At 46.0% G+C, this 126,800-nt stretch overlaps 6 protein-coding genes across 7 annotated transcripts; 2 read left to right on the plus strand and 4 right to left on the minus strand.

The window, feature by feature from the left end:
• Positions 1 to 2,239: 2,239 nt before the first annotated feature.
• Positions 2,240 to 49,448, minus strand: KIAA0753 (KIAA0753 ortholog). Its single transcript, XM_016200963.2, has 18 exons — positions 49,384 to 49,448; positions 48,567 to 48,729; positions 45,466 to 46,090; positions 42,504 to 42,610; positions 41,356 to 41,418; positions 40,739 to 40,948; positions 38,448 to 38,658; positions 29,683 to 29,912; positions 28,251 to 28,417; positions 26,537 to 26,656; positions 24,847 to 24,936; positions 23,450 to 23,528; positions 22,315 to 22,398; positions 18,525 to 18,698; positions 17,288 to 17,369; positions 11,995 to 12,121; positions 11,297 to 11,521; positions 2,240 to 3,719 (listed from the first exon to the last, which is right to left on the minus strand). The coding sequence occupies exons 2-18, from the start codon at positions 48,660 to 48,662 to the stop codon at positions 3,602 to 3,604; spliced, it is 2,808 nt and encodes a 935-aa protein (XP_016056449.2). The 5' UTR covers positions 48,663 to 48,729; positions 49,384 to 49,448; the 3' UTR covers positions 2,240 to 3,601.
• An 847-nt stretch (positions 49,449 to 50,295) lies between these two features.
• Positions 50,296 to 53,902, minus strand: LOC148091213 (uncharacterized). The gene is made up of 2 exons (XM_087825940.1): positions 52,148 to 53,902; positions 50,296 to 52,099 (listed from the first exon to the last, which is right to left on the minus strand). The coding sequence occupies exons 1-2, from the start codon at positions 53,721 to 53,723 to the stop codon at positions 50,298 to 50,300; spliced, it is 3,378 nt and encodes a 1,125-aa protein (XP_087682066.1). The 5' UTR covers positions 53,724 to 53,902; the 3' UTR covers positions 50,296 to 50,297.
• A 518-nt stretch (positions 53,903 to 54,420) lies between these two features.
• TXNDC17 (thioredoxin domain containing 17) lies at positions 54,421 to 57,114 on the plus strand. Its single transcript, XM_016200966.2, has 4 exons — positions 54,421 to 54,594; positions 55,130 to 55,211; positions 55,627 to 55,702; positions 56,318 to 57,114. The coding sequence occupies exons 1-4, from the start codon at positions 54,450 to 54,452 to the stop codon at positions 56,384 to 56,386; spliced, it is 372 nt and encodes a 123-aa protein (XP_016056452.1). The 5' UTR covers positions 54,421 to 54,449; the 3' UTR covers positions 56,387 to 57,114.
• A 438-nt stretch (positions 57,115 to 57,552) lies between these two features.
• On the minus strand, positions 57,553 to 63,840 carry MED31 (mediator complex subunit 31). Its single transcript, XM_016200964.2, has 4 exons — positions 63,755 to 63,840; positions 62,890 to 62,967; positions 62,511 to 62,607; positions 57,553 to 57,927 (listed from the first exon to the last, which is right to left on the minus strand). The coding sequence occupies exons 1-4, from the start codon at positions 63,780 to 63,782 to the stop codon at positions 57,735 to 57,737; spliced, it is 396 nt and encodes a 131-aa protein (XP_016056450.1). The 5' UTR covers positions 63,783 to 63,840; the 3' UTR covers positions 57,553 to 57,734.
• Positions 63,841 to 64,035: 195 nt separating this feature from the next.
• C17H17orf100 (chromosome 17 C17orf100 homolog) lies at positions 64,036 to 79,229 on the plus strand. 2 transcript variants are annotated; one of them, XM_087826539.1, is made up of 3 exons: positions 64,036 to 64,952; positions 69,110 to 69,217; positions 78,332 to 79,229. In XM_087826539.1, the coding sequence occupies exon 1, from the start codon at positions 64,260 to 64,262 to the stop codon at positions 64,635 to 64,637; it is 378 nt and encodes a 125-aa protein (XP_087682665.1). In that variant the 5' UTR covers positions 64,036 to 64,259; the 3' UTR covers positions 64,638 to 64,952; positions 69,110 to 69,217; positions 78,332 to 79,229. The 2 variants fall into 2 exon arrangements, with proteins under 2 accessions (XP_087682665.1, XP_087682666.1); XM_087826540.1 differs by lacking the exon at positions 69,110 to 69,217.
• Positions 79,230 to 90,128: 10,899 nt separating this feature from the next.
• Positions 90,129 to 114,862, minus strand: SLC13A5 (solute carrier family 13 member 5). Its single transcript, XM_016200962.2, has 12 exons — positions 114,761 to 114,862; positions 110,427 to 110,555; positions 110,003 to 110,139; positions 107,424 to 107,611; positions 106,256 to 106,424; positions 104,706 to 104,828; positions 99,911 to 100,126; positions 98,987 to 99,087; positions 97,982 to 98,100; positions 95,661 to 95,822; positions 92,194 to 92,331; positions 90,129 to 91,095 (listed from the first exon to the last, which is right to left on the minus strand). The coding sequence occupies exons 1-12, from the start codon at positions 114,860 to 114,862 to the stop codon at positions 90,964 to 90,966; spliced, it is 1,716 nt and encodes a 571-aa protein (XP_016056448.1). The 3' UTR covers positions 90,129 to 90,963.
• Between the last annotated feature and the right edge of the window lie 11,938 nt (positions 114,863 to 126,800).

Below are 126,800 nucleotides of genomic sequence, written 5' to 3' on the forward strand. Positions count from 1 at the left end.
GGGGAGTGAAGAACATCAGCAGGGATGGCATATATGGATGGCTTGGACGTCCCAAGGGGAAAGGCCACTCTTCGAGGATACAGTGGTCAGGGAGAGACAATGGAGGCCGAGAGAGATGGATGCCTTCTCTTGGCCCCCCAGAGGATGGGAGGGAGCAGCCCCATGGCACAGTCTGCAGAGAGCCAGGCCTCAGGGAAGGGTGGAAGCAAAGGTGTTATTTATTTCAGGGCAGCAGGACATGGCAGGAGCCTATCCTCCGATACATCTGCTGGGGTGCTGGGCTGGGGTGGCCATGGTGGCAGGAATGGACAGATGGACTCATCTGCGGGCCACGGCAAAGTCAGGTAGGATCAATGGAGAGCCAGCCAGAAAAAGTTGGGAGTGGCAGCAGGTTTGGTTCAAGAAAAATGCATGAGGGTTACTACCAGGAAGAGCAGTAGATAAAGGGGGTTCATCCAGGAGGGTGCGTGGTCTTGGGGTCCTCATTCCAGGCTGAGAGTGAGGAGCCACACCTCAGGCCCTATGAACACTGGTGAGAGAGAGCAGGGCCGTGTCACAGGAACAGGGCCCTGGGCAGGCTGGACAGCCAGTGTGAGGGGAAAGCCCTCCCAGGGCCCACTGATAGTCTGCGATAGTCTGGCTATCAGAGCGTGAGCTCCGGGTCAGCGTGGGATCCACGCTGATGGATTAGTTGACTGAGCTCACTTGGGCCTGACAGTGGGCCCCGGGGTCTTCATCTGGGATTTCCTGGGGCTCTCACTGGAGACTGACAGGAAGCACTCAGGGTGTCTAGTGGGAGCCCTTCCAACCTGGCCCACACTGCTGGGCTCAACCACCTAATAAACATGCCAGTGTCGAAACAGATCCCAGATCTCTGCTCCCGAACCCACAGAGAGCTAAAGGGGAAGGCCAATGTTTAGTAACAAGGCAGGTCCGCCACTGCCTTCCTGCTGTTTTCCAAGTGCCCCAAGAACCACGCTCTCTCAGCAGCCAGCAGCCGGCCCTCCCAAGGGCACTGTCGCAGACACTCCTGACGTACAGGTTTTGCAGGGAACTCTCCTCTCTCTCAAGCTGCTAGAATAAGAGTCCCTCTCAGAAACATGCACAAGTTAAGGAAGCCTGCACTGTGCCAGAGAGAACACGGGAGACCTTCTGACTCACGTGGAGCCCCTTCCTCTCCTGTGGGCCCAGGGCTTCACTCAGACGCCCTGCTGCTCGCAGACCCAGCAGTGCCCAGTACAGCAGTCCGAGCAGCCTCCAGGTACTCCCTCCAGAAGCGGGTGAGGGAGGAAGACTCTCCCAACACCACCTCTCATCTGAGCCTCAACGCTTCCTGGCTCTTGAGAAGCTGGACAGACTAGAGGCAAGCACGTAAGCAAGTTAAAACCCCCATGTGACCGGCCTGTGAAGCTGGAGACCGGTGGGGAGCATGAAAAACATACTTCTGAATGCCATCATCTCTGTGAATTGGGACAGCCTAACCCTGAAATGCTGCATTCATGCATGTCCGCTTCTGAAACGAACACGTGGGTAGGTCACGAGGAGGCAGACGGGGATTAGAGAGTGACCTATACACAGCCTTTGTTCGTGAAGAAGAAAAATTCCAGAGGCCTGGGAGAGTGCAAGGCTTCAAACAGGAACATTTCTATCCGAAGGACTCAACTGCCTGCACCTCAGGCTATGAGGTAGAAGTGGACAGGGAGGGAGGCGGGGGAAGGAGGCAGGTGTCAGCCTCACCCTCCCTGAGTCAGAGATGGGGAGACCCAGCCGGTGGGAGGAGCAGGAGAGACTGGAAAGATCCTGAAACAAAGCAAGGGAAGTGCTTAGGAAAGGGACGGCTCCCCACGACCCCCTGGGCCCTGCTGCCTGAGCCGAGGGCAGGAGAACGCACTCCTGCGAACTCTCAGAAGGGTGACAGGGACCTTTATAGGAATAAGTGACTCCACGATGCTTGACCACAGTCCTTTCCCTCCCTGTGCCTCATTTTATATATCTATAAAATAAAAGGAATGGTGTCTGCCTCACACAGATATGAGGATTAAACAAATTAGCACGTGGGAAGCACTTGGAGCAATGCCTGGTACACAGTATTATTATCATTTCTTTCTTTCTGGTGGGTAAGGGGTGGCAAATAATCCACTATGCCCTTATCAAATATAAAAGTATTCTCAGTGGTTCTGTAACATTTCACTTTGCCTGTGGAAAAAAAGATGTAAATTATTTCAAACAGACATGCACATACTTTAAAATACTGTTTATTTAAAAATCAGCACAGTAAAAACTGCCACACAAATAACTTTGAGCTATCAGTGACAGACGATCCTGTCAATTCAAGTATACACATCTGACTCCTCAAATTAAACCCTTTAATTTCCTTGAAGCATTTTTAATTCTGAGGTTATATAAGATTAATCAAGAAAACATTAACATTAAAAAAAAATCAATTTTGTACAAATAAGTGGGATCGAGCAGCTTAAATTATCATCTGGAATACTTACACTTCAGAGAAAAACCCCAGGTGACACCACTATACATATATATGTTACAAAAAAGATTCACATTATCCCATGGGGCATGGCTCACATCATTCATGCTTCACATTTCTCTCACAAGCCTTGGGCAAAACACCAAGGGACCCTTTTTCCGGCAGTGGCCTTATTTTCACACACACCCCTTTTTCTGACTTGTTTCTGAAAACACAGAGGCTTTTCTCACGGTAAAATATGACTTATAAGATGTTCGAGGACCAAGTTATTACGGTTCTTAAGTTTCTTCCTTTCTCTGGAGACCCAGACACGGGGGTCTTCAAGTCATTCAAATCCATCCTCTCCCACAAAGGTTTCTCTGCGGTTCAGAGATGTAGAAGTGTCTGACCTCACCAGGGATGGAAGCGAGCTCTGGACCTTTCACCAGGCACAAGACAAGGCCAAGCCCACCCTTCAAATTTCCTCTGAATTCAGAGAAAGTTTTGTATACAGAATATGCCGACCGAAAACAATGGAAGACTTTGAGGAACTGCACACAAGAAAAATGTGTGCTACTGTTATGCACTGATAACTGGTGTTTCTTACTACTGAGCTGCAACAGAGCAGAGGTTTGCAGTACAGCCTAAGTCTGAGCTCACCACGTGTCTGAACCCAGTGGGGACAAGTGTCCTGCTGGGAAACTGCCAAAGATGAAACAGGAGCCAGGTGATGGGAAAAGACAGTAATTGCACTTTTGTTGGCACTGATCCACCCACAGGTTCAACAGCAACTTGAATCCCTGTATAAAATATACCCATCTATTATTTTTCAAAACATTCTGATCACCAAACTGAGCTAGTGGGTGAATGTATCAATAGGAAAACCATACATTCAGAAAATACGTTGTCATAATCGATTCCTGATTCCTGGGTACTAATCAATGTATCACATTCCGCCATACACTACTAGAACCACTGCCATGACAATGGCAAAATGCAGTGAGGAGGACCTCACAGGCACTTCCTTCTTTTCAGAGCGCGGCACCTTCTGGGCCTGGATGGACAGCTGAGGCCTGAGGATCAACATTTGCTGTGGCCACTTCTCCAGTGCGACACGGGCCCCGTCTTGGAGAGCCTTCAGGCGGCAGCCTCTAAGAATTCCGAGGTGAACACAGCTTCCGCATAATCTTCACACACATCCTGAAGTTCAGCAGCCACGGACCCCAGAGCTTCATCTATCAGCTCTTCTGAAAAGCTGGAAGACAAACAACGCAGCTGAAGGTACGTGCAGCCAAAGAGGAGCGCCATCCCCTTTACTCAGCTGGAGAACACACCAAGTCAGTTCGAAGATTTAAAGGGGAACACAAAAGGCCAAGAAGAGCCAAGATACTTCTGAAGAAGAAAAAACAAGGTGAGGCCTTGCCTTCCTGTATATTAAGACGGTAGCACTTAGACTCTACAATCAGGCTAGAGGGAGGGGCCTGTACTACATACAGGGAGGGACCTCACCCTCAAGGTGGGTGCAACCAGAGGTGACCAGAAACTAACCACCTGCAACCCAGCCCCAGCTCAGCTCCACCACGGACAGTTGCATGCCTTCTCTACGGGACTGGGGGCAGGACACTCAAGTTTGTGTTTCCCTCTTTCTCTTAACACACACACACATGCACGCATGCACACGCACAAGCACATGAACCTTCTTCCAAACTGTTTGAGAGTAAGTTGCAGACTTGATATTCCTCAAGTGCTTCAGTTTACATGACCTAAAAACAAGGACATTCTCTTAAATAACCGTAACTATAAAAATCACATTAACACTGATGCAATACTATTATCTCATCTACAGACCTTTCTCAAAGCTTGCCAACTGCTCACATAATGTCCTTTAAAAGAGAACTCTCCTAGTCCAGGGTCCAGCCCGGGACCCCACGCTGGATTTAGCCATCGTGACTCTTTATTCTCCTTTAACCTGGACTCGTTCTTCAGCTTCTGTCTTTTAGGACCTTACTTTTTAAAGAGTAAAATGTCCCTCAGTCTGGGTTGTCTGATGCTCCCCCACAGGTAGAGTCAGGTTACATGTTTTTGGAACGAATGGCACAGACGGTTGCGTCCCCTCAGTGTGTCTATTATCTTCTCACTGGTGAGTGTGAATTGCTCTCCCTTGGTTATGGTGATGCCTGCCAGGCTTCTCCCTTGTCCAGCGACTATTTTCCCTTTGTGACGAACAAGTACATGTGGGGAGATGCCGTGTGATTATGTAAATACCTTGTTTCTCATCCAACTCACCTGAGTCAATGAGCACAGGGTTGCCAACACTGATTTTCTAATTCCATCCTTCCTTCTCAACCAAGTAGCTGGCATTCTACAGAACAAAGAGCTTTCCTTTCTCCTTTATTTATGTATTCATTCATTCATTCATTCATTCATTCATTCATTCATTCATTCATTCATTCATCATTCATTCATATAGGCTTGGCCTTGGAGACTCTTTACTCAATAGTTTGTAATCCATTACTACTTTTACTTATTTTGATACTAAAATGTCCCAGTCTGGCCAGTAGGAGCCCCTTCAAGCTGGCTCCTGGGTCCCCTTGACATGTCCCCATCATTCTCTGAACACTTCCTCTCTGGCACATGATGTTTCAGGCTCATCTTACATTTCCCAGCCCCAGTCCTGGAATGAGCCATTTCTCCGAGAAGCCCTGGTACCTTTTCATGGAAAACAGTTTTTAGAAACACAGATCTAGGTACTAAATGTGTTTATTGCCACTGGTGCCACTGTCAGGTAGACTCAGACAGACAGACGCACATACTCCATGCGATGTTTCCCTATCTACCAAAAACTATAAACTCATAAAACCTCCAATGCTAGGTCAACAGATGACTCATTCTAGCCTTGCCCCAGAAACCCAGCTCTTATCACTCACAATATACTTACTTATTTGATCAATCCTACAATACAGAGAAGGTAATTTTAGAATCATTAACCCATGCCACCATGTAAAAGAAACCTACGTGCCAGAATCTAGTATGTGTTTACAGATTTTTATTTTTTGTCTTTAACCAGAGAGCACAGAATCAAAATACCACGTTCAAAAGTTACTCTGACTAGTTCTTATGTGTCCCGGCTCCCTTTAGAATGATCTTGTTACTGGACATGCAGTTAGGTTCATGTTTCTGTTTGTATCCCCACTTAGGGTCCCCCTTCATTGATTTGGAGGGATATATAAGAAACATTAACACGGTTCCAAAAGTCAGAATTATACAAAAGAGGTAAACGCAGAAAGTGTTACTCGCCCTCTTCTCCTACCCCCTTTGCCCCATTCCCCTCCCAGCTCTAACACTCTACTATCTCCCTGGCTCACGTGCTATTGTTACTGTGTTTTAAATGCATACACACACCCATAGGACACCAGTTTATTGTTTTATACAGTCAATATTCACTTACCTACATGACTGACCTTTTTAAAAATTCACACCTTCCTATATTTTTGACCTTTCATCTGTGACTGGTTTTGCTCTGGCTAAAAAAATATCCATTTAATATTTCCTACAATAAAGGTCTACTGATAATGAATTTTCTCAGCTTTGTCTGGAGGCTCTCTTACCTTCCTTCCTGAAATACATTTCACTGGGCTTAGAACTCCAGGTTGGAAAGTCTCCTCTTTTAGAATTTTAAAAGATATGCTAGATCGTCCAGCTTCCATTGTCTGTTTCCTTTTCATTCTTCCTCCAGCTGATTTTAAGATCTTCTCTTTCTCTTTGCTTTTTCAACATTCTTATGACATGCCTATGTCTAGATTTACTTTTCTTTTTGTTGCTTGGGGCTTCTGGAGCTCCCTGAATTTATAGCCTGATGTCTTTGTCATTTTAATGGCTGTGCCCAACGGTAATGGCTGTGTCCAACGGGCCTACAGTTTGGAGCTACTGTAGTTCCTGTGACTGTCATGTCCCTCTGCTGCCTGGTTCTTCTCCACCATATACCAGGCATTGTATTTGAAAATTCTAAATGTAATTTAAGTCTAGGATGATGTTCTGTACACTCAGAGGAAATTTACGTTAGCTTCTGCCTCATGCCTGGCGGACAATAATCTAGAACCACCGCGATACAATCTGCAGAACTAGATAATCTGGAGTTGAGAGGAGTCCAAGAGGGGCTGCCGGCATCCAGGTCACCCTCACTTCAGGGTCCCCAACAAGTTAAGGCAGGTTCCCCAACAAGTGAGGCAGGTTCCCCAGGGCAACTCCCCACCATGGCAAGCCCGAGTACCACCCTCTGTCTTCTGATCTGGAAATGTCACTCAAGGTGCCCTGTCCCCCCAGAATGGACACTGCAGTGCCAGGCAGGGGCTAACACCAACCCCCATCTGCCTTCTCCACGATCCTGCCCCAGTTATTCTGCGTCACCTAGTTAACTTCCTGATGCCTTCCAGCACTTACGCTTTATTTTTAATCTAGCATTTCTATTAAGAGTTACCGCAGTGGGAGAAGTGGTCCCAATTACCCTGTGCGTCATCCAGTGATTACCTTGTTTCTGTACTTGCTTTGCTTTCCACATTCCTATTGCGAATTCTTCTACATTATGAAATCATCATACTATGAAATGCCAAGGCACTCCTAATGCATTCAAACACATTAAGTAATGTATCTGTTTTCTTCTTTTTGACCTTCCTCACCCTGCTATCCCCCTGCGGGAACCATTCCTCCTGGAGTTCTTTCCTCCTACTCCTGCTCACTGAGTTCTTGGAAATAGCTTTGGCCATTTTTCTGGAAGTTCGCTGTCGGAGTCTAAGTTTCCTAAATCCTGTCTTCCTCTTTCCCAATGTGCACCTGTACTGGTGGCATGCACCGTCCAGCAGCTTACTGAGAAAGTACATGGGGACTAGATTTTTGGAAACTTTGCACTACCCTGATACTTAACTGATGGTTTAGCTAAGCACTGGATTTAGGTTGAGTTTTGGAAGCATGCTCTAGTACCTGCTAGCAGCATTGCTCCTGAAAACTGTGTGCCATTCTCAGTCCTGATTATTTGAACAGGCCAAGTTTCAGCTCTCTGGAACGTTTTATCATCTTTTCCTTACACTGAAATGTTCAAATTTCCTTTTCGAATGATGTGCCACCGTGTGTTCTGTCTTATTTGTTCACTCACTCACTCCGTCTCCATCTAGAGACTAACAGTTTTCTGGGAAATGTTCTTAATAGTATTTCTTTGATAATTTCCCATTCTTCCATTTTCCCTATTCTCACATTCTAGAACTCCAATTATTCAGATGTTGGATGCTATAAACTGAAAATCTGTGTGCCCTCTATCCTACCCGTATCTTAAAGCCTAATCCCCAAGGTGATGGTATTTGGAGGTGGAACCTTTGGGAGGTAATTAGGTCATGAGGGTGGAGCCCCCATGAATGGGATTAGTGCCCTTATAAAAGAGACACAAGAGAAGATCTCTCTCTTGGCCATGTGAGAGTACAAGAAAACACTGTCTGCAAAATAGGAAGCAGGCCCTTGATCTTGGACTTCCCAGCCTCCAGAACTATAAGGCATTAATTTTTGCTGTTTAAGCCACTCAGCCTGTGGTATTTGTTATAGCAGCCTGAGCTAAGACATTCGATTTCCTAGAATAATCCTCTAACTTTAAAATCTCTTCTTCACTATTATCTAACCTTGGTTTGTTTTTTTTAATTCTACTTGCTGAGTGATGACTTTTTCTTTGAATCCTTCTAGTGAATTTATTTCAGCCATATTTTTAATTTCTAAGACCTTTTGTTTTATTCTTTGAAAGTTTATTTTTAATAATATCCTGTTCTACCCTGGCTAGTGTGGCTCAGTTGGTTGAGCATCGTCTCTTGCACCAAAAGGTCACTGGTTTGATTCCCGGTCAGGGCACGTGCCCAGGTTGCCGGTTTGGTCCCCAGTCAGGGTGTGTGCAGGAGGCAGCCAACCAATGTTTCTCTTTTTCCCTCTTCCTTCCTCTCTAAAATCAACAAAAACATATTAAAATATATATATATCCTGTTGTTTCATGATGAAATACTTCACTTATTCTCTGAGAATATTAATTCTCATTTGTTTCTAATGTTTTGTTCTCCTTCCTGCACTGTCTTGGCTTCCTCAGAGATCTTTTTATCTGTACATGAGGCTATACATCTTTCCTGGCTTTCACCAAATGTCCCCAATATTCAAGAACCAGAGCGTCACAGCCTCCTGTTTTCTGAATTAATCACACCTATGCCTTACGTGCATCCGGTGCTTCTCATGCCTGCGTTTTACCAGGTGTTTCTGCATAAATCAGCCTGGTTCTTGGCTTCACCCTCATCAGGTACTTGGCTCTCTCTGGTTTGCTAAGTCATTTGCTATTTGTCTAACTGCTTTATGGCTTTCAAATTCCATTGCTATTTCTTGTTTGTTGTCATTTACAGGTTCATGCCTTTTATTTATTCTTTTAGTGACATATAGTTGGTTAGAGATATAGGATAAAGATTAACGCATATGTTCAATCTATCTTTTCACCCAGAAGCCTCCTGATTTGTTTTTTAAACCAGGAATCCTTACAAGTTTGCTTTCACCACAAGCATCACCTAAGCCTTTCCTTTCACCATCACTCACTTATTTACATCCAGGTTACAGTATCTGCTCCCTTTGATCACTGAAACAGTGCTTTTCCTCAGGTGTAAGGAGAAATGGAGACATTAAAGAAAAAAAAATATCTAAGTTCTCCCTCATACAAGAGGCTATTAAGTGAAGTCAACTGTCTTAGGATAATTTTCCAAGATCTGATCAAGACACCTCTCGCTTTGAAACACTCAAATCAGAAACAAAAGCAAGAGATAAAAAACAGAGGTAGAAAATTCAGATGCCCTGTCATGTGAGGGCCAAAGAACAGCAGAGGAGGAGGACACCTGCAGAGGCCCAGGCGTATTTCAATAGCTCCGTCCTCTACAGTCACCTATTACTCCATATAGGTTGAGAGCGCTTTCCCTACTGCAACAGACAACTATGAACAAAGTGTATCATTTATCAAGTGGTAGAACATACAAGGAACAGTCTATCTTCCTTGGCTTGTTTTTGGATTTCCCAATATGTCAGTTAACTTAACCACCCAGACAGGCTCTGGGCAAACAAGAAAGCATGCTGCAGGACTCTGTGTTCACACAGAAGCAAGTCAAGTTTACCTCCTCTCCTCCCCCACAAAATAAACTTCTACCAGAACCAAAGAGCTCGTATATTAAAGGGGAGTTTTAGGACCTCAGGTTAAACCTGGGGGATTGATATAAATGATTATCTCGGATCCCACCCAGAACTCCACTAAAATAAAAGGAAATAAACAAATACATCAGTCTACAAGGAGAAAAATAAGACAACAGTAGATGAGAAATGTCCAAGACTTTCTGAAAATAAAATGCACACAAAAGAATCCTAACTCAGCAGGACAGAGGGAGCTGAAACCCAGGAGCCTGTCCAGAGAGATGTCAAGGAAAAGCAAGCTGATTTGTCTCACAAAACAAAGACTCGGGTAGTAAGAGTACTGAAGCTCATGAAGGTGGAGGGAGGTACGGGGTAGGAAATCAGGGCATGGGTTGAAAATCTGCAGAATGAGCAGCTAGATTGATAGGTCTCCACCCCTGCTCCTGGCAGCTAAGTGACAATCCCTCCACCTCCACAAATGAAGGAAGGTGTAGATTCTTTGGAAAAAATAAACCCATAATTTTAAACTCACCGAATCAATCAAGTATGAAGACAGAATAAAGATACTTTCAAACAGGCAAATGTCAAGAAATTTCCCCCAATACACAAAGCAAGACATGCTTCACCAAAGGAAGAGAGTAAACCGAGAGAGGGCACAACAAGGGCACCAGGGGTAAAAGCCTCTGACCTGGGAGGGGGTCATCCTACACTCAGGGCCAGGAAGAAGGAAGCCCAGAGCAAGAGCCACATGGCAGATACAGAGCAGCAGAGCCAGGCTGGGGCAGCATGGGGGAGAGGGGGCCTCAGGAGAAAGTGTAGGGGTGGAGGTGAGAGACAGAGATTAACTGATCCGCTTGATCCTTGAGGAAAACTACACTGAGATGTTGGCTAGTGGGAAAAGTTAATAAATATATAAAAGAACAAGCAAATAATAAAGAGGCAATTATTAACTCCTGGAATATGTTTAAAACTTGCTCAAGAAAGAACAGAATCACAGTATGCTACTTGGCTCAGTGATAAAAAATATTTGCATGTTTATAATAAATTGATACCCATGAGGAATTTAAACTTGGGACCAATTTAAAAAGAATGAATTAGGATGTACACATATCCTTAAATTAACCAGTTACATGAAAAAAGGTTGCCCTTTCTTCAAAACTTTGTTAGCAGTAGGGCTGTATTTCCAGACTCCACAAAGCGACTTTTCTCAGGGGAGGTGGCCCTAGAAGGAGAAGGGTTACAGGAAACACTGCAGAGCCCAGAGGCCTGATCCTATGTGCAAGTTTGTCCCAACTGTGAGATTTCACGACCATAGGTGTTTCTGACCCAGTGATATCTTGTGTTCTTTGATGCACGTAGCCCTCTAATGGCAACAGGAAAGCCTCCCTGACCTGACTAGTGTGCCTCTGCCTAAGAAGGGGAGGCTGCAGACACTCCTTTGGGTGACATCACCCAGGCTGTTTTACAGTCTCTTCCAGCTGAAAACAGGACGTTAGCAGAGAAACCAGACCACTAGCCTAAAAGCAACCACTGGAACTCTACGGCTGAAAGTACAGCATGAGAACTTGGCCAGTCCTTTCTCCAGCCTTTCTGTCAGTTACATTTGGCACCTGGCTCCTAAAGAGAGGTACGTAACATTTTACTGACCTTTCAGCAATCAGCCATGGATTGAAGGAGCCCACGGCCTCATGAGAGACCATCCGGAGGTACCGCTCGTAGCGGCTGCAGTAGTCACCGATGCTGCGTCGCATGGCAGGGGGGACAAGAAGGGCAGTGCGGCCCTTCCTCTGTCCAGAATCTTCTGACAGGGAGAGAGGGTGAGCCTCTCTTTTCTCCGACTTCTCCTCTGTTCCCACACTGTCATCCAGGGAACTGAGAGCAAATTAAAAGTATGATAACATTCAGCATCACCTGTAAGCAAGGGTAACCCGTTCAACTCACCCTGCTGGTTTGCCAATCAAAGGCTGCTTTCATTTCTCGCTCTCACAATGAATAAAACTCAACACGTTATCACCACTCAGTTTCCCCTTTTCACTGGACTAACCTTCCCCATGGTGGGAGTTCCTGTCCCGCAGACAAAAGAAGTCTTAAAGCAAATCCTGCGGTAATTATCAGTGTAACCACCATGCCAGTGTGATGCCTTCAACAGTAAAAACCAGGCTCCTTAAGATGCAACATAATCTATGCCCATTTCATAAACACCCTATTTTACTGAGCCATCTTGGAGTTTGGGAAGATCTTGCTCAAAAGACCCTCTCTGTCTTGTGGGACTTGAAGGAACACAAGATTCAACAATATCAAAGGTAGCCAATTACAATGAAATCAAGAGTCTCGCTAGTGCTTACTTGCCGTTCCACGGCCTCTCCAGCACGATGTTGACGTTCGCGTTTGAGTCTTTGCGAGCTACCGTGCTTGTGATCCTGATCGGATGAGGAGGAGGGGGCCTTCCGCTTGCTGCTGCCATTTTTTGGTCTGGAAAAGAAGAGACATAAAGTGACTGCATGTAAAGAAGACTCTGCACATATCAGAGCGACCCATCGGCCAATGACCTGTGAGGAAGTCACATGCATCCCTCTTAAGCATAATAGATTCAGCGAACTGTGCAATGAAAAATAATGCTTGTTTTAAAGGAAAAGGCGAATTTAAAAGTTACAGAGACACAGCCAATGAGGAATCACTGTTAAGAAATAACAAACTCCATCTTCAGCCGCTGCTCGCTCTGAGGAAGACTCCACGAGGAGTCTGCGCAAAGCCCGGGCTCTGCGGGTTCCCTTAGGACCCAGCTGCCATTCCAGGGTCCTCAGTAGCTGGGTTTGTTTCTTAGCCTTTAAATGGTTTGATCAAGGAGAAGGAAGAAGCCCACTTACACCTGAGCACTGAATTAGCTGATTTGATTTGTCGGTGGCATCGCTGGAAAATCTGTGTATGATACCAAAACATTAACCTATTAACTGGACCTTGTAGGCCTGGCAGCTCTTCTGAGATCTGGACTATTTATAATTTTAAATGCATTTCAAGTGTAGGAAGATCTGTCCTTCTCTTAGGTAAGGAGAATCTCTAGTCAAAGAACTTTCTCTAACTCATTTATATGCTTGTGATTTCTTACCATCAGGAATACTGACTGCATAAGTGGGTTTTTGTAAAATTATTGCAAATAGTACAAGCAATTTTCAATTGTTCACAGAAAGAGAAGACATACAGATTAGACCCTGAACAATCCAAAAGTCACTTTAATTTGGTTTTGTGATGCAAATGAACATACCATCTGAACAACCAGAAACATAGGGCTCTTACTATGATTCCACGATTCTGGAATCTAAGTGTCTGAAAATTAATTTCAGTTCTTAGTGTTTTAAGAGCTCCTTTTCACTGTGTCCCTAGGCTTTATGCAGAGTCACAGATAGTGACTAATAATTCAAATTGCCCTTGAAAAAGAGAACACAGAGTCCTAGGTTAAGACTGTCATTTGCATGATGCAACCTAATTTTGTGCCAATGGCTAAACCATCAGTGAAACAAATCGCCCTTTCCTCTGCTTCCACACGGAAAGGTGCCGAGGTGTCCACTGATCACTGAACCACAGCCCGCAGGGCCGTCCCTGGGCCAGGCCAGTGCCAGGTGCAGTGGGAAGCCCACCTGAGCATGATGAACACTCTGGCCTCAGAGGCCCTGCCACTGAGCTGGGAGAGACAAGGCCTCTCCCCAGACAGCTCCACAAGGCAGGACAGGCCGGAAGCCTGTGGGAGCTCACAGGCCTGCGCGGGAGGGAGCCGAGTTCCAACCCGGGAATCCCGGGAAGAGCACTGCAAGCTCTGTCCAGGCGGGATCATGTGAGCCGGGCCTCAAGGATGGTGTCGATGGTTTCATGAGGATGTGGGATTAGGGCTGGGGGAAGAACAAACAAAGGAGCAAAGGACAGAGTGCTTGAAAACGACCTGAACAGAAAGGGAACAAATTAGTACTGTGGTTAGAGGCCCATCCTTCTGTCAAAATTTGACATGGAGAACACTTTTTCTAAGACAACACCCCAAACACATATTTTTTAAAAACTGTAAGTGAAACCCTGGCCGGGTGGCTCAGTTGGTTGGGCGTCATCCCATACACCAAAAGGTTTCAGGTTTGATTCCCGATCAGGGTACATGCCCAGGTTGCAGGTTCGATGCCCAGTCGGGGCGCGTACGGGAGGCAACTGACCGATGTTTCTCTCTCTCCCTTCCTCTCTCTCTAAAATCAATAAAAACATGTCCTCAGGCAAGGATAAAAAAATTATATGCGACCCAGGCTACTGTTGTAAGCTGTCTGTACCCACAATTTCTTCTCCATTCCTTAGTACTCATCGTACTTAAATTCCTTCAGAGGGAATGTTTAACCACGGTCTACTCACCTCTTCACTGAGGAGGCAGTAACCGATAAGCTGAGTCAAACAATCTGAGTAACACTTCCCGGATGAAAAGGTGATAGTAGCCTAGCAACTGTGGCCCAAATGCGTCTGAATGAATTTTTACAAGTGGGGAAGTAAAGCGAAGGTCTTTTCAACAAACGGTATGAGAACAAATGGATAACCATTAAGGAGGACAAATGAGCCGCAACCTCTACTTCAAACCAGCAGCCAACTTTATTCAAGATGAATCCTAGACCTAAATGTAAAAGCTAAAACCATAAAGTTTCTAGAAGAAAACGAGACTCTCTTCTCAAATTGAGACTAAGCAAAGGTTTCTTAGATCAGAGAAAGCAAAACCAACACAAGAAAAATTGAAAGTTCGACTTTGTCAAAATTAAAAGTGTCTTCCTGTAATAAGACACATTTGAGAAAATAAATATGTGAGCCAAAGATGGGGAAAAGTACTTGCAAACATTGAGTAGATCAGTGGCTGCCGGGTGAGGGGAGGGACAGTGGGGAGTGACTGAATGGACGCTGGGCTTCTTTCTGGGGTGAGAAAAATGTTCCAGAATTAGAGAGCAGTGATGTTTGCACAACTCTACAAATATACTAAAAACTATTAAAAGGGTAAATTTTATGGCATGTAAATTATATCTTAATAAAGCTGTTATAAAAAAACCTATTTATGACAAAGAATGAATATCCAGAATGCATAAAGAATTCCTGTAATTCAAAAATAAGATAACCCATTAGAAAAATGTTTGAATACTTCACAAGGGAAAATATAAAAATGGCTCATAATCGCTTGAAAATGTTCTAAACCTCATTAGTCACCACGGAAATGAAATGTAAACCAAAGTGAGCTATCACTACACACCCGCCAGCACGGTTACAGTTAAAGACGGACAACGTCAAATGTTAGCAAGGACATGGAACAACAGGAGCTCAATTAGATGGGAGTATAAAATGGTACGGCCACCTGGGGAAAGGTTTGGCAGTTTTTATAAAGTTAAGCATACATATCCCATGACTAGGCAAGCCTGCTCTTGGGTATATATCCAAGAAAAACAAAAGCACATGTCCACACAGACTATATATGAATATACAGGATGTCCCAAAAAGTATATACTTACCCTGGCCAGCACGGCTCAGTGGTCAGAGAATTGGTCCATGCACCAAAGGTCATGGGTTCGATCCCCGGCCCCAGTTGGGGCACATACAGGAGGCAACCAATCGATGTGTCTCTCTCACATTGATGTTTTTCTCTCTCTCTCCCCCGCCCCCGTCTCTCTCCCCTCTCTCTCTCCCCGCCTCTCTCCTCTCTCTCTACCCCCCGCCTCTCTCCTCTCTCTCCCCCCTGCCTCTTTCCTCTCTCTCTACCCCCTGCCTCTCTCCTCTCTCTCTAACCCCCACCTCTCTCTCTCTCTCCCCTGCCTCTCTCCTCTCTCTCTCCCCTGCCTCTCTCCTCTCTCTCTAACCCCCGCCTCTCTCTCTCTCTCCCCTGCCTCTCTCCTCTCTCTCTACCCCCCGCCTCTCTCTCTCCCCCCTGCCTCTCTCCTCTCTCTCTACCCCCTGCCTCTCTCTTCTCTCTCTACCCCCTGCCTCTCTCCTCTCTCTCTACCCCCTGCCCTCTCCCACTCTCTCTAGAAGATCAATGGGAAAAACATCCTTGGGTGAGGGTTAACAAACAAACAAAAAATGTACACACTCTGAATGGTTACAAAGTCAGTGTTTATTAACATACAGTTCATTTTCTAAATTTAAAAGAATCTACAGAAATGAACACTTGATTTTGTAATGCCTGTTTTCAAACTGATGACCGTTCTGGCCCAGGCACTGATAATGCAAAGCAATGGAACGGCAAACACCAAGAATTATTTCGTTCGGTATTTGTGTGCCCTCAATTTGTTGACTGTTGCCGGTTTGTACCGTAAACTTTATCTTTTATGCATCCCCATAAAAAAAATCTAATGGCAGTTTAGGATAAATTTTCTTTGTTTAAAGCTTAGTTTGACTTCACCCATTATTTCAAATCAGTTAAACCTGAAAAGGAGTGAAAATTAAGTGAGTTACCAGCTGTTAAAGTGTGTATACATTTTTGGGGACACTATATTCATAGCAGATTTATTTCTAATAGCACAAAACTAGAAACGACCAAATGTAGATCCACAAGCAAATGGCTAACTAGATGTGGCACATGCAGAAAATGGAATACTACTCAGCAACGAAAAGGAATGAAATGATACAAGTGTAGTAGGCTGAATAATGGCTTTGCAAGGTTTCCACAGTCTAATCCCCGGAACCAGGAACCTGAGAATGTCCCCCTCTATGGCAAGGGGGACTTTAAGAATCCTGAGATGGGGAGAGTATCCTAGATTATCAGGGTCTGCCCTAAATGTAACCCAAGTGTACTTATAATAGGCAGCCAGAGGAAGATTTGACTACGGAAGAGAAGGCAATGTGACAACAGAAAACAGAGTCTGGAGAAGTGTGGTCACGAGTCAAGGAATGCAAGCAGCCTTAGAAGCTGCCTACACCTTGATTTTAGCCTTTTAAGACTTGATTCAGACTTTTGACCTCCAGATGTGTAAGAGAATAAATTTGTGTTTCAAATCACTGAATCTGTGCTTTAACTTGTTACAAACTTAAATCTGTTACAGTGGCAACAGGAAACAAGTATCAGATAAATCTATAAAACATCATGCTGAATGAAAGAAGTCTTAGACAAAGAATCTATATGTATGATTCCATTTATACGAGAGTCTAAAACAGGCCTAACTAATCTGTAGAAGAAAAAAAGCACAACTGTTGCCTGGGTTGTGGGGAACTGACTGAGAAGGAGCATAAGGGAACCTTCTGAGGTGATGATAGAGTCTGTATGTTGATAGGCATTTGGATAACAAAAGTGTATCCATTTATGAAAACTCAGGAAATGGCACAGTTAAGATTTGTGCATTTTATTATATGTAAATTTTACCTCAAAGGAAAAAGAGCCATACATAGTAAACTCTAGTTGCTGATACACAAGTTGAAATGTTTAGGCAGACATGTACTGATGTCCGAAACTTACTTTGAATTGCATCCAAAAATAAGACGAATTGATAAATGGACAGAGGATAAATAAATAAAGCATACAGAGCAAAACATTAATTGTAGAATCTACAAGGTGGGTGTTCACTGTAGAATTTTTTCAACTTTTCTGTATGTTTGAGAATTTTCAAGATATATTGTTGGGGTAAAAGTGAGGGGAACACTCACCATTTTTTTCTTCCTGCATCCAAAGATGAAGATCAGTATATACAATTTTAGTATATCTCTGACGAACTGTCTCCTGGTATTTCTTTAAAAAAAAAAAAAAGTTTAATTCATAAGAATAAATTAGTTTCATTACAAACCAGAGCTAGTAAGAAAGTCATAGCTCAGCAGACACATTTGATACAGACACACTGCCAGAAATGAGCATCTGCCAGGGCAGGAAGTGATTAGTTTATGAGGTGAAGCCTAAAATAAAATGAAGCAATCAAACTAATTAATCTAATTTAGACAGCGCTGCCCACTGGAGCTTGCTGTGATGATGGAAATGTATAGCTGCCATGTCTAATACAGTAATCACAGACTAGGGACCACTCTGACCACTTGAAATATGAGTGGTGTGTTCAATCTTAATTCATTTACATTTAAATAGCCACATTTGGCTAGAGACTACCATACTGGACACTTCAGGTCCAAACAGTTACCCCCAAGACTGGGAAATCAAGTTACAAGACTGGGATAAACTATACATCTTTAAATTTTCAAAAAGCAACACGGGATTGTCTTCCCTAATATTTCTACTTAGTAGCAAAGCCAAAATGAGATTTAATCGTGGTGCAATTATTTAAAAAATGCTGAACTGGCTGTTAGGAGGCCTAGGTGGATTTTCATCCTAGCTCTGGTGGGAATGTCTTTTCAACCTTAGCCACATCACTTACTCCCTTATTGTGTCTCAATTTCCTGCTCTGAACAACCCCGGGGTTGGGTCAGGTGATATCCAAGACTGAGAATTCTGAGAAAAGCATTCTAAAGGAGTATCATGGAAATTAAAGAAGGAAAACTTCTCTGTGATGCGTCAGGATCACATGCGAGCTGGGAAGAAGAGGCAAAGCAACAGCATTTACAGGCTGAGGGATGAAGGAGCCCATGGTCCTGGTGTTTTCTTGAATCACATCAATGATATCATGGGAAACTGATAATGATCACTTCCTGAGTTATGTGCCCAGAAGTAAGCTACTAGGGGCATGACGACACATAATGTCTCATTTTATCTTTAAAAATACCCTACTTATTAGAGAGGGTAAGTGATTTATCAAGGTCATACACTTGGTTGGCAGATGAGCCAGGACTTAAAGCCAGTGGTGTGATTCTGAAGCACTGCTAATCCACAGAAACGAGAGGACCTGCACTCAGCAGAGGCCAGTCCCCCGTGGCCAACCAGAGCCTGCAGCCCCAGACCTACTTCCATTTCCTCCATTCGGCGCAACATGGTCTCCAGATACAGGCTGTCCCCTGAGGTGGCCAAGGCGTCAGGCTCCAAGATCTTAGAATGAGTCATAGCTCGGAGCTCATGAGTAGTATCTTCCAAAATATCATCCAGCTGAGGACTGTTGTATTTACAATCAACCGCAGTAGCCTGCGAAACAAGGGAAAGGGATGGAAAGGCAAAACAAAGACAACGGAGGAACTTAGATTAATTTTGAGCACAATAAACCAACCACGTGGTGATCCACCCTGCAGTTTCTTTTCTTTTTAATCCTCACCTGAGGACATCTTTTCCAGTGCTTTCAAAGAAAGAGAGAGAAGTATTAACGCGAGAGAGACTTATCAATTGGTTGCCTCCTGCCTGTGCTCCGACCAGGGCCGGGGACTGAGCCTGCAACCAAGGCTCGTGCCCTTGCCCGGAATGGAGCTCAGGACCCTTCAGTCTGAGAGCTGATGCTCTAACCCTTGAGCCAAACCAGCTAGGGCCTAACTGGCAGTTTCTGTGCTAAATCAAATCTCTAAGTCAGTAAATATCAAAATCAGTAATATTAGTACAATTTTTACCAGTCACTGAAACAGAAGCATTAACCAAGTAATACTATTATTGTCCATGTACAGCAGGGGTGGCAAACATCCAGCTCACGGGCCGTTTGGTCTGACCCTACCAAGGCAACCATAGGCAGGGCTTGAAATTCAATAAATCTAGGAGCTATTTTTATAAATAATTTTTAAGTTCATAATTTTGTATGGCCCGTGAATGATGTTATATTCAAATGGCCCTTGGCAGAAAAAAGGTCCTGCACCCAATGTAAAGTATCATTATTATCTGCTTTGCCAGTTGGTAAATCAAGTAAAGCAAGTATCTTCCTTGTTCTATACTCAGAATATCCAATATTTTACATGCTACATACCCCCCAGAGAATGCACCTATTCTCTTCTGGGTCAATGTTTTTGCTTCATGACATCACAAAGTTCACAATTCTTTTCTTTGCTTGAGACTTTCTGCCTACAACCCAGGAGAGCTTGACCAGCCTTTCTTGACCTTATATTCTTGACAGTCATAAAGCACTTTACGATTTGCACAGCATCTTTATATGCATTGTACTTTCTAATTCTAATACACATCTATACTGTATACGATCATAATATATGTCTATAATCTTCTCTGAAAGAAGTTTTGCAAAGGATGTCTGCTGCAGGCCCTCACCGGTGGCCCGTCGTCCCGCGCTCCCAAAGGTTGCAGGTTTGATTCCCAATCAGGGCACGTGCCCAGGCTGTGGGTTCGGCCCCTGGTCTGGGTGCACAGCCAGAGGTAGCCAACCAATGTTTCTCTCACATCAGAGTTCCTCTCGCTGTCTCTGAAATCAGTGACAGCATATCCTTGGGTGAGGAGTAAAAAAATGTCTGCTGGGCAAATGATCCTATCAGGCTTTGGAATGAGACATGTCTGGGACCACAGCCTGGTTCTGCTCAGTGATGCGCCTGTAACGGTGGCAAGTTTACTTAGCCTCTCGTCTGTAAAATGGGAACAGTAATCCTGTAGGTAAGTTGTAAGGATTACACAGGCACTGGCATGTCGTACGCAGAACAGTGGCTGACACAAAGGAAGGCAGTTGCAGTCGCAGCCAGTTTTAAAAAACTTTTAAGAATTCACAGAAAATGATTAACAGCCAATAAAGATATGAAGAAATACCCAATGTTAATCAAAGTTAAAGAAATCAGAATCAGTTGAATAACCAGTATGATAAAATCACAAAACTCCAGAGACAACTAAGCCAGTAATGGGGTCGAGCTCACTGAGCTGCACGTGTTTGTACGTGGGCTGAACCTCACCTGTAAAGGACAGAATGTCAACAGCACCGTGTGCCGCTAACAAAGACTGAAAGGCCTTGGTGTGCTGACGTGGGGAGATTGCCAAGCAAGAAGCTGGGTGCAGAACCAGCATATGAGATCCCTTTGTGGGGAGGTTCCACTTTCTATATTATACTTTCTGCATTGTTTGAAGTTTTAGTCATGCGCATATATAACTTTAAATTTTAAAAGAACTCATACATTTTGGAAAAATATATTTCAAGTGCCAGTTCAGTGAGTGACAACAGCAGCAGCAATAGGCAAATATGCTGCAATGGTACCCTTCCAGAGCTCCGTCCTGATATCAGAGGTCGTGCTGTCTGTGGGTAAATCACTGAGAGCTGTATTTTACTGGTGAAGTGCAGCAAGCACCTTCTCCATCTCGGAGACGCAACTTCTGAGAACCTGAGTTCACGGTCCCGCAGCCCCCTGGTCAGTCAGCGCAGCAAAATAATTCTTTTTCTTCACTGAGGTTTCTGTTTGTTCATTTTTATTCAGTTATTTATAAACATTGACTTTTTAAAGAAGACTTTTAATTCATTTTTTTTTTAGAGAGAGAGAGGGATGGAGAGAGAGAAAAATCTATAGGCTGCCTCCTGCACGCCCCCTACTGGGGATCAAGTCCACAAACCAGGCACCTGCCCTGACCAGGAATCAAACCGGTGACCTTTCAGTGCACAACTGGGCCGCAAGGGCCTATAAACATTGATTCTTGATGGTGTGTTTGGGAAGCTCTTTGCAACAATCCTGATGTTTAACAGCAGCCCAGAATACTAAGTACTGATCGAGTTACTTTTCTTCTTCAATAAATTAAAGAGTATTTAATGCCTATAGTATAATTCTTACATAGAATATTGAATATTATTCTTAATAATATTCAAACATGTCCACTTCATGGACAGCATTTATAATCACTTCATTTTTCTTTCTTATTAAAATGCCATATGGAATTGCTTCCCCAGATTAGACACCAGCCTCGTTCTTTTGCTAGGATAAAAGCATCTCTTGGTGGCTTTGCTGCACAGGATACCAAGTTGCAACACCCCTGATTTGTAAGAGCTAAATGCAGGCTTTCAGTTTCCAGGCTTAGAAGCCTCATCTCACGTGAGATTCTGTCACAAAATATTGGAACGATAAACTTATAATCACAAAGTTTATGAAAGTATCTGCAGCTAAAATACTGATTAAGAATTATAATAGGGATAGACTTTTGAAATCTACTTCCTTCCTGTTCCCAAGGTCGTTGGACTGCTGGAGCTTCATTCCAACTTCCTTCTCACTCTGAAACCTTCACACTTGCTCTGAGCACATACAGCAGTAACTTCTTTCCAAGCTGCACAAAAATTCAGTGGATGCAGTTGGCACCTTCCACTCACAGCCCCAGGTAGGTGGGAACGTTCCCACAGCTCCTCCAGAGGATGGACAACACGAAATACGTTGTTTCTGCTCTCAAATGTTATCATTTCTTTCTTGGGCTATCTTTTCTTTCTGTGAGGCCAGATACTGGTCATTATTGGGCACTCAAAACATGCTGGCTTAACAATAAATATTAGGCTCTAAGTATAAAGGAAATTAGGCCAGTAATGAGCAAAACTAGGCTGAATGAAAGGAAATGAGGACAGCCATTCTCCTGCCGAGGGCCATCAACATTCAGGGTCACACGGTCCACTCACATTCTGTCAACAGGAGGAGAGGAAAAGAGCCACTAACAAAAACCTGTGACTCCAGAGATTTCTGTGAGCTGTTTGCAAGGCGGATCTAACTCTTAATGCTAAACACACACTGTAAGAATTAACCTGCCAAATATGAAAAATAACTTCCACTTCCTGAGTAGGATAATCTAGTGTTTGCAAAGGAACATGTGCATCATTTTCCTTACACCCGGAGACATTACCACGTAATAATACCACACGCACCTCCTCTGCAGGCTGCACTGTCGCTGTGTTTACCAATGGTCGATCCTTCAAATGAGTATCTGCTCCCAGAGAAGAATTGGCTCGCTATTAAAACAGAGAAGCATGTTCATGAATTATAGAAATTTACAACCCATATTAGCACAAACGTATTCTCTAACAGAATAACTTTGGGGAACCGTTCATCAGCTTTTGCTACATTAGGCTTTTTGCAGCAATTCAAAGCACTGTCTTCATGAAAATAAATGTCAGGTGTTGATCCTGGCTTTCTGCCCCTTTTCCTCCCTCAACTTTGTAAACACTGTCAGAGTAGCTGTGTGTTTTTATGCAATTACGCCACCTCTCGGTTCCATAGTTTCCTCATTGATAAAATGAGAAGATTGGGTGTTTTGGTCTCTAAGAGCCCTACCAGTTCTATAGTCCAGAGATTCCCATGGACTCATAATAATAACTCAACATTTCCTAAAGACTAGAGCTACAGAAATTCAGTGACCTTTTCAGGGACCCAGAATGCCATTCATTCCATTTACAATGATAATATTCTTCTGTGGCCTCATCCATTTACACAAAAAGACTCTTCCTATTTACACATGGATCCACTGGGTCTGGCCATAACATTCAGCTTATTGCTTATAGGAGGATGGCACAGCCTGCTGCTGATGCTGTATGCAACTTCATCTTCAAAAATGCCCTGGCATGTGCCAGAAGCTGCCCTAACATCCCTCTCCTTTGGAAAAATAGTGCCAATCATCTCAAACCTCTGAAGTGAAAGAGCACAGGATTAGGGTGAAAGCAGTTAAGTAAACACAACATCACCAATAGATCTATTTGACTAAGAATGGAAACTGCAATCAAAACTCATTCCCCAAACTAAAGTCTCACCTTTCTCAAAAGTGGGACTCTCTCTCCCTTGTTTTCATCCCCAGCCCACAATGGGAGGCACATCAACAGTGTGTGGTGGGTTGTGATGCCCACAAGAGGCCCTCGCAGCACTGCACCCACACTATGCAGCACAGCTCAGCACTGCAGCCTCCAGCTGCCAAACACTCAGTTCTACAAAGGGTCAGTGTGACCTCTGTGGCAGCTCTCTTTATTCTAGAACTTTCAAGAGGCAAGCAAATGAGATGAAGTGGATTACCTGAGCCTTGGCCAGGAGAGGCTTCAAACGCTCCAGAACAGCCTTCTCTACCTTGTCTGCTAACTGGGTAGCAGAAACACTATTTAGAAATAAAAGAAAATTAAAATCAAAAGCAAGAAAATATCACAGTTTGCCTATTTATTTACCACTCCAGGTGAAGGAAGATCAAATGTTTATAAACCCACAATGCTTCTCTAATTTTTTCCCCATTGATTTTAGACAGAGGAAAGGAGAGAGAAAGGGAGGGAGGGAGAGGAAAAAGAAAGAGAAACATGGATGTGAGGGGATCAAACCTGCAACCTGAGTATGTGCCCTGATAGGGAATCGAACCCACCACCTTTTGGTGTATGGGACAACATTCCAACCAACTGAGCCACCCGGCCAGGGCAATGCTTCCCTAATTTTAATGGCCACATGAGTCCCCTAGGGTCTTGTTAAAATGCAGACTCTGACTAGGTTGGTCTGACTAAAGCTTGACATTCTATACTTCCAACAAGCTCCCAGACAGATGCAACACTGCTGGTCCTGCATCAAACATCTAAGAAGTATGTCAGGCTTTCAGTACATTTTAAAAGACTAATGGCTGCCTTTAAACAACTAAAGAGGGTAGAAGATGGAAAAAGTGAAACTAATTTTGTTCCCTACCTAAATTCCACAATAATAGAGTTACACATAAACCTAGAAAGTGAAGGAAAGAAAAATGGTGCTGGAAAACAGGCCAAAATACTAACTTAGCTGACCTGAGAAAGCTAATTATCAGCCAGCAATGGGAAAGTCAAAAACCCACACTGCGTGCACTACTGACGTACACAGGCACGGGACTGGCAGCACCAGGTACGCCCAGGCCTGGGGTATTGGCTTCAGTATGGAGGACAAGAACCAAAGGCAGTTTGAGAAGATGGAGCTCTCTCCAACTCTGTGAGAGGTCTGGTTGCTCATTCACTGGACGGGTCTCTTCTCTAAGGGATGCCAAGCACAGCAGTGGTTGCAGGTACCTCCAGGCTGAAAATCAGAACTCTTCTCTGGACAGTCTGCCACCCCCTCCCCGAAAAGGAGAGACCTAAAGACCAGCATGAGGGTCCTTAGCAAACAGTCCACCCAGATGACCCTAGAATAAAGCTCAAGTTCAATAATCCTTTCAGCATCAAGCCAACAGAGCCTAGAAGACAGTACAAACGGTCACCCCAACTCTCCTCAGAGCAGCCAGGACTCCCCGGCTCTCCAATCTTGGCTCCACTATAGGCTTCTTAGGTGATATGAAAATCTTCTAAGCAGGCAGACAGCCAATAAGCATAAAAAGTGTGACTACACCTTTAAACAACTGCAATTAGTTATTAAAATAGATAGGTGATGTAAAATGGGCCTGCTTTATCTTTCTCTAAGAAACGGGTATTTACCTCTCATTTTGCATTTTGTCCATTTCTTCAGTTTTTAATTCTCCAAGTTCCTTCAATCTTTTGGAAGTTTCTGCATCAAGCCAAGCAAGTCTAGCAGACAGTACAAAAAGAGTCAGACCAATTCTGCCTGGACCCGCAGGTGCCAATACCATGGAAACAGACCGGGAGTCAGGAGCTCCAATCCTGGCTCCAGGAAGGACACAGGAGGTAATGACCTCTCTGGACCCATAAAGCTCTCCATGTAAGGCTCTGGGTAAAAAGCACTCCCAGCCAGTGTGCAGAGCCACAAAAACTGCCAGCGAATATTCTCAAAAAAACTAGCCACCACTGGACTTAGGATTCCCTGTTCAACTATAAAATAAAGCTGTTGCTGTAGCTACAAGTTTAGACAAAGAAATGGACTCTCAGGAAAGCCCTAGGGCACAGTGAAGTCAAATAAAAGAGAAAGGAAAAGCTAACTGTATGTGGATGGGCTTTGGTTCTTTCAGTTTAGGATATGTAAATACTATCAAATTTACATATCTGCTTTCCCATAATTTCAAGAACAATTTCAGTCAAATGAAAGCAGAGACCTGTTTTCACTGCTGTCCTCACACACAATGTTCTTGCCTTATCGCCCCCTATTTAAGGCCTATTCTTTCCGTCCTAATTTATTCTCCATCTCCCTCCACGAATCCTATGTCTCTGCAGCATCCTGTCCCCTTCTAAAATCCGTTCTTAATCCTTTAGTTCTTGGCGTGTGCACATGTTCTATCTTAAAGTACAGCTAATGATAAGTCCCCCCTCTCGACAGTAAATAAGCAGGGGCTGGGTCTGTCTTTTTGGCCCTTTCTGAACAGTCTCCATAGTGCTCACACCTGTACCATATACAAAACTGTCAGTAGACAACCGACACACATATAGTTTTTAAAAATATTTTTATAATTGTATATTTTACTTACACATTTACAAATATTATTGTTGGACAAAGTCCAAAGGTGCCACCAAACTGCCCAAGGCCAGGGCACAGGCAAGCTTAGAAATTTGTCCAACAAGCAGGATGTCCTCGCCGGAGCCCTCCGTTCTGGCTGCCTCACATTATCCTGCTCTCCTCTCCTTACTGTGTGATGCTCTTCCGCTGCTTCCCCCCTATTCGAAGCTCAATCCTGACCCACAACCAAATTCTGTTTCCAGCTTCCTCCCTTGGAGATCTCACCTACTCATGTAACTAACTCAAACACTGCCTAGAAGATGACTCCCAAACCTACCTCTCCTAATCTTTTTTCCTCCAGTGTCCATCCTAGATCTTAAACTACCTGCTGTGCTTAGCAACCAGAATAACACCGTCCCCAGGCAGACTGCCTGGGTTCAAGTCCGGCTTTGGTCACTGACTAAAGTGTGACCATGGGTAAGTTACTTAACACCTCTTGCTTCAGGTGCTTCACTTGGAAAATGGGGGTGATCACCTCAGTATCTACTCTATACAGTTACAACGATCAAGAGAGTTAACACATGTAATGCACCTGACACACATAATTCTTAAGAAGGAATAAAAAAGGGGTTCACTGTCTAAGCTGTACAGTTTGACAGAAAATGTTAATAATTTACATTTTAAATAACCACTTTATACACAGGGAAGAGAAGAAAGTTCAGTTTAGAATCCACGTGAAAGGGGCCCTTACACTGCCAAAGATCTGGAAATAGCACAAACCTAGCTGCTTCGTGCTCAGCAGCACCTCTCAGCTGATTTTCCTCTTGGGCACCTTCCTGCTCGACAGACTGCTCTTTCGTGGCATCTTTGGGGCTAGATTTCACCTTCAGCCAGGCAGCACTGCAAGGAATGGAATGTATCTCTCTGCAATTGTTCACTCCACAATGTGTCCAATGGCACATTGAAAAGTGCCAACTCAGAAAAGATAAAAGCATAAAGTAAACAGTGATCTCCAGCACGGGACCTGACATAGGAGCTGAATGTGAACAGGAGTGAGATCCTCCAGGACTCAGGCTCAGCATCGAAGGAAAGAAGTTCTCCTTTTGCTTCACAGAAGCAATCACTATTTTATTTATTTACTTTGTTAACACTCACCCAAGGATATTTTTTCCATTGATTTCCAGAGAAGAGTGGAAGAAAGGAGGGGGAGAAAGAGAAACGTCAATGTGAGAGAGACACATCAATTGGGTGCCTCCCGCACCTGCCCGGGCCAGGGGCGTGCCCTTGACTGGGAATCAAACCTGCGACCTTTCGGTGCGCAGGACAACGCTCTAACCACTGCGTCACACTGGCCAGGGCCAATCACTATTTTAAATGAAAAAAAAGTGTCAATTACAGAAGAATGGGTAAACTTCAACATAATCCTGTTATAATATACAGATTTGGGTCACTAATTACATTCCATATTATGAAGCAACCCTTTACCTTTATAAGGCCTAATATAGCACCTTGAGCCTGGAAGCCTTATCCACTCCCCTTCCTCACCCACCAACATACGCTTGAGAAGACAATGCACTATATATTTGGTTGCAATATAAGCTTCAATTAATTGATGTTTACCAACTGAACTCACATCTCTATACTAACATATAAGTAAAATACAGAATTTAGAGAGAAATAAAAATGAAAAAGCACATTATGAAATCAGAAGACCTTTTATTAATCCCAGATCTGCTCTACTAGCAAGACATTAAATTCTCTAGACACTGCTTCTCCGCCTTTAAAGGGAGGATTGGTGCATAAGCAGAACCATCCATTCAGAATCATTCAGCCTTAGGGGAATCCATTCTACCAAGCTACTTACCCTGTCTTCTGCCAGCCTCCCAAAAGGCAGACCCCTTGAGGCACCTAACTTCTGACTCATCTGCTCCCCATAGTATTCCATTTTTGCTGTCTTCCTTTCACTGTCCTACCCCCTGGTCCTTCCCATTGTGCTTTCAAGAACTACTGTCCCATGGTAAACAAGCTACCCTTTAACCAATTCCCCAAAGAATTCATAATTATCTGGAATTAGAATTACTTTAAAATATTCACGTACCCAGCAAAGATCTACTGAATGCCTACTAAGATATACTAAGTGTCAGGCGCTGTGCTAGGCATGAACCTTCAGATACAGGGAGGGCACAGTTCCTGGCCTCATGTAACTAGAATTGATTGGGTGAAGAGACAAGAAAGAAAAAGCCTAGGAGCCTCCATACAATGACTCATGTCCACAAGGTGCTGGGGTTGTCCATGTAGGTTACACTACCCATAGTCAGGTAGGAAAAAGGAACCAACAGGGTTTTAGGCAAAAACTTTCCAAGTATCATTCACCCTAATAAGCTTTTAATAGTTTCTTAATGGGAACTAAGGCTGCTGCTTTATTTGCTCTAAACAATAGGTAACCTTTAACCTGTGGAGGAAAAATAAAATGGTCCCTTGAATTTTTACGTACCATTTAGGAGATGCTGGTGGGGATGTGGGGTTTGGAGGTATCCATGGAGCCCTTGTGTCTTTCATAGGCTGTTGGTTTATTTTTAATCTGGATGAAACTGTTGTCTGATGCAACGTACTTTTGCTGTGAGATTGGGTTGGTCTACTTTTTTCAGCTTTGTGAAGTCCCTGTAAGAGAGAAATATGAATTATAAAGCCAAATGGATATCAAAGAAACTCTGATTACTGAAGCTTCCAGTGCCCCAATGCTATTCATGTATCCATTCAGCAAAAACCTAACTGGAAAGCACTGTGGTGGAAATTTGGGGGAGGGTGTAAATTACACTAAAACAATGCTGATGGGGTTGGAGGGAGGTATAAAATTGGAATCCCTAGCTTTGCCATCTTTTGATATATATAATATATAAATATATTTCTATATGTTTTCCTAATTAAACAAACAAACAGCAAAAAAGGACGTTAAACTGTAAAACATTCTTGGTCACAATATTTAACTTCTCTGAGCCTCAGGTTTCACATCTGTAAAATGGGAGATCATTTCTTCACCAGTTTCTAGAAGGCTGAATGGGCTAATACAGGAGAGTATGATGAGGAAGGGAGAAAGGCAAATGGCATCTGAACAGGATGATTCAGGCTGTATTAAATGTTATAGAAAATGAGGCTCTCCCTGAAGAGAAGCACCAAGCTCATTCACACAGGCTCAATTCTGACTTCCCAGCGACCCCAAAAGAGTCTGTTTGGAAAGAAAGTCTTGATCCAAATCCATGATCTGCAGTGACTGGTGGTAACTGCTGATCTCTGTTTCTGGGGTCACCGGATAATACATGGGTTCACTATAGAAGCTTCTGAACAGCACCATTAAATGGCAGTAACCATCAAGGGTATTTAGACTAGGAGGTGGTCTTCTGGCCATTCTCCACTGGTTGGACCATAAGTTAAATTCCAAACAGAAGCTTAAAATATAATGTAGTTTCGAGCCAGCTGGCTTCCAAAGCCGTGTTAGAAAGTACTCACCCTAGGATGCCTTTTAGTATTGAGTAGTTATTATTTATCAATATTTATCTTTAGGAGGAACCAAATCTTAATCCCCTTGAATTTCATGCTTCCAAATCAGAAGCAGAAAAACCTAAATATTAAAATAGCCTGCCTGATTAGGACCTTGGTATCAAATAAGTTAGGATATTAGCAAACCAGGACAGGAGAGAATACCCTGTCTTAGCAACAACATTAAAAATTGCTATTTTTGTTAAAAAATAAAAATAACCTAGAGCTCAGCTAAGTCAGCTTAATTTAGATAGTTGAACTCAAGGCCTCTGGCATTCAAACCCCTAAGAACTCCAATCCTGGCTCCACCTTACTAGCCTACACATCACGCATCGCTGGACAGTATAGGGTTAAAACAAAAGGGCCGAAAGAAAGGAGTGATTTCATACTTGTGGGGGAGTTGCCGATGCCAGAGCATCTTTCTTCCTAAATGGCATGTTTTCAGGCACAGGCTTTTTCCCCGCTGCTTTTGTTTTTGCCAGGGCTGCCTCTTCCTTGAAGCTTGCATTTTGGTCTAGAAGAGATGGAGCTTCTTCTGGAAGGATATCCGCATGGAACACATCAAGCTCCTTCTCCAACCTCGGGGTCATTGGCAGCTCTTCATCAGGTTGATACTTATCTATATGGAGATTTCAAAAGGAAAAACTGCGGGAAATGTTATTCAAACCAAGTGGGAGAGAATGATTATCTATAGACAGATAAGCTCCTTGCTGACATAGTTACTCCTTACCCTATGACTCCTACTGCCCTCCACAAGCAGGAATCCAGGTGCCATGGTTGACTCCCTCACTCTCACCTCCTCCATTTACTCATCCACCTGGTCCCTTTGACCGATTCTAGATTATCTCTTGCACTTATCTCTGCCCTTCCTTCCCTTCTGTGTCTACCCTAGGTCAGGCCTGCAATACCCTGTGACAGTGATAACAGCATCTCCTAAATGACCCCTTCTTTATCTTCAAATACACCTTCACCTGGCTACCAAAACTGTCTTTCCTAAACTGTAAACAATGCCCTGGCTGGTGTGGCTCAGTGTCGTCCCACAGACTGAAACGTTGCAGGATCAATCCCCGATTGGGGCACGTACAGAAGGTAACCAATCGATGTTCTCTCTCACGTTGATGTTTCTCTCTCTCGCCCCCTGCCCTCTCTAAAATCAGTAAGCATATCCTCGGGTGACGATTAAAAGAAAGAGTCAGTAAATATTTAAACGTCACTTCTCAAAGCTTTTGATGGCTCCTCATTTGATACAGAATAGAGTCTGAAGTCCATACATGACATTCAGCCTGCAATGGGAAAGAAAATAAAGTCCCTTTTTTGAAGATGAGATAATGCTTTCTATATAGAAAATCAAGAGAATCTACAGACAAACAATTACAACTAAGAAGAGGGTTCAGCAAGGTTTCTGGCTAAAAGAAGAAAAACATATAAAAAATCAGTATCATTCCCACATTTCAAAATTATTAGAGAATACATAACAAAAATATTCTATTCTCTTTGGCAACAAAAACTATAAGGCACTTAGGAAGAAATCTCACGAAAGATACCTAAGAGTTTTACAGAAAAAGTTCAAAGATACTTTTAAAAAACGTGAAAGAAAGAAGGTATGAGTAAGTTATTTTCATGAATGAAAAGAATACTGTAAAGATTTCAGTTCCCCCCAAAGTGATCTATAACTGTCATGCAAATTCAATTAAAATCCCAACAGACTTTTTTGTGTGGATCTAAACAGGCTGACCCCAATATTCTTGTGAAGAGTAACACCCCAGGACCGCCCAAATAACTGTGAAGCACAGTAACAAAGTGCGGGGCGGGGTGGTGGGGGGACATGTTCCACCAGAGATACAGTGCTCATGAGGAAGCTGTACAATCAGGGGATGCGGGAGTGACGAAGGAACAGGCAGAAACCAGTGATGCAAAATGGATGTGGCAAAGGCGGCGTGGAACTCTGTGAGTGTGAACTGTGCTCAATAGTGCTGAGACTACTCACACCCACAGGTAGCAAACTAAAACTGGATCCTCGCCTCACACAGAACATTTAAATTCTAAATGGAACAAAGACCTAAATGTGAAAGAAAAACTTTAAGCTTTTAGAATAAAATATAGGGAGAATATGATTATATCAGGACAGAAAAGGCTTTCTTAAACTCAAATATAATATTAATATATTTGAAAGTAATTAGACCAAGCTACAACTTCCTTCTGACAAAAAGACACCATGAAGTCTACACACAGCCAGAGTCTGGGAGTAGAGATCTGTAACGCAAATAATTAACATAGGATTAATACGCAAAATATATAAAGAACATCCACAGATCTTTGAGAAAAACAAATAATCCAATAGAGAAACAGACTAAGGACAGAAACAAGCAATTTAGAGAGAAAAGATGAACTGTCAATAAAAACGTGAACAGATGATCACCAGGAGTCAAAGATATCCAAATTAAAACAATGAGGTGCCATCTCTCTCTAAGTGCCTAGCTGTGTTTCAGACACTGAGCTATATAAGGGATATGACGGCAAAGAGACATGACACTTGTCCTGAAGGGAAAGGCCGGCAAAGGCAGATGCTTTACTAGCTCTAACTCCGGGCGATGAAGAAAGTATCACATTGTAGTCAGTAACTGTCTACCAAGAACCCAGGTTTGTCACGTTCATGTTAGAGCTGGCGCATTAAGTTACTGGATGCCACAGAGTTAGTGGCAGACTGAGAACAAATCAAATGAAAACCAAACTGATACACAACTTTCAAATCAGAAGAGGAAACAAAATGAAACAACAAAAACTTTATTAATATAATAAAGCACAACAAAGGGGAAACGCCATGACAAATGAAAAACATAAGGTAGAAAGTAGTTCAAATGTATCATTAGTCCCAGTAAATCTAAGTAGATTGAATAAAAAGAACTATATAACTGCATTAAAAACACCAACGATAAACTATTCACAAGCAACTTTCTTGAAATAAAACATCAAAGGAAGACAGAGCAGAAAGGAATGAAAACTGTTATTCTAAGTAAATGTCCAACAAGTTAGGTAGATGAGACAACATTAATACCAAACCAAACAAAACATAAAGTGAATCACATTAAAAACGACAAAGAGAAACATTTTATAATATAACATATAAAATCCACCCAAAAGATTTAACAGCCAAGAACTCTTATGCATCTAACAATACAATTTCAAAATACACAAAACAAAAATGAATAAAAATACATAAGGAATTAAAAAAGTCTCAAGTATCAAAAGAGACTTTAACATACCTTTATACCAGTCATTTACAGATCAGTAAATAAAACTAGAAAGTACAGAAGAAAAAGAAATAAAGATTGGGGAGGAGGAAAGAAACCAATGATATGATTATATACATAGCAAAACACAAATAATCTACAGATAAATTATTAGAAATAAATTAGCTGAGCGAGGTTGCTAGATACAACAGCAGTACATAAAATCAATTGTATCTCTATATATCAGCAATATATATTAGAAATTAAAAAATTTTTTTAATATATCTTTATTGATTTCAGAGAGAGGAACAGAGAGGGAGAGAGAGAGATAGAAACATCAATGATGAGAGAGAGTCATTGATCAATCCCGCAACCCGGGCAAGTGCCCTGACCAGGAATCGAATCCCGATCGCCTGGATCCTAGGTCGACGCTCAACCGCTAGCCACGCCTGGCAGGGCAAAATTAAAATTTTTAAATGACATCATTTACAAGAGAATTGGAAATAGCTATGCCAGGGAATAAATCTAATGAAGAGATGTATAAAACCACAAACACCGCTATAAATTAAAACCTAAGTAAATGGAGGGATATGCCTTGTTTGTGGACTGGGAAATTCAATATTATAAAGATATCAATTCCTCATCAAAATTCCAATAGCTTGATTTTTATTATTGTTTTCAGGGTAACAGGAAGGTTGGTGGAAAGTGAAAATTGTGATTCTAAAATTCCTATAGAAAGACCAAAGGTCAAGATTAGCCAAGACACTCTGGAAGAAGAACTAGACGTCAAGGCCTAGAATAACTCAGACAGTGAACACTAGCATAAGAACCAATATACGATCAGTGGAAGAGAACAGGGGGGCCAAGAAACTGACCCGCACATATGTAGACAGTTTCTTTATGACCAAAGCGACATTATATGCCAATTTCGGAGGGATCCTTTCAACACAGTGCTGGCTCATCTGGACATCCATCAGCAAGAAAATGAAACTTTGTTCTAGGAAACAACATAGAAAAGGTCTTCTTAACTTTGGCATAGGGGAGATTCTTAAACAGAATACAAAAAAAGATACCAAAACAAAAACTCAGGAAAAGACTGCCACATTGGACTGCAGTGAAATTAAGAATTCTGTTCCTCAAAAGACACCACTGCAACATTTAAAAGCAAGCTGAGGCTTATTTCTAAGAAGATATTTGCAATACAGATAACTGAGAAAGGTTCCATGTGCAGAATACTCCTCGGAAGAACTACAAATCAATAGAAAAGAAAGGAGAGGGAGTGGGGAAGGGAGAGAGAGAAGGAAAAGGAGGAAGCGTGGGCAAGGGGGTGAAGTGGGCACAGAAATGGCCTCATCATCACTCATCCTGAAAATGTAAATTAAAACCACAACAACAGCCTTACACACCAACTAGGTGGCTAAAATTTTAAAAGCTATTAATAATAAGTGCTGACATGGATATGTAGTAACTGCTCTCATACACAGTCGGCTGGAATATAAAACTACTTTGAAAAAAATCTTTCCCACAGTTGAATAAACATATAACAATCACACTCCGGGGAATATACGCAAGAGAAACACATGCACACATGTACTAAGAGACTAGAACAATCACAGTAGTTTTCTTTACAACTGTCCAAATCTGGAAAAACTCAATAATTAAAACAACAGAATAAATTTTAAAACTGTGATATATTCAGATAATGAAATACAGTAATGAACATAAATAAATCATAGCTACACAAACAGGTCAGATGAATCTCACAAAGTGTTAGGTGAAAGATGCCAGTCCCTAGAAAATACCGATTATGTAACTTTATTTCTTGACTTAGTAGTGATTATAGAAATTTGTTTTCTGATAATTGAGTCATAAATTTACAATGTGTGTACTCTTCTATTGTGTATATTATACTTTAAATAAAAAAGGAAAACTAGTTCACTGGATTTGTCCACGCTCTCATATAAATAGTACATTAAAAAATTCAGCATTACCCCTGGCCAGTGTGGCCTGGTGGTTAGAGTGTGGCCTGTGCACTATCGGGTCTCAGGTTCAATTCCTGGTCAAGGGCACATAACATGGGTTGGGGGTTTGCTCCCTGCTCCCTAGTGGCGGCAAGTGTAGGCGGCAACCAATCAATGTGTCTCACATGGATGTTTCTCTCTCCCTCCCTTCCACTCTCTCTAAAAAGCAATGGAAAAAATATCCTCAGGTAAGGATTAACAAAACACACATAAACACATGGAGGCTAAATAACATGTTACTAAACAATGAATGAGTTAACAATGAGATCAAGAAAGATTCTAAAGATACCTTGAGACAAATGAAAATGAAAACACAACCCAAAATCTATGGGACACAGTGAAAGCAGTCCTGAAAGGGAAATTCACAGCAATACAGGTGTACCTCAAGAAATAAGAAAAACCGCCTGGCCGGGTGTGGCTCAGTGGTTGAGCGTCAACCTAGGATCCAGGCAATCGGGGTTCAATTCCCGGTCAGGGCACATGCCCCGGTTGTGGGCTTGATCAATGACTCTCTCATCATTGATGTTTCTATCTCTCTCTCCCTCTCCTTTCCTCTCTCTGAAATCAATAAAGATATATTTAAAAAAAAAAAAGAAAGAAGAAAAACCTAAAATATATAACCTAACCTTACACCTAAAGGAACTAGAAAAAAGAATGGCAAACAAAGCCCAAAGAGAGTGGAAGGAAGGAAATAATAAAGATCAGAATGAAAATAAACAAAATGGAATCTAAAAAAACAATATGAAAGATCAATAAAACCAAGAGCTAGTTCTTTGAAAAGATAAACAAGACTGATAAACCTTTAATCAGACTCATCAAGAAAAAAAGAGAACCCAAATAAGTAAAATCAGAAATGAAAGTGAAAAAGTAACAACTGACACCACAGAAATACAAGGGATTATAAGAAAATATTACGAACAACTATATGCCAACAAATCAGACAAGAAATGGATAAATTCCTAGAAACATACAATCTTCCAAAACTGAATCAAGAAGAAACAGAAAATCTAAACAGACCGATTACAACCAACAAAATGGAAGCAGGAATGAAAAAACTCCAAACACACAAAAGTCCTGGGCTGGACGGTTTCACAGATGAATTTTATCAAACTTTCAAAGAAGAACTGACACCTATCCTTCTCAAACTATTCCAAAAAATTCAAGAGGAGGGAAGAATCCCAACCTCATTTTATACTACAAAGAGAGAAAATTATAGGCCAATATCCCTGGTGAACATAGGTGCAAAAATCCTCAGCAAAATACTAGCAAATCAGATCCAGCAATACATTAAAAAGATCGCACACTATGATCGAGTGGGATTATTCCTGGGATGCAAGGTTGGTACAATATCCGCAAGCCAAGTAACATGTTACACCACATAAACAAAATGAATGATAATAACTGTATCCAAAGAACAAAATAAATAAACTAAACTGAGCATAGATACAGAGAACTAGAGACAGAGAACGGACTGATGGTTGCCAGAGGAGAGGGGGTTGGAGGACTGGGTGAAAAAGAAGTAGAGACAAAACAGTCAAAGGAATGTCAAGTACAACACAGGGAATACAGTCAATAACACAGTAACAACTATGTATGGTGCCTGGTGGGACTGGAAATATCAGGGGAACACTCTGTAAAGTACATGATTGTCTAACCACTGTTGCTGTACACCTGAAACTAATACAAAATAATATGGAATGTAAACTGTAATTGAAAAATAAAATTTAAAAAGCACCAAAATATTATCTTAAGGAAAGAAATACAGAGAACAATGATGTTCATTAAAGTGTTAAAGTTTTTTTTTTATCTAGTAATCCTTAGGGCAGTATAAACATTAATCAATTATGCAAGTACAGTATATGCAATTCTGATTTTTAAAATCTGTGTTGATGATTATGGTAAATAACCAATAATAGTCAGAACATATATATACAGATATATGCTGAAATTAAACATAGCTTACAAAGTTAAAAAAAAAAAAAAAAAGGAGAAGCATTCCATTAAATCTGGGGCAGGGGGGAAATAATGTCTACCATTATAACTATTATTCAGTATTATTCTGAATTAAAGCCCACCCAACAAAGCAGAAAGAGAAAAAAGGAAAGGCCTAAAAATTGCAGAGAAAGGCAAAACTTATTTGTAGGTGATCTCATCTATCTGGAAAAATACAAAAGAATTAAATAACAAAATCTCGTGTTTTCATCAAATCTAAAACATTGAGTATAAACATCTTATTTTATGCACCAAGAGCAAATTTTAAAATATTGCCTATTAATTATGATATCAACAACTTAAGAATGTATCCTGCCCAGCTGGTGTGGCTCAGTTGGTTGAGCATTGTTCCACCAAGAGGTCACCACTTCAGTTCTCAGTCAGGGCACACGCTCAGGTTGCAGGCTCAGTCCCCAGTAAGGGGCATGCAAGGGGCAGCCAATCGATGTTTCTCTCTCACATCAGTATTTCTCTCTCTCTCTCCCCCTTTCCATTCCTCTCTCTCTCAAATCAATACAAACATATTAAAAAAAAAAAAAAGTATGTATCTCAATTTCAGAAATGTTCAAATGTATACCTTATCGTAACAAATTAAAGATTATAGCCAGGTACCAGAGATAAGCGCAATGTATGAATCAAACAGCTCTCCTATACATAGCAATAACCAATTTCAAAATGTAATAAAAAAGAAGGTCCCTTTCATAAGAACAATAATAACTGGAAATAAACCTAACAAGGAATTTAGGCATTCGTATGTATTCCTATGTCAGGAATTCTTATATGCAGAAAATTACAAAATTCAACTGAAGGGACAGAAAATGGACATGAATAAATCAATGGGCTGACTTCATACTGTAAAGATGTCATTTCTCCCCTAAGTGATCTATGAACTCAATGTAATACCAATCAAAACTGGGACAGCATTTTTCATGGAACCCGACTAACTAGCTCATTTTAAATTCCTCTGAAGATAATCAATCACCATCGGCAAAATTTTGAAAAAGAAGAAAACAGAAAGAGTGGCCTCATAAAATGTTAAAACATATAAGAAAGAATGTTGACTTTGAAAAAATTTAAATTTTCTGTATCAGAAAAGATATAAACGAATTGCAAAAGCAAGTGACTAAGAGAAAATATCTATAATATATGTATACCAAAAAAGGATTAGGATTCAGATTATACAAAGTTCTATACATCCATAAGCAAAGGGCATAGATCCCAGCAGGGAGAGGGCAAAGGATATGAAGAGACAAACACAGAAAAGGAAATAGGCATGGCTAAGGAACACATGAAAGAAACAATAATCTTCCTCACTAGGAACCAGGGAGATGCAATATGATACAGTAAGATACCATTTTCCACTGAGAATCTGGAAAAAAATTTAAATTTCATTATATAAAGTACTTGGCAAGGATATGGGGAAATATATATGATGATCACTGCTCATTGAAACATAATTGTATGCCCACTTTCAAGGGCAAGTTGGCAGTGTATGTCTACATGTGCACACAATGAAAGCTAGCAATTCCACTTCTTGGAATAACAAGAATTTATTGCCTAAGTACAAAGATACACATATATCTAATATGCATGTGTATATGCATTTATCTATTGTTAAAATGAAAATTAAAAGTAGGGCTCTAACTTCCAGCTGTGTAGAAATTTACTTTGGGTAGTCCAAATGCTATGATGTAGGAAAAGGGAGTTGTACTTTTCCACCCTCCCCGTGGAAGAATATGCCAGCCCCCAGCCTAAGGAAGCATCCTGGTTGCAATTCACTTGTCCTGGTTCAAGCACACCTATTGAGGACTAGGTTTGAAATCCTAACTTTCCCCTCAGTTTAGCAACTGTTACAGTTCAGACAATTCCAAAGAATAAAATACCTTGCAATGAACACTTTAGGACACATACCAGTAAGAACCTTCTTTGCCACTGAAGGTTGTCTTGTTTCTTGTGGAAACATCTTCTTTGTTACGAAGTGTCTCCTCTCGCTCTTTGGCAATGAACTTTGCCATCTCTCTAAGGACCGTGGGCTACCAACAGGAAATCTTCTCCTAATTTCAGTGAAACTTTTCTTCACCTTTTTTGGTGACAGTTTCTTTTCTAGGAGGGATTCCAAAGCCTGCCATGAAACAGTCAATTATTCTCTTAGTTTATCTCTTAGTGATTAAAAAGCCTGACTTTTAATCACAAAACTGAAAATGAGGACTCGAGAGAAATGTGTTACTAAATGGCTATCTCTAATGATTAAGGAAATCTTGTTTAACTTAATTTTAAAACTATTATTTCGGGCACCAAATTAATTAATAAAAGGAATTCTGCATGTCCTTTTACATGTTAAGCTAACTAAAACCAATAGCAAAAAGATAAAGAATATGAATACTTTTAAAGACATCCAATTCGTAAAATTAAGGATCACCATTTTAGATATTAACTATGTTTTCAGACTATAAACCCATATGCTTTAAAATCATTTTAGTTCTCAATAAAAACTCATAAACTCAAATAATATTTTAAGTGGGCAAACAGACTATATTTAATATAAATTTTTCATAAACTAAAGGAAATTGTGTGTCCAGTGGCTCTGATCACTCATCTACCACAATGGTAGGAGATCAGTGCCCCCCTTTCTAAAAGAGGCACATCTTCTAACAAAGTACACACTCACTCATTAGCTGGAGGTGAGGGCCTAGTCTCCATCTGGCCAGTACAAATTAAGGACAACTGAACATAGCCAGGGAGATTTAGTTCAGATGACAGTAAGGCAACAAAAAAATAAGCGATGGGACAGTACAGTACTATCAACAAGAATAAATTGCTTGCACTACTGAATACTTTCAAAAGTAGGAGAGAGAAACATTATGTTTAAGAAACATTATAAAGGTACTCAGGGACTAGAAAATCTCTTGAGATCCTTTTAGGATTATAAAGATATTTCCTCTAAATGAAATCATTTTGACCAATAAATGTTTCTTATGGGTAAGTTTAAAAAGCATCAAATGACTTGATATTCTGCCTAAAAGGTCTGAATTTGACAATAACATTCCTGAGAGAGCTCTACATACATGAATGAAACCAATGCATTCACAGATTTGCTGGAGAATGGAACTGTAAAGGTAGAAGGCGCTTAAAAACGCCCAAGGGCTAGTTAATGGTAAAACTGGTATGCCAATTAGTCCATGCTTCTCCCCACTGCATCTTTCCTTCACAGCCCACAGCTTACTATGTCACACGACATTGTTTGTCTTTTTGTGGATGAAAATGTGTGGGGTAGTGGAAGCAACAGTGGCAAGGATCAGAAGATAAGAATTTGACACCCAGCTCTCAAGAGAAGTAACTGTGTCATCTCTCTAACCTTTGCTTTTCAAAAAGTTTTATCTGTAAAATAAAACCTCTGCAAATCACAGCACTGCAGTAAAGATAAAATTGCAAAATTATGTGTTAGCACTCTGAGAACTTCGGAGAACTATCAAGATTTAAGGCCATGCTGTCCTTCTTGTCTTTGTCACCAGTAAGAACAAAGAACACTATTCATTCCTGACTAGTACATGCCAGTGTGATTTCCAGAAGTCTCTCGCCATATCACAAGACTTGAGGCTCTGGTTCCATATATCTTAAAATGTCTCTTCTTTCCAAAAATCTCTCTAGATTACATACTGATATTCTAATTAAAGCACTGATTTAAGATTGCTTTACTGTTTTCTTTTTCTATGCTAATAAATTCTTTATTAACTGGCAAGGTCAGAAAATGGAAAATTCTTAATTTATGGACCTGGTTAAGATTTGTTATATGTTCTAGGCTCAAGTCACCAATTGTTAAAGAAGTGAAACACAATATTATATAGACCAGACTATAAAAACAATAAAATAAAAATGAAGTCCTTTTTCTGCCCTCGGTAAAGCTTTAATATACTAGGTGTAGCAGCTTTGTCTTGTATCCTCCATGAAATTTGGAGATGCTAAACATTATTTCCCTGCTTAGAAACAATGCACTTTTGCTCTGGCCAGCTGGCTCAATTGGTTAGAGCGTCATTCTATAAACCAAAAGGTTGTAAGTTCAATTCCCAGTAGGGGCACGTATGGGAGGTAACTAACCAACTGATGTTTCTCTCTCTCTCCTCTCCCTCAAAATCAATAAAAAACATATCCTTGGGTAAGTATTAAACAAAAGCACTTTTAACAAACATAAGTCAATGTCATACCTCAATTTGTTGCAGGATATCTATTACCATATCAGAAGAATCAGCATCGACTTTGGTGGAACAGAGTGACAGCTGGCGGATAAGACTGCCCAGTTCCCTGTACTGCGCAGGCACTGGGTGCTCCCCCCGGTCAGTAAACTGAGTGACAAACATCTGTAAGGCCCGAATGGCTCCTCGATGGGCAGATGCCAGCCTGGACATTGCCCATGACTGGCAATAAGTGAAATGTGAGAAGTTATTTCAATATTCAGAACTTCCTTGACATTAATTTCACCCTTAATATTTACAGTCTATCTTCTTTCTATAGTGAATATTTCCACTGTGAAACTTTTCCATAGCAAAGGGAATTGTAAGGCTTAAAGATTTTCTCATGACAAAGTCTTTTCCTTCCTATTCTAGTTTCTTATACCAGCAACAACAACAAACATTTATTTTCAGAACCTGTTCCCTGGAAGACAACCCCAAGTTCAGAGTATTTAAGGTGCTCGTGCCCTCACTAACGCGTCTCTACAAGCACTGAAAATAGTATTAGCACAGAGAACACACACGAGATACAAACAAAACACTGGAAATCTAATTTATAAATAAGTATTAATCAAAATTAAATTATATCATACCTTCTTAGTGTGTTTAGTATTATGTGGACTCAGTTTATCCAATTCTTCCTGGATTTCTCTAACCTGTTTTGTAAAAAAGGAAAATGTGAACTTTGTACCTTTCCACTGATCTTTTTTGTAGAAAAGGACACGGCTTGTTTTGTCCAAATATAACATTCACTCAAGTCACTTGAAAACGAGGCAAGGCTCTGCATTCATGTACCCCCAAAACAGTTACTGGCTTTCCATCCCTTGGTCCCCAGTGTAACAGGAACGAACATGAGGGAGGGAAGGTGGCAGTAACTCTGGAGAGCAGGGGCCACATCATGACATCCTCAGTGCCAACAAAGCTTCGGCTCTCATCCTCCACGTCGAGAGCACTGGAGGCTCTCACGCAGAAGTCTGACAGGTAAAACAATCTCTACGGTGGCAATATAAAGACCGACACAGAACCCAAAAAGAATATGAAACTAAATCTAACTCAGATGTTTTCTTTTAAATAAAAAGGTCCAGGTTTTGGCTCAAACGATAAGGCCAACATATGACTTAAGTGACCAGAAATGAGTTAAAAACTTATTAATGAGTAACGCCTTAAAGTTAGAACATTTTTTAAAATCTACCCACAAACAATGTAAATGCTCATTTATCAGCCACCAAATGTGTCCTGAAAGACACTTAACGTGGTCTTCATTCTTCACTATTCAATAAAGACCATCAAATTATTTACTATTACTAAGGTTCTAGTATATAATAAACATGAGACAGATGGGAAACTAAAACAGGCCCTTTCTTCTAAGATTAGGGTTCATAACAGGGGACAAAGGGTTTTAAGGTAACTAATCCTCTTGACTTCATCTGCAAAAATATGTGCTGGATAAGTATTTTCTGAGGAAAGAACCCATGGCTTTTAGTAGATTCTCAAGAGTCTTTGACACCAATGAGTCAAAAACCACTATTTAAGGAGTTTGGCTATTTATACATAATACACAAATGCACATCCAGGCAGATGACAAAAAGAAAAGTATTTGCCCACGTGTTGAGGAAACTTAGCCTCACAAACACATTAGAATTCGTGGAGGACACCGTGCGCTAATACTCCTGAGACAAAAGGAAAACGAACTCTGAGAAGGTAACACAGGCTGCAGGTCCCACTGCTCCCGCTCCCGCACCTGCTGCTGGAGGGCGTAGAGCATTCGGGCAGAGCGAGCCGCATGCTCCTGCCTCCAGACACGGATCCGCCGCTCCTGGTCTGGATCCAAGGCTGCCTCTGTTTTATCTGAAAATAACCCCGGCCCCCCAAAAGTGGATTATAAACCAAACATAAAAACTTACAAAACTTTCAATTACTCGAAGAGTTAATAAAGTGGAAGATCTCTCTCTTAAAAATGAGGCTGTCATCATAACAAATGTCATTTTTCATCAGCCAAGAAATCAGGGTGAGGGGGCCTGTGTACTGACTCAGAGAAGGGCGGGCCACAATGTCATTAACCAGGTCAAGCTCCCCTCCATGCAGAATTTCCTGAACCAAAATCCACTGGACAGCCTACTCCACTATGAGGTAACTCTTACTATTTTAAAATTCTTTATATTGAGCCAAAATTTGTAATGTTATTTTTGCAAAAACCATTATTGGCCCATTTTTATGTTTAGCAAGATTTCTTTTTCACTTTCTTTTCTCGAATCCAAGAGAGAAATCTTTTCTCCAACATATGAAGATTATATAAATGTCCAAAGCCTTCATATATTTGTCAGGAAGTACACTCTCGTATACACTGGTGATCCACATTTTCAAAAGGTTAGTTGAAAGAAAATGTTTCTGGAAGACTGACTGCCTGAGGGATGTGCAACCCAGTCATTCCTTCTCGTCAGTCGTTTTCAAATGTCTATACAACGCAAATTCTTATGTAAAACTCCATTAAACAAGTCAGATAAAAGAAGTGCTTTAAATATATTTTATAAATTCAAATTTTTTAATACTTGCTCATTAAAAATCAACTAATGAAAATATTTTTGAAGAAATAAAAAATTTGAAATCAAGCAGTGTGGACACAGATGTAGTCTCAGAGGAGCCTACAAGCCAAACTGTCTCTCTTGCTGGGCTGCACAGCATGGAAAAACTCTGGGTTCATGTACTTAAATGTCAATGGTGACTGACTCGGGAGTAGTTTTTAACTGCTCCTCTTACAGGTTACTTTTTTTTAAAAATTGAATTTACTGGGGTGACACTGGTTAACAAAACTGTACAAATCTATAATACATCATCTGTATATTGTATTGTGTGTTCACCAACCCAAATCAAGTCTCCTTCCATCACTATTTTTAAAAAATAAGTTTTTATTGATTTCAGAGAGAGAAGAAGGGAGAGGAAGAAAAACATCAATGTGAGAGCGGAACATTCATTGGCTGCCTCCCGCATGCACCTCGACCAGGGACCAAACCAACAACCTGGGCATGTGCCCTGACTGGGAATCGAACTGGCGACCTTTCGGTGCACGGGGCAATGCTCAACCAACTGAGCCACACCAGCCAGGGCTCCTTCAATCACCATTTATCCCCCCTTTACCCTCTTGTACCTCCCCCCCTTGCAGATCATTCTGGTGCAACCAGTCTGCAGAGCAGCACTTGGGAAGCACAACTGGGCATTTCGGGGCTATTGAACAGGTAGGCTGCAGACAGGGGCTGTCACAAACTATTACCAGTCCACAAAAAGCTACAGAGAAATCAAAAGTATGCATTTACAGGTTTTTATAGCAATATGCTATTGTCGTGATATTTTTATTATAGTTTAGAAAGTACTGATTTGTGACAGATTGACATCTTAAAAACAAAAAAAACAAAAAACCCACCAAGACCTTCCGCACAGTGAGTTTGAGAAGCTCTGCTCTAAAGGTTCCCCTGTATTAAGCCACATCATCAGAGCAGTGGGCCTCGTGGCTTTTCTCACCTGGGAGCATGGTTTCCACCAAAGTATGCCATGGGGTCATGCCACAGACGGACACTGAGGAATGTTATAAGAAACGAATCTTAACACTCCCATTAGCATGATGTAGGAATGTTTTTAATTGATCATCATATCGCATTACATACTCTTTATGAAGGCACACAGGAGAAATTTTTTCTGGCCTCGATATATGCAATAATTATTTCCTTACACAATCTTTTCTTTTGTTTCAGACTTTGTAAATTCCGCAGCTGATCACTTTCCTCTTTAGCAGGCTGCTGGGAAGCTCAGAAACAAATCTGTAACCCATCCCTAATAAATCTTACTTTGCCTTTCCTTATTTTTTCCTCTGCCACAATACCCTCATTTCCATGTTTGCCCTAGCTTGTTCAACCACAGGTATTTCTGTGAGGCACTTTAAATTCCTGATTTAACATGCGTTTATGTACATAAGCATATATAAATTTTTAAATTCCAAAGACCATCACAGACTATGTACTATCCTAGCACAGTGGGTCCATGTGATGCTCAACTCCCTACTCCTTGGAGCCTGAGCTAGGTTTGATTCCCCTACTCATTAGCTATGGTAACCCTAAATTCTCCACATGGAATCAATGCTCTACTCCTCAGGGAAACACAAGGCACAGAGAACACTGAAGAACTGTAGAAAACAGTATATGGTGATTATACACCTTCCTTTCTACCCTGTGGTAAGATATTTGCATATATATCCACCATTTCCCTTGTCACTGCTGTGTACTCATCTCAACACTGTCTAAATCGAAACTGGTTTCATCTAAAATGTACATAATACTATGTTTTTTTGAATAAATTAACTATAATTTTGTCAGGACTTCTGGGTAACGAAGCAAAACATTATAGGATCGTTTGCACTCTAGTGACAGAAGACCTAAGGTTCCACCAGCAGCTACCCCAACCCTTAGGCTGGGCCCTCGGTCAGTTGATGGCCTAGTGCAGCCTTCAGGAAAAGAGCTGTGCCTACGTTTGAAGGAGGGGCTAGGGCAGGGAAAACCCTTTAGAAAAAAAGACATTGGTCAAACTCAAAGTCCACCTGTCTGGTCATGAGTGCTTGGGGCAGTGACAGAAGGAGGGAGTGGAATTTGATAGGGGCGGGGGTCCCAAAAGAATGAATGTATTTGAACTATCCCACTCGCACCAATTTTTCTCACCTTCTTTTGTTACTTCTTCAATTTTACGGATACAATTGCTCAGTATTTTCTGGAGCCGCTGAACCTCAAGCAGGCTTCTGTGTTCACACAGGCTTTTGTGGTCACCTGTCCTGCCATGTGGCTGCAGTCCTAGATCATGGGTGGGTGATGACTTTGGCATGTGCAGATCTGACTGTCCTGAATGAGATGTGTACACGTACACCTTGGCACCTGAGCTGGAAATTTCTACCTTGGATGGCTGGTGGCTGCAATGAAAAACTTCCTGATTCTTCAGTTCCTTCCTTTCCACCCTAAGGTCAGATCTTTCATGCCTGGTATATCCACATTTCTGAGAGATCTTGGGCTGACTTGTCAGATGGTGTTTTTTCACATGTTCCTCAAAGTGTCTTCGTTTCATATCTCTTTTGGCTAGGTGGACAGCATAGCTAAGTCTCTCTTCTGATATGACAGAAAATGAAACAGAACGGCTTAGGTCAGAACCATCTCTAAAATCCAAATCTTTACAATGGTCTGACTCATTGTGTGAGTTCTTCAGTTTTTCAATTTTAATTGCACATGGGTAAGAATACCGGATTGCCAAGTTGCTTGGATGTGTAGGAACATCCTTATTAAACTGCAGCTGGTTCTTTAAAAAAAATAAAATAAAAGCACTCGTTAGAAAAATAACACATTACATAGCTGGTGTATGTCTACAACCAAGTTTCTAAAATTTCACCAACACAATTATAGTGCTCACAGGTATGTTTATTTTGTACTGATAGAATCAGCCACTCTCACACACCGACTTCATCACATAGCCCCAGTTCTACCCTCCAATCGCTCAGAGCCACAGCACTACCCTTCTGTGTACTAACAGCATATTGTATGCTCCTCTAAAGGTCAACCCAGAAGGCTTTAAGCGGCAACCAGTAAGTTCCTCAACTCCCCAGTTATGGACTTCTGTCCTGTTTCAAACATCAGGTTCCAGCAAGTGACCAATAAAATCCATTACAAGAAATCCCCAAAGTTGCTCCCAGACACACCGCATGGCTACACAGGACCTAAGTCATTTCTCTGACATTCTCTCTTCAGGTCTCCCTGAGATTCTCCATCTGGCAGTTGGGTCACACCTTTTATCCTGCACCTAAGTTCATCTTACTCTAAGCAGTCCACTTACACCTTCTTATGCATTATGCAGGTTTAAGTTTTGTCAGTTTTAATCATAATAGATACAAGCTGTTTTGTTTTTCACTTAGCATAGTCATATTTCCACATTCTCATCATTTTCAGTATTTTTTAAATGTTAACTTCCTGAATTTCATCACTGTACTATGATTATATAAGAAAAGGCCTTGCCCTAGCTGGTTAGGATCAGTGGTTAGAGTGTCAACCCTCAGACTGAAGGGTTCCAGGTTTGATTCTGGCCAAGGGCACATACCTCATTTGCAGACTCAATCCTGGCCCCGGTGGACGCATGCAGGAGGCAACCAATCCATGTCTCTCCCCGCCCCCACCCCTCCCCACCTTCTTCTCTCTCTGAAAAGCAATGGGAAAAATATCCTGGGGTGAGAATTTAAAAAAAGGAAGAAAAGGCCTTGTTTTTAGAAAATACAAATACAAGTACTAAGTAAAAGGGCATCATGTCTGCAACTTACTCAGTTTAGAAAAAATGTGGGGGGAGGAGAAAAAGACAGGGAGGAAGAGAGGGAGGGAAAATGTAATAAAATGTTACCATTTAGGGAAACTGGAAGAGTATCAAGGAATTCTGTGTACTATTCTTTCAACTCTTCTGTCAGTCTGAAATTATGTCAAAATTTTAAAAAGTTTTTTCTTTGTAAACCACAATGAGGTATTATTACATACCCACCAGAAGTTATAATTTTAAAAATTACACCAAATATTGGCAAAGATGTGGAGCAACGGAGGGGCTCTCATTCACTGTTGGTAGGAATGTAAAATGGTAAAACCGCCTTGGAAAAGGTGTGTTGGTTTGTTAAAAAAAATATACACCTACCCTATGACCCAGAGATTTCACTCTCAGGTATTTAAAAACACGCTTACAAAGAGATTTGTACAAGAATGTTCATAGCACCTTCATTTATAATAACCCAAACGAGAAACAGCCCACATGTCCATCAGCTGCAGAATGGACAAACTGAGGCACATTCCTGCTACGGAATATTACTCAGTATTAAAGAGGAACAAACTACCGATACATGGGTGAATCTTAAAAAAATTCTACCCGGTGAAAAAAGCCTCCCACAAAAGAGTACATAGCATATGATTCCATTTATATGAAGTCCTAGAAGAGATGAAATTAATCTGTGGTGGAAAAAAAATCAGAATAGTGGTTGCCTCTGGAGGGTGGGGGGGGATTGACCAGGAAGGGGCATAAAAGAACTTTCTGGGGTAGTGGAAATGATCTGTATCTTGAAAGAGGTATGGGTTACACATGTGTATACATCTGTCTAACTTAAGCAAGTGTGACAAGACATATACATTTCAATGTAATCATTTCAGATGTAAAATTACATCAAAAGAAAAAATGGTAAAGAATGAATTCTAGTATATGATATGCATGCTGAAGTAGTTAGGGTACTTGTGTCTGAAATCTCTGATATACGTCAAAAAATAAGATGGGTTGATGAATGGATTCTAGAGGGATGGAGTGAAGGACAGATATGCAATTAAACAAACACAGTGAAATAGTAATGGAATCGAGGTGTTCACTGTGAAATTCAACTTTGTTGTATATTTGAAGATTTTCATGATACAATGTTGGAGGTAATGACATTTTGGGTACAACGGGGCAAAGTTCAATAAGGAGTGGTTATTAGGTAATATTAGGAAAATTTCTCTGTCAACTTCTTAGGTCTGATAATGGTATTATGGTTAAGTAGAAGAGTTTATTTTTAGGATCAGTATTCTAAAATTTTTAGACATAAAGTGTCATGATATCTGTAACTTACTTTGAAATGGTTCTGCAACAACTTTAGAGAGATGGGTTAGATAAAAAAACATGACAAATTATTACAACTGTTGAAACTAGAAGATTCAAAAGGTGTTCTTGCCCTTTTCTTTCAACTTTTCATTATAAAAATATGAAGGAAAAAATAAACTACCTGGGTCTGAAGTCTCCAGGGGTCACTCCTCCCATCTAGTTGGACACTAGATGCGAGGTTAACACAGGTTGAAGCTGGTCTGCCTGGTCCCATCATGTCAGACAGTGCAGAACAAAAGTGCAAGTCTAGTTATCAGCCAATAGCTCTTCCCCAAAACCATTGCCTAAAATGAAAGAAAGCTACTTTCAGAACAGGCGTCTTCAAACAAAGGGAAAGAATAAGTGAAACACAGGATCATGCTCACATAAGGAGTTCTAGTAGCCCACAGCAACCTTACTAAAAGAGCGAACTTAAGGACAGGTATGTGACAGTTTCTTCCATTTTCAAAAGTATACTTTGAAATTATATTTCCCAAGTGAATAAGAGGACACACAATCTCTTGAGCCCCTTTCAATCCAAATTTCATATATCAAGGGTCTCTAATAAGACATTATTCCAAAAACAGAGTTCCACTATGGTCCACAAGCACTTCCCAGCAGGGCATTTTATAGACATACTTTCTACGTTAATAAGTCCTCAACACTAGTGAAAAAGTAGCCACACTTTACTAGGTAGCTCTAAGGGACATAACTGAACGACTTTAAGTAGACCTCAGGATCAGAATGTCTAGACTTATGCCAGGATCTGCCATTAACTACCGGCATGACCTCTCCAAACCTTCAATTTCCTCCACTTTCCCCGCCCTGGACACAAAGTGGAAATAAAAGACATGAAAGCATTTTGTAAGTTGCTCCCGATTCTGAATGCCTCCTTACAGACACTTCACTATCCCTGCACTCATCATGTGCTTATCACACACTTGTCTCAGGTTATTTACCTATTTCCCAGGTATATGTCTCATCTTCCCAGCTAGACAAGGTTCCTTGAGGGTAAGGGCCTTGTCTTGCTCTTCTCTGATATCTCCCACAACACAGTGCTTTGAGCATAGTAGACAATTTAACTCAACATTTGTTGAATTAAGTTGATTTTCCATAAACTGACTAGTGTTAAATGTACTGGAGAATTTGTTCTCTCAAAGAATCCCATAGTAAATCAATGGGGAAATTCAGGTTATAAAAAAAATCCCTAATTTAACCTTCTGAATAAACCCAACATTTGTATGCTGGATTTGCTTAACGACAGATACATCTGAAGGAATATAAAGGCAGTTGTCCAAGAGTCCTTACTCCTATGGCTGCAGAAACATGATCAAAAAACAAAAGATGGGAGGAAGCACATGAGTGAGGTAATCCCAACTGGCTTGGTATCACCACAGTTCAGGGACTGGAGCCACAGAATGGGGGAGTCTGCAGAACGGGGGCCAGGGCAACTGCATGCAACTTTTATGTGGTTAACAATTTCCCCCAGGACTCCAAAGGCCTAATAATCCATTCTCTACCAGGAAAAAAGCTAGGTGATCCCCACAGTTCCAGGATACCTCGAGTGATGCCACACACACACACACACACACACACACACACACACACAGTCCGGGGACACCCATCCCCAAACTTCCCCTGTACAAAGTCCTGGGACACCTCTCTCTCTGAAACCTGTCTCTTTCCAACTGCTCCAGGAAACGTCCCAATTTGTTACCACACATCATACCATAGGACTTCTCTACACCGAATCTCCCCTCCATCCTGAGACACCCCTACAGCCTGTGCCTTCATCCACAGCCCAGGAAAAATCTCCCCCCAAACTGTTCCCTCCCAAAAAGTCCCAGGACCCCCCACTCGTTCCCTACGTATACTACTGCAAAGCCCCCCTCAATCTGTCCTCCCACATACAATTTCCTCCCAAACTGTCCCCCCTCACTCTGGTTCCAGACACTCCTCCAGTCTGCCTCCTCCCTCTCTGCTGTGGGTGATCTCTGAAAAGGCCAATGTCTGTTTCTTCCCTTGAAACTGGGGACACTTCCACAGCTTCACCCACCCCCACAGGCATTCTTGTCCCTGACACTCCTGGCACATTCTCATAGTCTGTTTCTTCCCCCACAGACCTTGAGCAGCTCCACAACCTGGTCCCATGCCCATGGGTGTAAGACATCCGTGCTGCCTGGCTCCTCCCTGCCAGCCCCAGGATACTTCTACCTCCCCTCTCCTGCCCTGAAGCCCCAGGTCCCTCTGCAGACTGTCTCCTCACCACAGTGAGGCCCGAGACAGCAGCATTCGTTTCTTCTCCTGTGGACCCCATCACCCACATCGCAGCAGGCATGTGCCCTGCCATGGGAACTCCTCCACCTGCAAGCACCCCCAAAGACAGAGGCACCCTCACAGCCTCAGGGACTATTCCATTGGGTCTCCTTCTCCACAGGCCTGAGACACCATCAGAACCAGTCTCCCTGTCAGCAGGCCCTGAAGCCCTGGCAGCAGTGGGCCTCTCAGGGGCCGGTCTCCTTTCCGATACACCTGAGACATCCCCTGAGCTACTACCACCCACCACCAGCCCAAGAACGCTAGCAGCCGTGGGCACTCCCACAGCCATGGAAACTCCAGCAGCCACAGGCATCTCAGCAGTCTGTCTTCTTCCTGATAAGGCCAAGAGACCCCCAGAGAGTGTCTCCTCCCCCACAGTCATGGATACCCCTGCAGTCTGTCTCCCTCCCGACAAGCCTGAGATGCTTCCAGGGCCCAGCTTCTCCCCTGTAGGCCCAAGCATCCTGGCAGTGGTGGGCATCACCACCCTTGTGGGAGCCTTGGCACCTGCAGGTCCTTGCACTCTCTCTCTCTCTCCACACAAGCTTGAGACACCTCCAGAACCGGACTCCTCCTGCACAGGCCCAGGTGCCCTGGGAGCCACAGACACCCCACCAGCTGTGGACACCCCTGCAGTCACTGGTACTCCTGCAGTCTGTCTCCTTCCTGCCAAGTGTGAGAAACCTCCAGAGCCAGTCTCCACCCCCAGAGGACAGGGCACCCAAGCAGCAGTGGGCACCTCGGCAGCCACAGGAACCCTGGCACTCTGTCTCCTTCCCCAAGATCTTGGGACACCCCCAGAGCCAGTCTCCTCCCCAATAAGCCCAGGTACCTCAGGAGCCAGAGCAACCCTGTCAGTCACGGAAACCCCGGGAACCTGTCTCCTTCCCCACAACCCTGGGAACGCCGCAGAACCAGCATTCTCTCTCACAGCAAACAGTTCCTCAGAAGCCGCAGGCACCCCTGAAGCCACGGGTATTCTAGCAGTGTGAACTCTTTCCCACAGGTTCAAGACGTTTCTAGAGCTGATAGCTGGACACACAGGGCCAGACACCCACACAGCGGCAGGCACCCTTCCAGACCCAGGCACACCCAGAGCTGTGGGGACCCCGGCAGGGGCACACCTGTCCTTGGGCATGCCTGGTGCCTCAGACATCTCTACTGTCTCAGACAAGCCCACAGCCTGTCTCCTCCTGCACAGACATGAAACATCCCTATATCCTGCCTCTTGATAAAAAGACCCGGGTACCCCTAAAGCTGTAGGCACCAGAGCCTCTTGCTCCCCACCAGCCTGCCTCCTTTCCCACAGATTCAGGACATTCTCACAGCACGTCTCCTCCCCAACTACCCCTGGCACTGCATCAGCCAGACACACCCCCAGAGCCTGCTGCCTGTCACACAGGCCTGGGATGCCACCACAACCTTCTCCTGTGGCTCCTGGTACCACCCCAGCCTGAGACACACCCACAGGCTGGTCTGTTCCCCACAGACCAGAGACACTCCCATAGCCTGCCCCCTTCCCCAAAGCCCTAGGTACTCCCATAGCCTGTCCTACACTCCAAAGGCCTGGAGCACCCCCGGGACCTGCCTCCTGCTCATCAGGACCAGATACCTCTGCAGTCTGGGCAGCTTCCCATGAGCCTGGGTCACCCGCAGAGCCTGTCTCTGCCCACACAGCCTGTCCCCTTTCCCTGAATCCTGGGTCACCACCACACCTAGTTTCCTCTTCAACAGCACAAGGTACCCCTACAGGCTGTCTGGTGCCCCACAAGTCAGGGATGCCCCCAGGGCCTGTTTCCTCCAAAGCTTGTCTCCTCCGCCATATGCCTGGAGCACCCACAGAGGCAGTTTCCTTCTCCACAGCTCTGGGGGCCTCCACCGCCTGTCCCCCGCCCCATAAGGTGTCCCCACAGACGGCCTCTTGTGCGGGAGCCCCAGGCGCCTGTACTGGACGCCCTCCCCCCCACACACCTGGCGCACTCCCACCGCCTGCCTCTCCCTCCACAGCCTCAGGCCACCCCGGGGCCCCAGGCACCCCCACAGCCGGTGCTGTTCCCCAAGGGCCTGGGGCACCGGCACAGCCTCCCTCCGCCACAGTCCCGGGCACCCCCTCAGCCTGCCCTCCCCCCAGCAGGTGTGGGGCCATCCCAGAACCTATCTCCACAGCCCCAGGCACCCCCTCAGGGGGCACCCTCGCAGCCTGTCCCGGCCCGCACAAGCCGGGGGGCCTCTCACGACCTGCCCCGAGGGCAGCAGCTGTAGCCCCGTCTGAGGCCTGGGGGGCCGCCCTAAGCCGTCCTTCCACCCACGGTCCGGTGAGGCCGCCGCGGCTGGTCTCCACCCAGGAAGCTCGCCCAGGTACACCCCTTTCCACGGGCCCCTGCCCGGCAGGGACGGGATGGAGCTCGACTCGGCTGCCTTCCCCACACCCTGCAGCGGCCCTCATCGCCTGCACCTTCAGCCACAGCTCCAGGATGCTCTCGTGCCCCGCGGAGCCCGGGCGGCCCTTTCCCTCACAGCCGCGGGGACTCCGGTGGGCCGCCTGCGCCTCCTCCCCAGTGCCGGTCACCCACACGGACCCGGCGGGCCCCACCACCTGGGGCTCCCCCACGGCCCCGTTCACCCACACGGCCCCGGGGTCCCCCGCGGCCTCAGCGGAGCCTGCAGCGCCAGGCGTCCTCCCAGCCGCGCCCGCCCCTGCGGCCTCCACTGCCTCCGCCGCTCGTCTTTCCCCGGGTGGCTGCCGACGGTCCCGCGGCCTCTCCGCACTCACACAGCGCGTCCCCCACACCGCGGGCCTCGCCCGGCGCCTGGCTCCGCGGCCCCGGGACATCCCTGCGGCCCATCTCTTCCCCCTCGGCCGCCGAGCTCCGCGCCCGGCCCTGCAGGGCCCCCCACGGCGGCCCGGCGGCGGCATCCCCGCGGCTCGCCCGCCCCTGCGCAGCCCGGGCGCGGCCCCGCGGCAGGTCGCCCGGCTCATCGCTCGAGGGCAATTCCCATCGTCCCCCACGCAGGCCGGGCGCCCGGCTCCCGGCGCCGCTCCGCACTCGCTCTCACACACCCAGCTCCCGCCACGCAGCCCGACTTCCTCCCCGGCCCCCTCGACCCCAAAGCCCAGGCGGGAGGGTAGGTAATTAGGGGCGACGAGCAGCAGGATCAGCCCTGGGGCAAGGTCTCCCCTCCCCCAGGCCCATGACTCCTAAGGCGGCTCCCCAGAATCCCCCAACCCCGCGGGTGCCCACCCGGCCGGAGGCGGCGGAGCGCTGCTACTGGGAAGCGGGCGGGAGGGGGGGGGCCTCAATTAGGCCTGGCTTCCGGCCGCTCGCCCAGTCGCCATAGCAACAGGCGCGGGGCGGCCTGGGAGCCGTTGGGGCTAGCGAGCCACCTGAAGGCCCTAGGGCTGCAAAGCGTCAGGTTCTGCAGCCATTGTAGACGCGGCTGGGGCTGAGCCCAGGTCAGGGCAGAAGCCTGGGTTTCGGAATGGAACCAGAATGGGAAGATCGGAGCAACGGGCGCAGAAAGGCGGTACGAAGGAGTTCTGGCCCTCCGAGCCCCCTGTAGCACCCAAGCCCCGTGGGCTCCCTGCGGCGCCAGGTCTCCTAGCGCACCCGGAAACGGGCCCGCCCCGCCCCACGCGGGGCCCCGCCTCTAGGCGGTGCCGCCCCGCGCCTCCCCGGGCGGCCCGCAGTCCCGGGAGCGCTCTCCGATGGCCCCGTACGAGGAGGTGAGTGTGTCCGGCTTCGAGGACTTCAGCCGAGCTGTGGAGCAGCACAAAGGCAAGACCATTTTCGCCTACTTTACCGGTTCTAAGGACGCCGACGGGAAAAGCTGGTGCCCCGACTGCGCGCTGGGTGAGGCCGGGATTCGGGGCTGCTGCCTAGAGAACGTGGCAGGAAGGCCAAGGCTCTGGCCAGAGAGCGGAATTGAGAAGAGGCAGAGGAAGGAGTCTTACTCACGGAGAGCCGCAGGGCTATGAGCTGGCATCTTGCCTCCTTTTCCCACCCTGTCCCTTTCTCTCCTGTTAAGCCCATCCCCACCCAAGAGTGCTTTCTACCATTCGACCCATATAATCTTGAAATCTAGTCCTTTAAAACTTCTCACTCACTCAGTATAATTAGTGTCTTACTGGGGACAGTCAGCAAATGTTTATGCCTTTCATTATTCTGGGTGCTGGGGTGTGGGGACAAATCAGGACTGGGATTTAGTTACCCTTGAAGTGGCTCTCAAATCAGAGTCCCTGGCTTCTGTTAACCTCGTCAGTTAACTGCAGGTTAAAGTCTGAGTTCTTAGCAACACCGAGGGGCGGGGTGGGGAGAGGGACACTGTTTAGCAGTGCCTGATTGTAGAGCTGATGTGTAATTATTTTATATCAACTTTTTTTTAAAGCCGAACCAGTCGTACGAGAGGGACTGAAGCATATTTGTGAAGGATGTGTGTTCATCTACTGCCAAGTAGGAGAAAAACCTTAGTAAGTAGCAATATATACTCATTTCCCAGACATGCACTAGACTTTTGCAAACAGGCAGGAAGGGCCTGGGAACTCAGGTTCTATGTATAAGGTACACTCGGATAAGTCAAGCAATTAGGAAGCTATTAAGTACAAATTAAAATTTTGAATGTTCAGCCACTTGTATTAGAAGGATAATTCAATGAATTTGGCCTGGTGTTAGTTCAGAACTTAACTGTCTTTACATTTATTTTACATCTTAATCACACTTTAAATGAAAACTTTTACACAGGGGAATAAGTGACAGTCCTCAAGTTTTAAATGTTTACAACTAAAGCAATGATTACTAAAAGATTAAATGTAGGAATATATCCAGTATTAAACAAAATGTAAGGAAGTAAATGTTTCTCATGATCACTTTTTCTTTTCGAAATAGTTGGAAAGATCCAAATAATGACTTCAGAAAAAACCTGAAAATAACTGCAGTGCCTACACTACTTAAATATGGAACAGTGAGTATCTTTCTTCAGCTCTTTTGGGGCTACAATTCGCCCTGTCAAAACTCTTTTGACTTGTTCTGGATTCAGATGTGGAAAGGTCTTGACATTTCATCCCAAGTATCACATTGCTGTTCAGAGTGCATTTGTCCATCCTCTATGGCCAATCCCAATAAACTCTCAGTAATGTAAGTATCTAAATATTACATCTTTTTCACGCTTTTTAAAAGCTATTAATTTAAAATTTTAGCTGCTCAATAAAGTTGGTTTACATGATTTCTTAAACACTGGCATCAATGGTTGTTTTCCATTTAACCCGTAATTCTGGTTGAAAAGAAAGGGCCCCTCTAGTCATGGCCCTGGGATTCTAAATTAAAGAGTTCAGGGCAAGGGGATGGCATTGGGCTTGCTGTCTCCTGTTTTAGTCTGTTTTGAGCCAAGTATTTTAATGATTCATCTTAAAGCAAATATCTTAACTGTTTCATAAAACTTGTTACAACTAGTTGAAAGTTTCTGAATGGCATAATTTTTGGTTCCAAGATTTCTGTCATTCAAGGCTGAACAACTCTATCCTGTCCTAATAACATTTTTGTAGCAGTGGGTCACAATTTGACTGTTCTTCTCTTACAGCCTCAAAAACTGGTAGAATCGGAATGTCTTCAGGCCAACCTCGTGGAGATGTTGTTCTCTGAAGATTAAGATTTGATTATGACAATTGTGTCTTGATTTCCTGATTTGCTCTAGTATAAAAGAAACTGCATGCTTGCTTTGAATTCATGTTAGACATAAATAAATGATGTAAAAAAACTGGCATGTCTAAACAACAGAGTGCTATAAAATGCTCGTGCCTCTCAGTTTGTTTATAACATATGGATAGCTTTAAGATAAAGGTAAAATAAGTCTTCAGGAGTGGTAGTAATAGCACAGAGGAATGTATTACTGGAGGTTATAGAAATATCTGAAAGCCCCTAATAGTGAGTAGATAGCTTCCAAATCTCTAAATGAATTAGGATCTTTTACCTTAAATTCCATGAATTTACAAAGAATTGTTATTCCTAAAATACCTTCTTGGCTTTAGAATTTAGAACTTAACCTAACCACTGAAGGAAAGCACAGCACATCTAATCCAGCCCCCACTTCAAGCAGGCAGCTGTTTTACATCTGTCTGAGTACTACTTGGGAAGAGATGAGTAGCAGGGGGCCAGAGGCAATATAACCTAGCCGTAGGAAGGACTCAACCTGTGAGTCAGTCACTCTCTGGTTACCACTTACTAGTAGTATAACCATAGGCAAGTTACTTAACCTGTCTAAACCTCAGTCTCCTTTTGAACAAAGATTGTTCTGAGACTAAAACGAAAATGCAGTTAAGCACTTAACACAGTGCCTGGTTTGTGGTGTCTTCCAAATAAATGTTAGCTTTACCAAATAAGCACGAGTACTTGAGGTACCTCATCTTTGTTCTAGTCTAAGGTCAAGAGTCCAATTATTTAACTACCAATCTCCCTACCATCACTAGGTCAGCGACATACCAATGATTCTTCTATAAAAGCTCTCGCAAAGCAAGTTAGTGATACAGGTATGTCCTCCTCTCCTGCAGAACTTAAGAAACCTTATGCTGGTCCTGCTCAGTGATTTAAAGAGGTCATTGACTCCATTCCTTAGGTATGTAGATAAGGAAGAGTCAATGACTCTATTATGTAGATAAGAAGGGTAGGTAGCTGATCTGAGGGACAGTAAGGTTCCAGGAGATGCACTTACCCTTTGCCCCATCCACACTGCCTCCTTAAATTGGTCTAAAGCACCAAATGTTTCTGTTCAGTTGATTGTGTTAAATACTAATAAAAACTTACAAATCCAGAGGGAAGTCAAAGAACAGTTTTGGTTTAACAGAAATAATCTATTAACAATAAAAAGTTAGTTGGATTAAATAGCACACTCAAGGTACTAAGTGCTACCACAATAAAAGTAGGTAAGATGAGTCTTTTTTGGTCTTCACTGTACAAAAGCAATATATACAGTCTTAGGAGCCTGGTCTGGATCCAGCTTTTCATTTTCCTGATGTGTTATTTTGCTGTTGCTGCTCTGCCAGGGCTTGCTGAAGGCGCATCCGCTTCCGGGAATAGTGCTGCCAGTGCAGAATTTGCTGCTCATCAATAAATTTCGCACACTGAGCATTCACCAGCTCCTTGCGGAAGTGTTCGTACTGGAGTAGTTCTAACATGTGTAAACACTGAGGGTACCTGGGTTTAAGTTTATAAATTAGTGATCGGCATAACTGAAGTCAATAACGCCAAGTTCTAATCAGTTATTCATATAAAAATGATCTTGTAGCCTACAATTTCTGAAACATTAACTTAGTACACTTTGGTAACATCGAGTTCTTTTTTTCCTGCTTAGGCAAAGAAGCTAGTGATCAGAAGTCAGCATTAAGCAAAATTTTCAAAAGTGAGAAAACTTAAGTTCAGGAAGATTAAGTAACTTGCCCAAGACCATTCAATAACTGGTCATTGGAGTCAACATTTGGGGGCAAATCATGCTATTCTAATCTGGCGGTTTCCAAGGTGAGGAATAGGAACACTTTTAATTTTAGTAAGTATGTGTTTAATTGATAGCTTGGTTTTCCATCAATAATGATAAAAAGACAACTTTTAAAAAGTGAGTCAATTTCAGAAAGAACTATGCACAAATTTTCCATGGAGATACGGAATTCTGAAATTATGCCTACTTAAGACTGAGCAAAGATAGAAATAAATATACTGTGGATAAAGAGCCAAATTTCTGGCTATCATAAAAAGAGACAGATGAAGAAACAGGAAAGACAAGAATGAACCCTGTTATTGAGCAGGAATTGAAAACAGCAGTATGAACTCATGACTTTACACAGACATAGAAATAGACATAGATTATGTGTTCTTAGTTTGTGTGCTGAGAGGGCCTAGGAACAATGACGCTGGTACCAACAAGCACACTTACTACCCAATTCATAGGTTTTAAATAGCATTTTCCAGGGTTCTTTGGAGAAATGGCTGATTCCAGGACTAAGGCAGGGAACATACAAGATGGACCTAGAATATTATGTAGTACCAAAGAAAAGTGCTCAAAAAGTTAAGGGGACATATCAAAAATACTCGAGACAATTTGAAGGGGCTCCTAATGGCCATATCTGGAATCACTGGAGCAAGCGAATATATAATTATAATCCACAAAATAAAAATAAGATTCCAAAAGTCCATACTATATACTCATGCAACTTTTTTAAGTGAATAAATAAATTGGGAACAAGGGAATATTCCTTCCTTACAACTGAATTCCAGCTAATAAATGTAGAAAGGATGGTGGAATTAGAGTTAGAAAATCACCACAGTAAAGATTCTTTGAGGCAAGTTATCTTCAATAGATACCAAAATTGCCCGGCTGGGCGTGGCTCAGCGGTTGAGCATCGACCTAGGATCCAGGAGATCAGGGTTCGATTCCCGGTCAGGGCGCATGCCCGGGTTGCGGGCTCACAGCCAATCAATGACTCTCTCATCACTGATGTTTCTATCTCTCTCTCTCCCCCTTCCTTTCCTCTCTCTGAAATCAATAGATACATTTAAAAAAAAAAAAAAATACTAAAATTAGTGGATAAAAGTATGATATGAAACAAGACATCATAGTTTCAAAGTATTTCCTCACAAAGCATTTATTAAATAGAAAAAATAGTAACGTGATATGGAGAAAACTGGCAGCTACCACTTCAACCAAGTGATCAAAATTAACATTACCAGTGGTGGGTAAATTGACTTCCTGTGACTCCTGATACACCTAGAAGGATACAGCATCATTTCTGTGTCACAGTCATGGGGGGGGAGAACCAATGAATTCAGATCAAAGGAAACTAAGGCATAAGACAAAACGCAGCATATGAGCCTTGAATGGATACTGTACCAGACATAGGACATTAGTAAGACAGCCTGCAAAATTTGAAATCTGTAGATGAGATAACAAAGTTAGATAGTATATTAATGTTAATGTTCTGATTTTGATCATTGTACTGTGGTTATATAAGATGTTAACATTTAGAATATATGGGTGAGCCCGGCCGGGCGTTGCCCAGCAGTTGAGCGTCGACCTAGGATCCAGGCGATCGGGGTTCAATTCCCGGTCGGGGCACATGCCCGGGTTTCGGGCCAGCCAATCAATGACTCTCTCATCATTGATGTTTCTATCTCTCTCTCTCCCTCTCCTTTCCTCTCTCTGAAATCAAAAAGATATATTAAAAAGAAAAAAAAAGAATAATATATGGATGAATATACAAGGATTCTCTTTACTGTTTTTCCATGCTGTTTTGTAAGTGAAATTATTTTGAATAGAAAAGACATCAAATTTAAATGAGTAAATAAAAAACATCAAATCATATAGGGAGTACACAGAGCCAAAACTGTGTAAGTGGTACAAATGACTAAAATTTGGAAAACCATATACTACAGCAGTGCTTCTCAAATTTTAATATGTACATGAATCACTTCTTGAAATGCAGATCTGATTTAGTAGGTCTGTGGTGGGGCCTAAGCTCTGCATTTCTAACAAGCTCCTAAGTAATAGCAATACTGCTGGTCTGAGGACCACACTGAGTAGTAGGGCCCAATACCATGCTGTCCTTCCAAGATATTATAGGTTTGCTATCTACACTCCAGATACACAGTTGCTTGTAACTGTTGGTTGCTAAGCCTAGAATGCCCTACCCTCACCTACCCTAGCTATTTCTTTTTCATGAAGGCACCTTCATGAAAAGACCTGGGTCATATACCAGCTCTGCAATTCACCAGCTGGGTGGCCTTGAACAAGGTACTTAACCTCTCTGAAGTTTAGTTTCTTCATCTGTAAAATAATGTGACAACTAAGAATGGTCTCAAGTAGCATCTAAAAGTCAATAACTAAATTTAGACACAGTGATCTTTTATCAAACTTGTTGAAGGACAAGTTTGCTCCCCCCCCCTCCAGTTCCCCCTCCAAAGATAATGCTCAGAATACATAAATGATACAATGAGGAATTATGATTAATTTGACAGGCTACAATTATAGCATTAACAAGATGATACAAAAGAAAAGCTATGCATTTAGATTTTTAAATAGTAAACAAGACGCAAATAAAGAACTCAATAGCGTTAATGAAAATAAAAACTGAAGGATTTTAGTTGACATAAAGCTCCCAGGAAATCAACAATGTGAATCCTTCCTCCCTCCAGTCTTCCCTCCAAAGATAATGTAAACTTAGGTTGAAGTACTAGAAGTATAATGTCCAAATGAAGAAAAAAGTGCTATTTGGTCCACTGCACCCTTACATCTGAAGGTCTGTGTTTAGTTCTTGGCTGAGTAAGATAAGGCATATTTGCAAAATATCTGAAGGAGGACACAAGAAATGGCTTCAAGTAGTTAGTAGCTAGAACTCTGATTATAAAAAACTTTCCAATCTTTAAATGTTGGCAACTATTAAAATAACAAAATCCTTGTGAGGACTGAATGATATGCCAACAAGGGTTAATTTGCAACCTCTCTTGAATTTAAATATCTGAAGGGCCCTTGCCCCAATAGGGCAGAGACTGGTTCTAGATTAATTCAGGGACAAAACTGGGAACATGGATTGACGTTACATAGAGGTATATAATATCACAATATAGGGAAGAACTTTGTAGCATCTAGTTAACAGTGGAATTGGCTGTCCCCAAATGGAGCAATATCGGCTCAATGGAAACCTCTAGCCATAGTGTAGATGACCATCTCAGCAATGCTGTGGATGAAACTGAGTCTCTAAGTCCACATACATACATGTTGCAATCTAATAAAAAAGTGTTTTCTGTGGATTATTAAGTGAATAAGTGGTTGTTTATAAACAGCAAGTAAGGGTACAAAGGGTCCCTTACTGGCAACTTCGTGAATCAGCTATTCGACATAGATGAGAAGTGACTTGGATAAAAATTTGAAACATTTCCCTCTCAAACTTTTGTGTGTTTAGGAAAAAAAACCAAAAAGTTTTATTACTGCTTTTTGACTAGCTAGTTAAGACAAAGCAGAGGTGTGAATTCAGTTCATTTTTTACCATTAAAAAGGAATAGGTTTGTGATTATAATATGCTTCTTGCAGTTTAGTAACCATTAAAATGACAGCATCTTTTGCACAACATAAATGTGTGTATGTGTGTATATACATATATATATATACTTTTTTTAATGAGCACAGTACTCGGCAAATAAGAGGCCCTAAAAAAGACAGTGGCTATTAAGAACTCAGGTAAGGTTACCTCCTCCAGAAAACATCCTTACAAGTACCCCTTTTTACGTTCTTAAATTTTTAACCTATTGGCTATGTTCCTGCATTTATAGACTGTGGGTTCCTTGGGGTCAGAAAACCAGTGAGATGGGTTGAGAGGTACAAGATAAGGTCAGATAAGACAGAACCAGATCACGTGAACTTTAGCTCAAGAAAAGAGACTGAGTTTTATTCTGCATGCAATAGGAAGCCATTGAAAGATTCTAAGAAAGAAAGTAACATATTGATTTACATTTTTAAGAGATAAATTTGGCTTCTGTGTAAAGAACTGTTTTGCTTTGTTTGTCTGGGGGTGGGGAGAAGAAAGGTAACAGTGAAAGCAGAGATAACCAGCTAGTAGATTACTGCAATAATCCAAGTTAGAGATGAGTGTGTCTCATAAAGTGGTCGTAAAAGAAGTAGAGAGATTCAAAATATATTTTTTCCAATGTGAAACTAAGAAGTCTGTTAAATATCAGTGTTCTGGAGTATAATAAAGTATATACATATTTAGGACTATAAAAATTAAACTTACTTTAGATACTTGGCATATTCTGGTTCTTTCCAGTAAAGCAAGTACTTAAGATAATTAACAAAAGCTTTGTCTTTGAAGTAACCTCTTTGGGCAAGAACTGAAAGGCATAAAAAAAAAAAATACATCTGTAGAGCAAACCAATCCATGAACTGCTGATTTGTGACTCCTAACATAAAGAATTTACTTACATAACATCCCCACTACCAACACACAATGAAATCAAAAAACAAGTCCCAGTTTGCTCAATTATATATATACCAGTTTAAGTACAGCAGTAATTCCGTTCAATTGAGAATGTATAAAAGCAGACACTAATATGAATTGCAACTTGTCTGTCAGAAATCATTAACTCCATTCAATGAGGTGCTCAACAACTTACAATTAAGGTAATTTGGGTTAGCTAAACACTGCACAAATTCCAACTCCAACTGAAACCGAAGTCGATTTCCAGCATCATCTAGGAGAGAAGATAGCAAAAATCATCCAAAATAAAGGTCACCTTATATAATACTGATTTGTAGAAAGAAAACAGCAGTAAAGAAACATGACTAATGCTGAGATACATTTCTACATGAAGAGCTGGTGACGGTTTTTCTAAACTGGATGTGAGAGGAGATTAACCTTCCTTACAAGGGTAAGAAAAGAAAAGCTCTGATTAAAATGACTTAAGCTTCTCTAAAGAGAAGTCATCAGAGAAAACAAGAACACACAGAAGGCAGGATATTTATCACTTGTGAGCCACTATGCAGAGATTTTAACAGTGATCCCTGGGTAACTGGTAAAAACTATGCATTCCCCTATTTTAATAATGCGTTACAATGTTAATGTGATCAGGTCAAGCAAATGCTAAGCGAACGTTAAATCAATCCGAAACAAAGTTTAAAATTCAAGCTGAAAAAGAGACCGGCGTGTGTGCAAAATCAGAGAGCGCGTCGATGAAATTTCAAACTTATGAAAGTTCATTTGAGACGCAGAAAACAAATGGAACTCCTCTCGCCCACGCGAGGAAGCCCATAGGGTCGGTGTTGAACTAGCAAGTAAGGGAAAAGGGTCTGCGAACAAACCAGACTCTGAAAAGGCCGAACTACCTTCGCCTTCCCCACGGCTACCAGAGCCCTCGCGCCTCCCGTCCGAATTCTAACCCCGCTGAGAGGCCGGCGAGGAGTCCCGCGGGGAAGCGGGAGGAGGTGTCGGGCCCGGGATAGGCCAGTTCGCGAAGACGCAAGGCTCCGAGGGCTACTGACCTGTCTCCATAGCGACAGCCGCGGCCATCACAAGCAAAGAAGCCAAGTCGCCACCAACCCCACACTGCAACTGCCGGGAGTGGCGGAGGAGGTTCCGGAAGCCGCAGCTCCGCCTTCCTGTCGCGGGGCAGTGTGGGATGCGGGGGCGGGCACAGCCTGGCGTGGGAGCGGGAGGCTCCGCCCATCCTGGGCCGGCCCGGGCTCCGCCCCCGCTCCGCCCGCGCAGACTCGCAAACGGCGAGGGCGCGGTGCGGGGCCCGCGGAGCGCCCGGGGGCAGGACCCAGTCTCTGTAAGGGCGAGAAAAGCCCCCGCGGGACCCCTGTGCCTGCACGTCATCGTGTTGGGGCGCTCTCGTCCACCTTTGTGCCAGCGGTGACGTAACACGCCATTGTGACATCATCCCTTCCCCTGTGATGTAACCCAGAGGCGAGACCATCGGGGAGTGTTGGGCTGCGGGGCCTCCCGAGGCCGCTTTGCACCCCCCATTCCCGTGACACCCGTAGAATGGCCTCACCCTTTCGGGGAAAGACCGCTTCGCCCCGGGTGGAAACCACCCGCTACAAGGAGACGTCGACGGTGCGCGTGGAGAGCTCGTCGCACCGCGTGGAAACCTCCTCCCGGCTGGTGCACACGTCTTCCCGGCAGGTGGAGACCTCCCAGCGCCGCAGCGAGAGGCCCTCCGCGCTCCCCTCGGGGAAGCGGCTCCCCCGCGTGCTCGAGGTGTCCTCCCAGCACGTGGAAACCTCCTCGCAGCGCACGGAGACGTCCTCCCGCCACGTGCGGGCCTCGTCCCAGCGGGTGGAGACGTCTCTGCACCGCGTGGAGAGCCCTCCCCGGAGGGACAAGGCTGCAGCCAGCCAGAATGTAAAAATGCCCCGATGAAAGGCTTCCCCGAGGCCGCGAAAGGGCCATGGCCCTCGGCCAGGACCGCACTGCCGCCAGTGTGCAGCCACGCAGCTGCCGGATGGACCAGGCATCTTCGATTTCATGCAAACAGCCCATAAATCAACGTGAGAAACAGCCGAGCTCCAGTTTCGGGACTCAGCCAACACTTACTGACCATGCTGCACTTTGGACCAGCCAGCCTTTGACCCAGGCAACTATTTTAACTTGAAGCCAGCACAAAAGGTTTTCAGGCCCATGCTCCAGTATAAATTGAGTTGATGGACGAAGAGGCTGTTTGAACCCCTGAGCCAGGTGAGTTTGAGATTCATAGTCTCTTCGCTGCTTAGGGACAGGAAGCAATCTGAAATGATGACCGGTAGAATGATTATATGCCTGCTAAAAACCTGAGGGTCAAGGAACAGACTGTTTATGTTTCAAAATAAGCAGTTATTTTCTTCATACCAAGCCCTGTACATGGTAACACACACACACCCCCCCCCCCCAGCGACACACTTTTTAACATAGGTCTACGTGTAGTTAAAAATGAAGGTCAACAACATCAGCAATCAAGAATAACCTAAGAGCCCTGGCTGATGTGCTCAGTGGGTTTAGCATCATCCGATGCAAGGAAAGGTCGCTGGTTGGAATCCTGGTCAGGGCATATGTCGGGGTTGTGGTTTGATCCCCCATCCAGATGGGTGCTCGGAATGCATGCGGATAACAGTCTTAGAAGAGAAACCTGACCTGAGATTTGAGAAGGCGGAGGGGGGCTTTTTCAGTACCTACTCTATCTGGGATGGTATTCTAGCACTTGGGCTATAGCAGTGAATCAGGGAGATGGCCTGGCTCTCCAGGAGTTCACAATCTGCTTGAAGGGGCAGACAACAAATGACAGAGCAAGATGTTTTCTGTTGTGATTAGCACTATGAAGGAAGTAAATGGGTAATGCGGTAGAGAATGGAGGTAAGTGGGTTCTTTACATAGTGTGATCAGGGGTGGCCTTGCTGACTCAGCATCATTGGAGCTGACATTTGTGTGAGTGAACAGTAAGCCATGCAAAGATCTGAAAAGAGTGCATTCTAGGCGGAGGGAACAGCAAGTGCAAAGAGTGGATGGGAGCAAGCCTAGAATGGTAAAGGAACAGAAAGAAGACCGGTGTGGCTGGAGGGAGAGCCATGATATGGAAGAGAGGCTGTTAGAGAAGTAGGCAGGAACCATGTCGTAGAGGTCTTGTAAACCACAGCAAGGAGCTTGGATTTTATTCTGAGGTCAGTGGGAAGACATTAGAAGGTTTTCATCAGGGAAGTGCCATGATGCAATTTATATTTTTAAAATATCCTGGCTTCTGTATGTTGGATGCAGGACAGTGGTTCTCACCTGTGGGTGGTTCTTTCCCCCTGGCAATATTTAGACATTTTTATTTGTCACAGTTTGAGGGGGGAGGGGAATTTTGCTACTAGCATCTGGTAGTTGGAGACAAAGGATGCTGCTAAACATCATACAGTTCATGAGACGGCCTCTCCCCACCACATACACCAAACAAAGAATTAGCCCCAAATCCCAATATATGATATTGAGAAAACCTAATAAAGGGGACAAGAGAGGCTATAAGAACTAGTTAGGAAGCTAATACCATGGTCTAGGAAGAAATGACAGTGGCTCATACTAAGGTGGCAAGAGTGGATCTAGAGAAAAGAGAGATTAGGGATGGGTTTGGAAGTAGAGCTGACATGACCCATGGATATGGAGGTGAGGGAAGGAGGAATAGAAGAATCAGGGATGACTTCTCAGTATAGGCTTGAGGAACTTAGTGTATGGTGGCATGGCCATTTATGAGAAATACTAGGGGAAGTTCAGGTTTAGGAGGGAAAATATGTTCAGTTTTGGCCATGCTGAGTTTGAGATTCCTGTACAAGCCCCCCATGGAGACATTGAGTGGCAGTTCAATGCAAGAAGCTGGCTACCATGAGGGAGGTGAGGATTAGAAATATAAAATGTGGGGTCATCAGTTCATAGATGGTATTTAAAGCCATGCAACTAAGCAGTTATCATCTGCAGTCTCTCACTCATTTTATGCTGCATGAATGAATTTCAGATCATGTTCTTGGGGGAGCACCAGCTGGCTGAACACCCCTTCCCTCCCTCTCATCCCCACAGGGCCTGGCCTGACCTATAGTCCTTGCCTATAGTCCTTTGACAGCCACCAATAAGTGAGAAAGTTTGCACTAAAATGTTAGATAAATGTTTCAGAAAACTTGACTTTCACGGTTAACATTACATTGCTCCTTGGAAGAAGATCTTAAAGTTTAAAAGTTCAAGTTTTGGGGATGGGGTTTTTTTCCTGGTGGTGGAGGGGTGCATGGATATTAATGTGTAGTCCTAGCCTTAGGTTCTTCTGGAATGGCTGAAGAACAACTAAATTGATCTATAACAATGGTTCTAAACTGGGGACAATTTTGCCCCACAAGGGACACTTGGCAATGTCTGGAGATATTTTTGTCACAACTGTGGAGTTTGGATGCTACTGGCATCTAGCGGGTAAAGTTTTGGCTTGAGCAGTTTGGTGTGTGTTGTGTGCCACTAAACATTCTACAAGACACAGGCTATCCCCTATCCAGCCCCTTACAACAAAGAAGCACTGGGTCTGAAATCTATCTCTATAGTACCAAGGTCCCTGAAGATTCTAGCAGCTTAGAAAGCCAAAGCAAGATCCATTGAGGAAGCACCCCACTAATCATAGGATTATAGTACAGGAGAGGTTTAAAGGTAGTGGCCTATGTCACATGTCAGGGCAGGAGCTCTCAGAACAGAGGGATATGTTGCTTTTTGAGAAGACCTTACATCTCTGCTTTCAATAATGTATGTGATTTTACCCCAGGAGGAAAGCTGGTCCCACCTAACAGGATGTGAATGACTTTGATTCTGTGGGACCTTTTGTGAGGTAGAGTGCTTGCTGCTTCCAGACACTGTGCTAAGTCATGACCGACATTATTTCATTTCATTATGGGGTGCACTGGGCTGCCCAGAAGACTAGGGGCTCAGGCCAGAGGAATGTTATAAACCCAAGACTACCCTCATGCTTCTGCCTCATAAAACTTCTGCTAGAAACTAATCACTAGACTTTGGAATTTTAGTCTTTGGTGAGCTTATTAATTCTTTTTCATATGACAGACCATGTGCATGCATTACATACAAACACTCTCTTAATCAGTGTTTTTAAGTGAATAAGGCAGTTGCTTCTCTTGACAGTGTTCTTTATTAATATCTGTTACAAAAGGGATACGTGCTTAATGTGACAAAATAACTCGAAGATGTGTAGAGAAAAATTTAATCATTTGTCATCATTCCTTTCCATTTCCATCCTTTGGAAATACTGTCAGCAACTTGGAGTATATCCTTCTAGACTTTTCTGTATTAACTGCTTTGATCCCCCTGCTTAGTAGTACCTGTGAGACTGGTTGGAAGGTTACTGTGAAAAAGCTGAACACTTGGTTTCTAGGTGGCTGATCTCTTGGAAGGATACAGAGTTGCGGGACCTTCTTTCTTTCTGTTATCCTTTGTCACCTAGGCTTCTTCCTCCAAATTTCATTTTTCCGTGTCTCAAAGCTGAAATCCAAAGGGGTATACACAGAGCAAGAAAGTGTCAAAAAAGACAAGAGACTTGGAGAAAAGGGTGCTGACAAGATATTTGCCATACATGTTGTTTTACACACCAGATTCCCCAGCTTACAAAATGATTCTGTGTATTAAAGAAGCTTGTATCTGCCAGAATTCTTAATGTACCTGCTGCATATTATAAGTGTGTGCTACCCATGTTATGTGTCAGCATCCTCCCCACATTGTCCGCTCATGGTAGCTTCAAAGGAGCACAGGGTGCTGTTGTACCTATGACGTGGTATCTAATGCTGAGCACGTGTGTGCAGTGGAGAGCAAAGAGCAATGGTGTCATCTCCATTGCCGGTCAAGAAAGCCTCTAATGTCTCCATCTACTAATCCCTTGGATTTGTTGAGCTAGGAAGTAGCTGTCACTTGCCTTCAGTTGTTGCCAACCAGGTCAGTTTGAAAAATTAAATAAGTACAAGTCAGCACCTGTCATTCTCATAATCTATTAATTTACATATCAGCTGAGGGAAGCTTATAAAATTCATATGAATTTGCTGTCCGTTGTTGAAAATACTTAAAATGAAAGAATGCCATTAATAGAATACTCTTTCCCCAGATCACACAAGCCAGGGGAAGAATTAAGAGCCCAACAAGCGGGGTATTTGGCTCAAGTTCTCAGTTAGATCTCCCAGGATTCCTGCTCCTCCGTCCTTGCTGTTGCTCCCATCCCAGCATGGCTAAGAACAAGGTCCCAAGGCCTGGATACCTGACCCAGCCTCTGCGGCTCCACATGCTTGTGTGGGTTATATGTGCTGTTAGGCCGGAGAAATAATTCACTGTTTAAAAACTTTTTTCTTCCTAAACAGTTGACCTTCATGGTACAGATGGAAAAACTGAAGTCCATAGAAGCCAAACTAACTTGCCACCGCTATTTACTGCCTCCCAGGATGGTTTCCTTTGATAACCAAATAAAGGTAGGTATAGTGTCCTCAAGCTCAATTTACAGTGAGCGTAATAGATAATACTAAAAATAGAAGAGGAAGAATTAAAGAAATAACATTGATATGGAATCCTACAGAGCACTGTGATTCCCATGAGGCTCCAAAAACATCTCATTCCCTCTTTGGAAGCTCTTTATCGGGTGCAGAAACACCTTGCATCATTATGTCTGCTTGATAAATTGGCCCCTTTGTCTTTATGAAATGGCTTTCTTGGTCCTTGGTAAAGTAGTCTCTGCTCTGAAATCTGTTTTATTTGACATTAATACAGCTGTTCCAGCCTTCTTTCTATTATTGTTAGGATGGTGCACTTTTCCCCACACTTTTACGTTCAACCTACTTGTATCTTTATATTTAAAATAGATTTGTTGTGTTATATAGTTGGTGCTTTTTAAATCCAATCTGATCACTTTTGCTACTGTGGGAAATGTTTAGACAGTTTATATTTTCTGTAATTATTGATGCAGTTGGCCTTAAACCTACCACCTAGCTGTTTGTTTTCTATTTGTTCCGTCTGGTCATTGCACCCTTTATTCCTTTTGTCTTAATTTAGTATTTTCAGTTATTTAGTTCATCCCCTTTGTTGGCTTATTTGCTGTTTTTGTTTTACTTTAGTAGTTTCATGAGGGTTTGTAGTATACATTTTTAACTTATCACATTCTACCTTCACATGATGTTACACTACTTGACCCATAGTATAAGAACCTTACACGAGTGTACTCCCATTTCCCCAGCCTCTTTGCTAGTGTTGTCACATATACAATGTTATAAACCCCACAGTACACTCTTAGCATATTTGCTTCAAACAGTCAATTAGCCTTTAAAGAAATTTAAATAACTTTTTAAAAGCTCTTTATATTTATTCACATAGTTAGCGATTCTGGCGCTCCTCGTTTCTTTATGTAGATCCAGATTTTCACCTGGTAGCATTTTCCTTCTGCTTCAAAGGCTTTCTTAATCGTTTCTTCTAGTGCAGGTTTGCTGGCGATGAACTCTTTCCATTTTTACGGTAATAGCATCTTTCCGTATAGAATAGTCGCATGGTGTTAGAAACAACTTTTTCCTTCTTTTGGAATGGAATTTCATTTAGCCAGTGTGATGGGCTGTGGCATTTCTGTTTTTGTCCCTTGACTCCAACTCCTTCCACATTCCGCTTTGCGGCGGAGGCTGTGACTCTGCAAACCACACCTCCGCTTTGCTGCCTGGCCCCGTGTTGCACTCTGCCACCAGGGGGCACTGGAGGGAGCCTTCGGGGCTGGAGGGGGGAGCGACTTCTGCCTGCCTGCTGTCTGTGGGCTTCCAGCCTCCTGGTTCAGGGGAGCACTCCACCAGCAACGCTTCACCCGGCCAACCTCGGGGCCTTCCTTCTCAGCAGCAGCAGAATCACTTGGCAGTTTTCTGGTATTTGAAGGAGCAGTTTTACCCACTCCCAGTACCAGCTGGCTGATACCCCTGCTCAGGAGTGTGAGCGCGAAGGGGCACCTCCACTCAGTTTCTCAGTTTTAATAATCCATTCTCTTCCTTTACCTGCCTAGCAGAGAAGCGGAGCATCGTTCTCTATGCTTTCCTGAAATTGCCTGTTCACATCTTCTGCTCATTTTTCTTCTTTTTTGTCTTTTTCTTTTTGACATTTGAGTCCTTTATATATTCTGAATACGAATTCTTACTTGCATTGCAAACATAAAATGTGTGGCTTGCCCCCTTTTTAAAATTTTAATTATTTTTTTTAAGTTTCAAAGGACAGTTGCTCAACTGCCATGTGCCAGGTACTTGGGAAGAGTAAGCACTCTTTGGCCTTTATCTTACCTCGTTTCCTTCTCTGGTTTCATTTCTTAATGGCAGCAATGTGTTTCTGTCTTAATAGACTACTTTCCCCATGGTTTTTAAGCTTCCAGTCAAAACCATTAAAGACTGGTGAAATCAATTTAGTGGGTCGCAGTTAACATTTAAAAAAATAAAATAAAATAGAACAAGAAATATCAGAGTGCATCACACCATTAAGGAATGAACAGAGGGAGGGGAAAAGCTTCAGGCAATTTATAACTCAGTTTCAAAGTTCTTATTACAATCTCACGGTAAGGGAAGAGGCTTCTACCTGGCCAGTTCAACACGTATCAATTGGTAAGGACATGGTATAGGAAAAGAGAATGGTTAGATAACCATTATTAGACTGGATACAAGAAAAAAGTTCTGGTTAAGAATTATTAGATTTATTGAAAGACAGCTAAAGGCCGTTGGGTCCCTCTCAAAGTTGACATTAGCTGAGTGCCTAGGTAACTGGTTTCTTAGAGGTCTTATTCCCGTAAAAATTCATCAGAAAATTGCTTAAGCTTTTTATCAGAAATATATTTGATTCCCAAGAAGAGGTTTGTGGATTATATTCCCAAAACATCCCTGACCCAGCCCAAGTGTCAGACAGTATTCTCTTCTACAGTATAAATGCATGTTTTGTGAACACATTTCAGTACAATGTAGTCTGCCTTATCATAAGCTTTATTTTTTTACTGTGCATCACCATAAAAGAGGTTTGAAAATTGCTGTGCTGTTCCTTAGAGCTGAGATCTGATCAAGGCCTGGAGGAGATCAGTGGTCTCAGAGCCTGCCCTTGTCTTCAGGAAACCCCTCTGTTTTTGCAGATCCCTAGGGGACATTCTCCTAGATGTCTTCACATACTTACCTTCATATCTGTTAGATTCAGAGGGCTGATCAGAGCTTTGTCCATTGTAGAGCAGGTCTACTTTTGGCCTAATAATGAGATTTCATTTGCAAAAGGGCCCTGATGCCAAAATAAAACCTTTGAAAATCATCAATCTATTCTGATACCTTTGTTTTACTTAATGAGAGCCCCCTGTCAGTCACACGGCATTTAGCCAACCTGAAACGGCACTGCCCCCTACAGTCTACCAGAATAGGAAGGATGTCACCCCTGGAAAGTCATGCATTCCATTGTCCATGGCCTGAACACATTTCCCATCAGAGAGACCAGGATAGAGGCTTTCCATGTGTAATTTCTCTTTAGTATGTCTTCCTAGATCAGACTCTTTTACCAGACCCAGGGCCATTTCATCCACTGGGCACAACAGGCTATAAACCTAAGGCCTGTGAACTTTTTAATGGCCTACAGAAATCGTTGGAGCTCAGAAAACTCATTTGCTTCAAAATAACAAAAAAAAATTAATAAATTTTTAATTGAAATTAATAAGTGCCAATGTGGATAAATTGTAATATTTATGACATGATATGGATTAGGACCTCAAAAAATAAGGATGTCTGAGACCTACAAAGGTCTCCAAATGGCTCTGCCATAGTACCTATAGACTGATATCCTTGCTCTGGTGATGTTTGAGGGGAGGGGCTTCTCTCCCAAAGCGGTAAGACTGACAGACTTACTGCAGCATTTGGCCAGGGGTCGCCTAGAGATCACTCTCCTTAAATTAGACCTCAGATAAGCAAATTCACACCTCTCTCGGCCTCACTGCCCCCGCTATAAAATGAGATGTTTGAACTGAGGTCTGTGATTCCCAGAGTGAGAAATGCAGACACTGCTGGTGTGCAAGATAGTTTTAGGGGGTATGAAAATACATTTTATCTCTATAGTTAAACATTTATTCAGTGTGTATTTGGGGGAAAATACAGCTGGTCCTCAAACTTGTATTTTCACCAGTATTTTACTTAAGCTACCGTGGGTATTTAACAATGTTCAAGTGAATTGATTTAAAGGAAAAACAAGCAGTCAGCCTTCAGTGTGGCCAATGGCTTGAAAAGGACATAGTGCACACTGACTGGTGTTGGGGAGACCAAAGGACTAACTCCGTAAAGTACATTAATGTCTCGTGAACTGCCGGAGAAAGCCTGGGGCTACGACACCAATTCTGTGGATTGCAATCAGCATTTCTCTTATTATTGAAATATAATAGAAAAATAGAGAATCTATCAGAGTGCTCACACATATTAAAGGTAAGAATTGCTTTATGAAACTTTTGTGTATAGTTACAGAGGAAGATATATTCACATTGGGAGTCACTGTCAAAAAAAGTCAAAAAAAGCACATCTCTGAGGTGCTCCCTGAGTCATGGCCATCTTCACGTTTGTGCCATGACACGCAGTGGACAGCAGGGGTCAGAAGATCCTTGCACAGCAGCTAAGGCTGATCCTGGGATGAGCAGAAACCTAGGTGGAGAGCAGGACAGAAGCATGAGATGATAGTTGTTGATAGAAGACCCAGCTCATTTGCCTGCAGGAGTGACAGCTTCTGAGAGGCATTCTCCAGGTGGCTTTGCTGCAGACACTTTGCATCCTCCATCCCCTGACTGAGTTCTGGTCTCTGGACTTTCAGACACCCTGGGGATGCTTCAGGTGTCTTGTTTTTGTCATACCAGTGGCCCCTGATTCAGTATCGGGCCCTAGCCATGTTCAGTTGGGAAAAATCAAAGCATCTTCATGTGACATGCCCAGGTTGACTTAGGGGGGCCTCTTTTGTTTTATATTCCCTTCCAAAAGGAGCTTTGACATCTGCGAGCAGTAAACATGCGTTGAGCACTGACTTTCCCCTTGGCACTGTTGGAAGCACTGTGTACATTCTAACGCATCCCTCGCAGCTTGATTAGCTCGGTCGGGTCTTACCCAGGATTACCAGCTAGGAAAAAGCAGAGCCAGGATTCAAACCCAGGCTGGCTCTTAACCACTTGTGCTCTTAATCACTAGTTTCTGCTGGTAGGAGAGGAATAGATAGCTGTTCCTCTAGGAATGTATCCTATTTCAAAGGATAGCGAGATGCAGTGTGTTCCGGAGAAATCCCAGAGACCCTCAGAAGAGCAGGGATGGTCAAGCCCAGGACAGGAAAACAAGGGAGGCACCGCTGCCGTCTGCTCTGAAGGAAGCTTCGAGAGCGGGAGACTCAACGGGTAAAAATCTACAAGGAGGTGCATCTGGGCTCAAAAGAAGGAAGAATTTTTTTAATTTGTTGTAAGATCTATACACAAACATAGGAAAAGGCCCAGCCCCATTAAATTCCCAGCACTATGCCACATATGCACCTGAGCACCGAGATTTCCTAACAGGTAGCCAGTCCCATGACGATGAGAGAGGCTGCCTGCCTGCCTGCCTGCCACGCAGTAGTGTGCTCTGTCTTCCTGAGCAAGGAAAGGTGGAGGCCAGGCAACCACTTGGGAAGAGATGCCTGTTGGGCAGGAGGGCGCAGAAGGTCCCTGGAAGCCTGAGGTCTGGGGGGCAGTGGGGGAGAAAAGCAGGAAGTCCATGGGGCACCTCTCCCTCTCCTGCTCCCTTGCCTAAGTCAGCAAAAATGTTGCATGCCCCCTATTTCCAACCTGGACTCCCCCTTCCCCATCCCACCCCACCCCACCCCAAGCCGAGGTTCATCTTATTTTATACCCCCCCCCGACTTCCTCAGAGAGCCCTCTGCACTTACCACTTGAACTTCCCCATCCTGATGCCTCTTTCTACCCTTGGAGCCTAGCTAGCTGCACCAAACCTGCCCCTCCCAGGGCCTCTTCCTGCAGTTCCCGGCCTTAAAGCCAGTGGCCTCTTCTCAGCCCGTCCTCCCTGACCCTCCTGCAGCATTCGGAACTGGGAACCATGCCCTCCTTGAAATCCCCTCCTCCTGTGGTTTCCATGAGCTCTGTGGCCCAGTCTCCTTTCACTGTGCCCTCTCCCCTACCCCAAGCCCCCCAAATGTCAGTGGCCCCCAGAATTCTTTCCCCAACCTTCTTTCCTCACTCTGCACTCCTCCCCCAGCACTCAGAGTGCCAGCTGCTGCCTGAAAGCTGATGCCCCTCCCACCCAGACCTCTCCTGAGCACCAGACCTCGTGGCATGGACACCTTTCCTCGATGGCCTAGATTCATCGTCTGTTCAAAGCGTCCAGACCTGGCCCATCCGCCTCCTGTCCTCTACTCCCCCCGGGAACTTTGGCCATATTTCCACCTGCCTCCGCCTGCTTTTCTCCATGAATAACACCGTCTGCCCAGTTGCCTGGTAGAAATCACCGCGCCCTCAGACTTCTTGCACACAATTGCCACCCCTTACACGTCTGCTTTGTCTCTGGAAACCTGCCCACAAGCATTGCCCTAGTCCCAACTCCTATTACCTCTCTGCCTGGTCTCCTTTCCTCTCTTCTGATCCATGTCCAAAATGCTACCAAAATTGTGTTTCTCAAACATTTCCTCCCCCTCCTCTAGCACCTGCGGTGCTTCTGTGCCTCCTGTACTACGCGTAGGTTGGCCTTCGGTTCTCTAGCATCATCTGCCACCAGGGCCCTCTGGGCACTCGGTGCTCCAGCCACGTGTGCTCACTGTGGGGCAGCGCACTCTGTGACCTGGTCTCAAGTTATGCCGCTACTCTAACGCCACTCCGTGGAGGAACAGGAGGGAAGCACGTCAGCGGGGCTGGTGACACCAAGGAAGCGGCAGGATCTGGTGCCCTGTGAGGATGGCGCACCAGGCGTGGCTTGTCCATCGTCTTTGTATGACCCACTGGCACCTCTGGATGAGGGGGTGGCGCATACCAGCACCCGGTCAATCTCATTAACGTGCAGGGCCTGGATCCAGTCCTGAGACAAGGCAGGAGGAGCCTGGCTGTGAAGCAAGACAGGCTCTGATTTCCTGGAGCCCCTGCCGCCACTCCGATCTCGCCTCCTGCCACTGCCCCAGCCCACCCCACCCCGATTCCTTTCCACCTAACTGGCCTTCATGCTAATCCTTAAATAGGCCAAGGTTATTCCTGTGTTTAACTTCCATGTACGCTGCCTGGAATACTCTTGCCCGCATTTTTTTAATGGTGTTTTTGCCTCTTTGCATCATTTAGGTGTTAAATTAGATACTGATTTTACTGATTAAGTCCCTCCACCTCCTTTCCCACCTTCATTACTCTTATCCCCTAACCCAATTTATATGTTTCTCCAGTGTGAATTTATTTTGTCACTTCTTTGTTATCTGTTTTCCCCACTGGAAGGGCACAGACCTTGACTTGTTTGTCACTGTATCCCTCAGAACTTGTCATGGCACCTCAGAGCAGGTGTGCAATAAGTGTTCATGATAGGAGCGGACTAAGGAACGAATGAATGGTCAGGGTGAGTTTCAGGACCTCGGCCGTTTGAATGAGACTGAGCCTGCCACTGCTCTCTCTGCGTCAGTCTGGGCAGGATTGGGTTGCGGGCAGGCTCACAGTGAGAAGCTGGGGGAGGCTGAGGTGGACGCCACCTGCCCCTGGGCCTCTGATGTTCCTCCTGCCAGGTAAAATCCTGCCTGCGTCCAAGGCCCAGCTCCATTTCTACCTCCCCCAGGAGCCTTGCAGGGTCCTCGAGCCCACTTCCTGGGTGTTCTCACACCCCACCGCTGCAGCCTCTTTCCACAGCACCGGCCTGATTGCTCCCTGCATCATTCTCCTTGTTTACTCCCATCTCTCCCATGAGATTGAAAGCACATCAAGGGCAGACACCGTGATAGAGCCTCTTTGTGTTCAGTCCCTGTGCATGGACGGAGTGGGCAGGGTCGGGCCTGGTCACAGGCATGGTCACTGATGCTCTTGGCCCCTGTGAAGCAGCGCACCCCCTGGCAGTAAGCAGGGCAGGCACAAGGGGCACAGTTTCTCTGGAGCACCATTGAGGGCACATTTGGAAAGCCAGACAAGCTTTGAATAAAGACAGAATTGTTTGGTGACACATGCTCATTCATGTCCTACGTGGTCTTTTCCCTTTTCATTCACCCTCTGTTTACTGAGTTCTCGCTCACTGCCAGCTGCTGTGATGGCCGCTAGAGGTGAGGGGAAGACAGAGAACTGGATGGTTTGGGTTCAGAATCAGATCTGTGCCTCCTGTGGGACCAGGCCAGGAGGAATGACCCACAATTCTTCTTTCCTTTGCCTTCACTCTGTTCTAAATTCCCATCATCCCGACATGTCCAACCGGGAGCCCAGGCTTCAGCTGGCTTAAAGAGAATGCTGTGCTTGCAAATAGCAAGATATTCCAAAGCCTGAAAAATTCCTTTATCCCTGTTCTTAAGTGAAGACCCAGCTCCACCATATCTGTTCTGGTTCAGCAACTTGAGGTGTGACATTGGAGTGACTCAGCGGGCATCACCCAGACTCCCAGGGCCACCAGCATGAGCTGCCTAGGTGGGCAGGCTTGGCTGAGACTGTCTCCCCCACCAGTCTGAGGTCTGTGGGTTAGACTTCTTGGTTAGAGAGCTTTAGACGGGGAGCCTGGGCAGGGCAGGTCCCAGGGGAAGACAGGAGTGTCTGTGTGGCCAGCCGGGCGTCAAGGGCCACCGGTCACCAGCAAGGGTGGAGCTACCTGGCATCCAGGCAGCTGTTTATGTCATTTTTTTCATACAGATAGTTCTACTTTCTGCTTATTTGCACATATCACAAGGATCGCTAAATGTTGTTATTTAGTCTGCATAGCCCCTATTTTAAGCAATACTCCCGGTGCCATACTGTAGCATATTGGACATAACGAATAGCTCTGTGGTCATCGTCTTTTATGTACAAACCTGTCATTTTTCTGTTGAATTATTTCCTTGCAACACATTCCCAGAAGTGGAATTACCATGGAGAGAGAGAGACGAGCATTTTAATAGCACTGGAGCTGTATTGCCCAATTTCTTCCCTAAAAGGCTGTGCTAATTTACAGGGCCACTGGCGGTGTGTTTAAGCTGGCCTTACCATACCCTGGGCAGCTGGAATGGTATCATTTGGTTAATGGGTGCTAATTTAGTGGCGTGAAGTGGCACAGCAGGCTCCTCTAATTATGTTTCCCTGACTACAGCCGGGATGAGGTGTTGGAGGTGCTGGTCTCCTCCTGGGAGTTCGCCCTTGGGGATGGCCTCCCTGCCTGCAGCACTGGGTCTCAGTCTGTCCCTCTCCACCTCTCTGCCTCTTGCTGTGTGCTGTCCTCGCTCTTTCTCTAAGCCTGTCCGTCATGGTCTTTCAGCTTCTGATTCCTGACTTTCTCTGGTTTCTGACTGGGCAGGCCTAGACAGGCCCGAACAAGCTGCTGGCTAGACCCGGACACTGGCACTGACCTCTAAGGCCTCTCTCCCCCACTGAACTCATACGGGGCCCTTTCTTCCACCAGGAACTCTTCAGAACCCCTTTTCATCTCTTTGTGGCCTCATCAGAGCTCATCTTCGAGAAATGGCTGGGAGTGACCAAGCTGTCCTTCAGGGACCCCTCCAATGGAGTGTTCCAGGCTTCCCACCCTTCGAACAGATGACCCTGCATATCCTGGCACTTGGGGATGTGGGGTTTCCAAAATCCAGATGTGTGGAGAGCAGAGGGGCCTGCAGCCGTGACAGCAGCTCGGCCTCTCTTCCTGCTCCAGTGAACCCCTTCCCAAGGTGGCAGAAGGAGCTCGCCTCTCAGGCGGGAAACCCACTTGTCCCAGGTGGGTAGGGTGCCACCAGCACTCCATGGTGTGGCAGGGACAGAGCAGGGCTGGCACACTGCCCACTTCCAATGGCATTGAAGGTTCTTGGGCACTTGGGAAGGTTTCAGAAAGGCAGCTGAAGTGGAAGGAAGTCTGCACAGATGCACCTGGGGAGCCCTGTGCTGGCAAATTGCTGACTCCAGGCACTGGACCTGCAGCTGCTCGTCACCGAGGCAGACGGTCTCCGCCGTCACATCTCAGACTGTGTGGACAGTCCCAGCCAGATGGAAACTCAGACATAAACTTCTAGCCTCTCATTTTATTTATACCATTTTTAACATTCGGCTCTTTTAAAAATTATTATAAAGTAGTGCATGCCTATTCTGAAATACTTGGAAAATACAGAAAACAAGAAGAAACTATAACCCTGTAAATTCACCCAAGATGACTGCTATTATATCTCCATCTCAACTTTTTCCCTGTGGTGATGTGTATTTTTTTTATCATTGAGATCATCCACTATATGTCATTTGTATCTGCTGTATTCACTTTAAATTAAATTATAAGCATTTCTAACATAGTAAATGTTCTTTATAAACACTTCTAATGACTGCCTGAGAGTGTTCTGAGTGGATACACCATAAATGCTTACTGTTACCTAAATATTTCCAGTTCTTCATGAGCATAAAAACATCTTTTAAATATAAATCTTTGTCCACAATTTGGTCTTCCCTTTAGTTACATTCCTACTCCTGGGGTATAAACATGTTTTAGGACTTTGCACATCTGTTTCTATTTTGCTTTCCAGAGGTTGAACTAATGGATGCCCACCTTACCACACACAACTACACCAAGAAGCACCATTAAAAACATCTACTGACTTGAAAGGCAATATGACTATTGATTCCTTTTACTAGGTAAACAGACTTGGTGAGGAAACAGGACATGCGTAGGTCGCTGCGGGAGTGTGTAACCTCATTTCATTCTCACCGCAGCCTACGGTAGTTGTGCGGGAGCTAAAGCACATGGATGAGGTCACTTCCCAGGCCCCCCCTCAGCTCATCAGACGTGGAGCCTGAGTGTGATCCCACACGGTTGGACCCCAGGGCCCGTGTACTTCACCTCTGTCCTATAGCTGCTGTTGCCACGTAGATGCTGAAAGGTGGTTTGGGGCCAAAAGATGAAGGAACTTGGAGTTTGGATTTACCCTGTGGGCATAAGGGCGCATTAATGGGTTCTTAAGCATCGAGGCTGTTGTACAAAGAGGTTTCTGGTGGACTGGCCGGGGGAGGCTGGAGACAGGAAGGCCGGTTGGGGAGATGCGACGTGCAGATAATGTGAACAACAGAGAGGCTGCCCGGAGGCGCGTGGGCTGCGGGCTGCAGGCCATGGGCACTCAGGAACATTAGGGACCCGGGGAGACCTCCTGCTGGGCCCTTTTCATTTGGCAAGGGCCATTTTTATCCACTACACGTCAGGCAAAACCTGTGCCAGCCACCAAAGACTCCACCTCAAGTCTAGCAAATAAGAGAGAGGACGGTATGGATTACGTTATATTTAAAGCAAGCCCACACAATGCCTATAATTTTTTATTCTGACTCCATAATTATAGCTCAAGACCAGCCAGATCATAGTTATCCCCACACCGACCTGCTGTTGGGACACATGGAATTAAAGGCCTTGCTGCTCAAGATTCTATTTCGGATGCCGAGCACTGGCAGGTAACGTGCCTTTCGCGAGGCCCGGCCTGTTGGAGCCCCTCCTGGGGCAGCCTGCATAAAGGGAAGTCGGCCCCAGGCCCTCGGGAGACCACTGATGCTTGGGAACTAGGGGATGCGTCAGCTGCGCCCTGCAGAGCCGGAGGCCTGAGCCGGGAGTCCAGAGCAGAGGGAAGGGCCGTCCCTGGAGCAGGCCCGCCTCACCCAGTCAGGTCCACACGGCCTCAGAGCCTCTGCACTCTCCCCAGCTAACTAATGGGTCCCCGGGTCAGGTGAGCCAAGCCCGGGCTGTTGGGCACAGTTGTCACAGACAGGCTGGCATTGCCCAAATACAGAAAAGGAGCCTGAAGGAGCGAGGCTTATACACCCGGCCCCTGTGACAACCAGGCCTGGACCAATAGGCACCCCTCCCAGTGGGCTGCACCCCTCCCTGTCCTGGGACCCACCAGAGAACACCACCTCTCAACCCCATGAAGACACCCCTAACAGCAAGAGTGGGATTGGGTCCTGCTCCCAGACCTGGAATGCCACAGCTGCTGCCTCCACGTGGCCCTCCCGCCACCAGTCCTGCCTCCCGGTAGCCCTGGGGGGACTGGGAGGAGCTAGACCAGCTCCTGTTTATCAAACTGCAGGAGACCTTGTGCACACATCATCTCATTTACTCACATCACCCCTGCCGAGTCCGTGTGACTACTGTCATCATGATTTCCACTTTAGCATGAGCAAATGGAGCTCAGAGAGGTCAAGCATGGGGCTCAAGGCCACACAGCTTGTCCAAAAGTCCCCAAAGCACACAGCTCATTCACAGACAGCTGGCCTGAACCCACCAGTCCCACTCTCAGCTGCTGCTTGGTGGTCCCTTGCCCCTGGGCAACTTGCTAAGCACTTGTGCCTAAGAAAACCCAACCCTGGTGCACCTCCTGCTGCACACAGCTCTCCTGGCCACAGCCGAGCCCCAGGACAAGCCAGCCAGCGCCCTGTGAAGACCCTTATTCTTACGTCCCCACAAAGAATGGATGGTTCCCTCCCCAGCCTCTGATATGTCTTACAGTTCTATTTTAACATTTAAGACGTCACCACTCACATGACTGTCCTACTGGACTTCTCAGATTGGAGCCTGTGTTCTGTCTCTGTTACTAGTTTGACACCCAGCACATAGTAGGTGCTTATTGTTTGTTGCAGGAAAAAAGGAGAATCTGAAAAACTCATATACATCCTTCAAAACTCTACTTAGAGTAGATCCTGGGAAGCCTTTCCTGATTGGCACAGACTGACTTAACCCTGCCCTGCCCTGAACAGTCTGGAGGAGGTCTCACACCCTCCAGGGCAGGGCCAGGACCCGCTTCTTCCCTGTGACCCCATCTCTCAGCAAAGACCAGGCACCCATCCACAGCCACTCAGAGCAGAAATGAATTGCCCTCTGCTCAGAGACCCAGAAGAACTGCACCGTGACCTAACCCATCAGCTGCCCATGTCACCAACTGAAACCACCATGGACTGGCATGCAGGGTGTTTGCCGAGGAAGGGAACCCTGAAATAAATCCTAACTTTAAAAAGAAACACACACAACAGGTATTCTATTTATATGAAAATCAGCTCCGTTTTTAGATATCTGTCCCCCTGCCTCACCTCCCCAAGGTGGGCCCAACCCCCATCCCACGGGTCCCCTCCACACCCCACCCAGTAATCATGGCCCTACCTGCCCCTGTCCCCTCCCCTGTTTGCTCTCTGGGGTTTCCCTCGATTGCAGGGTATGAGCTTCCAGACACCCCAGAGGCCTGTCTCATGCCTGGCCCCAGACTCCCTCCCTCTCAGACCTGCCCTTCTATAATCCCAGAGTTCCCAAAAAACAGGCCAGAGCCAGGGCCCCTGGGCCCAGGTCAGGGAGGGGCAGGACAGGGAGTTAGCCTGTGACTGGGCCGCCCCTTACCTGAGTCAGAGCAGGGCAGCTTCACGCTGGGTGCCCAGGAGCCAGGCCCTGCTCCTCCTGGGGCTCTGGCAACCCAGCAGGACCCCACTCCCCAGTTCAGACAACAGTCGGGGTCCACTTGGCACAGTGAAGAGAACGGGGCTTTGGAGTCAGGCTCACGGTCCTAGTCCTGGCCCCACTGGGGGCCCATCTGCTGGCACATTCAGACAACTCACCTACCTCCCCAACCTCTCCCTGGCCTCAGACCCCTTCCCAGCTAGACAGAGACACAGGCGCTGTGCTGTCCCCTGAGAGGCGGCCATGGGCGGGGAAGGCCCAGGGCCAGCCTCTCTGGCCGTGGGCTGTACGGGAAACCCCACAGGGTAAGGAATTCCATTGCGGAGCAGCAGCTGATGTTTTCTCTGTGCTTATCAAGTGTCAAGCTCCAGGCAACCCAGCCCTGGTCTGTAGGCCCCTTCTCTAATCCCAGGCTCACCCTCACCGGCTCCATCAGCTCCCTGTCCCAGAGACCCTTGGGGCCTAGAGGAGCAACTCGCTCTCTGGCAAGGTTTCTGCTTGTCACAGAGGCCAGCTGGGGCAGGGGGACCAGGGGACCCTCCACATCCAGCAGCTCCCTCCAGCCTGAAACCAGGTTCTGGGAAGAGACCGGGGTAAGCCCTGGGCAGGGGCTGGGCCCCAACGCCCTGGGAAACTTGTGAGCCTCCCTCACAGCTCAGCACTTAGGCAGGCACCCAGCTAACCACAGCTGCGGTTTGCAGAGAGTCAGGCCTCCCACGGCAGGGACAGTAAACTGAGAAGCGCTGTAGCTATAAATGTAGAGTGGCGAACCACGGGACACTGCCGCAGCCCCACGGGGCCTGCCGCCCAGCCGCCCTGCAAGCTGCAGGGCCCCGGCCAAGCCTCCAAACAGCCCGACCTGCCTGCTGGGTCTCCCAGCTCTGGGATCTGAGCAGGGCCTCTGGGGGCCCCCCATGGAGGTCCCAGGCACAGCCTAAGGCAGGATAGTACACAGCACTTTCTACTGGTCTCGCTTCCCAGATGTTTCTTGTTTTATGTTGACCTACCCAATAATCTTTCTGGAGCTCAGTGCTTCTAAAGGCCTTATTCCTGCCCTGGGTGGCTCTATATTATAGTTTCAGACCCTCCTGAGGCTACCTTGGGCACAGTCAGGAGGATCTTGGGGTGGACCTGGGGCTCGCATGGTTCTGACAGGCATCCCCATAGGTACTGCCAAAAAGGAGACTCCAGGGGGTGCACCGACGGCTGATGAAATAAGGGCAGCCCTTCACAGAGTACCCAATGTATGCCCAGCCCAGGGCTCTCAGAACCTGGGAAGGGTTACATTTCCCAGGGGGAGGGTCCAGAGCTCACCTGTGCTTTGGGTCTCCCCCACCACTCCCAGTTCAGGCCTGGATGGGAGTGCAGTGGGAGGTGGGGAGCAGGGGCCCATCTGCAAGGGTCTGGGGAAACAGAGGCAGGGGACAAGGCCCATCATTCTCTGACCTCTCCAAGCCTGCCAAGGGAAGGTCTCTCCTCCAACATGCTACTCCACTGAACAGACTGTCCCCTATCACGGGCCCCTCCCATCAGACTGGGGAACTGGCCAGGAAAGATAAGATCACCCTTAGCTTGTGTCACCTGCTCTGCAGGAGAGCTCAGAGATGAGCCCTTGGGTCTCTGCAGAGGCCCCACACAGTGGGACTATTCTGAGCAATGTCTCATCAATATCTCTTGGCTAGAGCCCCCCAGGGAGCAGGATGGGGGTGGATGCCTAGGAAGCACCATCAGCCAAGGCAGAGGCCCTCCCAGGACACTGAGGAGGAGCTCTGGGCTGGGTGATGGGGAACAAGGGGCCTCCAGACATCACTGCAGGCCCCGGGGTCACCCTGCCGGGGAAGTCACTGGGGCCTGGCACCCTGCTGGCAGCCCATTCCCCACCCACGTGAGTCAGGCAGTTTCACTTCCCAAGTCCACTAATAGGAAAAATAAAAAGCAGGCTGGACAAATGTTTACTACGAAAAAACATTTAGAATGTCTTACTTGTAAGAAACTGTAAAACTGTACAAGAGGACATAAAAGGAAGCTTTGATATATGGAAAACACCACTTTATTGTGTAGGACGGATCAATATTGTCAAGATGTCATCTCTCACCTAAGCCAATCTACAAATCTATTCTTTTAATTCATTTATTCATTCAATATTTACTGAGCACCTACTATGTGCCAGGTGTGTTCTAGGCACAGGGGGTACAGGAAAGAACAAAACATAAAAATCCCAGCTCTCATGGGACTTACACTTTTAAAGGAGAGGGAGAGACAGGCAAACAAAATAAAGCACTAAGGGAATAGATTATATAGTATTTTAGAAGATTAAAAGGGCAATAAAGGGAAACCAGGAACAATAGAGAGAGTGTGGTGCAGGCGAAGGAACTGTAGTTTAGAACAGGCTGAGAAGGAACATTCAAGCAGAGGAGGTGAGGAGAGGAGTGCATGCTCTAGGAACACTGAGGAGAGCAGAGTAAATCAGAGTGAGTCCGTGAGACATTGGCACTGCCTCCGGGCATTTTTCATTGTCACAACCAGAGGTGGGAGGGTGTAGGGTTGCTATTGGCATCTGGTGAATAGAAGCCAAGATGCTGCTGAATATCCCACAGTGCACAGAGCTGCTCCCCACAAAAAAAGAATTATTTGGTCCAAATTCCAATAGTGCTGAAGTCAAGAAATCCTGGAGAGAGAAGGAAACATTATTAGGAGAGACAGCCAGAAGGGTAAATGCCAAGCAGGGTTTTTTTGGAATTAGAGAAAGCTGATTCAGAAATTCTTGTGGAAAAATATGTGAGAATAGCTAGGGGGAATAAATTTTTTAAAAAAATAAACAGTAACTCGCTTCACCAGAGCTTCACATAAATTCCTATGACAGACAAATGATTAATTTCCTTAATATATAAAGAGTTCTTACAAACTAATAAGAAAAGGCCTTTACAAAACTCTCAAAAAATGAGAAAAAGGGCGTTTACAAATAAGATACACAAATGGATTATAAACATGTGAAAAATGTTCAATGTTACTTGAAATTTAAAGTAGTGAAAATGAAAATCATGAGATAGCATTTTTCAGCTATCAGATTAGCAAAGATTGAGAAGTTTGATTACGCACGGAGTTGCTAAGGGTGTGTGAGAGTAAGGTCTCATGCACAGTTCTTGAGAATATATATTGGCACTACCTCTTTTTGGAAAGCAATTTGGCAATATCTGTCCCATATTTAAATACACATACTCCTTGAGCCAGCACTTCATTCTAGGAGAGTAGTCGCCTCACACAGGCACACAAAGATGCAAGTACAGAAGTGTTTATTACAGTGTTAGCAAAAGAGTGGAAATGACCCAAATGCCCATCAGGAGGGGACTTGTTGTATGGATAGACTTACAAGGGAATGCTATGCATCTCTTAAAAAGACTGAGGCTTACTCGTAGGCATACATCCAGGAGAAATGAAAACACATGTCCACAAAGAGACTAGTTCAGAGAATTTAATAACAGCTTTATTCACTATAGCCCCAAACTGGAACAGCCCAAATGTCCATCAAAGGAGAAAAAAACAAACGGAGGCATAGTCATTTGATGGAACGCCCCTTAGCAACAATAATAAAAGGAATGAATGGGAGGCCAGAGAGCTTCACGCGTCCCAGGAGATGCCCTGGTCACTGGTCCTGCCGGAGGCGGTGGCCCAGGCCTTTCCCGAAGGAAGTTCTCACACACACCACCAGGAATGAATTTCAAAAGCATTTTGTTAAAATAAATCTGACACAGAGGAGTATGTACTGTAGGATTCCATTCACGGGAAGTCTAACAGGGGAAACTAACCCATGGTAACAGAAATCAGAACAGTGGTCGCCTAGAGGGGGTGCAGATGACTGGAAAGGGCAGGAGCACTTTCGGGAAGGAGGGAGACGGAAATGGGCTGTTGCTGACCCGATGTGTACAGTTGTCTAAATCGTTGAATTGTACATGTAAGATCTGTGCTAGTCACTGAATTTAATTTTGCCTCAACTTAAAAACAAAATTTATTGAACTGAAAACACCACCACTCTAGTCAAACTTATTGTGTCCTGAAGTGGAATGATCTCCAAATAAATTTAGCAGGGGTGGGGGTGAGGAATGGAGTGGGGGTGGAAACAAGGACAGCAAATGTGCATGCTATGCTCCCCTACACAGCAAAGAGGGTGTGCATCTCTTACAGAAGTTCATGTATGTAACGTCTCTGGAAGGACAAGGAACTGCCAACAGTGCCTGTCTTTCTGGGGGATGGAGGCCTTGGGTCTGAGGTGGGAGGGATATGTCTCAATACTTTTTGTACTGTTGAAGTTTCTTTTACCGTGTTCATATTTTTTTAAGTATAAAAATCAGTTTAAATGTCTTGACTGGGGTCCTAAGGTTGAATTTTAGTACCTCTCTCCGCTCGGTAGCTGGAAGCAGGGCATAAGCGCTGCTCTAGAGCTGCCAGCAGTCGGCCTGCGTCTCGGAGGGTGCGGTGGGCGTTTGGACAAGCAGATCAAGGAAGACATTCCCTGGGCAGGGAAGGGAGAACGTGAGCCCTGGCTCAGGGCACCAGGGAAAAGCAGCTGAATATCTGATTGCAAGGACTGCAGCCTGAAATGGTAAGCTTTCTGTTGAGGAATGTAAGAACCCATCCCATGGTTTGGAAGATTCATCTTGATGAAATATTTTAATGTGAAAAGGAGCTTCCCTGGTGGGTTGGGAGACCAAGCTTTTAAGAAGCTGAGGGGCCAGGGAGAGAGAGTCCTGGAAGAGTTCTGAGCCAAGAACAGGACTGCAAGGTATCATTTTTAATCAATCAGCATTTGGTCTTTATTTCCACAAACAGGAATGTGCCATCAGGGGCCTTACCCAAGACTGTTCATATTGATTTTGAGAACAGGACTCTGCTACTGACATGATTCCCTGCTTGGAGTTCAGAGCAAAAGCCTCACTATCCATTATTTTCCTTTGTCTTCGAGAGATGACAGGGAGGGGAGAGAACTTGGTGCATCCCAGGAGATGCCATGCTCACTGGTCCTGCCAGAGGCGACTGCCCCTGTCTTTCCCTAAGGAAGTTCTCAGCTCAGAGGGACAGGGAAGGATCCCAATTGTGGGATCAGAGGGTAGGGAACCCCAGGTTCTGATCTTTGGAATGTACAGGATCATTGTGGACCCCTGGCAAAGCAGGTGAAACAGTCCTGCTTAGGATTATGTGTTCAGCTAACCTCGGGCCCCAAGGTCTGATCCAGATGCCTTGGAGAGAACCCAAGGGTCTTGGGTAGCACCACTTTACAAAATCTGAGAGACAAAATATGGACCTTGGGAAAAGATCTGAAAAGACTTTTAGCAAATGGCTAGGACCCAGATGGGCACAGGGTAGGTAGGCTGTGTGACAGGCTCCAAGATGACACAGCATGAGGACCATGCAATGCAGATGGAGGAGCGTATGGGGTAAGGGGGACAGGGTCTCACAGATCCTCTAGTCCAGCCCTTTCCTGATGGAAACTGAGGCCCATAGAGTGGACTGACTTGTGTCAGATGTTCGGACCAAGCTCAGTTTATGACTCAGACCCTAGCCTCCTAATCCAGTGGGTCTCCTGGAGGAGTCTTGGCCTTTAAAACTGGAAGCAGAGCTGATGCCCTTGACCAGATAACCACATACTCTCTTCCCTCCCAGGAACTTATTTCCACTGAATTCCATGGAAAGAGGGCCACTCAAGTAGCCCGGAGCAAGGGCACCTCTGAAAGGATAACACAGGCCCTGTTCATCACCTAACCAATAGCTCCCCCTCTTTTTTTCCTGCCAGAACCCAGGTTTTGTAGTGGGTGAAAATCTCTTCATTTCGGAAAACACAGGCCAGTTCCCCAAGCCCAAGAGATGGCTCCTAATAGGTCGCAAGGTATTCTAATAGTTATTCCAATTACCCTTTGTCACTGATTGTCCCAAGGGTGGGCATGTGACCTAGTTCTGGCCAGTAAGACATAAAGGGAAGTCTGTAGGGCTTCTGGGATGCTTTTGCTTTCCTAATCAAAGGGAAAGATGCAGCAGACCCTGCCATGCCCCCCCCACGCCTCTCTTCCCGCCTTCGGTACAGATGTGGATGCTGCATGCGGGTCAAGCACGCGAGGAAAGAGGGGCCAGGCCCCCTCAGGATGGCAGGGCAGTTGTAGGACCCAAGCCCTTGGTGGGCTGAGTGAGCTGCTGGACCTATCAGCAGCGGGCCACCTCCAGACTCCTTAAGTAGACATTAAGTGCCCTTATGCTTTAAGCTCCTGTTAGCTGGGTTTTTCTCTCTTGTGGCCGAAAGCAATCCTGGTTGGCAGTGGCCATAACTGTGAGTGCCAGCCCAGCCCACTTCGAGAAGTTGTGTAGGAACAGCCCTTGGTCAGCCTCCCCTGCCATGGGATCTGCTCTCCTGAGGCCCCCACGCAGCTCTCTCGTCAGCCCTCAAGCAGACGGAGTCTGGCAGAGTCCCCCACCCACCCAGCAGGCCCCCCCATCAGCCTGGCCGGTCCTACCCATCTTACCTTGGATGACCTACCCCGACCTCGCCCGCCCCCACAAGGTGTGCATCTCACTGACCACGCCGGTCACTTGTTTACCAAGCACACTTACGGGGGCCTGCTCTGGGCCAGGGATAGTGCTGGCACTGGAGCCAGCAGGCAGAGTAAGTCAAGAGTCCCCAGGCTGGTGTGGCGGACACACCCACAGCAGTGGTGTACAGAGCAGTGATGAAGGGGTGGGTTAGTTTTACCTTGGAGGGGGGAGCAGGTCGCCGCACTCATACTGTTCTCTCCAGCCAGATCCTTTGCTTCTTTAGGCAAAGATCAGCCCTGTCTGCTCCAACACTGTCCTGAGCCCGTCGCAGAGGCGGCGGTGGAAAGGGGCTCTTGTTGGATGGTCTCCCCTGAGCAGGCAGGGCCATGGCATGGGCTTGCCACCCCCTTTTCTCCACAGGCCTTATAGGGCCAAGGCCCCTAATGGCTAGGGGAAGGAGCAGAGGGTATGGAGGCTGAAGGCCCGGACTGGAACCCTAAATGCTACAAATTTGATGAGTAACTGAAGACATGACTTGCTTGGTTTCCCTGAGCCTTGGTGTTCTTGAAAGACAAACAAGGATGCTAAGGCCTGCCTATCTCCCAGGGCTGCTGCAAAGGTCAAATGAGATAAGTGGTGGCTGGACCAAGTACAGGGAGGCCTGGCACAGGAGGTGGGCATGGAATAAGTGTTCATTCATCCGCCTGCCCCTGCCCCCACACAGAAACCCAGAGACAGTGAGCACAGTGCACCTTTTTATGGGAGGCAGCTGGGGTGGTCAAGAATCCTCCCACCCAAGGAACCAGGCACATGCCGGGTCCTTGAGGGGGTTTCTTTGGGTTCCCATGCTTTCTCTTGCCGTGAAAAATGCCGCTGACGGACCTCATTTATCTGCCACAGCCTCTCTTCCAGGGCAGCACAAGGAGGAAAGAACATGGGTTGTTGGGCAAGAGGGTGGGTGTCTCTCCCGTCTCTCTCACAGGGGTCCTGAGGGTCCCCACAGTCATTCTGGGCTCTTTGCCCTGGCAGCTTCAGGTAGATTCGCTCATGGGCAGAGGCTGTCTGCTCAGGGACCACTGTTCATTCTCAGCGATGCTCTGTCCCCACCAGGCATGACAGTGAAGGCCAGTCAGCAGTGGGAAGGTGTTTCCCAGGGGAGCTCCAACTCTGGAAGGACAGACAACTCTGAAGGGACCCTGCTCTTGGCAATTAACAGCTGTATCCACTCTGGACCTGCAGGTGAGGGACGACCCAGATACCTGAATGTGACCCCAAAGGAGACATCACTGCCCATACTTGGAGTGTGATCCCAGCTGTGTGGGGTGGCAGGAAGAGCCAAGCTGACCAGCCTGGGAGAAAAGGGGGTGCCGGAGGGCCCCAGCCAGGGGATCCAAGCGAATGGCGGCCCAGAAAACAAAGGGGCCTAGGAGTTGAAGGAAGTGCACTGGAGAGCTGGGGAAAGGGTCCAAACTGTCAGTTAAATGGAGCGAGGTAAAGAGGGGAGCTGGTTCGCCAGTGGTGTACCGTAGGTGATGTTGCCTGGAAGTTATCAGCTCAAATCCCTCATCCTTTGGCGCTGGCACTGTACTCCTGGTGGTTCCACGAGGCTCTGATTCCCACTCTCACTCCAGCTGTAGGAAGTTTCCCAGGACCAGACCTCTGTCCCTGGGCTGGGTTGTCCCTTCCAAGTGACAGGAATGATCCGAGGCAGCCCAAGGTCAGCAGCAAGAGGCACGGGCTCTGGAAGGTAGTTTTTTCACCTCCCAAGTTGGGATCTGATTCCCATTTAGACAACCTGGGACTAAGCAAGTGGACCTCAGAGCCCAGCGTGGGGCCAGCTCGAGGCTGCGTCGGGGAAGGAGCCAGCTTCACGGTCTCTCCAGCCTGCCTGTCCCAGAGATGATGGAAGCCAGGTGCCCCTTGGGAGGTTCCCTTCCTTTCCGAGCCTGCCTTCCCAGCCGCCCGCCCCCAGCTCTGACCCGGCCTGGGTCTCTGTGGGGTGTAAGCATCATCGGGTCACTTTGGGGTGTGAGCCCCAAAGCTCAGCTGAAAGGTGTGCCGGAAGGTTCAGGAGTCCTCGGGAAGGCGGGGGCTGTGTTGTGGTCTCATGGCTTTTCCTAAACCTTAATTTGTGTCACATTAGCCCACGTAGGGAAACTTTCCAGGTCAAATATGACCCGTCCCCAGGTGTTGATGGCCAGAAACACAGAGAAGATTCCAATTATGTTCATCATTAGCCCTGCTTTCATCTGGAAAAAAAGAGAGGGCCAGAGTCAGTACCCGCAGTCAGGGGGCATCAGGACGGAGGAGCCACTGCCCCGCACTGGGAGCCTGCGCTCTTGGAGGAGACGCAGGATCATCAGTGCTCACAGCGTCCCTGGGAAGCAGGCGGGAGGGTGGGTTCTCTGCCTACTTGAACGTTTGGAAAACTGGGCCTCCGGGAGGCGACATGAGGCAACACCCCAGGCCACTCAGAGAATCACTGTGGGAGCCCCGGTCTGACTCTAGGGCCCGTGCTCACCCCAGCACCTTCACCGTCCCACAAGCACCTGCTGGCTTCCCAAGAGCCCCCCACGGCTCTTTCTGATGCCCAGTCTTTCTTCAAGCTCATTAACTGCTTTAAGCCCTGTTGTAGAGTTTTTAATAGGAATTAGGATTGAGTTTGTAGTCCATGGTTTCCGGACTGCACCCACTTTTTAACAATGCTCCCCAGGGTCCCAAAGATACCCAGCGGAAGCTCTGAGCAGCCCACACCTGACTGGGCTGAGGGAGGGACCCTCGCTCCCGGCCTGTCCCTCTCAGAGCTGCCCCCCTTCACCTGGCAGGGCCATGAGGCTCAAGCAGAACGGGAGAGAGGTCCTCCTCCGGCTGCCTCTCTCCCCGGACACTGCTCTGTCTCCCTGTCCCTGCTTCTACACCTGCAGACCCCTCTGTGGGTCAATCTCTTTGGCTGTCATTAGTGTCCATCCACCCTGGCCCATCTCAGCCCTCTCCCTCCTGACTGTCTTCACGGGTTCTTGCGAGTTCGTGAAGTCCATCTTGGCCATGTGGGACCCCCACCCTCGCCCCTTCCGAGTGTTCAGCAAGGGCTCCCCGAGTGGCTGCTGTGGCGCCTCCAGGTGGCAGATTCTGTAACCCACCTCTTAGCTCTGGGGGACAGAACAGCATGAAATGTGAGGCCATTTCACAAAGGAAGAGCAGCTGAGCATACATGCAAATAATGAGGGTAGATCTGGACTTTGGGCGGCATTCCCAAAACACATGACGTCACGCGTCATTCATAATAAGGGGTCCCTCACGACAAAAGCATCAGAGTTGATAGGAGTAAACAAAAGCAGCTGCGTTACCATGTCATAAACCTTGATGTGTCCATAGGAAAACACGATGGCGTTAGGTGGGGTGGCCACGGGCAACATGAAGGCCAAGGAGGCACTCAGGGTACAGGGGAGCATGACGTACAGCGGGTTGAGGCCAATGGAACGTGACTAGGGGAAAACACAGCACTGCAGCGTCACATATACAAAGAGGAAAGCCCCGGGGATCATCCCAACTACTCTGCGCGTTCCCACCTCCGTGCCTTTGTCCTTCTGGGTCCTCTACGCTCTGCCATGCCCCTGGGAGATGGCTCTGCTGGGCCCCAAAGGCTGAGCTCAGAGCCATCTCCCCGGGAGGCCTTTCTGAACCCCTTCAATTCATTAAACATATATTTCCTGGGCACCTACTATGTGCCAAAGGCCATGCTGGCCACTTAGATTGCACTGAATCTTGAAGTGTTCCTGCAGCCCACGTGTGCACACGTCTGTCTGCCCTGCCACGGACCAAGAGAGCCTAGAGGGCAGGGACCGCATCTTCTCACCTATAGATACACCTCTGTGTGCATGTGTTTTTGTACACATTTGAGGTCATTTTCAATATGGAATTTGGTACCTATCTTTTTACTCTACAGCTTAAAATTCAGCCACATGTAATAGTACTTCGTACAGAGTACAAGACACTCCTTAAGTATTTTTTGAATGAATGAATGATATAATTCACCAACACTCATCAAAATTAATAATCTAGCATGCGGATTTACATGCACAGGAGGGCAGACACGTATGCAAAGATGTTCATTACAACATCAGAATAGCAAAACACGCAGGAAACAGACTCAATGGCCATCAACAGCAGGATGGTGAAATAAAATATGTGTATACGAACAATGGCTAGTTTGCATCTGTAAAGAAGAACCGAGTAGGTTTTATGTGCTAACATGGAAAGATCTCTAAGATCTACAGTTAGATTTTTAAAAATTTAAGGTGCAGAATAGGACCATAGAACGACACCATTTGTTTAAAAAGTGTGTGTGTGTGTGTGTGTGTGTATTACATCCAGAAGGATACCTAAGAAATTAATAACAGAAGTTGTCTCTAGGAGGAAGCTAGGGGATAGGGCCTACACTCTTTGGTATTATTTGACATTTGTAAGCCATGTATACGTATTACATTTTTAACTTTAAAAAATTACAGCCCTGGCCAGGTGGCTCAGTTGGTTGGTGCATTGTACTATATATGAAAAAAAAAGGTTCAGTTCCCAGACAGGGTACATAACTAGGTTGTGGGTTCAATCCCTGGTCAAGGCATGTACAAGAGGAAGCCAATTGATCCATGTTTCTTTCTCACATAGATGTTTTGCTCTCTCTCTACCTCCCTTCCTCTCTCTCTAAAATCAATAAACATATCTTCAGGTGAGGATTTTTTAAAAAGTATACACAGTCCTGTTTTATTAAATGCCCTTCAAAACTCTGATTTTTAAAAATTGGCTTGATAACATTACATTGTATGAACATATAGCTTATTTCATCAATCCCCTATTATGGAAATATTTTATAATAAATAATTCTGTGATGTGCATCTTGATAATACAGTTGACCCTTGAGCAATGCGGATTTGAACTGTGCGGGTCTACTTACACGTGGAGTTTTTCAATCAATGTACAGTCAGCCCTCCATATCCCAGGTTTCCCATCTGCAGATTCAACCAATTGCAGATCAAATAGGAATCTGGGTTGTGGTGGGCCAAACGTATGCATTGCTCTATGCCATTTTATACAGGGGACTGGAGCATCTGCAGGTTTTGGTACCTGAGGGAGGTCCTAAAAGCAACCTCCCATAGATACTGAGGGACACTAGTTAAGTTCTGGGGGAGTCAAAAGTTGTACGTGGATTTTCTACAGTGCAGCATTGTTCAACAGTCAACTGTATATGTTTGGAGGCATCTCTGATGGTTTCCTAATACATGTTCCCAGCCATGAACTGCTGAGTCAAAGGGTATGAGCAGGTTTCAGGCTATGGCTCCTGTAGATAAACAGGCCACCGAAGAGGCTGCACCAAGTCCCTTTGGGAGAACCTGTAAGGTCCCAGCCAGGGGCCCAGCCTATTTCCCCTTTTATCCTGGCCCTGGGTGCCCACGGTGTGTGCACCTCATGTGGCTCTGTGACTCAGCTGGTGGGTAGCCACCTTTCCCTTTCCCCCTGCTGGGTCTCGAGGCAGGAGTGTGAGTGGGCCTGGGAGTAGCTGTGAGGAATCTTACTTGAGCTTCTGGTTCTAGAAAGACTTGTTTGGAAGGGCCTGGCCACCCCCTCAGGTTAAGGCCTCTGTCTGTCTGGTTTGGACCCTCGGGGCCACTGCTGGGGCTGGAAGTGACAAAGCCAAACCTTTGCTAGAGGAGGGGAGACCTCACCACCCCATGCCCAGCATCAAAGGATGCTCCGGGGCGTATGTCCAGGCAGCTTGCTTAGGGGAGGTGGGGCCACCTTGCTATTTCTAACACTTTCATCTTCACTTGGATTTAAAGGAGAAGCCACTTGGGTTTGCTTTTTATACACATGGACACGTTGGCACCAAATGGAAATTTACCAACTGCAATCCTGTGTTTAGGTTTTGTAAGTCTTGTTTCCTAGCTCCAGGACGGCAACCACAGCCTCTCCCAGGCTCGTTTGCAGTCCACAGAGGACGTTCATGCCTTCCTCTTACTTGACCCTCAGCACAAGTGTAAGAGGAAAGAACGTAGGTGACATGTTCGAGGATCCCATGGCCTGGACTCAGGTCTTCTGACTCCAAGCCCAGGGCTCCTCCTGACCACCTTGAGGTCAGTACTGCCACGCCATGAGTGACAGAAGAAAATGCACGGGAAGATCACACCCGATTTTCCTATAAGCTCTGCCTTCTAAGTCCCAACTCAACAACGTGCTTGCCCACAGCACACTGATCCCTGATCCTTGGACTCACCACGCAAGGCTTCTGGGAGCCTTCAACCCTGCACCCCATTTCCTTTCCTTGGGCTCTCTCTCTTTCCAGGATTCCCTCTCCCTCATACTATCCCCAAGCCCCACATTCCCCACACCTCTTCCTGGCGGATCCCAGCCAGCGGTGCCCCTGCTCTGCAGCCTCCTGCACACGGGCGCTACATTCTCAGAGACCCCCCGTCATTCCCTCGGGGCCCTGGTCCACTCCTCCTCGGTGCAAGTCCTGTCTCCCCATCTTGAGAAACAGTCAGTTACATTTATAAATACATTTTGAGCACCTGGTTTGTGCTTAGCACTTTGGCCAGCATGGAGGATACCAAAAAGAACCAGCCAAGCACTAAGGGCAGGCTCACGGTCATCAAGGGCACACAAGTCCCATCGGAGCCGGGACCAGATCCAGGTCTCAGAAGCCTGGTTGCGCTCTGGCCCCTGATTTCACTGACCCCGCTAAGGGCTTAGAATATAATCATGGGCTGACAGCTTCTTATGAAACGATCGCTAAGCCTCTCCCCCCAGAAGGGTTACTTACCATGGAGGCAAAGATGGGCAGGAACAGGGTGGTGGTGGCCACATTACTTGTGCACTCAGTGAATATAGCAATGAGCGTAGACAAAATCAGGGTGATGAGTGCCGGGGGCAGAACGTGCAAGGGCTCCATCTGCTTCCCCATCCATTCGGACAGCCCCGAGGCCTGGGAAGCAGCAGGAGGACAGTCGCTGAAGGGCTATGGGCTTAAAGTTCCTCCAGGGCCGGGGGGACCCTCGTCTTTCTCTAGGGAGCTCAGCCCGTGCCCTCCTTATACTCTCTGCGTACACTCCGCAGGTGCCCTCATCCATGCCCACAGCTTCAACCTCCACCTTTATTCTGCTGTCTCCAAAATCTGGGTTTCTAGCCCAACTGGCCTGCTACCCAGATTTACACATCCATACTCCTAGGAATTTCTACCCAGATGTCCCGTGAGCATGTCGGACTCAACGTGCCCCAGCCTGCATTCATCCTCTCTAGCCCGGAGTCTGCCGCTCCGTCGGGGTTCCCCAGCTTGGTGAATGGACTCCCCATCCACCTGCTGTCCAACCTAGGAGACCAGGAGAGGTCCTGGGGATCTCTGTCCCCCTCATCCCTTCCACCCAAGCAGTCACCGAGGCACCCAAGACATCTCGTGTCCATTGTCTCCTCTCAGTCTCCCACAGTCCTTGAAACTTGGGAGAGAAATCTGAGCCAGAAACTGGGGATCTGGATTTGGTGCTTTGGGCTGAGAAGAGATGGTCCGGGGGAGAGAATGAAAAGCGAACAGAGACGAGGCCAAGGACAGAGCCTGGAGGAACATGCATATTTCAGGGAGAAGAGAGGGAAAGTCAGTGAAGGAGGCTGGGCAGGAATAGTCCAAGTGAGAAGGAAACCAGGAGAGAGTGGTATCTTGGGGGCCAAGGGCGGAGAGAGTTTCAAGGAGACAGTGGAGTCCAGTGTCCTGAGACTGAGCTGCATGAAAGCTACAGAGCGTCTACAGGGTCTCCCTCACTCCAAACATCAGAGTGATCTTCCCCAAGTGCAGGTCTGGCCAAATCACTCTCTGGCCTCAACCCTTCGGTGGCTGCCCACTGCCTGCAGAATGAAGTCCACACTCCCTATCTGGAATTCAAGACCCTCATGAAGTGGCTTCTGCTAGCCTCACCTGCCTCATCTTCTGTTCCTCAGCTAGATACCACACACTTGTTCCTTTACCGACATGTCACTTCTTCCCGAGATGCTCTTTCAGATATGTCCCCCTCTCTATAGTCTGTGAAGTCCTCAAGAACAAGGACCAAATTTTAATCTCCCCTGTAATTCCCATGCCTGGGCTCACAGGGACATAATGGAAATGTTTGGAGAATGAATGAATGACAGATAGATGGATGACTGACAGAGAAGTGACAAGATGGATGGATTTGTTCATCCAAAAAATATTCATGCACCTGCCATGCACCAGCTCTGTTCTAGATGCTGAGACAGACCCAGTCTATTACATTCTATTCCTGGATGGATGGACAGATGGACGGATGCATGGATGCATGGATGCATGGATGCATGGATGCATGGAGGAGAGCTGGTTCATCCCTCCCTCTAGCTCATTCCTTTCCTGTCAGGGAAGGGGAGAGGTAAAAAAGTTACACTTTTCCCCTAGCTGCTTTGGCTCAGTGGTTAGGGTGCTGGCCTGCAGACCGAAGGGTCCCAGGTTCAGTTCTAGCCAAGGGCACGTACCTCAGTTATAGGTCCCATCCCCGGCCCCAGTCGGGGCACATTTGGGTGGCAACTAATTAATGTGTCTCTTTCACATCGATGTTTCTCCCTCTCTCTGAAAAGCAATGGGAAAAATATCCTAGGGTGATGATTTTTTTAAAAAGTTATATTTTTGGGGTGGCTTTTCCCAAAAGCTGTTTATCTCCTTCTACACTGCGACATACTTAGCTAAAGAAATATTTTTTAATGGCAACCATATCAACAAAGGGTTCAGCAAGTAGAAGAACCAAAGGTAATGGTGGAAATATCCACAAGGCCTTGAAAGGAAGACTTCCCTAGAATAAATCAGAGTGAAGATCCTTATTACCAAGTCCTACCTCTCTTGGCTAACCAAGGGTGACTTAAATTCACTCATTTCGGTGATCACTCAAAGATCTCTATTCTAAGCACTATTAGTGGCACAGGGTTCCTAGATGACAAGACAGAGTCCCCGTCCTCAAGAAAGATGCAATTAGTGGAGGGGGCTGACACAGAGCCAGCCCAGGGGTGCAGGGGTGGAGGGATGCGGGAATTCTTTGGCCACCCTCCTGGTGAAAGAGGGGGCTCTGAGCAGCCCACCGCTGGAGAAGTTACCTCGCATCCTTTAGCCAGAGCAAATCCGCCCCCCAGCAGCAGCACAATGCCCCAGGGAACTCTCTCCTGGACCATCTTCCAATCCAGCAGTGCAGGTGGATAAAAGGGAGCCTTCCTTTCTGAGAAAAAACAATAAAAACATACAGAACCCAGGGCAGCCTTATGAAACAAAAAGAAAATCTAATCAATGGGAATAAAAGCCTGTAAGGACAGTGAGTACCATCCCATACCTATAAATTAGCTAAAATTTACAATAATTGCTACACCCACTGCTAGTAATAATATGGCAGAACTATGCCATGCTCCTGGTGGCATTAGAAATTGGTACAATCTTTTTGAAAAGGAATTTGGCAACACATTTAAGGGCCATTAAGACATCTGTAACCCAGCAACATCACTCCTAGAAACTTATCCCGAAGAAGAAACACCCTCAGAGGAAAAGCTATATTCATGAACACATTGATTCATAATAATGAAAATGTGAAAAGAGCCAGAAGGTTCCATTGCAGGGGAATGGTCACGGCCCCTCGATGCAATACAATGCCGTTGTTAGAGAAGGTAAGTCTGAAGACTGTGGAAAGAGCAGGATCTGTTTATAGAGTAACCCCCAAGCAAAAACGTGAAACCAGAACAGCAAAGCAACGGGATCAAATGGTGGGTATTGGTTATAGTCATATAACGTACGTGCTAATTAGCAAAGGCTGGGAGGAAGAGAGAAACCCCCAAAATACTGACGGTGTTATGGGAAATCCAAAACATTTTTCTGTGCCTGTTGCAATATTAGTAAGATTTCAAATGTTTAAAAAGCGAAAACGGAGAGGTTTTGCACTAAACAATACCCAGGGAAGGCTTGAAAAACCCTCTCTGCCCAGACTTTGTAATCTTGCTGGTCCTCTTTGACACAGTGGCTTTTCTCCTTCCTAAGCCCGGGGACCCCTCCGACAGCCTTTGCTGCCCAGGGCCCCAACCCTAATCAATGAACAGAGGCCAAGACCGGAGCCTTACCTTCCTCAGTCTGACTGCAGAAGTTGAACTTGGGCTTCTGCGAAGGTACAATAAATAGTATCATGGTCACGAAGAGGGCCACGGTGGCATCGGAGACATACCTAGGCAGGGGAGACAGAGCAAGATGAGCCAACTTGGCTGCAGGACAAGCTATGTCACAAACCCAGATGGCCGCTCAGTGCTCCTACATGAGAAACAGGCTCGGCTGGGTCTGAAAGCTGGAGCCCCAAAGGCCAAGGTCAGGAGTGGCACGGTGGACTGAATCCTGGCTGGAAACCAAGATGCCCCCCCATTCTTGGCCTGGCTCTGCCACCAACGTTGGGCGACCCCGAGCAGCTCGCTTCCCTCTCACGTCCTGTGTTGCTCCATGGATGAATGTCATGAGCTCTTCTAGGCCAAATTCTCTAGAATTCTGGCTTCCCCAGGTGACCACGAGCAGACTTCAGAACGGCATCAGTCCCTCCCGACCCACACCTCTTGCCTTTTCTAGGATATGCATGTTTCTCAGCCTTTCTGCCATCTGACCGCCTGACACCTTAGCCAGGAGAGAAACTACATATATCCCCTTCCGCCAAGTCTGTGCCTAAAGAAGTGTCTGGATCCCAAGATCTGTGTCTTCAGATCCTTGCCCAGATCTGAAGAAAGATGAAGGAAAGAAGATGATGGAGGCGAGATCTGGAAACCAGAGCTCCGGGAGCCCCACTCTAGCCCAACAAATCTCTCTCAATCACAGCTCTGGCCACCAGCCTGGCCAAGCGGTTTCTGCTCTGCCACTTAGGGAAGGAGGGGCCACAGGGACATACCTGTGGGCTTGACCTAAAGACTGGTGATTTAAAAAATGAGTCAGGAAACAGCAGAGGGCGGCGGGACTCGACTGCAGAACAAGGGAGCGCCGCGGCGGGCGCCGCAGAGCGAATGACTTACTTTGTCTTTCCCTCCACCCAGGCGAGCGACATCCAGCCGGGCATGAAGCCGGGCTCCCGGGAGAACCACAGGCTGACCAGCAGGAAGAAGCAGAGCAGGACGTTGACCTCGGCAAAGGAGAAGGGCCCCAGCTTCCTGTACTCTTCCTGCAGCATCTCGTAGACGGCCTTCTGGCTATCCCTTTTCTGCAGCCTGCGGCCACAGGACTTTTTAAAACTAGAGGAGGCAAAGACAAGAGAAGGGGGGGCAGGTTGGTTGGCTCGGGGGCTGGTCGGATGGAAGCCTGAACGCTGGGCAGCAACATGTGGCAGAAAGGCCTGTGGCGCTATCACCTGGAGTGGGGATGCTGGAGCAAGTCCCTTCCTCACTCCCTGTTTCTCTCATCTGCCTACCATACCTCACAGGACCTGGTGGGGAAAGTCTCTGTTATGTGTGCCCAGCACATGCCCCAGAGTATCCCAGAACTACAAGATGCTCCCAGAGGAGGCCTGAGATGGCACAGGTATGGTAACCAGTCTGGGGGCGGGAAAGGATGAGTGGGAAGCTGAGCAGAATGGGGGGGGGGGGAGGGCAGGAGCATTGGAGGCACAAATAAGCAGAACTGAGGCCGCCACTGGTAGTGGGGACCTGGCAAGTGCCCAGCTGCCTGGAAACCAGCTGTTCCTGTCATGTCATCTGGGAAAAAACCATGAGAAGTGCTGGTTAGGGGTGGAGCCAGGCCTCCCTCATATGTTCCCCAAGTCCTCCTCCTCTCACAGTGGCCTGGAGCTACCTTCAGTGGTGCCAGGATGCCAGCCCCCATCACTAGGTGGCTCAAGTGAGCACAAAGAAAAGACGGGGCCAGGCAGGAGCTGAGTGGGTGTCTGTATCCCAAGAAGCTAGAGGTGTAAGATTTGGGATCCAGGACACTGGGGCCAGCAGCAGGCCTGGCTATGGCAGGAAGGAAGCCAGCCCAGGGCCATGCTCTTGGATGGGCTCCTTAGGGACCACTGCCCACTGGCCTACGTGGCCTGCCCAGGATGCCACGCAGGACCTCCTCTAAGGGGGTGCTGGCATGAGGAGGCAGGAAAAAGGAGGAATTCTTAGAAGAGGTGCAGAGGGCACCTCAGCCACAGGGAATGGGCTAACTGGGGCAAACAGGGCCCAGGATTCAGGCCTTCAGGAATTCTCTGAGGAACCCATGCACCTGTTCCAGCCCATCAGCCTGAAGGTGGTGGGCCAGCCAAAAGGAATGTCCCTAGAGAACCCTCTCTGTGGGCATCCTTCCTGGGGCCCTAAGACAGACATCATAAGAGGGCAGGAGGTGATGGAACTGGAACTGAGATGCCAATTTCTGAAGCCAAGTTTGGATGTGAACTACCTGTGCAGGCCATGAGGGTGAGGGGACAAGGCCCAGAGCATGGGACACAAGGAGGACAGGTCACGGGTGCTCAGGGATTGGGAAAAGAAGAGGCAGTGATGGAGTCTCGTATCTGCACAGCCTGTGGGATCTCTGTGCTGGACAAGGGAGCAAGGCTGTGCGTCCCAAGTCACCTGCCAGGGACACTCGTTAGGTCATCCAGCAAAGGGATTACTGCTGGTGCGGGAGGGAGCCTCTCGTCCACTTGGTGTAGGAGAGTCTGTTTGACCAAGAATTGATCTGCTGCCAACTGTCATTCTGGAGACTCCAGGGCCAGAGGCTTCAGGTTTTGAGGACAAGAGCTAACTCTGGTACTCCCAGCTGCACAGCCCATGTCTGATGCTGGTGGCAGTCCCACACCACACAACTATAGACTCTGGGGGCTGCACCGCACATGGAATTGTCCAATGCTGGCCCCCCACAATGGCGCCACCAAGCCTTCAGGGCCCTCTTACACTAAGCGGTTTCACCCTCATCTCTGGTTAATCCTGTCTGGTGACCGCCGGGCTAGCACAAGATACAGGCAGGTGGATCCAGTTTGCCTGTGGGAGCCCAGAGGGCGGGGTGGGTACAAAGCGTCCTACTACAGTGGAATGGCTTCAGAATGATGCGGATGAACTGGTACAGAGCCAAGGAGTGGTGAAGGGACCTGAGTCTCCCAGTGCCTCTGCTGTGGCAGGGATCCAGAAAAGCCCTCACGCTTAATCCAGGGGTTGGCCTGGTTAGGAAAGTTGGGTATAAGCCAGCAATAATTCCCCATCAGTCGTGGGCAGTCCTGGGGGGGTGGGTTCCAAGTGGCCAAGGAAGTCACCCGTAAACCCAAAGGGATTGTTTTTCTGGATTAGGCCAAAGGCAACGGCCCTAACATTGCTTTCCATGACAGAGCAGCTGAGAGCATCCAGTGAAGGCACAGTGGAGGTGCTTCCCCCACTGAGATAGGTGTTGCCTTGCCTCAGGTGAGGTGGCCCAGGAGGTTACAGAAGCAAGGATCACCAGGTCCTGGTGCACGGCAGGATATGGCCTGGGCTGGAGAACATCTCCTGCTGTCCAGTCTTTCAAGCTGAGTATAAAAAGCTATCTAAACAAGGTTTCCTGTGAGCCATCCCCCCTCCCTATCCATCACACTCCAAGTCTGGTTGGGGCAGGCCCTGAGCTGGAACAGCATGCTGGGAAGGGGTAGGATGGGCAGCAGCCCTGAGCCCAACCACAGGCAGGCTCCAGAAGTCTCCAGCTCCCTGCGGGTCAAGAAGAGCTAATGGACGTCACACCAGGCTGAGTTCTCACCAGGAACAAAATTGGCTGGCTCAGGTCCTTGGCTATGAGTTCCCAAGAGCCTGGTGTCCACCTCTAGAGGCTGATAGTGTCCCTGTGATCTTGGGGTCAGGCCAGCTCCCCTCTGCTTGCTCTGCCAGGGAACTTGCTAGATCTTAGGGCTTCCGGGCCCTCCCCCAACCCAGGCTGAGCTGCTGCTGAAACTGGTACTCCTGACACCTGGCTGTACTTAGGCCTCTTGAGTCCCCCTAAATTCTTATGCTGAAATCCTACCCCCATGTGGTATTAGAAGGTGGGCATTTGAAGGTAATTAGGTCTAGATAAGGTCCCAAGGGTGGTGGATCAGTGTTTTATAAGAGAAAGCACCAAAGCGCTCGCTCTCTCTTTCTCCCTCCCTCTCTCTCTCTCTCCCCACCCCCCTTGTGAGAACAAGGTGAAAAGGTGGCCTCCTGCATGCCAGGAGGAGGGTGCCCACCAGAAACCAAATGGGCTGGCACCTTCATCTTGAACTTGCAGCCTCCAGAACTATGTGGAATAAATGTCTGTGGTTCGAGCCACCCAGTCTGTGGTGATTTGCTACAGCAGCCCGAGCTGACTGAGACAGGGAGGTAGGACAGTGGGCACAGGCTCTAGAGCCAAACTGCCTGGGTTCAGCCCCACAACTTCCAGGTTCTACAACCCTGCATAGGCCATTTCCCCTTTCTGTGCCTCAGTTGCCTCACCTGTAAATTGGGAGTAAGAAAAGCACCTACCCCACAGGTTGATGGGAAGATTAATTAATATATGTAGAGTGATTAAAGTTGTGTCTAGCACCTAATCATCACTCAACAGATGCTGGTCATTACTATTGCTATGGCCCCTTTAGAGGCAGGTTTGGGACAGGTCTCCTGAGGCCCACTGGGTGGATGTGAAGACTCTGGTCCTGAAGCAGGTGTGAAAGCAGGGCAGAGAGCTGCCCTCAGAACCAGGCTGTGCCCCGGGCGCCCATGGGAGCAGCTTCCCTCTCATGTGAGGCCTGCACACGGGGGGGGGGGGGCACATAGGAGGGATACCCACTATTATTATTATGTCTTTGGCATGAGCACTTTGATTATATATATATATATATATATATATATATTTTTTTTTTTTTAATGGCAGTTTTCAAAACAGTTCCTCCTTTAGAAGAAAACTTATAAAAATGCCACTTTTTCCATGGTTAACTCACAGGTTTTGTGGGCGCTTTTGCCTCTAGGCTCTGAGATCTCTCTGTAGCCACACAGCTCTAGCTGCCTGTCATTTAAGGCCCAGAGCACACAGCTCACAGCTAAGTACTTTCCATACCACTGTGAAGGGTCATCTTTGTTTTTTTTAGGTATTTGTCAGACACACATCAGTTTCTGTCCAAAGTCTGGCTGCTGTCAAGGTTGACTCTTAGTGAACTTGCTGGGAAGAGGAAGGTAAACTTTGCAGAACACAAGTCACTGGGAACATTGCGGGCATTCAGGAGAAGTCTGGGTCTTGATTGTTTGGAAACTGTCAGGTGGTGTGCTGTGGCTGGACCCACTGGGCACATGTGGCCAAGTGGGAGTTTGTCCAGCAGCATCGATCTGCTCATGGGGACAAGATCCCCTTTAATTGCTTTGACTCACGTTGATGGCATGCCTGTTCTTTCTCCCTAGCCAGGAGTCAGGCTGGGGTCAGAGGACAGAGAGGACTTACCACAGGTCCCAGAGGAGCTCAGGTCAGGGGTCGAGGCAGAACTGGAACATGACTACAGGTACCAAGGAACTGGGCGATGTGGTGCCCAGGGAAGCCCAGAGGAGCAGACAAGGGATTCTTCCACGACAGAATGGGTGTGGGGGAAGTCAGGAAAGGTGTCCCTAAGAAAGTGGCATTTGAACTGGCCTTGAAGCCTGAGGAGGTTGAAAGGTAGGAAGATAGGAAATGGCATTTCAGAAAGAGGGAACAGTATGTGCAAAGGCACGGTGACCAGCCTGAGGTAGCCAAAGTGAGAGGGCAGACTAGCAGATGATGGGGCTGGAGAAATAGGTGTAGTCAGGAAGAACTCTGTGGACTCGCCTGTTGGTTCTTCTGCAGGGGCATGGCAGGTTAGACTCTCGTCCGGAAGCAGTTCCAACTTACTTGAATCCCACAAACATGCACTGGAGCCACAACCAGGTGAGCAGCAGCATGATCACCATGTTGGGGAAGGCAAATCCAAACCAAGAGGCGAAGTTCAGGGTGTCTCTGCTGTCAGGAAACAGTCTGGAGAGAGAAACATCGGTCCACATCTCTACCAGATGCTGAGCCACAGAGAGCAGCAGCTGGACCCTGAGAGATGGTCTGGAGGTCCAGCCATCCAAGTCCACTGCCTCGTATTATCCCAATCAGGTGGGGGTCCCAGAACACAGCCATGCACAATACAAGGCCAAGGAGTGACCAACAGACCCTCCTGGGGGTACAGACCCTGCTGAGAATCTCATGAAAGTCATGGCCCTTCTCTCCAGAAAAATACACCTTTGTACACAAATAATTTGCATGTGTGATCCAACAGCATCAGGATGGCCACAGATGCCTCAGAACCCTCAGGCTGTGGGCTTCAGCAAGGGACGGCCTCCCCTTAGGAAAACAAATTTCAAAAGCTTCCCAGGGGCAGGAAGAGGGTCACTTTCACTCCAGGCTCTGCTCCCCTACCCCCCACCCCACAGCATTGTTTACTTTAGCCCAAGGGTGTCAAAGTAGACACTGAAATTTCTGCACTCAGCAGGAACACCAGAGAGAACCAGAGGCTATCATTACAGAAAACACTCACAGGATCAGAATAGTCTGCTTGTCGACCTCAAGTGTCTGCTTGGCCAGGCTCCAGGCCTGTCCTTCCCACCTCCCAGCTACCCCCCCACCACCACCACCTGCCCAAAGCCCTTGTCTGCACAAGATGGGCACCAGCATACTTCTGTTCCTTCCCTCTGTGCTCACTGCAGTCTACTTTCCTTCATTAATGCATTTACATGGCCTGTCTAGAACTCTCCAGGCCTCTACTACCCTCAGCAGACAGTGAGTATCCCATAGACAGAGCCCAGGTCTCCCTCAATTCTGTGATTCCAGCCCCACCCAGCACCAAGGCCAGGCACACAACTGGGTCCTCAAGACCTGTGTCCCTTTGTGGCCAAGGAAAGCTCCAGACCACCCTTGTGGTCCACCTGGGGCCTCACAACGGCACCGGTCACCTCAAGGCAATTAGAGGAACAACAGCGAACGAGCTAGTGAGGAAAGGATTGACCTAACTCTTTATGCCATCTCTAGACTCCCAACATCATAGGACCATTACCATTCACAGCCAAGGTCGGTGAGCCAGTTTTAAGGAGAGCATCTGTAGTGGTATCTATTTTCTGCAGTTTTAAATAAGGGCCCGGCATCTAAAACTATGCTGTCACTTCTCACCACTTTAGCTCAGAGTTCAATCACACCAAGTGTCTGAGTGAAAATACTGAGCCCCAAGACAGAAAGCAACCAGGCCTGGGGACTGTCATCAGCTGCCACCCAGAGAAGTTCTGAGCAGGTGCAGCAGAGACTGATGGGGGCACAGCCTCCCGCCCCTGCCAAGGCCCAGCTGAGGAGGAAGAACAGGAGGCTGAGTCCTCTAATCCCAGGGCCCATGTTATTGTCCCCAGAAGGTATGGCCAGTGACTCACTCTTGCATCTGGCCCAGAAGCACCATGTTGGGTCCTGTCCCTGTCAGGGTGGCAGTGCCTCCAATGCTGGCCGAGTAGCACACGCACAGGGTCATGGCCTTGCATACGTCCTTCTTGTCACAGTTCTTCTGCGGCCCTATAGCAGGGCCTTCAAACAGCACTTGGTTCCCTGTAGTGACACACCACAGTGAGCAGAGCCAGTCCTGCCCTGTCCCTCACCCCCCTCAGCCCCAGCACCTAGCTCTGCTGCTGACCCGAGAGTGGGATGCACCGGCTCTGCCAGCTTCCTCCTGGGCTTCCCCTCAGCCTCCAGCCCAGCGTTGTAGTCCGGCCCTGTCTGCCTTCCCACAGTCACTTCCCACCGCTTCCCCAGGCGCCCCGAATCTGCCCAGTGCACATTCAGCAGCTTCAGATGCACGCCCCCTTTCCTGCCTCCTTGCTTTTGCTCCAGCTGGTCCCTCCATCTAGGGGGGTGTGCAAATCCATCTTAGCTGTCCTTTCCTCCTCGCAAGGCCTCTCCCTTGTCTGGGCTCCTTATGGCATCCTGTGGCTTCCCCCAAGGCAGAGGAACTGTGCGACGGGCCTCAATACCCTACCCCGCTGGGCTCCTAGAGTCCGAAGTATGGGTGCCTGCTTTATCTCAGCAGCCCCAGGACCTGGCCCAGGATCTGGCAATCAGGCCATCAGGACGGGCCCTGAGTTCCCTGTGCCGGGCCAACGGGGTACGAGCAGGGCAGAGAATAACACAGGCGCCACCTGACTCGCTGAGCTGGGCCCTGGGGGCAGCAACCCGGGACAGCCACCCCAGCACCTGTGGCAGCAGAGAGCGGATGGGGGCTTTGACCTGTTCAGGGGAGGCTTCCCTGAGGATGAGTAGGAAGAGCAAAGGGTGGGGACTCCCAGTGGGTGCTCAAAAGATGCTCAGATAAATCATCAGACGAACACCTACTGATTTCCGTGATTGGCGGGTGCCAAGGGTGAAAGCCTGCTATAAGCAACACTAAAGGATTTAACTTTCATGCAATAATTATGTTCCTAACTTACAAAAACAGCAGGTCCTAAGTATTTCTCTGTATGCCTATTTAAAAGTGGGCTTCAGGACTCAGGGAGGGGGCCAAAGCTTTTGGCAGCAGAGGGGACCCCGGTAGCACCCTGGCCAGGGGCTCACCTGGCAGCTCGCTGCTCTTGCCCTTGTCCACCAGCTCCAAGGACCTCAGGCTGGCCTCGGTGGTCATGTTCGTGGCCTCTATCTGCTGCAGCACGGCCTCCACGATGGGCACCATCATGGCTGTGGTGGCCGAGTTGCTGATCCACATGGACAGGAAGGCCGTGGCGCTCATGATGCCCATCATCAGCCTGCAGGGGAGGAGCAGGAAGGGAAGCCAGGGAAGCCCACCCCACTGCCCCCAGCCTTGAAGGTCAAGGCCAAGGTGCAGATACCAGTTCAAGACTGGGTAGTCCAAGAGAGACTATAACTTTAGTCCCTTCCTCCTTCCCTCCCTCCTTTCCTTCTCTTCTCCCTCCTACCTCTCTCCCACAGAAATTACTGATGTCTATCCTGCTGGCTACGGGGGGCACCAGGAGGCTTTTCTCAGACCCAGTCATGGTTCTGAGGAGCTCCCGTCTAGCAGGGGCAGCACAGGCATCCAGATGGTGCCAACCCAGTGTGGAGAATTGGCCCTAGCGTGTGCTGCAGCAGACCTATGTGCAAACAGCCCCAATATCCCACTTTTATCTAGAAGATTCCCACCCACCCCAGGCCCTGCTTCTCTTCTCTAAAATTCAGAAGGGCTGCACAGAGTTAGCCTTCGGGGGTAGGGTGAGCCTGCGAAAGTAGGACCCCCTCATGGCTGACCGCTCCCCCACCCCCAAGCACCACCTCTCTGTGCACAATAACTTTGTACCCCCTTCACTCTGCAATGGACCAGATCAAACACACAATATTCAGAAAACATGTTCCCTTTATTTATGACACCTGTCTCCCACCTGTCCCACCTCTGCCTAGAACGCTCCTCATGGCCTTTCAAAACCTGTCAGACAATGTCCCTCCTCTGTGGCCTCCCTCCTCGTGCACACCAGGCCCCCAGCAACACTCATCACTGGCTGGACTCAGAGGGCCTGTGTCCATGTCTGCTCTTTCCTTGGGTGGTGAGCAGGGGAAGGGTCTGGATTCTTCTCCATGGCTCCCATGCCCCCGGCATGAGGCCAGGAAGAGAAGGCGCTCAGGGGGGACTGGCTAAATGGAACCAAGCTGCTCTCAGTCTTCCCCCTAGGGCCACTAAGTCTCCTGAAAAAGGGATCTGGGTGCTACACTGCACCAAGGTCCAAGCCAGTGTCCATGCAGGTTGACTTCACAGGCCCACAAGAACAAAGGCTTGGATCCAGGCTGGAAGGAGGACCAGCATTTTCATGCGTGAGGCTTCAGTATGATGCTTTAAGACACCAAGTGGGCCTCAACCTAAAGGTCACCCCACGGCAGGCAAGTGCCATGGATGGCTAGAAGCCAAGCTCAGAGGAGATGCTAGGTGACAGAAGGGAACAGAGAAGCAGGCGTGAACTTCCTGGATTTGGGAACAAAAGCTGTTTGGCACCGTCAGATGAGGTCCACCTGCTGATGGAGAAAGGCTGGCAGCTCAAAGGATCCTGAGAGCAAGAATTCAGAGGCCCCTGAGATTTCACATTTCTAGAAAATTCAATGGTTTTTTATTTGACCCTGTAGACCAATCACTGGAGGGGATCGATATCATGAAGGGTAACAGAGACCAGAGAGTCACAAAGCTATCTGCTCAGGGGAGCCTAAGGTGCCAGGGAAGCCAGGCATCACCTCCGGGAGGGAAGACCAGGCTCTGTGTGCTCAGGGCCCAGCACAATCCCTGACACATGGACATCTCAGGAGGGATTTGCTGTGAACTCACCAACTGCTGCCTTCCCAGGGCTGGGCAGGGGCACTCCATCATTTAGGGAGCACATTGCCTCAAAAGAAAGGCGTGTCCTGGGTTCTCTACTAGAGGAGGCAAGGCCTCATCCAACAGCCAATCACTTGACCCCTCTCTGTCTCAAACTCCTCATCTATAGAATGTGGGTGGCAGGACTAATACCCAACTCTCGGAGTTGCGGTGAGTTAAATGAGGGGATAAATAAGCTCCCAGTGCCATGCCTGGGGCATTGCAGACGCTCAGTATACCCAGGTGATTCTGACGGTGTCAGCTCCATGGTTGGTTGGCAGTTGCCTGTGATTGGAGGGGAGATCTTGGAGAGAGGGGAGAAGCTGAGGGTCAAGATCAAATAAGAAGCTTCTGTACAGAGGGGAGAGAGATGACAGCTTTGGAAGGATGACCTTTCTGCTTCCCCCTGAGTACCGTGGTTGAGCCACCTCTGGCCTGCTTTCCCCACAAATGCCCCATCAGGCATGGCTTGATCCAGCCTCCACCCGCCTGTGTGGCCCTGCAGCCCCTCCTCCAGGAAGTCCTCTGAACATGCAGAGACCCTTGCTGACAGGTCTCCTCTGGATTCAGAGAACCCTTACCTATTGCTGCTCACCACAAGCCCCCATCATTTTCCATGTCTCTAGAGTCCTCAGCTAAAATTGTCACATTTGTCACATGCCCCAGGGGTCCACCTGCCTGCCAAGCCCAGGTAAGCCCATGGGCAGCCCTTGCCAGTGGGTGTTCTGGCCTGTGCTACAGCTCCTCCCCAGCCCTGGGGCCCACAGGGAGCCCCGTGGCAAGGAAGAGAAGGTGTAATTACTGTGCAGGCTTGGTCCCCACCCAGAGGAGTATGCGCAGGGCGATCCTCTTGTGCAGGTTCCAGCGCTCCACGGCCACAGCCACCATGAGGCCACCCAGGAACAGCATGTTAGTGTCCTTCATGTACTGCATACACACCTGGAAAGTGGTGGCACGGAGGCCCCATCAGGGTTGCCTCTGGCCACACAATGCTTGGGCCCAGGGCCAACCAAGTCCCCAGAGACAGGTGAGCAGACCAGATGCTGGCTTGACGGACAGTTTGGAGTGGAACGGAGGGTCAGTGGTATGTCTCCATGCCAGAAAGAACCCACAGGGGGCTCATCTGCTCCTCCCTCCCCCCGGGGCCCAGGCAACTCAGAGAGGGGCTTCGAGAAGGAGCCAGGGGGAGAAGCAGGAAGCCACCAGCATTCCCTGGGTCTGCTCACCTGCTTGGAGTCCAGAACCTTGAGGAGTGGGAAAAGCAAGGCAGGCATGAGGGAGGTGACAGCCAGCGGGATGACTTCCGTGCACCAGTAAATGGCCATGAGGATGATGACATAGGCACACCTGGCAAACTGAAGAGACAGCCCTGAGGCCTCGGCATGCAGCTGCTGCCCTCAGTCTCACCACCTATTAAAATGTGGGCAATAATACCCCCTCCCTAGGTTGTTTTAATGTTTCACCAGCACTTTCATTACAATCATTACTCACCCCCCAGACCCTGCCCTCTCCCTCACTCCAACCCAGCCTATTGCATCAGCCACCAAGACCTACAACTTTGGCCCTTCCTTCTCCGGCCTCTTCCTCACTTCCTCCACCCAGATGGCCGCAACCATCTACTCGACCTTTCTGCTCGCATCACGCTGCCCTGTGGCTCCCTCTTTTGTTTTGCAATTCTGATTTTATCACCTATTTAAAAGTCTGGACAAAACCCAAATGCCTTAGGGTGACTCAGGAGGGCCTCTGCATTGGAGCAGGCCATGCAGACCCCTCCAGCCCCATCTCCTTGCCCACTCACACCCTGAGCTCCAGCTACCAAAGAGCACTCCTCTTACACACTCCAGCCCCACAGCAGAGTGAGTGCTCGCTCCGCTCAGTGTTTCTCCTTGGGCACCTTCCCCGGCCTGCCCCACAGCCTGGGTCTGTGCCCTGCGTCTGTGTCTGCTCCCCCAGCCCCAGCAATGCACACACGCAGTTGCCATTGTTGGTTTCCTTCATTGCCTCACCACCACCACCACCACCACCACCGACCAGTGAGCACCTTGAGGGCAGAACCAGTGTGTGTGGATTCACTGTGCTCAGCACCCAGCACCGGCCTGACACTCAGGAGATGCTCAGCAAATGCCGATTCGAGGAATGAACTAGCATAGCTCAAGACCCAACAACGCTGCTGGAAAGACACCTGCACACTCTCACTGTCTACAGTCACCCCAAAGAGCACGCGTTACGTGCATGAGACGTTGCATGAAGACTTACAGGTTCTTTGTCTGGATTGCTTTAGCAGTCATAAAATTAAATCTTTCCTCAGCACCCTATGAGAAGCTCGGGATCCCTCCCTCCTGTATGATGCAGGGTTTCTCAGCCTATCCAGTGTGGACATTTTTGGCTGGATGATTCTTTGTCGAGGGGTGGGTGTCCTGTGCATTGTAAGATGTTTAGAAGTGTCCCTGGCCTCCACACCACTGGCTGCCAGTAACACTCTATCCAGCTGTGACCACACAAACCTCCCCAGGCTTTGCCAGATGCCCCTGCTTGAGAAGTGGCAGGTATCAATGCTGACTGAGGCCACCGAACTCAAGGCAGGACAGTGGCATGGTTAGAATCCCAGGCTCTGACCCCAGGCAGACCTGATCAGTGTCCACTGTCTGCCATCATCTGGCTTTCAGAAGTCACTCAACAATGTCATAGATAAAATACTCATCTCACTCCCAACCCCGGCCCCTCTCCCTGCTTGTTTCATGTCCTCGCCTGTAAATTCAAGAGTTAAGAGTACACATTTTTAACGTATGGCACACAGAAAGTGCTCAGTGAATTTCTATTCTCTAAACGTAGAAACAGCAGGTGGCACGTGTAACCAATTTTCACAGCACAGTTCCTGGAGGCGCCAAATATAACCAACAGAAAAGACACAGGATTTACTGGCCCCTCATCTCCGTGCCACTCTCGAGATACCCAAGAGATGCCCCGTCCCTGAGACAGACTTGACCCTCCTGCCAGGAGAGAGCAGCAGAGGACTGGCGAGGGTGGGCCAGTCTGAGGAGGGGGTGGCTACGTGCAGAACGAGATGGGCTCTGAGCCCGGCCCCCTGTGGGTAAATAAGTTCAGAGCACTCCCGGCAGCTGGAATGTGGCTGGAAAAGTACTTAAAGCCGAGGTTAAAGCGGGCAGTGGGATTTAAAAGTCAGCACCCGGCACAATAGTTGGGCTAAATAAGTGCATGTAAAATGCACAGCTGAATAAAACCATGTATAATTACTAACAAATAAGGCTGCCCATGACATGCTGCTTAATGAAAACTAAAAGTAGGTAAGGGAACGTGCTGTGGGTGGGTGAATGGGTGGGTGTGTGTGTGTGAAGAAGAGAAATGAGATTGATTGATTGATTGATTTCTGGAAAGATGACCATCAAAATATTAATAAATTATGGGATTTGAGAGTATTTTCATTTTTACTTTATACTTTACAGACTTTTAAAAGATAAGAATTTTTTACAATTTTAATAATAAAATCAGTGGTATGTTTACAGATTTTATTAAAAAGCTATTTTAAAAATAAAAGGACCCAAGAAAAGGCAGAAAAAGTGGGACAGAGATGAAGCCAAGAGGGGAGCCAGGTGGGGGAGAGGAAGACAAGAAGGAAGCCCGCAGGAGAGAGGCAGGGGCACGGGCCAGAGGGTGGCATGCCTTCAGAGTCGCCAGCCACCCCAGTTGGACAGTGCCCGCCAGGCTGCCAAGTTCTTGCTGGCTTCCCAGGAGCTCTGTCCCATGCCAGTACCTCTGGGCTTCTTGCACAATGGTGTGGCCGTGGGGGACAGGGGCAGGGAGCTCTTCAGTGGTGACTGAAACAGAGGCACAAAGGGAGAAAACACCAAGACAGGGGTCCTGGATCCCAGTCGTCTGCCTACAGCGAGGGAAAGCACATGAAGGCAGCCTTTGGAAGGACTGTCGCAGATGTCTCCTCTTCACTCACTGACGCTCATTCCCAAGGCAGGTTAATGACACTCACAGACACTCCAAGTTGGGAGTCCCAGCTCAGGGCTGTGTGCGTGCGTGCGTGCGTGTGTGTAGTGGGTGGGAGTGGGGTCTCAGTCACCCTCTCCCAGACAGGAAGTTCAGCCAAGCTGTATAATTATTCCAGGGAACATCACTCCCCACTAGCAGAACTAAAATCACAGCTCTCCTTCCTGGCTCCCTCCCACGGATACTAACAGCCCCAAATCTCTTTCTACAGAGGAAATAGGCTGCTCACAGTTGGTATGGCAACTGAACAGCCATCGCAGTTTGATCTGCTGTCTGGCCCATCTAGGGCCTGTGCTCAGCCCGCTGGAGGGCTCCTCTCAGCCTACCCCGCCCCCATCCAAGGCACCAGCATAATCCCTTTGGGCACCCTAAGTGATAAGGTGTCAGAACCAAAGCACCTTGCCCCACTGTACAGACAAGAACACCAAGGCCCAGAAAATGATGAGGCTTCGATAAAATCACAAGGAAGAGTGAATGAAGTTGGGTTCTCTTGTAGATTTGGCTTCCTAATACCCCAGTACACCCCAGTCCTCCAGGACTGCCCCCACAGTATCCCCTAAAGAACTCCTCTGTTTCCCAAACCTTCCTGGGAGGGACCGAGAGCCAGGGCTTTCCTGTCTGGGCTGAGAGTGAAAGGGCTGAAAGAGGGAATGAGGAAGGAGCAGCCAGCAGCCACAAAAGGCTTCAAAGGGCTCGGGCCTCTGCCAAAGAGGCTTCGCACAGCCCAGCGCAGCCTGGGCCAGGGCTCCCAGCACTGCCCTCACCCTGTGGCCAAGGCCATTCATTCTCTGCCTTCCTCCCAGTAGCGCTAGGAGGCCAGGGCATGGGACGCCCGGATTCCCTGCAACCCTGGGTCGTGCCACCCAAGGCGTAAGCTCTGGGAACCTGACTGCCTCCTGCCACAGTCCCAGCAGGCAGCAAGCAAAGCAGATCAATCCTAACCTGCCTTTCAGCCAGAGGAGCATTTTGACTCAGCTGCGGCTTCCAGGGATTCAGAGTTGGAAAGAAATGTGGACCACAGATAGGGAAACTGAGGCTCAAAGAAGAGCAAGAGAGTGCCAAAGACAGCGCTCAGGATCCACTTAGGTCCCTGACTGATCCTGGATGCCTCCGACAGCTGGGAAGTCCCCAGTCACTAAGGGAAAAGGAGAGAGAAGGAGGGGAAAGGCTAGCGCCCAGGCTCTGGATCAGCACCGTCGGCTTTTCGGAGGGAGGGGATGGGGAAGAGAATAAAGTTATGCCCTCTGGGGAGGTTCCGCACCCTGAGCTGAGACTATGAATGGGCTGTGTGGCCAAGATCTGCGCTAACTTCTAGGTTTCTGAGCTTGCTGGGACGGTTCTTGTGTCCTGGGATCTGTAAACCCCAAGGTTGGTGTGCCCCGCTGTTTCTGCGCCCCTCGGAATTCTTTACAGGACACCTCCCGTCTAGTCTGGCGCCCAGAGCTCCCGGGGGAGCTGTGCCCGCCGGGAATCCCCGCGTTCGGGGCCCGTTGCAGTGACCGGTAGCCCGGAGTCCTCGGGGCTGCCGGGAGATGCAACTGACCTTGGTGGGCACCAGAATGACGAGCGGCAGCAGCAGGAGCGGGCTGGCGAACAAGAGCAAGAAGGACTTGAACTTGAAGACATAGCTCAGCACCGAAGCCATCGTGCTGCAGGGAGGCGGGCGGGAGGAGCGAGTTAGGCAGCCAGAGGCTCCGCGCGCTTAAGAAGGGGCCACGGCGGAGGGGGCTGGGGGAGCGGCCGCAGCTCCGCCCCCCACGGAGAGGCCTCCGCTAGGCCCCGGGGCGGGGCCACCCCGCGGGGGTCCTTGGGGCCCGCCTGCCCCCAACTCCGCCACCGGGCGGCCGCAGGAGGCGCCTGCGGACTCCAGCGCGTCGGACCCGCCCTCCAGGAGCCGCCAGGGGCCCGGCGCGCTCGGAGCCTTTCCTGCGCTGCGCTGCGCTGGACGCGGGCGCGCCCCGGGGCTGCCGGCTGGGGCGTGGGGTCCCCTTTTGCGTCCGCACCTGCCCTTCCTGGGCCCTGCAGGGGTCCCGAGGACAGTGCCCCCCTGCCTTGGGGTCTCTCTCTCATCTATCGTCCCAATCCCTCACTCCTTTCTTGCTCTCTACTTCCATCCCTCGCACCCGCGTCTCGGAAGGGTCTCCAGCAGAGGTGACGACCGTGCCCCGCTCCCTCCGCACCGCGGGCCTCCCCTGCCCGCGTCTCACCCCCGGCTTCCCCCGGACGCGTCGGTGCTGCTCTGGGCAACCGGGCCCCCTCCCCCGCGCGCGCCCGCGCCCTCCCTGCGCACCGGGCGCTCCCGCAACGCGGAGGAGCCGGGGTCAGGGCTTCGTTCTCCGCAGTCTGAGCGCCGTCAGCCTTCCAGCGGCCACGCGCGCAGCCCGCCGACGTGCGCGAGGACTTTGGTGGGCATCGGAATGACGGGCGCTCTCCTTGGGGGGGAAAGGGGGGCAGACTGAGCCCCAGCAGCTGCCTCTGCCCCCCTGACCAAGGCCGCTATTGCCATTTTACTGAGGGAAACCGGTGCAGCCAGGAAGGGACTTCACTGAGGCTACCCCGAAAGGGCCATTCATTCACATGACCACCTGCCAGCAAGTACTGGACACCTATTCTGTGCTAAGCCCTGTTTCAGGCGCTGGAGATAGAAGGATGCAGACACTGCCACCTCTGTCCCCTTCTTCGTTCCTCCCTTCTCCTCTGCCAGCCTGTCGTCTCATTATGCAACTTTCTTTTGGGGAGTTTTACCCCTGGTTTAACCACAGCATGCTCCTTGGTAATTACCACCCTCTGTCTTCAACCCAGCCATGATGTGAGAGTCCCAGATTCCCATATTTCCACCCTTTACCAGCCTGGCTGGGCCTCGAGGCACCCTAAAACTCAGCATATTCTACCTAAATCAAGTTCAGGACACTCTCTTCCTGTGACCTCCACCTGAGAACACATTGCCCCAGACCCTTCCTGCATCAGCCTGCCTTATGCCCCCCCACTTGGTAATTCTCTCATCTAACCCTGGATTTCCCTCTCCTACTGGAATCCCAGGGCATTTAACACTATTTGCACTTGTCTATAGGGTGTCCCCCCAAAGTGTATACACACCTAACAGCCGATAGCTCAGCTGGTGTTTCATCCTGGCTGTGTGCCTTAGACAAGTTGCCCTCTCTGGGCTTATTTTCTTCATAAATGGAGATAATAACAGCAACTTTGATTTCGAAAGGTTGCTTTATAAACTATGAGAGTTAATGCTCAGAGAGTACTTAACACAAAGCTCTGGCACATAGTAAACAATCAGTAAATATTTCCTTTTGCAATTAAATGCAAAATGCTCCGAGTGGCAGGAGCAGTGGGGGAAGCCTTCACCCAGGAGGTGGCATTTGAACTGAGACTTCAAGGCTAAGTAAAAATTTGCCAGGCAAGCAGTGGCAGCCAGTCAAATTCACCAATGAATACGAAAATATTAAAATTGTTGAGAAAAAAAAGTCTCAAGATAATTCAGGAATACTGGAGACTGAAGTACAGCAACAAAAAAGCCTAAATAAATGGAGAGATTATACCAAGTTCATGGATAGGAAGACTAAACATTGTAAAGATTTTCATTCCTCTCAAATTAATCTATATGTTCATTTCAATTCCAATTAAAGTCCCCAAAGAATTTTTATTTAAGAAGCTAAATCTAAAATTCAGCATTTTTCTTGATTTTAGAGAGAGAGAAAGGGAGAATCAGAGAGAAACATCTACCGGTTGCCTCCTGCATGCACCCTGACCGGGAATCGAACCCACAACCTGGGTATGTGCCTTGACTGGGAATCAAGCAGGCGACCCATTAGCGCGTGGTGCCATGCTCAACCAACTGACCCATATGGGCCAGCGCTAAAATTCAAACTTTTGCAAGGAGCCAAGAGTAGTTAGGACAGTTCAGGAGGGGAAATTGCCTATCAGAATTCAAGATTCACAAAGTTACAGTAATTAATGTAATCATTAACTATTGGTATGAGGATAGAAAAATAGATCAGTAGCATAGAATAAAGAGCTTAGAAACAGAACCCTGCTTTCGTAGAAACTTGATATACAAGAGAGATTGCATGGACTATTTGGTGCCTCCTGGCAGCTGCTGGACTAATTAGTTTTTAGGGTAGAGACATTTTCCTTTCACTAAATATGTTAAACACATAAGAAAATTTTGATCATAACATGAAATAATTTAATAAACTTATTTCTTCTTTTTTAGTCATGAGTCATTTAATTATTCCCAAAAGCTGAAATGAGAGTTGTTTATGCATGCAAATTTTTACCAAAGAAACACTTTGCTTTTATCATACTCCCATTTCACAAATAACTGATAATTTTAGCCACATATTACATCACATGATAACAAATCCTCTCTAATATTTGTTTTTTCTTGTCTTTGTGATAATAGCCACTCTGACAGGTGTGAGGCCATATCTCATTGTAATTTTGGTTGCACTTGCCTGATGAGTAATGACATTGAGCATCTTTTCAGTGCCTGTTGGCTACCTGTATGTCTTTTTTGGAAAAATGTCTATTCAGATCCTCTGCCCATTTTTAAATGGATTGTTTGGGGTGTTTGTGTGCCATTTGTTATTGAGTTGTATGAGTTCTTTGGATATTAACCCTTTATTAGATGTATGATTTGCAAATATCTTCTCCCATTCAGTTGGTTACCTTTCCTCTTGATGTTTTCCTTTGCTGTGCAGAAGCTTTTGAGTTTAATGTCCCACTTGTTTATTTCACTTTTGTTGCCCTTGCCTTTGAGGTCAGGTAAAAAAAAAATCATTACCAAGACCAATTTCAGGGAGTTTGCCACCTATATTTTTTCCAGAGTTCTATGGTTTCAGGTTTTATGTTCATGTCTTTAATCCAGCAATTTTCAACCTCTTTCATCTCATGGCACACATAAACTAATTACTAAAATTCTGTGGCACACCAAAAATATATTATCTTTTATGCCAATCTGACCAAAAAATAGGTATACTTTTGATTCCTTCACACCAGGTGGCTATTGTTGCGTTGGCTGTCGTCAATTTTTTATTTAACAATCTAAGGGAAAAGAGGTCAGTGTCCTTGACTGAAAAGTCAGGCATTGCATGTTTTAAAAACTCTTGCAGCACACTGGTTGAAGAAGCACTGCTTTAGCCCATTTTGAGTTAACTTTTGTGTATGGTGTAGATAGCAGTCCAGTTTCACTCTTTTGCATGTGACTTTCCAGTTTTCCCAACACCACTTATTGAAGAGACTGTCCTTTCTCCCATTGTACATTCTTGCCTCCTGTGTCATATATTAATTGATCACATATGCATGAGTTTATTTCTGGGTTCTCTTTTCTGTTCCCTTGATCCATATATGTGTCTGTTTTAATGCCAATACCATACTGTTTTGATTACTATAGATTTGAAATATGTTTGAAATCAGGGAGCATGATGCCTCCAGCTTTGTTCATCTTTCTCAAGGTTGCTTACACTCATTAATTTTTTATGAAAAAAGCTGAGTATATTAATAAGAATGTTAAGCAGGCTTAACATGTTCACATGGTCATCAAAGTCAACTTTGGAAAACTTATACACAATAATGCAAAGACTAAGAAACCGTAGATTACTCTTTAAAATATTCATAGCTGATACAATGCTGATGCTGAATAGATGCAGAATGCCAAGTACATTTTTTCAATGAAATCTATTTCATAGCAAACCCCCATGGCACTCCATAGAGGGAATGAAGGGGGAGAAGACATTGTTCAGCAAATTTGATCATAAAGTGCAGCATAGCCCGGCCGGGCGTGGCTCAACAGTTGAGCATCAACCTAGGATCCAGGAGATCGCGGTTCAATTCCCAGTCAGGACACATGCCCAAGATGTGGGCTCAATCCCCAGTCAGGGGTGTGCAGGAGGCAGCTGATCAATGACTCTCATCATTGATGTTTCCCCCTCTCTCTCTCCCTCTCTTTTCCTCTCTCTGAAATCACTAAAGAATTTTTTTTTTAAATTGCAGTATATATGCACATCTACTGGAATGGTTAAAATAAAAAATATCGACCAAGTACTGATGAGTGGCTACTGGATATCTCACACAGGCATGTTTTTTTAAAAAATTATTTTATTGTTGAAAGTATTACAGATGTCACCTATTTTCTTCCCTTTACCCCTCACCTCCCACCTCCTACCCACCCAATTCTTCCCCTGTCTATTGTCTGTGCCCATGGGCTGTGCATATATGCTTATAAGTTCTTTGGTCAGTCTCTTCCCACCCTCCTTCCCGCCTTCCCTCTGAGATCTGTCATTTCATGCTTCCATGTCTGTGGTCCTATCAATTGTCTGTGGTCCTATCCTTCTTCAATTTATTTTATTCCTTAGATTCCACATAAAGTGAGATCATGCGATATTTTTCTTTCTCACCATGGAATACTATGCAGCTGTAAAAAAGAAGGTTCTCTTACCTTTTGGGACAGCATGGATGGACCTGGAGAATATTATGCTAAGCAAAATAAGCCAGTCCGAGAAAGACAAATATCACATCTCATTTTTTACATAGAGCATCCCAAGCAGCAAACCCCTTGAGTTCGGTAATGTAGGTCATATTGTTTGCGTACAATTATTAATTCCCTCCCCACCTTTGCAATCCTTCCCGGTAGATAGAGCACATTTCCCCACCACATTGACTTTGGACTTGGCCATGGACTTGCTTTGGCTAATAGAAGGTGAGAGATGGGAAGGAGGCTGTATCTGAGCCAAAGCTTTAGAGGTGCTGCCAGGCCCCACCAGGCTCTTGCTCCTGCTCTCCCCCAGGAGCACAGCGGAGCCTGAGGGTGTCTGCTTCCCCAGTCTGGGCCTGGAAAGAGAGAGCCTGTGAAGCAGACCCACAGTCCTGAATGAGAAGGGTATGGAGCCGCCCATAGTCTACCACAGCCAGGAGCGGAGTTGCAAAAGCCACCCGCTCCCAGTGGACTTGCAGCTGGGAGTAAATGTTTGTTGTCGCAAGCCTAACCCAGTGAAAGCTAAAACTTTCTTTGAATAGCAACATCCAATACTCTGAGCAAATCAGGCCCTGACTTTTTAGCAGCCAAAGCTGGTTTACAAATAAAACAGTGTTCCCAAGTTAAAGTGTGGAAACAAGTGACATCAGTCCTGTGACCAGTCGTTGGAGCAAACCTCTCCGTAGAAATACTTACACATCCAGCCCAAATATGCACAAACAGACTCGAAGTGTAAGAAATCTATTCTCAGCTGCATTCCCAGGCATGCCTTATGCATGTCACAGTCTCACCAGTCATACCATTTTCTTTGCTATAATGTCAGCTGTAAAATATGAACTGGGAGGAACTGGATTCATCAGGCTGAAGTGTATTTTTTATTTACCGCAATTTTAAGATGATTTTAATTTTAGCACAGTCTGATTTATAAGGAGCTGCAAAAATAGTGCAGAGAGTTCCCATGTACCAGTTCTCCAGATTGCTCCCATACAGCATTCCACATAACCACAGAGTATTATTAAAAGCTGGAAATTGACACTGGTACAATACTACCAAGTCAACTACAGACTTTATTTGGATGTAATGATTTTTACATGCACAACTTGTGCGTGTATCTGTAATTCTATGGAATGTTTTCACATGTATATATTAGTGTATCCATCACCACAATTAGGGTATAAAACCGCTCAATCACCTTTCTGTAGTCAAATCCTCTCCCAGCTCCAACCCCATTGTCCTGTCTGTCTCCCTCTAATTTTTTCACTTGCAAAACATTATAGAAATTCAATAATGCCATAAGTAACCTTTTGAGATTTTTTTTTCCATTCAGCACAATGCCCTTGAAATCCATCCAAGTATGTTCTTCTTTTACTGCTGAGCAGCATTTTACTGTCTGTTCATTGAATCACCTGTTGAAGGACATGTGAATTGTTTCTAGTGTGGGGCTATTAGAAATGGAATTACTGTGAACGTTCACATAGAGGTTTTAGTGAACTTAAGTTTTCATTGTGCAGGAGTATGGTGATGGGTTTTTACGGTAAATGTTCAGTTTAACTTTATAAGAAACCATCACACTGGTTTTCAGAGTGTCTGTACTGTTTTCAGTTCTCACCAGCAATATACCGTCTGAGATCTCTTTTCAAGGCCACGTGTGCGGGAACAGGATCAACTTATGTGAGTTATACGAGCTCGGGTGCTTGAGTTACACGAATTCAGAAGTGAGATGGTGGTTACAGGAACTGCAAATAACATAGCTATTCAAGGTGGAAAATTGCAATCAGACTTTTTTTAAGCAGGAAGTAAATATCTGATTTGGATGTTTAATTTAACAATAAAGACCGAATTTGCTTGCTTGTTCATTGTTGCTTTTTGTCTGGTATCTCACAGATGAGTGAAATCATGCATCTGACTTATTTCATTTAGCACGATATGCTCAGGATTCATCCATGTTGCTGCAAATGGCAGTATTTCATCTTTTGTGGCTGAGTAGTATTCCATTGTAAAAACTGACTCATCTTTATCCAGTCACCCATCAAAGGACACTTAGATGGTTTCCATGTCTGGCTATTGTGAATAAGGCTGCAGTGAACATAGGAGCACATATATCAATATTACCCCAATAAATTTAATTTTAAAAATTTAAAGACCACATTACCACTTAGGTTATACGGAGGATGTTTCCCATAAGCCAAACTAGGCTAAATTTGTAGCTCTAACGTTTTTGACACAAATATAATTAAAGCACATCATAACAGAAAATACTTTTCTAGTCTGCAGGATGTATTGAAATTGTAAGATGTATTTAAATTAACAATATGTTCATTTTCCCAAATCTTTTGGAGTATATTGGGTCTTAAATGATACCTCTACATGAAAGAGATATTTAATTATCATTCAAAAATCCTAATAAAGACTTTTGGGTGTACTTCTTGAAAGATTAACAAGAAAATAGCCCAGAATGTTTCAGCAACAAGTGCTTTTCCAGGTCAGATGATTTCCAGTTCTTTGCTGTCAACAAAACTGAGTGAGAATCTAATCAAGCTGCCAACTGATACAATATCAAAAACAACTTCCTATGACAGATCATTACATGATTTTTGATGAATTTGATGTAACTTGGGGAAAGTTCACAGAACTAAGAAATCCTAGTCTTTAAAAATCTTCTATTCCTATCCGTTTACATGAGCAAAGTCGCTCTGAGCTCACATCCAAAACAGAAAATAAGAATAGAATCGATGTTGAATGCTGCTTTATCCAAGTAAATAAGTAACATTCGTCCTTGGCTAATTGAGAACCAAAAAAAAAGCCCCATCAGCCTTACTGTGTGGCCTTTCCAATCAAATTTCACTTTTATATATAATGATTGTCAAAATCTATGTTACATGTATGTTGCTTTGGTCAAATGTATACTAATAATTGCTATTGTCATAACTCAAAGCAGAAGAAAATTTTGACACTTGGAGTCTTACCGTCATAAGAAACTTTATGAGTATTTCAATTTATACATATATTTTTACTACAGAAAAATAAGATTGGAAGAAAAATAGACTTCAAATGAAAAACAGGTTAAGAGAGGTTTTATGAGCTAAAGGGAATGGACATGTTTAAGATACATGGGAAAAAATAACTATATAAAATTTTATTTTAATATTTTTAAGTGGGTAATAGCAATATCAAGTTACTATGCTATTTAGATTCTATCGGATACATCTTGAAAAATGAAGAAGTATCAGTTTTATTTTTAAATATTTCTAATAACAAGACATGATATTCTTTGCAACTATTAGTTTGAATCATATGAATTGTTCATATGCAACCATTTTCAACCAACAAATATGGCAAATTCATATGGTTCAAATTAATATTTAAAATCATGATGAAAAGATTTTAGATTTCAACTTAAAAATGTAGAAAGAAATATATAATTTTTCCAAAATTATCCTAGGGAGCCTATGAGCCAAGAAGTTCAAAGACTATCACCCTAAAAAAAACAAAGGAAAAAATTCTTTCGCACATATATACCAGGAAACATATAAAAGGAAGCTATGGTAATAGTTTTTGCAAGAGCAAAAAAATAGAAACATCTAATAACAGGAGAATGAATAAATAAATTGGGGTATTTTCATGCCAAATACTTATGTAACAGAAAAGAAATGAAGGAATTAGAATTACACACATTAATATGAATGAAATTTATAAATATTTAATGAAAGCTTATAATATTTAGTGAAAGAAATAAGTTACAGAATATTTAAAGTGTGATAATGTTTATAAAATTTAAAACATGCAATATAATACTCCATTTTGCTTAGGGATACAAACAGGATAGTAAAATGATAAAGAATATCAGAAGTAAACACCAAGTTAAGTCTAGTTTTACTCTGGTAGGGAGGCCTCTGATTAGAGAAGGGACTTCACCTATATCTGAAATGTTTTATTATTTTAACTGGGTATAAATACAGAGATGTTTCTCATATTATCCTTTATGTTTTTTAATGTATTTTAAATACTGCAAAAAAATGTTTATAACATTTTTAAAGGGGTCTGCATACACTAGAAAAACTTTAGTGAGGCTCAAGGTGTAAGATAAAGGAAAAATCTTTCAGACAATATAAGAATAGCTAATATCCCTCTTACTGAAAATTTAGTCCCCCCCAAAAGCCATTTTTGGGGGTGGGGGTGGGGGAAGTGGCCTGCTTGGAGAGAGAGCAGGACACCGATGAAAAAGCTGTACTGTGTGTTTTTAAGTTAGGCAAGTTTCTTTTGATCGCTGTGTATATAAATGATGCCTGAATTAAAATGTGAACTTCGATCCTTTGTCCAAATTGATGCTGGGTCCAGAGTTTTGTGCCAAGAAATAGTAGTAATGGCCTTGACTGGCTGCACACCTGAAACCACAGATCCCTTTGAGCTGAGCGAGGATTCAGATTTTCCCCTTTGCTCTCATTATGCTCCTATCACCTTATTGTGAACATGTTCAAACATATAGAAAAGTTAAATGAATGGAGAAGTCTAATCTTACGCACGTTGTGCCTGAAAATAGGAAAATACACTCAGGAGGCTGACACAACCTCAACACCAAAACCAACGAGGGAAGTTCCTCAAAGGAAAAGTACAAGCCTAGCTCACATATAAACACAGAAATGTCCGAAACAAATTACTACCACATTCAATCCAGCACAGCATAAAAATATCTTTATTCCACACCCATCCTTAATGAACAGTTTGGCTGAATGTGGAATTCTATGCCGAAAATCATTTCTCTCATAAATTTAAAGGTTTTTTTTTTTTCTTATTTTTTAACTTCCACTCACTATTTTAGAAGTCTAAATCCATTCTTGCTCTTGATTTTGTTTTTAAATCTGCTGTATTTTCTTCCTTTCTGGAAATTCACAGGATCTTATCTTGTTCCCAGGGTTCTGGAAATTCATATGAAGTGTCTATTGATCAAGATCTTGACTTTTCTTGTGCTGAGCACTTGGAAGGCTCAGCAAATTGATATTCTTTCGTTCTAGGAATTTTTGTTTATATATTTTTAATATTTTATTTTACTTTTTAAATATGATTTTTCTTTATTTCAGAGAGAGGAAGGGGGAGGGAGAGAGGGAGAGAGAGAGAAAGAGGGATTTGTTGTTCCACTTATACATCATTGGTCGATTCTTGTATGTGCCTTGACCAGGGATCAAACCTGCAACCTTAGCATATTGGGACAATGCTCCAACCAACTGAGCTACCTGGCTAGGGTCCTGAAAAAAAAATTGTTTTTTAAGATTTTTAATTTATTTATGTATTTATGTATTTATGTATTTATGTATTTAGAGAGAGAGGGGAAGGGAGAGGGAGAGAGAACATCCATGGGAGAAGGCAACATCGATCGGGTGCCTCCTGCACACCCCCGACCAGGGATCAAGCCTGCAGCCCAGGCATGTGCCCTGAATGGAAACTGAACTGCGGCCTTTCAGTTCACAGGACGGTGCCCAACCAGCTGGGTCACGCTGCCCAGAGCGGGCCTGGAAATTTTTATTAAATTATTTCTTTGACCATTGCTTCCTCTCCATTTTCTCTGTTCTCTTTCTAGAACTCTGATTATTTGGATATTGGATCTCCGGACTGGCAGTCTAATTTTCTTCTCATATCTCGCCTATATTTCCTTTCTGTTTGTCTTTTTGTTTTATTTGGTGGACGTTTTCTCACCTCTACCTTCTAAGATTTCTACTGAGTTGTTTTTTATTTCTTCTAAGAGAGCTCTTTTTTCCTTAAATAGTCCTTTTTATAGCATTTTCTTCTTGTTTCAGAAAGTATCTTTTAAAAACCTTTGACTATATTAATGTTAGCAAAACAAAAACAACACACAAACAAAAATAAGGGCAGCAGAGAAGTGTCAACAAGGCCCCAGCTATCATTTACAAGATGTGAGTAAATAAATAACCTAGTTTTGCTTAATTTCAACCCAAAAGGGACAGTGCCCTGAACATGATTGTATAAAAAACAATCAGGAAAGAATTGCAACAGGATGGAAATTGCGCAAGCAGAAGGGAAGGGAAAGCCTGGCCATGTAGTTCGGTTGGCTGGGCGTCGTCCTGTGCGCTGAGAAGTCGCTGGTTTGATTCCTGGTCAGGGCCACACGCCCAGGTTGCCAGCTGGATCCCCGGGGGCAGGGGGGGGGGACAGGGGCAGCTGATGGATGTTGTGCTCTCACATCAATGTTTCCCTCTCTCTCCCTTTCCCTTCCTCTCTCTCAAAAAAAAAAAAAAAAAAAAAAATTAATAAAAATATTTTTTTGAAAAAGAAGGGAAAGGAAGGTTTCTTAGCACACTAAAATGACTTCCCTTATTATAATTCTGAAAGAACGAATAGACAAACCTAACTGGGAATTGAAATGTGCATTTCATCAGCCTTGGGGCTGCTTCGGGGGACCCTGGAAGCAGGGATGGAGGCAGGAGGCAGAGGGGTGAGTTTGGGGTGAGTGTTCTCCCAACCACCTGCCCTAGAATTTCTTGATTATCCTGAACACTTGGTGTTTCCTCCCACCCACAGGCTGCTGTCAAGGTAAAATTAGCTTGTGTGGTCTGATCAGCGTTACCTTACTTGCTTTTCCCATCAGAATCCCTACGTGGCAGTGTCCTCAGGATGAAAGATGGCAGAGTTCATTCTCTTAATGATGTTTCTAACCTGGCCATTAATGCTTAGCATTGTGGTCATCACTGTGGCATCTGGTATCTCTTCTGCTCTCCCAGCCCCCCTGTGGCACTAGAGGCTGAGATGATCCCAAGAAGGCACTAAAGCAACAACACTAAACGGATTATTTTAACAGCAGCAAATTAATGGCTCTGTCCACCCCACCTCTTCCCATTCCCCAGAGGCACACACTTTCAACAGTGCGTCTAGCACTTTCTCCCAGTATTTACCTCCACATTTCTAAATAAAATAACTAAACTATTTCACAACTTCCCAATTTTAGAAGATATTTATTGACTTCCTATAATAAAAGATAAGTATCACCCCTCCTTCTCCTTTCCTTCCCTATATCTTCTCAATATAGTATAACAACATTTTGGTTCAATAAGTATTTAGATTATTAGGACAATGAAATGTTCCCAAA

The sequence above is a fragment of the Miniopterus natalensis genome, chromosome 17 (assembly GCF_054644295.1).
Source record: "Miniopterus natalensis isolate mMinNat1 chromosome 17, mMinNat1.hap1, whole genome shotgun sequence".
Classification (NCBI taxonomy): domain Eukaryota; kingdom Metazoa; phylum Chordata; class Mammalia; order Chiroptera; family Miniopteridae; genus Miniopterus; species Miniopterus natalensis.

Coding starts and splice junctions, on each gene's coding strand:
- C17H17orf100 (XM_087826539.1), top strand. CDS start 64,260: ATGGCCTCACCCTTTCGGGGAAAGACCGCTTCGCCCCGGGTGGAAACC.
- LOC148091213 (XM_087825940.1), bottom strand. CDS start 53,723: ATGAGCCGGGCGACCTGCCGCGGGGCCGCGCCCGGGCTGCGCAGGGGC. Junction 52,100..52,147: donor AGGTTGTGGTGGCATCCCAG/GCCTGTGTGACA, acceptor TGGCTGATGCAG/TGCCAGGGGTAGTTGGGGAG.
- MED31 (XM_016200964.2), bottom strand. CDS start 63,782: ATGGCCGCGGCTGTCGCTATGGAGACAG. Junction 62,968..63,754: donor GGCTGTCGCTATGGAGACAG/GTCAGTAGCCCT, acceptor CTTCTCTCCTAG/ATGATGCTGGAAATCGACTT. Junction 57,928..62,510: donor GAATATGCCAAGTATCTAAA/GTAAGTTTAATT, acceptor ACTTAAACCCAG/GTACCCTCAGTGTTTACACA.
- KIAA0753 (XM_016200963.2), bottom strand. CDS start 48,662: ATGATGGGACCAGGCAGACCAGCTTCAACCTGTGTTAACCTCGCATCT. Junction 42,611..45,465: donor TGAAGAAGTAACAAAAGAAG/GTGAGAAAAATT, acceptor GGTTATTTTCAG/ATAAAACAGAGGCAGCCTTG. Junction 41,419..42,503: donor TCTACGCCCTCCAGCAGCAG/GTGCGGGAGCGG, acceptor TTTACAAAACAG/GTTAGAGAAATCCAGGAAGA.
- SLC13A5 (XM_016200962.2), bottom strand. CDS start 114,862: ATGGCTTCGGTGCTGAGCTATGTCTTCAAGTTCAAGTCCTTCTTGCTC. Junction 104,829..106,255: donor CTTCTGGGCCAGATGCAAGA/GTGAGTCACTGG, acceptor TTCTCTCTCCAG/ACTGTTTCCTGACAGCAGAG. Junction 99,088..99,910: donor TGGGTGGAGGGAAAGACAAA/GTAAGTCATTCG, acceptor TCCCCTGCCTAG/GTATGTCTCCGATGCCACCG.
- TXNDC17 (XM_016200966.2), top strand. CDS start 54,450: ATGGCCCCGTACGAGGAGGTGAGTGTGTCCGGCTTCGAGGACTTCAGC. Junction 54,595..55,129: donor GTGCCCCGACTGCGCGCTGG/GTGAGGCCGGGA, acceptor TTTTTTTTAAAG/CCGAACCAGTCGTACGAGAG. Junction 55,703..56,317: donor CACTACTTAAATATGGAACA/GTGAGTATCTTT, acceptor CTTCTCTTACAG/CCTCAAAAACTGGTAGAATC.